The 126693-nt window shown below is 42.5% G+C and overlaps 2 protein-coding genes and 1 long non-coding RNA gene across 10 annotated transcripts; 1 reads left to right on the top strand and 2 right to left on the bottom strand.

The window, feature by feature from the left end:
• Nucleotides 1-7532: 7532 nt before the first annotated feature.
• On the bottom strand, nt 7533-36244 carry KCNMB4 (potassium calcium-activated channel subfamily M regulatory beta subunit 4). The gene is made up of 3 exons (XM_035128030.3): nt 35276-36244; nt 19120-19247; nt 7533-8181 (listed from the first exon to the last, which is right to left on the bottom strand). Exons 1-3 carry the CDS (start codon nt 35609-35611, stop codon nt 8013-8015), a joined length of 633 nt encoding a protein of 210 aa, XP_034983921.1. The 5' UTR covers nt 35612-36244; the 3' UTR covers nt 7533-8012.
• LOC148684578 (uncharacterized) lies at nt 35906-45971 on the top strand. Its single transcript, XR_015945847.1, has 2 exons — nt 35906-36043; nt 45135-45971. It is a non-coding gene; the product is annotated as an uncharacterized LOC148684578 (long non-coding RNA).
• Nucleotides 45972-48114: 2143 nt separating this feature from the next.
• CNOT2 (CCR4-NOT transcription complex subunit 2) lies at nt 48115-110947 on the bottom strand. 8 transcript variants are annotated; one of them, XM_088651939.1, is made up of 16 exons: nt 110310-110947; nt 75942-76011; nt 70788-70910; nt 68302-68368; nt 64160-64307; nt 63524-63706; nt 60424-60503; nt 59296-59421; nt 58134-58258; nt 56746-56866; nt 56463-56619; nt 53994-54055; nt 53839-53888; nt 53197-53297; nt 52412-52556; nt 48115-49260 (listed from the first exon to the last, which is right to left on the bottom strand). In XM_088651939.1, exons 3-16 carry the CDS (start codon nt 70896-70898, stop codon nt 49174-49176), a joined length of 1563 nt encoding a protein of 520 aa, XP_088508065.1. In that variant the 5' UTR covers nt 70899-70910; nt 75942-76011; nt 110310-110947; the 3' UTR covers nt 48115-49173. The 8 variants fall into 8 exon arrangements, with proteins under 8 accessions (XP_088508065.1, XP_034982727.3, XP_034982729.3 ...); XM_035126836.3 differs by having other exon boundaries at nt 110902-110947; XM_035126839.3 differs by lacking the exon at nt 48115-49260 and adding an exon at nt 51162-51451 and having other exon boundaries at nt 110902-110947.
• Between the last annotated feature and the right edge of the window lie 15746 nt (nt 110948-126693).

The following is a 126693-nucleotide window of genomic DNA, read 5'->3' as shown; positions in this document are numbered from 1 at the left end:
TTTTAAAGATAAAATGATAGGGGACTTCCGGTCTGCAGTGTTGGCGAGAGGACGCAGGGACCTCGAGCTCTGAGGTCCCTGGCATTGCGGAAGGGGGGGGGGGAAATCCGCAGGGCGAGCGGATTCCCCGAAAGAACCCAGGGAAGAGTGTCCCGGGGGCGCAGGTCCAGCAGAGCTCCGGACCGCGATTCCTCCGCTGCCCAGGGAATCAATAGAGCCCCTGCGAGCCAGCGGAGTGAAGAGTCGCGGGAGCAATTTTGGACGTCAGCTTACCTCCGAGAAGCGAAGCCTCGAGTCTTCTGCCTGTTAGCTGTGGATTCTTCCAAAGAAAATTAAAGGAAAAAAGTAAGTGGAACCCTCAACTGGACTTTGAGATAAATTTGGCAATAATTTGGAAAAACTGGAGGAGATTTAAAAAACGGAAGTCGATCTCTTCCTAATGGTCAATCAAGAGGCGCAGTAATTATCCCTAAGCCGAAAGGGAATTTGATTGATTGGGAAACCCGAGAGAAAGGAAGACTATGGCAGCCCTTCTCAGTCTCCCGGAGTCGGCACCCCTTGAGGACCAGCAAGATTACTAAGGGGGAAAGTGCTTTGACAAAAGCTGTCAAAGCTGTCAAAAGACCAGACAATTATATTATATTGAACTGCTGTTTAATGGTATAATTTGCTACAAGAAGAATCTAAAGTTAAGCTGAATTAGGATTTGATACATGGATAAGTTAAAGACAATGGGAAAGGACAGCCAAGATGGAGGCGATCGTGTAGCAGGAAGGAAATTTCCAGTGCCTTTTGTCTCCTAATCTCCTTCTTGCTTGCGGTTAAGAGCAAGAATGAAAACAACTTATTCCCTAGCCTTCCAGGCGGCGGTGTTAGACTATCTGCAAATACTGAAAGACATCCAGAAGACATTGCAACATTCCAGTCCATCATGTACAGAAATTATGGTACAAGAGCAGGACTCAAAGGACAATTCTGAATGTGAGATTAAGATTAAAGAGCCAGAAACAGAGGACAATGTCGAAACTGAGTTGGATTATAAAAAACAGGAGCTGGATGAGGCACAAGGACTTGAAAAAAAAGAAGATGAGGTCAACGAACAACAAAATGAAATGAAGAAGCAAGAAAAGGACAACCCTGGAGGGACTGAAATCTGGAGTTGGAGGATGGAGGATTGGGAAATGCAAAAGGAGGGTGGGCGGGAGGCCTGGATTGGGAAATGGGAAAGACAGGGGGTGGGATGAAAATTTTAGTTAAAAGGTACTCAGGCTGGCTGAACAACGGTCTCTGAAATTTTGGCATGTTAAAGGAAATGTTGGTTCAATTGGGGGAATGACATCAGGGGAGGGGAAGGAGGGTGTTTAAAAGTAAATGTTAAGATTTTGAGTAGAGAAATGATTGTATATAATTATTGAATTTTCTGGAGAGAGAAAGAAGGATGGTTGGGGGAGGAAAATTTAGATTTGTAATAATTATTTTAATGTTTAGACAGGTGTCTGGGCAGAGAGCTACCTTTCTTCCTCTCTTTACTCAGAAGCACCTGGTGGCAGGGGGTGCTCTGAGGGGGGAGGAGGGGGTGGAGGGAAACCCAGACACGAAAATGGATCTCCTTTGGAAGGCCGCACCTCACGGGTTCCTCTCGTGGCAGGAGGGGACTCGTGGAGAGGGGGCATGAAGAAGGAGGAGGATAAAGTGAATATTTGAAGGAAAAGATTTTGAGTTAAGATTAGAAAATCTGCCATAATTATATTAAGATACTAAGAAAACCAGGAAGAAGAGATTTGAGGAAGTCACAGATACAATGTTAAAAAAAAAGAATTGAAAAATTTATTTGTTTGTTTTATATGTGTGTCTGGAAGGAGCAGCTGGGGGAAATCCAAACCTTACTACTCCTCCGCCCCTGACCTCCTGGTGGCAGGGGGGGGGCTAGGGGTGGAGGAGGTGGGGAGGACAAACTCAGCCCTAAAATGGACCACCTTTGACTCCCAACGCCTACGGGTCCTACTGGTGGCAGAAATGGACTGGTGGGGGGGGAGGGAGGATGGAGGGATGGAATATATATATCATGTTGTGTTTTGTCTTTGTTTATACTAAAATCAATAAAATATTATTTTAAAAAAATAAAGATAAAATGATAGCTTGGAAAACGTGGCTCATGATCTGGTGGATTTTTATTCACTCTGCCCAGGTACCCAGCCCTACCCACCTTTCTTGGTTCAACTGACCAAACTGTGAAAAGATCTAGCTTCCATCTGTGGCACTTGTGTAAACCTCTCGTTTCTCAGTTTTGATCGCTCTGGTGGTTGTTGAGATACCTCTTATTCCCCATGCATCATACCTGGAACAAAGCAGTGGTATAACCAAGATATCACAGAAGTGGTCAGTATTACACCTTAACAGGAAACCTCCTCAAGTGATGGAGGCGTTGGGCTGGTCACAGAGGTCCTGCCCCCAACATTCATTAGCCTTACCCAACAGGTCCCCACATTTCTTGTGTTGAATGGGAAGGTCTGAAGGGAGCTTTTCCTTGAGTTTACTTCAATATGTATGGAAACTTCTTCATGATCAAGGACCATACTTTATCAGGGTCCCCAATTATGTGGAGAGTTCTACTTGTATTCAAGCAAACATGAGTAAGCACCCTCTTTAGACCTTCTCCACACATCATGAGGAAGGTCAGGGCAGTATGCACCAGGGAACCTATGCCTGTGCCCATGCTCTCATTCACAGTTTAAAAATTCACCTGTTCAGGCAAATGCTAGACAAAAACTTTATTATCTCGTTTAAACAACAACAGTAACAGGAAACTTCTGTATCTACCCAAGTACACCTAGGTCTTGGGCCACTTACTAACTCTGCTATATAATGACACTAAACTCTGTGTGGATATGCTTTCTGCAGACCCAACTCATCTCAAAATGGTCAAGCAAGTCATGGCCAGATCTCATTGACTTTAATATTACTTGAACAGAACTATTCTGGAATAAGTGAACTACATCATCATATTCTGGATACAACCTTATTTCACGCATGAGAATTGAGTCTCTCCTGTATGGCTCTTTTCTTAAGATGAAATAATTATGGAAAGACAGTTGTAGCTCCTCAAACAACGGTGTCTCAACCGAACATGATACGTTTATTATATTCAGACTGAATATACACACCAAAATGTGCATTTGTATTTTTAAGGCATAGTAAAACTACGGTCTGAACCAGTGGCTCACACTTGTCTTGTAGCTAAAAGCAACACATACAAAGCTGAATTTCAGAAAAGATGTATGGTCATGTTGAAATTATTTCCTATGTCAAATTTAGAGATCTGAGCAATAAAAAGCTAACCGGATTGAGATATCATAATAAAAAGAAACCTAATTGAAATACATGAAAGAGAATTAGCATCCTTTAATAAAGCTGAGCATCGGAGAGTTTGCTGAAGCAGAATTCTTCAAAGTAATGGCAGTATAAATATTGAATAAAACAGAAAAATCAGGACAGTTGGCTGTGTCTTAAAAGATACATACACTCAGCAGGATGTGTTTGAAAAATGTGCAACCAAGAGGATCCTTCAAGAAAGACGAAACCAAATGTAAATAAATGAAACCTCCACAGAACTGAGGAATAAAAAATGCAGGTTTAACAAGAAATGCTAACGTTGTGACCCTCCAGATGTGATGGGACTCCAACTCCCATCAGCACCAGGCAGAATGACCAATTGCCAGAGATGATGGGAGTCAACATCCCACAACATCTGGAAGGCTTCAGGTTATCCACATGTTGCTTAATGGATCAAGTAGTTGTGCTGAAAGAAGTAACTAGGTGGGCAACGAACAAACCCTTAGTAGCACTTAAGAGACGTTGACATTTCTCACATGCTGTGGAAATCTCATGCTTTTTCACTTCAAAGGTTCCGTAAAGTTTAGCCAAAAACAAAGCAAAAAGGGGAGGCATGTTCTCCTTGTCATATTGTCCCATTCTCCTGATCTGGGTGCAGCTATATAAGGGGGGCAAAGCAGAGAAAACCTTATTCCAAAGGATGCAACACATGCTTACCCCAAAAATTACGCTAAACAAGTAAGTCGCAGAGAAGCACCAATAATGTACACTTCTCCCAACAACCTCTAGAGTCTTACCTTCGGATCTACACAGAATATGCCAGGAAAAGCCCTGTTAAGTTATATGGAGGAGGAGGAGGAAGATGATGCAGAAAAATGCACAACCCAGTCAGCCCAGTGCCAAATTTCTAATTTGTGAAAACATCTTGGGCACTAGAGAAGGGGTACGATTTGTGGCATCTGCACTAAAGATAAATTCCTGGTGTCTGGCATGTTAATGACTTGCTGCTGCTCGGCAAGGCCTCTTAGTTCGCCAACGTTTCCTCCTGCCAATCATTCACTCCAAGCTGAAAGGCAAGGAGGTGATTTACCTTCTCAGAACTGATTTACTTCCACTGAGCTCATGCAAGCTGCATGGGCCTATCAGATTCTGAGGTCAAAAGGATCTATAAAAGAGAAAACTGTCCAAACTCGCTTTGCCCCTTACCTTTGCGGAGAGTCAACTGGGCGATCGTGTCACAGTGGGCCTAACAGAGGGGGGGGGATTTCGGTCAAATAGCCTTTGAAGAAAATCAAACTGCTGAAGGAAAACTTTCAATGAATTTATAACCGAATTCCACACAAAAAGGAAAAGAGAACAAAACAAAGGGCTTTTATTCAAAAGTGTTCATCCGCACTGAGTTGAGTTATGCTCAAAGGACACAACAAAGAGGTTTGTCATAATTTCAGTCAAATGGCAAAATGGTCAGAAGGTGGCAATTTTCTGCATTCTGCCAAACCTAACAATGCAAAACCCTGGAATGTTTTCCTTGGTTACCAAGGTAACAGAACCGCAGCATATGGAACAGAGGGCTCAAGAGCGACTTAGTGTAGCAGGCTAAAAAAAGATGTACTTGGCTGATCAATACAGCTTCGCACAGTGATTTCCAAGGGATGCTGGTTTTGGGTAGGTATGTTAAATAAAAATCACACCCTTTAATCAATGACATGTTGCACTTCCACACACTCCAGTGAAAGACACTCCCCGTGTGTAGTATATTTTCTTGGTTCCAGGTGGGAGAAAGGAGTGTTTTGTTTTAATTGCATACTGCACTGCACTGAGACATGCAGACACACATACACCCTGCCTCCTGAGATCAGGCAGACTCCTTCACTGTACTCTTTTGGTTGAAAGCATTTAGACAATCCTACCCAGACATGTATAATGTTGATGTATGTTTCAATCTGCTTGTAGTTTATTGCTGATCTTATTGAGGGTTTGAAATGTTTTAAATAGCTGTTTTAAATTTTATTGTTTTGTTCTCTTTGTAAACCAATTTGAGGCATTTTTGTTTTTTGTTTTACTAACAAGTAGCGCATAGATTTTATGAAATAAATATACTACCCGCTCCAAGAATAATATGGAGGATTTCGCTTAATTTCAGAGATTTCTCAACCTCCAGTATCGGGTCTCCATTTCAGCCCATTACACACCTATGTGCAAGCACAAGACTCTTCATCGGGCCTTAGAGCTGGAAATTAACAGAACCAATGTGAAATGGCAAGTGTCTAGCCATCACAGTTGAGAAGATGAAAACAGGTAAGTTCACAGCTTGAGTCATAACATAGTGCAGTACGTTGTCAGTTGACACACACCTTCATGTTTGGTGTTACCATAAATTGGGAAGAAGGTAGCTTGGGATCTACTGATTGGTGACTCAAAAATAGATTGGTGAGGATTTTGAGTCCCAGTTCTGGCTTTTCACTCCAGCTGCCAGCGGTGGTCCTTCTGTCCTCCAGTTGTCACCACAGGGGCTTCTGTAGAGTCATCTTGCCGAGAGAGAAGAAGCAAGCTGTGTACAGATTACTGCTTGAAATGCAGCTAGTTCTTTCTTTTTCTCAGATCGAAGAAGTATTTCCTAAAGAACAACAAGGATTGTGGCTAACGTTGTGCGTATCCCGTTTCCATACCGGGAGCATACTGGACACAGAGTAAATGGGATTATGTACACATTTACAATTGTATTTTCTATGCTGTTATAACTCTCTTCCCCCCATCCCATCCCACAATGCCTATTGTTGCAGTAAACTTATGCAAACTGCTTCATGAGGCTTGCCTGAAAAGCAATATATAGAAACCATATATAAAAGAAAGTAAATCATACAACTGAAATGGCAAAAACAAATCTTCTTTGGGGGCGGAGGACAGAATAGCCAAATGATATTTGTGCAGGAAGACAGTGCGCTCAGTTCAGCTCTGAAACTGAAAACAAATGGCTGGGTTCAGAAGTCTTTCAATCTAAGGGCATGATTTTTATACCTAGCTCCTGTTGGTGAATCTCAAGGTTCTACTGGAGAAACAAAGTAGATTCCACCATAGCTGCCAAGTTCTCCCTTTTTTTAAGGGAAATTCCCTTATGCTGAATAGGCTTCCTCGCGAGAAAAGGGAAAACTTGGCAGCTATGGATTCCACATGACTGAAATTTGTTCACCCCTTATATAAGCCCTATTCTACTTTTCAAGAGCTCCTAACTTTAAATGCACGCAAGGGTGCCAACATGAATATGGGAGCAGGGCGGGTAAGCAACTGATCGAGCAATAGGATTTAGGTGCTTAATAATATGCTTAGCTTCCACCGATCTCAATGGGATCTGGACTTGGAGAACACTTCCTGGATTTATTGTTTCTAGAGCTTAAAAATGCCACAATAATCAGACAGGAAGTATATTAGTTTCAGCAAAGTGTACTCATAATGAATTTATTGTTTTTGACTTCAGTCAACAGAAAACTGCTATTCCTGTTGCAACAAAAAAAGGGAATGCCACTGGGTTGGTAGGTTTTTATCTACAGTGCTATGAACTCAGTCCAGTGTCCCCGCTCCTTGGGAGAGGGGAGCTGCCCACAGAGGAGTCGGCAATAAGCAGAGTCTCCAATGTACAGAGCAGCATATGAGAGGGTGGGTATGATGAGATTATCCCTGAAATTCTGTTGTCAGTCAGTAGATAATTTTGGCTCGTAAGGTAAAGGTAAAGGGGCCCCTGACCATCAGGTCCAGTCGTGTCCGACTCTGGGGTTGCGGCGCTCATCTCGCTCTATAGGCCGAGGGAGCCGGCGTTTGTCCGCAGACAGCTTCCGGGTCATGTGGCCAGCATGACAAAGCTGCTTCTGGCGAACCAGAGCAGCGCACGGAAACGCCGTTTACCTTCCCGCCGGAGAGGTCCCTATTTATCTACTTGCACTTTGATGTGCTTTCAAACTGCTAGGTGGGCAGGAGCTGGGACCGAGCAACGGGAGCTCACCCCGTTGCAGGGATTCGAACCGCCGACCTTCTGATCAGCAAGCCCTAGACTCTGTGGATTAACCCACAGTGCCACCTGGGTCCCAGGTGTTTAAAATTCTAATTCCAAAATGGCACTATTGAGGACAACTAGGTCATCATGACACCTTTTTTGTCTTTAATTTGGAAGGTAAACCCACTCACAAAATAAAAACACAGACTAATAAAAACCAACCACTTTTTAATATTTCAGAAATACAGTCTATGAGAAAGGAAATAATAAATATTCAATACTAAATAATAATGGTAAGAAAGATCATTTTGCTAAGATGAAGTCAACCACACTTTGGGGGTCCTCCCCCCCAAGAAACTGTCCTTCAGTCCATCAAAAGACCTGGAGTGAAGAGCCATCGTTCAGATTTCATAAAATGCAGTACAGCCAGTTTGGTGCAGCTTAGGGTCATTATTATTTTTTTGGAATAGACACATTTTGCTTTCTTTAGTGGCAGAAGCAGCTAGCTAACAATTCACAGCATCGCCAACCTAAGAGTAATCTTCAGGCATCAGCAAGACCAACAGCTGGTAATAGACTGGGAACGGGCATCGCTGGGAAGCGCCACGGGAGTGCCTGTCAATTGCATTTGGCACTGCTGACTCTCCTCCTACACAATCCCCTCCGCTTTCGTCCAAGGAAAGTGAACTGCTTAGGAGTGCTTCCTTTTCTTTATCGCTTCTGCTTTGACAGCCAAGCTCTTTGCACATATGGTGAGAACCACAATGAGGACCCCAACCAGGAACGTCACCACCGGCCAAAGGAAACAGTGCAAAAGCACCGACTCGTCGTGTGTGCGTCGTAACAGTACGTCGTCCGGTCTGCAATAGGAAAGGCAGAATTACAGGGGGAAGGAAGCGAGAAATGCAGGACAGAAATACCAAGACACCCAGAGTAGATTTTTAAAGGGGTGAGGCCTGCAGTGGAAATTGGTAAAAATTATCTCCAGTGCTTCAACCTGCAGGACCATCCGATTAGTGGGATTCCCACCCTGTAAATAAAAGTCAATAAAAGGAAGAGGAACTACAATAAGTTCTATAAATTACCACCATGGTGCATGGCAAATATTAACTGGAAATAGAAATTCTAGAGTTTTCCACATTTGAAAATCACTCAGAGAAACATTACACAACAACTTCAGACTGCATAACATTTTCAATAAGTGCATATGTGTTGGGATATACAAAAATATTTTAATTTTCAAAAATATATTCAAACATCTTTTCTTTAAATTAAGCCAATAATGCAAGTGGAAAAAACTGTGACATACAGGATACATGGACGGCAATTATTATCTCAAATCTTGAATTATGCCATCTGAGTTGATTTATGTGTCTAACACTATTCTGGCAAATTTCATCTAACAGCTGGAGTAGACGTCTAACCTCAGAAATATATATTACACAAGAACACAACAACGGAATCTGACGTGTTCCTGTGAACATTTAGGGCGCTTCCAGACAGAATGTTTTGCAAGCCTCCAGCAGACTGAGCCCACTAGCCTTCCAGGGGCACTGCCAACCCCCCCAAAACACTCTGTGTATTTTGTCTCTTTCCCATAAATGCAATAAAGCCTTTGACAAGGTGCCCCATGATATTCTTGTAAAGAAGCTAGTAAAATGTGGGCTAGACAATGCTACCATTCAGTGGATTTGTAACTGGCTGACTGACCGAACCCAAAGGGTGCTTCATCAATGGCTCCTCTTCATCCTGGAGAGAAGTGACTAGTGGGGTGCCACAGGGTTCTGTCTTGGGCCCAGTCTTATTCAACATCTTTATCAATGACTTGGATTATGGGCTTGAGGGCATCCTGATCAAGTTTGCAGATGACACCAAATTGGGAGGGGTGGCTAATACCCCAGAGGACAGGATCACACTTCAAAATGACCTTAGCAGATTAGAGAACTGGGCCAAAGCAAACAAGATGAATTTTAACAGGGAGAAATGTAAAGTACTACACTTGGGCAAAAAATAATAATGAAAGGCACAAATACAGGATGGGTGACACCTGGCTTGAGAGCAGTACATGTGAAAAGGATTGAGGAGTCTTGGCAGACCACAAACTTAGTCAACAGTGTGATGTAGCAGCTAAGAAAGCCAATGCAGTTCTGGGCTGCATCAATAGGAGTATAGCATCTAGATCAAGGGAAGTAATAGTATGACTGTATTCTGCTCTGGTCAGACCTCATCTGGAGTACTGTGTCCAATTCTGGGCACCACAGTTCAAGAAGGATACTGACAAGCTGGAACGTGTCCAGAGGAGGACAACCAAAATGGTCAAAGGCCTGGAAACAATGCCTTATGAGGAACGGCTTAGGGAGCTGGGTATGTTTAGCCTGGAGAAGAGAAGGTTAAGGAGTGATATGATAGCCATGTTTAAATATATAAAAGGATGTCATAAAGAAGAGGGTGAAAGATTGTTTTCTGCTGCTCCAGAGAAGCGGACACAGAGCAATGGATTCAAACTACAAGAAAGAAGATTCCACCTAAACATTAGGAAGAACTTCCTGACATTAAGAGCTGTTCGACAGTGGAATTTGCTGCCAAGGAGTGTGGTGGAGTCTCCTTCTTTGGAGGTCTTTAAGCAGAGGCTTGACAGCCATCTGTCAGGAATGCTTTGATGGTGTTTCCTCCTTGGCAGGGGGTTGGACTGGATGGCCCTTGTGGTCTCTTCCAACTCTATGATTCTATGAAAGCAGGTGAGTTGGAGCTCCCATGGGATAACATTTAGACCACATCACCAATCAGTTTATACGACATATACTACATTTGCAGATATCTGCATTAGCAATAATTTCTTGGGAGTGCGGGTGTTCTGATGTGCATGTGAAGCACCCACACCTGTAAAGGTTTATCCATTCACGTCCCTGAAAGCAACAGTTCCATGAACACCTGGAACATTCAGCCAATGGGGCTGTTTCCTGTGAAGGGGCAAACTTCTCCGAGAGGAACCTCATGGGCAGTCTTGCACTCCTAGATCTCTGGGCCAGAGTGCCTTTCTGAGTCAGCAACATCTGCATGCAGCTTTGCAGGTCTCTGTTGATTGCAGCTCACTGGCCCTCTTCTTTCAGCCTGCCCCACCCCTGTAAGACTCTACTCGCTTCCTTAATTCTGTTACATAAATGAAATGCATTCAAAGACAGATTGTCTTGCACAGCATGATCTTTGCAGCATGGGGTCCCAGTTTCAATCTGGATTTGGTTGCCACTCCAAAGAGGAGAGATCAAACTAGGAGGACAAAGCAAAGCCTAACAGATGCTCTAAAGCAGAACAGTCTCGTAACAGTAAGTCGTTCCCCCTCCCCCTCCGCCAGCAAGTAATTATTCCAAGATGGATGACCCCCAGGGTGCAAACTAGTGATCCTCAGATAGTCATCGGTCTATTACATGCTTTCATTTACTGAACCCTAATCAAATATTTGTGTATAGCACTTTCTCCTGGCACAGGATAAAAGGTGCAGCTGCCAAGTCACAATGGAAAATAAACAATGAGCTTATTTCAGCACAATGGGTGAGGATATATGCACAGCCCCCAAACTGCCATGCTAATTGCTTGCAGTATTAAAAAGTGGGGCAGGGGGAGAGGCAAACTCAACACATGGCAAACACCTTTCCTTGAACAAACAGAATCTCACTCTTCAACCAAGATGCTTAGTAGGGAGTACAGTGAGACCCACACTGGTTCCCAGCCAATTACAGTAACACAGCAAAAGTTAAAGCAATTTGGGCTGTTTGGGTTTAGGGGAAAAGGTGATTGTGGGATCAGAGAGGTATACAGAGCCATGTGTGGCGTGGAGAGACTCCTCCATCTCTCGTAATATTACCGTGTTTCCCCCTTTTTAATACGTAGTCAAAAAGTAAGCCATGGCAGGGTTTTTAATCATTTGAGAAATGTAAGACATACCCCGAAAATAAGCCATACTTCCGCGATGTGCGGAGCAAGACCACTGAGCGCCCCAACCAGCTAGCGGGACCCAGCATGCTGGCTGCAACAGGAGGAGGAAGCCTGCTGGGTCGGGTCAGTGCCCGGAAGCGGTGGCTGCTGCTGCAGCGCCGATAAAGCGTGCAGCAGTGCCGCACGGAGCACCGAGGGCACAAGCCAGCAGGACCCAGCTCCTGCAATGCCGGCGATGGCAGGAGGAGGAAGCCTGCCAGGTCGGGTTGGCGCTCGGAAGTGGCGGCGGCTGCAGCGCTGACAAAGTGCGAAGCAGCGCTGCACACTCTGTGTGTGTGTGTGTGCGTCCGTCTCTTTCTCTGTGTGTGCGTGCGCGTCTCTCTCTCTCCCCGTGCGACTTTCTCTCTCTCTCCCCCTGTGTGCGCGTCTGTCTCTCTCTGTATGTTTGTGATCGCGTCTCTCTCCCCCCCCCTCCCCGACAGAGAAAAGGTGCCGCGCAGGTTCCTCTTTGGCTCATCATTCAGCTGCCCTGGCCTCCTTGCCGAGAGCTGACGCCGCTCCTCTCCCCCTCCTTCCCGCACGGAGCACCAAGGGCACGAGCGTCAGGAGGAAAGAGAGAGGGGCTCGTTGCTTGCGGAGGGAAAAGTGTGGGCTCGTTGCAGGTTTACCTCACAGCTGAGGGGGCAGCAGGGGCCAAGCACCTTCCCACCCCTCCCCAGAGCCCAGCCCGCAGGCTGTTCCCCTCAGGAAATGCGGCTCTTCCCGTCCCCGAGGAGAGCCGCCGGCCCTGGAGCGCCTCTCTGCCGCCCGAGGCTCTCGAAAGGCCGCCTCAGAAGCAGGCAGCTCCCTTACGCCATCTCCGTATCCCGCCGGCGGGGTTACTCAACCCGTTTGGCAGGACTGCCCCCGCCCCCGCCTCTTTGCAGAGTTTGTGCAGCTTGTGCGGCTCTGCCTAACTTCTTGCGCGGCAGGCAGGCGGGCGTCCTCCCATCGGCGCGGCGAGCTTTGCAGAATCGGGTGCTGCAACTCGGAAGCCGGCCAGGCGAAGCTTAGCTGCCAATCAAAAGGACAGGGGTGTACGCAAGACGTTCTCCTTAGTTGCTTGGACCAGTTTGGTGATGGTGATAATGATGCCCTTTGTTGAATCGGTAGAATTGTAGAGTTAGAAGGGACCCTCGGGGGTCATCTAGTCCAACCCCCTACAATGCAAAAATCTCAGCTAGGTCATACATGGCAGGTGGCCATCCAGCCTCTGCTTAAAAGCCTCCAAGGAAGGAGAGCCCTTGACTCAGGATGGGTAGGAGGGGAAAGGGAGAGAATAGAAGAGGCAGAAAACGGAAAGGACCATAACAAAGTGGCAGAGCACCCTGTGCTCTGTATGCATAAGGATCCCAGGTTTAACCCCCAGGTACCCCCAAGTTTGAAATCCTGGAGAGCTGCTGCCAGCCTGGTTGACAGCAATAATGGTAGAGGACACACGTAGCATTAAAAAATCCCAGTTTCAATTGCTGCAATTGCTTGCTATGTATTATGTATTGTATTTAAATAATCTCCTTATTTTCTTGTTTCATTTAATGGATGTTATGTACATCATGTTGTGCATTATGTTACAGTATTATGTTGTAAAACCTGGATAGCTCAGTTGGCTAGAGTGTGGTGCTGATAATGCGCGTGGAAGAGAGCGCTGAGCATCCTGAGCCAGTGGGACCCAGTTGTACCGGCACTTTAAAAAAAAAGAAAGAAAAAAAGACACCCCCTGAAAATAAGCCACCGTGTGTTTTTTTGAGGGAAAAAAGTTATAAGACGGTGTCTTAAAAAAGGGGAAACACGGTAGAAGCTGGGCTCATCCAAGAAAGCTGACTGTTGGAAGATTCAGGACAAAGTGAAGTACTTATTCACACAGCACATGGTTAAAACGATGAATTTGCTCCAAGATATGGTCAACAATTCAGGTGGCATTTAAAGAGGATTAGATGAATTCATGAAGGTTAAGGCTATTAATGGCTACAAGGCATGATGTCTATTGAACTACCTTCAGCCTCAGAAGCTATTTGTCTCCCATTGCTGAGGAGTTGCCGAGAAGAGCACTCTGCCCTCATGTCTTGCTTAAGGGCTTCCCATAAGTATCTGGTCCACAATGGTTAGGAACAGGTGGCTGCACTCCGGTCGCATTCACACCATACTTTTAAAGTGCTATGATACCAGCTTTGAATATTCACAACTTCTCCCAAAGAATTATGGGAGCTGTAGTTTATTAAGGGGCCTGAGAGGTCCCTGTTCTCCTCACAGAGCTACAAGACTTCAGAGTTCATGACTATTAAGCCACTCGGAGAACTGTAGTTTTGTGAGAGGAATAGGCAGTGCTATTTTTCTAGAGAAAGAGGTGCCGGAACTCAGCATGAACACCTCCCTCATTCTCTTAGAATGGCAATGGCGCCCACCTGAGAGGTGCTGCCGGAACTCAGACCCAGTGAGTTCCGGCTGAAAAAAAGCCCCAGGAATAGGGATCTCCTAGCAACTCTCAGCACCCTTAATAAACTACAGCTCCCATAATTATTTAGGAGAAGCCATGACGACATAAAGTAGTATCACAGTGCTTTAAATGTATGGTGCAGATGTGGCCTGGGCAGGTCTTGGGTTTGATCCAGCGCATTAATTCTTGGGGTCTTAAGCTAGCCCACACATTACATGTAAAATTTAAAACAGTGATGTAACATTACAGGTTGAAATATCTACCTTGCAGCACTTTGTAAACAGATTTCCTTATTAGTGAAATTTTGGAATCCCCCATCCCCAAAAAAGGTAAAAAATGCTGGTAGCAGGGTCACCAGGGACAAGTTAAATGGCTTTGTAAACTCCACATCAAGGCGGGGGGGGGGGGTGTGAGCCTGTGACACCCTCACAGGCATTTCTGGAGTCCATCAGCCCTACCCAATGGCCACAGATGGTGGGTGCTGGTGTTCAGCAAAATTTGGAGGACTACAAATTCTCTATCTGTACTCTACATTATAAAGTCGAACTCAGGGGTGGGGAGCCTTAGGACCGGGGGTGAATGTAACCCTCCAGGCCTCCAGCCATCAGGATTTTTCACCCCTATCCTGTCACACCTCACCTCTGGTCCTCCTTCATGCCCTCCTTGGGTGTTTTTGCCTAGAAGAAGAAGAAGAGTTTGGACTTGATATACCGCCTTTCACTCCCCTTAAGGAGTCTCAAAGCAGCTAACATCCTCCTTTCCCTTCCTCCCCCACAACAAACACTCTGTGAGGTGAGTGGGGCTGAGAGACTTCAGAGACGTGTGACTAGCCCAAGGTCACCCAGCAGCTGCATGTGGAGGAGTGGGGAAACGAACCCGGTTCACTAGATTATGAGTCTACCACTCTTAACCACTACACCATGCTGTCTCTCCTAGCATGGAATGCATTCTTTAACTCTGCCCATGACTCTGGCTTGGCTGGAAGAATGATGGAGAGGACTGGATGTCTGTGGAAGGTACAGAGGTGAAATTAACATTCATTGCTCTGCCCACTTTTGCCTCTGGCCCCACCCACCAGTGGCAGTAGCCTTCAGGAGGAAATGCAGCAGCTAGACTGGTGACTGGGAGTGGCCGCTGAGACCACATAACACCAGTCTTGAAATACCTACATTGGCTCCCAGTACGTTTCCGAGCACAGTTCAAAGTGTTGGTGCTGACTTTTAAAGCCCTAAACGGCCTCGGCCCGGTATACCTGAAGGAGCGTCTCCACCCCCATCGTTAAGCCCGGACACTGAGGTCCAGCGCCGAGGGCCTTCTGGCGGTTCCCTGGCTGCGAGAAGCAAAGCTACAGGGAACCAGGCAGAGGGCCTTCTCAGTAGTGGCGCCCGCCCTGTGGAACGCCTTCCCATCAGATGTCAAAGAAAAAAAACAGCTACCGGTACCAGATTTTTAGAAGACATCTGAAGGGAGCAGGAAGTTTTTAATGACTGATGTTTTGATGTATTTTTAATCTTTTGTTGGAAGCCAGCCAGATAGATGGGGTATAAATTATTATTATTATTATTATTATTATTATTATTATTATTATTATTATTTGGCCCTCAGGCTGAGAGTCCTCAGCTGTCAATGAAATAGAAAACACAAGAAATAAATGAGGCCTTCTGTTTGTTTTCCATCTGTTAAACTGCATGCCTAGCCTAGCCCTGCCTACAAGTCGAACCTTCTAAACCCCATTTCTGTCTCTAGCAAGAAAGGACATCAGTTACACTGAAGGGCTTTGTAGGGCTGTCCACTGGACAGCTGCTAATGCATTTTTAGTGATGAACTTCTTTCTCCCTTCTTTTTACAAGCTCCAGCATGATCACTAAAGGGAAACATGGCTGGAGGCAAAATGCGAAAAACACCCAAGCTTTGCCAATGCGTTTGCCAATGAAATTTAAGTTCATTAATATAAAATACAAACATTTCGAGAGAAAACAAACCCAAAGTGCCATGCAATCAATTACAGCTTTGCTGATGGTGAAAGTAATTAAGGCTGGTGCAGTGAGTCAGCACAACCTAACAGGTGCTGCTTATTGTTGGCATTCTCTTTTAGCATTGTTCCCCTCTCTGCTCCTGGTCTTTAGAGATGAGCATCTCTAAGGGCTCTTGGTGTTCACTTTTTGCCGCCCTCTTGGGGAAGTGGACTGATAAACACTGCCAAAGAAGCAGTGCACTGGGTATCGAAACAGAAACAGAATGAAACTGAAGCTAAATTACAAAGGCAGAAATCATGATGTCCAGCAGTTCTTCTGACCTAGGAATGATGGGGGTTTTTTTTGGGGGGGGGGTAAGCCTTCCTAAGTAAGTTCTGGTTTACAGGCTTCTGTTGTTGTTGAACCTAATGGATATGATTGTAGTTACTAAGCAGAATAACTTTCCACCAACTGCTGACTCCCAACTTTTCAAGTCATGCTCAAAATTCATCTCCTATTTATTGATGTAATTGTGGCAATAGACCACTGTAATGAAGTGGGCAGGGGGCTGCCATTGATGAAGGTTTGGAGGCTTCAGCTGCCAAAGAAAGGGGCAATTCAAGATACAGTGGTGCCTCGCAAGACGAATTTAATTCGTTCTGTGAGTCGATTTATTTTGCGGAAAATTCGTCTTGTGAATCCCATAGGAATGCATTGAAATATTTTTTATTTTATTTTTTTGCCCATAGGAACGCATTAGTTGAATTTCAATGCATTCCTATGGGAAACCGCGATTCGCTAGATGAATTTTTCACAAAACGAATTCGTCTTGCGAGGCAACCTCCGATCGCAAAACCCATTCGTCTAGCGAAAAATTCGTCTAGCAGGGCATTCGTCTAGCGAGGTACCACTGTAGTTGCTGCTGTTCTTCAGTGTCTGCACTGGTTTCCAGGCCAATTCAAGGTGCTGTTAATGAGATATAAAAGAGGCCAGTTTTAACCCTCTGTCTCACTGCAGCCTCATTGGATTGGTTTCCTACCTTGTTTCCTAAGCAGGGAATGTCCCGTTTGAAATAGGAGAGGATGACAGCTCCAATATTAACAAAGAGCAGCCCTCAAGGTCACCATGTCATGTTGCAAAGGAACATAGGACAGGAAAACTGCATGTAGGCTAGCTTTTAGTGAGGGGACTAATGGCTGCAAAGCCAGCCCATCAAATCCAACTTCAGCCTACAGAAAAGGGGCTGCAGTTCAAATGGACAGAGACATTCTCTCACACAGAATGGAATTTGTAATATTTATCTGTTTATATCCCATAGGAGGGATCTAACTGGGAGGGGATCCAACGGACAAAAAACCCCAAGCAAATTAAAGCACCAATTGCAGAACATCACATTCTGTTTGTTTTGGGTCAAGATGAAATATGACTCCCTTCCAAACTAACTACAGTGGTACCTCGGTTTATGAACACAATTGGTTCCGGACGTCTGTTCATAAACTGAAGCGTTCATAAACTGAAGCGAACTTTCCCATTGAAAGTAATGGAAAGTGGATTAATCCGTTCCAGACGGGTCCGTGGAGTACTCAACCTGAAGCGTACTTAACCCGAAGCATGGGTGTAATTGGTTCCAGAAGTCTGTTCATAAACTGAAGCGTTCATAAACTGAAGTGAACTTTCCCATTAAAAGTAATGGAAAGTGAATTAATCCGTTCCAGATGGGTCTGCGGCGTTCATAAACCTAAAATTCATAAACCGAGGTGTTCATAAACCGAGGTTCCACTGTAGTGAACCCTAGGCTTCAAGCAACTCCTGGATGTCCCACGTTAGCACCCCAACCCCAAGCTTCCATTTTCCACACAGAGGGATTTTTTAACCCCAGCGTGCATAAGATTCCCTTTTCTTACTGTGGTGTTTTACTCAGGATAGTGTTTGGACCGTATCCAACACTGCATCTCCTTTAGTGCGACAGACTTCTGTGCACACAAGAGAGCTGCTTCTTCCTCTCCTGGGCCTCCAGTCCCCTCACATGCTCCCAAAATCACCTCCAGAGGGTTGGGGGACCCTCAAGAACAGAGTCTAGGGGGCACATGAGAGGAGAAGAAACAGAGTCCCAATGCAACAGCAGAACGCAACCAGTGCCACACGTTAGATAACAATCCCTAAAAAAACAATTTCCTGGGAATGCTTTGTAGGCGATAAGCAGCAGCTGCATGCATCCTTAGGTCCTGGACTGACATTGCCCACCCACGCCAGTTGTTGGATCGTGCTGGACAGGAAAGATTAGAGGAGGAGGAGGAGGAGGAGGAGGAGGAGGAGGAGGAGGAGGAGGAGTTTGAACTTGATATCCTGCCTTTCACTACCCTAAGGAGTCTCAAAGCGGCTAACATTCTCCTTTCCCTTCCTCCCCCACAACAAACACTCTGTGGGATGAGTGAGGCTGAGAGACTTCAGAGAAGTGTGACTAGCCCAAGGTCACCCAGCAGCTGCATGTGGAGGAGTGGGGAAGTGAACCCGGTTCGCCAGATTACAAGTCCACCTTCTTGGAGTGACATTTATTGTTATTGTTATTATCATTATCATATCCACTAGAAGCCATGGGCTCCATGAGCTTCCTCCAGGATATGATTAGATGGGTCCCACTTCCTGTTGAACCTTGGGTGCCTTTCAAAAATCTTTCTTCTTCAGCAGGCATTTTAAGGAATATTTTTGCTTTTAAAATTGATTTCCACTGATTTCCTTCACGCACGCTTTCTATAACTTTTATGTACACTGCTTAGAAATGATTGGAATTAAGCGATCTATAACTACCTTAAATAAAGTAAGAATTAAAAATAAAATAAAATACTGGAAGCCAGCTTGTAAATTTTTAACTGAACAGTAGGGCCTATACTACAAAATATAATGATAATAATAATAATAATAATAATAATAATAATAATAATAATAATTCTAACTTCAAACGTTTATTAATTAGTGATCAGCAAGACTGTGGCCCTATTTGGGCATTCAGTTTACCCTTGTGTAAGCCAGCACACAAGTGGGAGCAGAGACATGCTGCGAAGCCCCACCCCCTTCAGCACATCACATTTCACACCATTTACATACTCCTTGAGTATGAGAGGTTGGAAGTGGAGAGCCGGCTCTTGCCTCGTGAAGAACCTAATTTTTCCAGGGTTTTCTAAACCGCCGGAGGAACTCCATGAGCAGAAGATGCTGCCGCATCAGATCTCTGGCCTCAGACGTACAGAAGTCTGCAAACGGGGAACTCAGCTATTTTAGTTTAAAAAAACAAAACATGCAGGTGGTGCTGTGGAGTTCCATTTTCACTCACCCGATTTCTCATACAAAGTTTGCAATGCGTTTAACTGAAACACTTCTTTGATGCGTTGTCTAGAACCAGCCCTGGACCCTGACAGCAGATGAGCCAAGATACTCACCTGAGGTGTTGATTAAAATAGCACGTAAAAGGCTGAGAGCCAACTTCATCTTCCCAGTAAACCTGCCAGAGCTTTACATTTTCAGTGTTCTTCTGGTTTTCTCTTTTGCAGGGAGGGATATACGAACACTGTTGAAATAAATGGCACGAAGATGGCATCATTTTCGCATGCAACAAGCAAAGACTTCCAATTCTCTTTGGACATCCCTCAACAGTTTTTATAATTAAAACGAAAGCATATGTTTCAAGACTGGGCAAAAGGACAAGCAGGAGGTTTAACTGAATACTGTTGCTGTTTAACCATTGTTACTTAATGCTCAATGGCCTGACTCAAAGTGGGCGGGTCCACCATGCATGTCCCTCACCTCTAATTTTAGACAAGTTACATAAAAGGAATGCATGCATAACAGAATAAATCTGTCGTTCTGCACGTTTAAAACACAGAGGATTAGTTGATGTTTTATCTCTCATCAAAATCTATGACTTTGAAACTGGAAATAAAAAAATACAGATATATGTGTGTACAAAATCCTTATGCAGTGTTATAATTTAGTGATGAAGTTAGCCACTGGCACACAACAGGCATGGAGGTATTACTCGATTCAGAGACAAGCGAAGAAGATTAAGGTGCAATGAAGTGCAAGGAGATTAAAGCTCCCACCCACCTCGGTTTATCATGAGGATGGTGTTTAGTTCATTGCTAACCATAAATATTAAGAATATCTTGGCTGCTGCTGTTGCTGCCTCTTCCAGAGCACCAGAAATAATAGCTAAGTGAATTATGGGTAGCACAGGCTACACGTCAAAAACAGAATTTAGAGATCTGTCCACATAGAGGTGGATCCTTACCAGACCAGGGAGAGTGAGACTGAAGTTTCTGAGCACAAACATTATAAACCATACTCTTTTCCAAGCAGGCAGCTGGTTAGAACTCCACCTGTTCTCCAGGCCTAGTGCTTGGTGCTCTCCATCTTTATACATATAGTACCAACAATGTGTTTCAAAGGAATGAATATTCATCAACATGGGCGCAGATTCCCACCGCAGGCACTCAAGTTCACCTGAAGACCCCTAGACCAAATCCATCTAGCCTACCATGTCTAGTTTGACATTCCATGGCCTCAGGCAGATGCCTTTCCCAGCTAGAAACCACATATACTTACCGTGTTTCTCATATTATAAGACATGTCTTATATTTATTTTTTCCTCAAAAAAACACACTATGGCTTATTTTCAAGGGATGTCTTATTTTTTTCCTCCTCCTCCTGCCGCGGCCGGCATTGCTGCTGCACCTATCACTATGTCTTATTTTCGGGGTATGGCTTATATTCCTTGAATGCTTAAAAATCCTGCTATGGCTTATTTTATGGGTATGTCTTAAAATATGAGAAACAGGGTATTAGCTGCAGGTGGTGGCAATTGAACTTGCAACCTCCTTCACGCAGAGCACAAGCTCTGATGATGATGATTTATGGCCCTCGTCCCTCACCCACATCCTTTCCTCGCCCCCAGGCTCTAACAAGCAACCTGCAGCTTGCCAGAGACAGACAGACAGGTCCTGAACTGGGTCTTTGTTAATGTAATCAGTGGCAAGAAAGGCATAAGGGTTAAAAACACAGTTACTCTTGTCCCAGGTCTCTTAAGTTGTCAGTCTCCAGCATGGATTAAAACTATAGACTGCTATTTAAGGAAACAGAGGAAGGCCTCAATGATGTAATTTAATTAATTCATCTTCAAAACAAGATCCACAAAGCAGATGGGCTGAGGCTGTTTTAAGCCAACAGAATATATAGAGTTATAAATATAGATGGATAGATACGGTTATATTTTAGGCTTTACTCCACCTCACCTGGCCTAATCCTTTAAGAACCAAAACAAGTTGAGGGCTGCATCAAGGTATTCTGATTTCCTCCAAGATGAAAACTGTTATGGATCCAGCAGTCACACTCTTGGGAGAGAGAGTTTTGTTCCTTCACATTTGCGGCACTTGCTAGTGCAGGAATAGACTTACTGGGTATTATGAATCTAAATCAGACTGTGATACTATAGAAACTGGAAAAAAATATTTTTACAGCTCCATGAAGTGTTTGGGTAAGATTTCAAATGGCAGCTAATTTGGTTTTGTTGTGTAGGAAGTACTCATGAGACTAAAGTACACATTCTGCCCCTCCCCTAAGCTATTGGTTTAGCAGATGGCAGATAACCCTACTGAGAAGTAAAACAGGAGAGGGGCAGAATACTCATCTTTTAACATGGGGGGGGGGGGAGGAATGCACCAACAATCAACTTATTCATTGTAGTTTTTTTCTTTGAATAATTACAACGCATCTAGTTGCACAACATACAATACATCCTCAATGGCATGTCTAGGGAAACATGATGCTGATTCACAGGTTCATAACTTGACTTCCGTGCGCAAATGTGTCGCCACAGATCTAAGAGCACGGATTGAGCTTTTGTGTCACCCAATCCCAGTGTCAACCTCAAAGAAAATACTTTTCAATGGAGCCTGCTCCATCAGAGGCAGGTCCTCAAGTGTCAAACGATGGCAAATGAAGTGGTGAATGATCAAATAATGTGCATGTATGCCTAACAAGCTAGCTAGGTGATAGGAATGATCACCTTCCTTATATATCTAACTTCAAGAAAGAAGATTCCACCTAAACATTAGGAAGAACTTCCTGACAGTAAGAGCTGTTCGGCAGTGGAATTTGCTACCAAGGAGTGTGGTGGAGTCTCCTTCTTTGGAGGTCTTTAAGCAGAGGCTTGACAGGCATATGTCAAGAATGCTTTGATGGTGTTTCCTGCTTGGTAGGGGGTTGGACTGGATGGCCCTTGTGGTCTCTTCCAACTCTATGATTCTATGATTCTATTCTATATCGGGAAAGTGATATCCATTTTCCATCCAGAGGGCATTTGCCCCATGTTGTTTATAGTGGTAAATAAGCCAGCCAGGATAAGCAAATCTTGTATTCTAATCTATATTTCATCCATTTTTCCATGGGTTCCTCTGATGAATTCTTACAAGAATCCTTAACTGCCTTAGCCAGAACTTTCTTAGCCACTTTGCCCTGACCCTCAAACCAGCCAAGGTGTGTTGATTATGTGTAATTAGTCATTGTAGACGTGAGAGGACACAAGTTCTACAACAATTCCCTGGAAGACATCAACAGGATTTGGATTTTAGTTTTAATGGAGAGATCTACTCAAGCTGGCCCGAAATGGGTGTATCAGATATACAGCAGAAGGACTGATCGAGTAGAATCACGTCATTACAAAACAAAGTGTGCACCTTATCCTGATTGTTCACTTTTGTAAGCCATCCTGGATTTTATTTTACTAGAAGAAGGATATAAATGATTTAAATAGATCTCTTGCAGACAAGTGGTTAAACAACAGGAAGTGCAGAGACATTGAACTGTCAGTTTTCACAACAGAGAGAAGTAAGCACTGAGATCAGATCCCCAAGGATCTGTATTAGAACTGGCACTATTTAACTTGACATACATTATCTGGGGTGAGCATGACCTCAGAAGTCATTGGTGAGGGACTTGGCAAGGCACTATGTCAAAAGCTTTTTTGGAAATCCAAAGAAATAGTGTTTACCAAATCACCTCAATCCTCATACAAAAGGTGTGGAGTGGGGGGCTGAACTGACCAAAGATTGGTCTTATTTAGTTGCAAATCAATATGGTTTGATTCTTGCAGCCACTAGCTGGTATACATTCTTGTTCAGGAAATGCATGATTTACATGGATTCATCCCAATACCTTTTATGCTTTTAAAGTTTTGAAAAATACCCGTAGGAACTCACTATTGTTATGCCACTAAACAGCTCTTTTAAAGTCTCTGCTGACTTATCACCCCACAAATGTTACTATCCCGTTCAAAAGAGTCTTGATTGTGTGACGTATGAGGACTTTTGGATATGGTTGGGAGGGTTTTTTTAGGGATCTGTAAAATAATCAAAATGTATCTCCTCTATGCAATTATTCTAGCGTTTGTTTAGTTAAAATTATGCCCAAAGAATTTACTTACCTAAACAAATATACCCTCTATTATGTACTTAAAGGTAAAGGTAAAGGGACCCCTGACCATTAGGTCTAGTCGTGACCGACTCTGGGGTTACGCGCTCATCTCGCATTATTGGCCGAGGGAGCCGGCGTATAGCTTCCAGGTCATGTGGCCAGCATGACAAAGCCGATTCTGGCGAACCAGAGCAGCACATGGAAACGCCGTTTACCTGCCCGCTGTAGTGATTCCTATTTATCTACTTGCATTTTGACGTGCTTTCGAACTGCTAGGTTGGCAGGAGCTGGGACCAAGCAACGGGAGCTCACCCCGTCACAGGGATTCGAACCGCCAACCTTCTGATCAGCAAGCCCTAGGCTCAGTGGTTTAACCACAGCACCACCTGGGTCCCTGTACTTAGTCTCATCCAATTAATTAAAAACACCGCAAACCAAAAGGGTGAACATTTCTACAAGCGTATTAGAAACATCCAGTAGTCCATGCTAAAAAGATGTTTTCAAGTTCATACATACGACATACTCACTCTTGGCTATTCAAAGTATTGCAGTCCATTTCCGAGCCTCTTTGATACTATTCTGTACATTTGAGGATCAACTCACACAACATCTGGAGGGCCAAATTTCTCCAAACCTGCAGTATATCTGGGCCTTAGCCCAAAGGGGCTCATGTTAAATGGTAATCATGGGCCCCAATTGTGACTGCCTTTTATATATTTTTTACTTAATTATGAACAAGTTCTTAACGGGACAGTGGATTCCTTTGCCCTTAAGCTGTCTCTTACAACTTTTAACACTGACATATGTCTTTACTAGTATAATTCGGAACCTTTGCATTCCTTTGTTTTGATGTCAACATCAAAGCAGGACTGCTAAGCAGATAAAAATTAGGTTATCTCAAGGTGCTTAAACACCTGCAGCATATAAGAATGAAACTCTACAGATCATCAAAAGGACAATGATTCACAAGGTTTTCAGGATTGCTTAAAAAATAATAATACTTGAACTGTTCTATGCAGCTAGGACTTAAACCCCTAATACCCTGCAATGTTTTCATAAGCTGGAAACGCCAGGGCAGCCCTAAGTATAGAAGTGAGTGTGTAATCATAGGACAGCTGCACTAAAAGTAACAGCAACAAAAGATGTCAGAATCACAGAATTGCAGAGTTGGGAGGGACCACGAGGGTCATCTAGTCCAACCACCTGCAATGCAGGAATCTTTTGCTCAACATGGGGCTTGAACCCATGACACTGAGATCAAGAGTCGTCTTGATTTACTGAGAAAGGCAACCCTGCTCTGTACTCCATTAAATTTGAAACTAGCTAAAGCACAGCACACAAAACACAACAGAGACAGGTCCTCTCTGTATTACAACTAATACTCAAGGTCTTGGAGCTTCCCAGTGCCTTACTCAGCTAACAAAACAGACAAAGCTAGACTGTGTATGTTATATTTCTGCTGATTATTGTCATGGCCGCTTTTAATTTAATTTACCAATTTATTGTAATCTTTGGGGTGACTTTATTTATCATTCACTGATATTTTGTTGACAATCATTTTGTTACATTATAAGCAAATCAAATCCTTGAATTTCCTTAATTGTTCCTTTTTGGTCGCATTCTGAATTGTTATAGAATGGCAATGTATTTTGGGGTTGTATATTTTGACATTTCTATGGGTTATAAACTGCCTTGGGTACAATAATATAGAAAGGCATGAGAAAGTTAAAAAATGAAATGGAATGAAAAAGAAATTGGGAAAATTGGAATATCTCTGGCAGAAAAGCATGCAGCTGTGTCTAGGGACAAACAAAGTTGAAATGGGTTCATAAACCAGGATGACAAGAAGGTCCCTAGCTTTCACTTTCCAGGTGATCAGCCACCTTTTATATTCCTCAATTATACAATATTTTACTGTGTTCCTTCTTTGAACTCCTGCTTCTCTCTCTCTCCCTGCCTGCGACTCCACCCCAAATTCCTCTTGCCTCTCATAGCTAATGCACACACACATGAATAACTTCAGTAAAGTTTTAATCTTGGTTGCATATAGTTAGTCTCAATTTCTTCCTTTAGCCTAACATTTTGTTGCTTGATGATTAAGCCCCAAAAAGTAGCTCTTCAGGAGTTTCGGGACAAACAGTAAGCAACCCTCACAACACACCTGTGAGTTAATTAAAAGCTACTGCGGCCACAGAACAGGCCAGAAGAGCCTGAAAGACAGCACACTAATAAAATTGCCATCCAGGTCTGGGGAAGATGTTCAAAGTCGTGGACTCCCAAATTTGGCTGTATACTCCCAACGCATCCCCCTAGAGCACAGCATGAATAAGCAGTCAATGAGAAGGGTCTCTTGTGTTCTCACAAGTTAGTCCTATTCTGTACTGAATCCTTTTCGGAGCTGTTTTAGGTAGCACTTATTTCTTTAAAAAAAAACCTGCAGATATACCCAGACCTCACATTACCCACAGCCTCATGTGCATTGGGACTGGGCGTGAAGGCAACACTCTTTCTATAAGGACCGATATAGGTACATTATCGTGGGATGCAGGTAGGCCCGGGGGCCGGATGCGGCCCAATTGCCTTCTAAATCCGGCCCGTGGATGGTCCGGACATCAGCATGTTTTTACATGAGTAAAATGTGTTCTTTTATTTAAAATGCATCTCTGGGTTATTTGTGGGGCATAGGAATTCATTCATATTTTTTTTCAAAATATAGTCCGGGTCCCCACAAGGTCTGAGGGACAGTGGACCGGCTCCCTGCTGAAAAAGTTTGCTGACCCCTGGTCTAAACCACTAAGCCTCTTGGGCTTGCCGATGGGAAGGTCGTCGGTTCAAATCCCCGTGACGAAAGCATGTCAAAGTGCAAGTAGATAAATAGGTACCACTGCAGCGAGAAGGCAAACAGCCTTCCCATGCACTCTGTTTCTGTCACGGTGTTCTGTTGCACCAGAAGCGGTTTAGTCATGCTGGCCACATGACCCGGAAAGCTCTCGGTGGACAAACACCGGCTCCCTCGGCCTGAAAGTGAGATGAGCGCCGCAACCCCATAGTTGCCTTTGACTGGACTTAACCATCCAAGGGTCCTTTACCTTTTATCTGTATGTACATTAGCCCTAACAACGAAAGCAGATTCTGAGACAAAGCCTAGCGAGTTGTGGCTCAAGTTCTATCCACAAAAAGGAAGACCGGAAAATACTATGTGACATGTCTTCACTAGCCCAGAAAGAGGAATATGAGAAATCCATGTCAAATAATTCATCTACTGGCCACCAGGAACCTGTAAGGCTTCCCATTTGCGCTGCTGATACTGGAGGCCAAACAGAGAAGGGATGAGGCAAGTGGCAATGGAGGGAAAAAACTTTTCTCTTCTGATATCCCACAGCTTCTCTAAAGGAATAATCACTGCCAGGCCTTTCAGTACTTTTCATGATTAACCTGGTCCATCTCTGCTGCCTTCTTAGTCCTCTGAGTTTCAGTTTCAAGTTTCTTCACTTTTCCAATGTCAACTTCTGCTTTTACAGCACTACTCTGATCTTGGAGGCTGTTTCAACATGGGTCATATTTTATTATCATATAAGCTGCCTTAAGAATTCTAGGTGTGGGGTGCAACAGTTATCCATGCTCTGGGCAACCTCCTGGTTAGGCTACTGCAATGACCAAGGTGGAAAATGCACACAAGTGAGAACACTGCACTGCATCTTTAAAAGCTTAACATGAGTCGACAGCGTGATGCAGCAGCAAAAGACACGAAGGCTGCATCAACAGAAGTAGAGTGTCCCAATCAAGGGAAGACATAGTACCACTCTATTCTGCCTTGGTCAGAGCACACCTGGAGTCCTGTGTCCAGTTCTGGGCACCACTATCTAAGAAGGATGTTGACATGTGCAAAGGAGGGCAATGGCACACGCAGCCTTCTGGATCCCATCAATGGTAACAAGTTACTCAGCCTTGTAAATAAGCCCACAAAAGTTACTAGCTTGGGAGGGGGAGAAAAGAAAAGCCTCCCTCTGCTGCAGCCAGCCAGCATGGAAATGCAAACCAAGTAGTCTTCTAGCAAGTAGACTTGCAGAGGAGGAACAGAACAATCCATTCCTCTTCTACTAACCTGTCCAGTTTCCATGCTTGTCATGAAGAAAAGGACTTTCCCTCCTTCACGGCTAGCATGGAAACCAAGTGGACTGGGTGGAAAGATCCATCTTGCTCTCTCCGCCTTGCTCACTCGCCTGCATGGGATTCCTGATCACCAATGGCTACCAGGCAAGTTGTTAATTATAAGATTACATTTTTCTTGATCCTGGAAAGGAGATTTATATACAGATGTAGGCATGGCTAATATGGATGGTGATGTGCACACTGTGGTGCAGATTTGAGCCTCCTTAAAAAAGGGTGGGTGTGTCTTCTGCCTGCAACTAGAGTGGGATTAGGCAGCATTGACTCTCATTGATTTTGATGCAAGTTGTCCAAATACGTATGTTTAGGATTATAGCCTTTATTCAACAACACACAAAATCTCGTCCATACTCCTTTCACCTGTAGTAAAGCAAGTAAATTGGAAAATTCCACTTTAATTGCTTTCTTTTTCTGATCCTGGATCATCATGACCTATCATAGCAGCCATCCTGAAAACCTAATACTTCACAAAGCAATCGGAGTTAGTGCTTTATCCCTTTTAAACAGCAGCCAGGCATGCAGGCACGCAGGCACACTTGAATTAATAGCAATGCTCAGAAGACACCTTCCACCAAGAAATGCTGTCTATTTCCAAAGTAAATACTATGGTGTCTCTAATTTTGTTTAAAGGCATTAATTCTCACTGTAGCACAAATACACATTTTATTAACGTTCAGTTAATTAAAACAATAGTTTGTCCATTTTTGGTTTTGTATTCCAAGCAGGAGGAGGGGGGGGGGACTGGACGGGATATCTATGGGTCACTTGCTTCCCAAATCTTGTATTGTTGTTAGAAACTCAAGGCTTTTGCAAGTGAGTGCCCATGAACTGAGAACTTAAGGGGGGGGAGCTTGCTCATGGGTGATAATGACCACCAACCCTGATGGCTATTTTATACCTCCATTGTTGGAGGTGGTTTGATCTAAAAACCCTCCCCTACACTACACCCTTGCCAATTCTGCCCCTCCAGCCTTGCTGCTCCATTTCCCCCTCTCCTTTGGTTTCCCACTTGCCTTCTTCATCTTGCATATCCAATTGGGAAAGAAGCAAAATTTGGTTGCCGTGCAACCAAAGAACGCAACCTCTGTTGCATCCACGTTGTGCCTTCTTTGTTTCCCCCCCCTCAACCAAGAAGATGCTTCTTTTTCTCTACCTCCACCCTTATTAGCAACAAACAAAACAAAAACACAGTGGCAACGGCTTTGAAGGGTACAATGCACCTGAACAGAGTGAGAAACACGCAGAGGAGTAAAACAGCTCTGCTAGAATCCAGACAATAACAACACGTAAAATGAAGATCAGCTATCCTTGAGCAAGCAATGGAATGAGAATTCTACAGAAGCATGGCAGGCTGATGAAAATACATACCGTACATGGTGGGGAACTTCAGGCCTGGGGGCTGAACATGTCCTGCCAGGCCTCTCTATCTGGTCATCAGAATCCACCCCTCGCCCCTCCCCCTTCACTGTTCCAGCTTTGCACTCTGAGTGCTTTTACCCATCTGACATTGTTAGAAACTCAGATATATAAGCAAGGTGCCAAATGGCACCTTTAACCTAGTTTATGGTCGCCACAACATAATGTCTATTAGCCAGAGGGTTGGACTAGATGGCCCTTGGGATCAGTTCCAACGCTGCAGCTGTATGATTCTGTGATCTCAACCACATTGCTTGACTGTAGCTTGGCTCCTACAGCAACTCATTTGTCCCAGTATGCAAGAAGGAGAAACCCACACTGGGGAAATGGAAGGGGTATTAACTATGGACTAAAGCAGAGGTTTTTTAAACTGCAGTCACCAACCTGTCACCCAGAAATCTCTACGCGGTCACAATTGGACCTGTGCCAGTAGCAAAATGTGTCTGGCGCCTGCCTAGTTTCAAACGCTGGTCTGGACTGTGTCCGTGAACTCTGATAAGGCCTTTTTCTTGCCCAGGTAGAGGATAGAGGGGGCAGGTGAGTGTGTGGGTAGAAGCTACCCTACTGCAGAAAGGTAACATTTACGTGCATTGCTCCACCAACTTCTGCCCCCGGCCCTACTTAACTACTGGCATGCGGTCCTTGGCATGTTTGTGGCCCATGGGCTGAAAACTTACATATGCTCCTCTAAGGTGTGATGATCTGAAATGTTCCAGGCTGTAAAAACAAGAGAGGCCGAGCTCTGCCAATAGAAAAAGGTTCAAAGCGGTCTTCGACTTTTGACGACAAATACATCTTCAAGGCCTACTGGTAAATGGGAGGCCTCTGTGAGGCAAGGGAAGTTAGACACAGAGTAGCTTGACTAGAGTTTACCGGTAAACAAAAGTTTTACAAGCCATTTATTCTCTCAGAATCCACTAGCTCTGAAGTCATCCTTTCCCGATACAAGAAACACTAACTCATGGGCAATGAGAAGCTCAGCTAGTTGCAGGTCCCCTTTACCCAGTTTCATGAGTCTTGAACATAAATTCTGAAGCATCAAAGTAGGGAGCTATAGAAACAACAGATATTGGGGAAAACTAAGCCTCGATTGTGCTTCCTATTCTACTTGGAGATGCCTCCAAGTTCCAGTTAATGACCATTGTTTTTCACTCTCTTATTTCCACAGTTTATTTATTGAAATCATTTTGTCCCCTTTCTTCTCATCTCTTTGTCCATTTCAGTTCACCAGGCTTCCCCTCAGGTGTGTGTTGGAAGAGCACATGCTGAGCAGTGTTCAGCAACTCCCCAACCCTCGGCCTCGAGACGGCCAGCACCCCTCAGCTTGGCCCATTCTATCAACTTGCTGCTGATCTTAAACCCATTTGCACCTGAAGTTAAAAAGGCAGAGTGGTAACCCTGTTTAAAAAGTAGAGCTCACTTTTTAAAAGTGACATACAAGCAACATAAGAATAGCCGTGCTGGGTCAAACTAAAGATCCATCTACTCCAGCAAGCTGGTTCTCAAAGTATCCAATCAGATACCTCGATTGGGGGAAGGAAGTGAGTTGGCAGTCTCTCTAGAAACTTCTGCCCAGCTTCATGTTGCTTCATGGTAAGTCCAGCCCTGTAACCACAGCTAAGCTTTGCTGCACCACTGAACAACTGGTTTTCTCTTTCCTCCTCTGCCCTGCACTGTAAAGTTTTCAACTTTTTATGCTCAAAACTCCTAACAGCCATTTATATCCTAACTTGATTCTGCTCAGCAGTTTCTTTTCATTCAGAACATCACGCTTATGAACAGCTTGGTGCTGTAAGACACCACAATCAATCACAATACACTCTTCCCAGCATTTAAATAAGGAACTTTCAGATTTGAGCCAAATAGAAGGGACAAAAGAACCCACCCAAAACTTCACAGCATCTTTTTAAATGATAACAGGGCATCTTCTTTGTATCACTTTGAGGATGCATGTGAAACATGGTTGTCTCAGGACAACAGCCATTCTAAGCGGCTCTTCCAGAGCTACCCAAACAATTAGACGAAGCCATGAGCTACGTCACGAGATGACTAGCACCTTTCTACTAGATTCTCACCCCACACCTTTCCCTGTTCATTCTCCAATGCTGGCAGGTCGCTCCCATCAGTATAGACAATAAGTCAGATGGAACAATGGTTTGACTTGCAATGAGGCAGCTTCAGATGTTCCTAAGCACAATAGGTGTTTTTCCATTTCCTGAACCTGCTTAAAATATGTCTGTGCCACAAGGGAACGCAGCAATGATGTAAGTAAATGAGGGCAAGAAGGAGGAGAGGAAAGGGAGGGGATGATGGCAGATGCAGGCAGGCAGGCACCAAGGTCAAAGCTAAAGAACAAGAGAAAACAAAGGGGATGATGACAAACCCAGTCAAGACTTCAGATTTCTTGTGTTTTTTCGACTTATAGCTCAACTACCACAAGGAACAATATGTTTCCTATTCTACATCATATCTGGTCCTACCTTTAAGCAGAGTGAGGTAGTTACCTTAGGCAGTAGATACTGGGGACAATTAACATGCCCCTATCCCTGGAGCCGTTTCTCTTGAGCTTCCTTGGCCCTTTCTATCCTCCTAAGCTGGTGACTTGGCAGTGCCAATGTTTGCTTGTTGCTAGGATGAATTGGTGTCATGACCCTAGAGAGCAGCAGTGACCAAGCCACTGAGTCAGAAGCTATAGCGCCACCAGTTGAAGAGCTGGACCAAGTTCCTAGCTCTGAACACGAGGCTGGCAGACAGGCACCTGCCGAACCAGATCCCACAGCACCAGAGTCTGTAGAAGCAGAGTCAGGACTCTCGTAGGCACTTCTCTGGGCACAAGGAACTGACTGCCTCCCAGAAAGTGCACTAGGTGAGAGCCCATGCAGCAAAGGAGAAGGAAGCATCAGTCTTCGGGTCAGAGGGTTGGCCTTTCAAGAACTGCAGTTCTTCAACAAAAAGGGCAGAGCACAGAAGAGGTGGAATTGGCAGCAGACACTCAGACGGTCTCAATTCACCTCCAGCCTTCAATGGAGAAAGTTGCTCACTAAGAGCTCTCCTTGGTGCTGAAAGAACTCAACCTGCCCTGTTCAGTGATCTCTTCCTGGGGATCAGAACAAAACAGTTGGCCGGCCATCTTGCCTAGTCGCCTTCTCACAACACATCACAGATAACACTGTTAGGAAAGGCCCCTGACCAAGGAAGGAGGTCACACACTTCCAGCAGACATTGCACATGTGCACAGATTGCCCACTCAGCTGATGCATACTGGTGCTACCATTGCTACATTATAGCCATTGTTTGAGCAGGCAGTGAGCAGGAACCAGTGAGCATGGTGTTGTAGGACAGGTGTTGTACATGCCACATGCCCTGCCTACCCTAAATTTGCCAGCTGTCCCCAAGTGCAGTGGAGGACACTGTCCCAATGCCAGGGTTGACAGGAAGTTTCAGCTGTCAGTCTGGTCAGACTATATGCATGGAATGAAAGGATAGCCCTATCTTGCCCTTATTTTTCTAGTAGTGACTGCCTCTGCTTCACTGCTGTTAAAAATCACAGCAACTACCTTGGACGTTTCCAAGACCTACCGGTGGACCTGATCCTGCATTTTGAGAATTATTCGAGGCAAATCAGATCAGAGGTGAAGATGAATAGCCAGAGTTAGTTTATAAGAGCAGAAGTACTAGGAAAGCGGAAACACCTTCATTGCACATCTAACGGGCTTATTGTAGCATGAACCTTCAAAACCAACAGCCTGTTTAATCTGATGCTTGAGGTGGATACAGGAGGAGATAGCTATCCATTTATTTCAGAGGTTGCCTCAGGAATAGCCATGATTCTGCCACCCACTTTTTTATTGCTTTAGCCACCATACTTTTTTTAAAATGCAAGAACAATTCACCATACTTTTTTTAAAAAAAAGCAAGCGCTATTCATTTGCCATCTACAACTTTTACAATGAATAATAGACAGAGAGCTTTCACCACCCGAGAAAAAGAAAGAAACCAGTCACACTTTTAAATTGCCACTATTAAAAAAAAGATGGTGCAAGTAAAAATCTCAAGGCATTATCTGGATTTCATTAGCACACATAAATTGCAGGATGCTCTCCGTCTCTCCTACAAAACAGAGCCCCATTGCTCCTGCTGTTGTTTTAATAAAACTCTTGTTAACCCCACACACACACCTCAACCTGCACACTGGGTTTACAGGCCTGATAAGAACAACTGTAAGTGTACCCCCAGAAAATGTGAGGTGGAAATTTGGAAACATATGCCTCATATAGGAAACTTTGTCAGGCCACTGTTACAGGATGCAGCTGCCTTTTGGGTATACATTCAAGCAGCTGGAAGTTTGCAGCTGGATGCAGTGACTCAAAGAGTCCAAGTGAACCTATCTACTTGAACTGTAAGTGGATAAAAGTGCAACAAAAAATTAGTTGTACCACCCAATATTTGGATATTCAAGTGCTCAAGGTGCTTCACGTATGCTGCCCATGTTTGCATAGAGCAAAGCCAAACTGTAGGTCTGTGCAAATGCTTGGGCTCCCTGTGAGGAGATCACACCCATTTTGCTCCTCCTTGGTCCTTTTAACTCAGCGCAGCACACCAGGCAAGCCAAGGTTTGGCTTAGCGTATCATCCAGGTATGGGACTGTAGTTAGGATTTGTTATTGGCTAGAGCTTGTGGTTAGTAAGGAGAGAGTTTAACTGCAAGCCCAGGTTCAAACGACACACTAAGAGCCAAACCTTGGCTTACCTTTGTGTAGTGTGTGATTAAAAAATGGGGGGGGGGTAAAGCAGGTGATCTATACATGAAACCCTGCAAGGCAAATCTGTATAAACATCTCTCATATTTCAGACAGGAAGAACAAGGTGGAGTGGTTCCCCAATGGCTGCCTAGGGAGCTCAGGGCAGAGATGAAATTTGAACTGGGGACTTTCTGTTTGCAGCCTAAGCTCTTTATTGCAACTGGGGGCGGGGGGGGGGTGTACAAATACATTTAAGTGAGATATCTGTATCTCAATGGGCATGGCCCAAGCATGTCACGGTTGCCTCCACTACTTCTAATAGATTCCGCTGCCTCAGGCAAGGATCAATCAATTTTGGCTCCTTCCCTGAAATTAATTAGAAATCTCCTTTCCTTTTAAATCAGGTTCTGTCCAGATTCCCCTCCAAAACCACGACTACTTTAATGCCAAACCCTTAGCAGGCACATCCACTGCCAGGAAGAGGTGAAAGAACAAGAACAGAAATGATTTATGGGGAAAATTTTGAACATTCACACTATACAAAGAGAACAGTGGGCAATTTACTTCACCCGGCTAAGTTTTCCGGTCTGTGAAATAGGAACACCAACACCTTACTTCACAAGGTTTTAAGTAGCAGTAGTAATATTCCTCCTGTGGCAAATAGAAGCTTCAGGTGAGGGGACAATTTGCATCAGGACCATGGTGCAGCAAAGAGGATTCAAACCTGCATGTTCATGTGTCCCAGGTCCGATCACACACACACACTCCACCCCTGGCAGCTATTTACAGTTTTCAAAAGATACAAGCAATTCCAATCCAGGTGCTTAACATCACTTGTGGTTTAAACCCTAAGGAGCTGAGGGTGGCTATGCCGTAAGAAATAATGGATGTCTCAAGGTGGAGCTTTGCCACACAATAGGGATTTGAGGCAGAGCCTTTCTTGCACTCTAACCACTACAACATGCTGCCTGTATTGGGCGACCTTCCTTACCGTGAGGTGTAATGAGAGGGCAGAACAGCTCTGTTAGTGAACGCGCTCTGCACACTCTCAGAAACCCCGTTATATCAAATGCTCCAGCAGCGATCCCAATCAGGAAAGGGGGGGGGGGGGACAAGCCGCAATGGGGAAAGACATCCCCACCAGCGCAAAATGTCATCCGCGCAGAGTTTCCCAAGCTGCGCCTCTGGCTACTCTGAAAAGAACCGGAGCCACGGCTTCTTACTGGAGCGAGGGACTTCTAGAGCGTGGGCGGCCCAACGGGAAGGAGGTCTTGCATTCTATGGAACGGACAGGATGTTCTGGGCTGCGGAACTGCGCTCTGGACTCGGGTCCCCGTCCAGTTAGAGGGACAGATCCCTGGCAAGCTTCTATGGCACTGACGAAGCCGCAAGAGTTGCCAGCTGTCTCGAGTCTTGGAACATCCCGGAGCCTCCTGACCCTCTTTCTTGGTCCGAGAGTCGACCGCTGCCCACAGAGTCCGATGGAGACACCTGGGGACGCACGGAGGCGCAACAGGCTGCCCCTGCTTACACTCGCCCAACTCCAGGACGAGGGCACGAATCCTACCTGTGGATCTTTCTGCGAATCCCCTGGCAGATCGGGTCGGCGAATAACGGGGCTTCCTTTCTCAAACCCCCAAAGCGCCCCAGTTCAAATCGCTCCCCTTCGTCCCCCTCCCCAACCTTCCTCCTAGGTCCCAAGATTTCAGCGGGTTTCCCTCTGCACGTGCCCAGAGGCCGCTCCCGCTGGTGAGAAGCGCTTGCCGAGGAGGGTTACGGGGCTGCGCCTCCTCCGGGCTTACCTTGGGGTTGGCGAGCAGCTCGTGCTCGTCCTGGTGCAGCAGCGCCCGGGCGTCGGACTCGGAGTTGTTAACGTAGATCTGGAGGCAGGGGTAGAGCGCGGTGCCCTTGCAGTCAGCGCCGCACGTGAAAGTGCACTCGAAGAGCTCGGCGACCTGCTGCACCGACACCACCGTGCAGTTGGCCGCTTTGCCCTGCAAGTCCTGCAGGGCCGGGTTGAGCCAGCAGAAGCCCAAGATGAAGAGAGACAGGATGCCCGTAGCAATGAGGAACAAGCCCAGCCGGATGCTCTTGTCCTCGGCTTCGGTGTACTCGTAAGACACCCGGATCTTCGCCATCGGGATCGCGGGAGGCGGCGAGCGAACCAAACGGAAAGGCGGGCGGAGGAGGAGGAGAGGGGCGGGAAGAGGAGGAGGAAAAGCAGAATCGGCGAGGGGTTTTGGTTTTGCTTCTTGCTCCTTCCAGTCCAAGACGGGGAAGCCCCGCAAGACCCACTCCGTCCCGCCGCTGCCCGTTCGATCCCAGCTGCGGGACTAGCCCTGGCCGGGCTCCAGCCCAGGGGGAGGCGCCTGGGGCCGGCGAGCAGGCAGGGAGGCTCCCCTCGCGGCGCGCCAAACAGGGCTTGCCAGGCGGGAAAAAGACTGGGGCGGGTTTGCGCTGCGCTGCGCTTTGCTACTCCAGAGGACAGGGGGCTTTCCCTGGAGTCTGGCGGCTCGCCTCCCACAGACTGGATCCGAGCTGGCTGGGAGCCTGGCGACATCTGCCACGAGGTAAGCGCCTTACGGCGGAGGAGGGAGCCCGAGCCGGCGCGCTGCCCTTGCTCAATCTCTTCCCTCCCTCTCCCCCTACCCCACGCCGCTCCAGGGAGGGTGTGGGGCGGGGTGGGGTGGGGTGGGAGGGCTCGCCATTGACAATCGGAGAGAGGGACCCAGGCAGGCAGGCGGCACCACCTTCTCCTCCTCCTCTTCTTCTTCCCTCCTCCCCCCCACCCCGCGTGCCGCTCCCTCATCTCCAGTGAAAGCGGACAGGGACAGCTCGGCCCAGGATTATCTCTTGTTTTAAATCCCGGAAGTGGAGCTTGATTACTCGCCCCGATTAAGGGCGTCCGCAGGGAGGCAAGTCTTGAATGGGGGCAGCGACACGTGCAGCTCATTCAAGCGCCTCCAAGCGTGGGGGGCGGGGGGGGAGACACGCACGGGAGTCGCGCTGGAACGGGAGCGAGCACGTGGCTCGCAGCAGGCACTCGCTGCCCTCTCCAGGCCGGCTTGCTCCTCTCATTTTTTTTTTTTATGAAGGGGTTAGCGCTTTAATCTCCTGGAAGAGACCGAGAAATCTCATTCAGTAATTTCTCGTTCTCCTCCCACCCGCCCACCCTTCTTGCCCTCCACGCCCGGCCGGCCCAGCTGGAGCTGGCCAACCATTAAGCTCGCAGCAGCAGCGACCGAAACCACATTCGTATCCCGCTTATTCTCTTGCGCCCGCGCAAAAGTTTCCAAACCGAAGCGGATGCTTTGCACGTGCACTGGAATGATGTGAAATAAAGGAGTGCCCGTTATAAAATATGGTGGTGGTGATTTCCTGGCAATAAAACTTTAATTCAGTATTACTATTATTTCAAATCGTGAAATAAGGTATCTGAAGAAGTGTGCATGCACACGAAAGCTCATACCAAAATAAAAACTTCTTCCGATCGCAAATCAGGTTCCATCCTGGGGCAAGATCAGCTCAAACTGCACAGTCCACCTGGGCAGCGGCGGGGGAACCTCGTTTTTTCTCTCCTGCGCAATGGATAGTACAGTACTTTTCCTTTCTCGAGAACGTCCCCCTATCCACGCCCTGGGCTTTAGGGCTACAGAGCAACAACAACCATGGGATAAAACAACCAAAATGTCCTTACAATGAAGGGAATCTAAAGCAGGCATCCCCAAACTGCGGCCCTCCAGATGTTTTGGCCTACAACTCCCATGATCCCTAGCTAACAGGGCCAGTGGTCAGGGATGATGGGAATTGTAGTCCAAAACATCTGGAGGGCCAAAGTTTGGGGGTGCCTGATCTAAAGCAACTCCAACAAACAAACAGAGCAGTACCATCCCAAGTCTGCTCAAAAACAAAAAAAGCCGAATATACAAAAACCCAGTGGCAGGAATTGCCACTAGCAGTAATTAAAGGGGGGGATTCTGGGAACTGGTGGCCTGGGTTTAATAGAAGAGAGTTCATCACAGGAAGCCTCAATTCCTGCCTCTGATTGGGTTAAATATTTCTCCAGTCGGAGCCAGGGCCAGCCCAAGATGTTTTGCTGTCTGAGGCAAACCAGAAATGATACACATTGGTTGGTTCATAGGCAGGGCCCTGATACCCTAGTGTCTGCTTCTTCCTTCTTCTGGGATAGGGTTGCCATATTTCAAAAAGTGAAAATCTGGACAGAAAAGTTGGGCTTCTATTTTGCAAAATATATAAAAAAATGAAGTTTTGGAGCTATTCTAAAGGAAACTTGCCAAAAACTACACTGCTAACATGGTTTTTCCTGGACTTTTCAGCACTTTCTGCCAGGACACTGTTTCTGAAGGCCAATTGCCAGCTATGTCCAGGAAAATCCAGGCATATGGCAACCCTACTGTGGACCCAGCAAAGGGGCTTGGTTCACAGCAGCTGCATCTGTCTCCCTCAGGTGTGGATCTACCACCCTTCCCAACTGTCCAGAGTCTGCCGCCCAAGGCAGTCACCTCCTTTCGCCTCATCAGGCCTACAACAGGAGAGGGGTCAGGCCAGTGCCCTGTGGAGACTCCAACAACAACAGCCACAACACATTCCCCACCAAGTGCTCAGTTGGGAAAGGGTCTTCCCTGCAGTGGCACCCCCAGATTTGGGATCCAGATTTCCTGGCAGCAGTGGGAGGGCACCGAGTTAAGCAGTGCTTTGAACTGCAGGCAGCTGCATACAAACCATACAGTTAAACAAGCCACTCGCCCAAGAATCCTGAGAACTTAAGGGCGCTGGGAATTGCAGCTCTATGGAGAGGGAAACTACAGTTCCTAGTCTGGCACTCTAACCACTCCACCACACTGGTACACTGGCATCCTACAAGTTGCTTTTCCGTAGATCATCGGCTCTGAAAAAGCCTACATGCTTTTATTGGGCAGTGGGAGTGGGGAGACAAAGGCATAATCTGGATGGGCACTGCTAATCCGATAGATGTTCCTGTTTGCATGCAAGCCTGAGCTAAATCCAACTTGCATCTCTAAGATCTGATGGATGGAGAAGCAGAGGCAGAGCTGGACCGGCCTTGGTACGTACGGTAACTTACTTACACACACACTGCTGCATGATACAGAATGCTGCTTCCCGTTCAGCAGCCCATCAGCATTCTTCATTCTTAACAACAGAAGCCATGACACTTAATTTCTTACCACGAGAGCCCAGAAGTACACTACAGGCAGTCAATAACCACTATATCACTTGAGCTGGCCGCTATATTATAGATTCCCCCTTTCTGTGAACTCAGCTGACTATTGCAGTTCCTTCAGAATGCAACTTCGCTTCCTGGACTGTAGTTCAGGAACACCTGTGTGTGTGTGTTTTAAATCTAAAAGTCAGCAATGTCGGGAATCAACGTGGACCGACTAGGTCATAAGGAAGCATGAGTTCTGAGTGGATTTTTACAGGCCAGAGTTCAGCACTGGATGTGGAGCATGGAAGTATTAAAAAAAAAAAGCATATAACTAGGCATGCAACCCAGGACTAAGGGCCAAAGATGCAACACTGATTGTAGCCACAGGAGGCTCAGCCATGTAGAGGGAATTTAACCCTTCCCACACCTAAGGAAAATCCCCCCTCGGAAACTGCTCTTTGCCAGGGTGGGGAAAGAGATGCGGTGAGGCAATCCCCCAGACATTTAATACGTTTCATTCATACAAAAATATATGGCAGAAATTGTCAAGGTACTGTAACCTACAGCATGGGAGTTTCATTCTCTTCCCCAGTGTTCCATTTTTAGGTTTTGTTTAATGATTTGGTTTTCATGCCACCCCAAAAGTCAATAAATGAACTCACAATTCTCCCTTTCACCTGCTATTCACACAAGCAACTGTGTAACAAATTTATTATAGCCTGAGATTTCATTTTACGGCCATATTAAATAACATTTCTCACCTTTAAGATGCCACAAGGCTATAATGTTTCCAGAGAAAAGTAATCTTTCTATCTGTACATACATGTGCACCCCTACAACCTGTGCAATGCAGTAGAGTAAGCACATACAGTAGGCTACATGAGGAAGGTTCATACTTCAAGAAAATTGTCTCCAGAACATGACAATATGCAGTTACTGGAAGCTTGCAAACATAAGCTCATTGAGACAGTCTCTCTCTGAAAACTTTCTGAATGATCTGTAGAGATTTGCACTACCATCTGGTTAATGCAAGATTTAGCCATTTCTGCAGTTCTTGTTCAGCGTTTTTGTACAGTACAAAACAAACTGGCATAGCTAAACTTTTTGCAAAAGGAGAGGCTTTCCTATATACCATTGCTAAAAAGCTGGGCAAGGCAACCCCAGTCATATATCACCTCTTCATAAATCACCCCACAACCTCCCTCATATCAATGCAAGGCTAATCACATCAACAGTAAATGGGGCAAAGAGAGGAGATAATGGTAGACATTAAACTGCAAGGACTTTCAGCTTTCTCCTTGCTAGTGCTCCAATGGCAAAGCCACAGCTTGAGTGAAAATCCAGATGGCTGTCCCATCCTGAAGACATTCAAAGAGAATGAGAGTTGGGGATAGTGAAGTTCCCTATCTGCTAAACATTGGAAAAGAGAGGCAATTGAAAAAACTATCACAAGTTTTAATAGAGTGAGTTTGGAGGCAGAGTAATGCTGCCATGTCCCTTGGGATGGGCATAGGAACCTTGCTACTTGTCTATCTTAACTCAGTATGGCCAACTCTGACTGGGTTGGCTCTCAGCTGCCTCTTTTAAATGGAAGATGCCAAGAATTGAAACTGGGATCACTAAGCTATGGCTGGAGCTTCTGTATTCTGGTGATGAATCATGATTGGCAAAATAGTGGGGGCCCTACATTTTAAGGGCAGCGACACTGGGATTTAGCAGAAATCCTCATCACCTAGCTAGTGGGTAACTTCAGAAGTTTTCAAATATGTAAAGCAGGGGTAGACATAGTGCTCTCCAGATGTTGAACTACTATTCACATCTACTCTTTGATTGTTGGCCATGCTGACTGTGACTGATGAAAGTCTGGAGGGCACCATATTGGCTACCCCAAATGTAGAGCAACTCTTAAGCATGTGTACTCAGAAGTCACACTGCATTCAGTGGTGGTTTACTCCTCTGTATGTTTAGGATTCCAACCTGAGTCTGTACAAATGAACTGCTATTGAAAGGACGAACCGTAAGCTGGTTCACATTGAACATCTCAAGCTTTTAAAAGATGTGACATAATTATATCAGTTTTCTCAGTGGTTTGCTGAGGTTAGCACCGTGTTAAATCCTGTGTGATAAGAGGTAATACTTTTAAAAATGAAAACACAAAACAAAACCCATAAGCTAACATTTACTTTATGAACATGTCTAGTTTAGGAAACTTTTAAGATGATGCCTAAAAGTCTCCCAAACTAAAAATTCAGGGCTGTCAAGCTCATGGAAAACACACCTGTGTTTGAAGAGGTAAATCATGAGTGGAAGCAAGAGAAGGAAAGCAATGCAGTTATGCCCACAGATAATTTAAAGCAGTCTAAACAAATATGAGAGCTGGGAATGCTACAGGATTACGGGTGGCACTGTGGTCTAAACCACTGAGCCTCTTGGGCTTGCTGATCAGAAGATTGGCGGTCCAAATCCCCATGGTGGGGTGAGCCCCTGTTGCTATGCCCCAGCTCCTGCCACCTAGCAGTTCAAAAGCACACCAGTGCAAATAGATAAATAGGTACCGCTGTGGCGGGAAGGTAAACAGTGTTTCTGTGCACTCGTCATGGTCCTCCGTGCACCAGTAGCGGTTTAGTCATGCTGGCCAGAAAGCTGTCTGTGGACAAACGCTGGCTCTCTTGGCCTGAAAGCGAGATGAGCGCCGCAACCCCATAGTCACCTTTGACTGGACTTAACCCTCCAGGGGTCCTTTACCTTTTACCTTACAGGTAAAGATCATGCATGGCATATGCACATTTCTTTATTTCAATAGAAATTTCCATAAGCTGCAAGATGGGAAGTAATGAGTTGGCAATGGCAACAATACATAAATGGTGCCTGTCAAAGCTGACCTGATTACAGACAATGATAGCGATTATAAAGGAACTTGAAGAAAAACCAAAACCTGTGAGATAGATGGTGGTGTATGTTCAACAGGGAGGGAAAGATAAATTTACTCGTGTATATGAAAAACAAAAAAATCTTTGTATGTTGAGAACTAGAGAAAGATAAATGAGTTTAAAGGAATGTAGAAGCCTGCAGCTAAAGAGCTAGTTCTGACTTAGCATTTGCCTCAGTTCCATATATCTTCGCATTATTTCGATTACTAACCAACGCCAGAGGTTAATTTTTTTTATTAAAAAAACCCCCTTATTTCCTTATCTGGAATGCAGCCTCACCCCAAATGATTTTAGCAGCTCTCTCCCAAATAGGTGGCTCAATGGAGTTCTTTCTAATGCTGCATTTTAATCACTTCTACATTTTAATCACTTGCTTCATTTAAAAGTTTTACAAATGTGTTTATTTATAAGTTTTTAGCCCGAGTGCTGGTTACAATATAATATATAGTGGAACCTCAGTTTATGAACACCTCGGTTTATGAATTTTCGGTTTATGAACGCCGCAGACCCATCTGGAACGGATTAATTCACTTTCCATTACTTTCAATGGGAAAGTTCGCTTCACTTTATGAACGCTTCAGTTTATGAACAGACTTCCGGAACCAATTGTGTTCATAAACCGAGGTACCACTGTACACCTATTAACACAGAATAGCTACAATGATAAAGAAAAGTAAAACCCACCAACTACTTTATAGGAGTGGGTAAAAATGCAGTAATGGGTGAAGGGACCCCTGACCGTTAGGTTCAGTCGTGACCGACTCTGGGGTTGCGGCACTCATCTCGTGTTATTGGCCAAGGAAGCCGGCGTACATCTTCCAGGTCATGTGGCCAGCATGACAAAGCCGCTTCTGGCGAACCAGAGCAGCACACGGAAAAGTTGTTTACCTTCCCACTATAGCGGTACCCATTTATCCACTTGCACTTTGACGTGCTTTCGAACTGCTAGATTGTCAGGAGCTGGGACTGAACAACGGGAGCTCACCCCGTCGCGGGGATTTGAACCGCCGACCTTCTGATCGGCAAGCCCTAGGGTCTGTGGTTTAACCCACAGTGCCACCCACAGTAATGGGACTGGAAGCTAATTGGAGAAAACATTACCCTGTTTTATCTTTTCTCCTATCAGCTTACATTAATATCCAAATGTACCTTGCAGATAGGTATGAAAGTTCCTTGTTTTACTATACCTGGACATGGCAAGTAATCAAAAGTGAAGATTCTCAGTATTCTGTTGACACACAGCGTCTTGCTTCCTTCCAAACCAATTTCAAGTGTTGCTTTTGGTTACAATCCAGAGAAATCGCAGGGACTTGCATCAAATTAATTCCAGAGGGACTTGGTGTATTGCAGTTTCCATAAAAGCAATCCAGGCACAATTTACATTATTAAGGCCTTTTAATAATTTGAAAACAAAATCCCTTGAAATGAAAAAGTTTGAAGCCAGGATACCGTGCCCCATGTTTCATTTTAGCCACAGTCGTAATATTTAGTTTGAAGAATTAATGAATAAAGGAAGACTGCTAGTCAAATTTACATTTAAATTTTAGTCCATGTAAATATACATTAAAGGGTATGTAGTTAAGCTCATGGGGACAGTACCAAAGCTAATTTAAACACTGGTTCTCAGTTTACATCTTTTTAGTATTTTTTTATTTAGAAATCGGCTCCAACCTCAGCAGTATCAAATTAAAGACTTTTAGGAAGAAGAAAATACTAAAAATGCTGAAAGCTATCTGCTGAGATCAGGAGGATGTAGTCGCCAAACCAGAACATTTAAGAGTATAGTTACTAAAATAAATGGAATTGCTTGCTTCAGAACCAGCCGTTTTCATTTAAAGTTAGTGCCTTCTATAAGTGAGAAATACTGCAAATAAATCACTCTACACAAAGGATACACAAGTAGAGTAGCATATAAACATTTGAAATGACTGCTGGTCCCACATGCATATGACCCACTCTTAAAAGCATTATCATGTTTAAAATAAACAGAAATGAAGGATTTTTTTCTCATTCAGATTTTTCCTATGGGGGTGGATGGGAGATAATTTGAATCAAGAAGCCATAAGGATAATCCATTAGAACAGGCACAAACTTTCCAATTCATCTAATCCATGGATCCCTAATTCATCTGAGCTAGTGGGTACATTTGAAGTTTTCAAAAGGTTTTAGTAGCCCCACTGGGAAATGGCTGCCTTAAGGGGCTTTGCCAGGCACAAAATGGCTGCCAGGGCCTTGAGGAGGCACACCTAGCCACGGATTGTTGGGGGTGTCCCCTTGCTAGCTTGTACTCTGTGTGCATTTCTTAGGTGTTGGGACACAGGTTGGCCAGCCGGAAGAAGGGGAAGCCAAATGGAAGACTTCCCCCAAAGATTCTAAAGGGTTGGCGAACTAAGAGTTACAGAACACCAAACAGGAGGGAAAAACAAGTGGAACTGCCCCCAAGAGGGAAACAAGCCTACAGGTGCTCAGACCACAGGGGCAGCTTTGAACACTGACCCCCAGAGGGAGGACGATAATATGCAAGACCTCTCCCCAGAGAGTGGAAACCCAAAATTCAAACACAGACCCCCCCCGGGGGGGAGACACACATCCTCACCTTCAGGAAGAGGAAAAAACAAAACACACAAATTCTGTTCCGTTCCTTTTCCCTGGTACCCAGTTAGGCCTCTATTTCCCACTTTACTTTCTCACACATCTACTTCCAAAATGCTATCTCACCTTCCATTCCAGTGGCTGCGCTCAGGAATAGAGGAAGCTTCCTTCCTCTCAGGTGGAATTCTCAGCCCGGAACCACAGAGATCCGGGAGAGGAACTAGGGAGGAGCAACGCTTTTTGCACTTCCTCCCCCAACCCTCTACAGTGCTCCAGGGGAAAATGGTAACTCTTGGCAAAGAAAGCCCTCAGGGAAGTGGAGGAATGTAGAGGCTCTGTGGGCTTCATGTTGGGAACATCCGATCTAGTCCAACGCCTGCTCCATAACACAAGAACATCCACTCAGCAGGTTCATTTAGGAAGCAGCAAGTTACCAAAGCAGAGCAAGTGTGTTGTGGGAAGACAGATGAGAGAGCAGTGTCCCACAATGCAAGGCAGCCAACCCCTTCCCTAAACTATTCTTTCGACCTAAGGAGAAATGCCTTCCTGACTGCACAGACCTTGTCCAGAGAGAGGCAGTCAGACATTATTATGAAGCCCCATCAAAATCAAGGACATCAGTAAAAGCTAACAAGTGCCCTCGTTTTTGATGCGACTTAAGCAGAACAGTTTGTCCTCTTGTTGTGGTGTCAAACACCAGGGCAAGCAATCACAGGTGCCCCTCCAAGCTATCCAATGTTCTATGCAGTACTTTGGCCCAAGAGCTGCCACGACCCATTGTCAACCCTTGAGGCCACATAGAAAACTAGGCATGGCTGAGGCAGAACTCCCCCGCCCCATAAAGGGGAAAATGTTATTAATTTATTCCATTTTGGCCTCAATTTCATTCCCTTGTTTTCATTCATTATTACTTCCTGCAAATCAATTTTGTTATTAACTTATTCCTTCCAGATTTGGTTTTCTACCTTCATGAATTCCATTTATGCTCCTTCTTCCCTCCTCCATTTTCATTTGCTCGCCAATATATTGAAGAGGTGCTACTGCCTATGCTGTTTTTCCCAGCTGTGATGTTTTGGGCAGCATGCAGGGCAGATTCGTCAAGTCTTCAGCTGCCGATGGTGGTATAGCAAAACAATGGGCCAGTGCATTAACCAGAAGGTTGATGGCTCAAGCCTACCCAGGGATGGCTGTGGACAGGATTCCTGCTTTCCAGGGGGTTGGACTAGATGACATCTGTGGCCCCTTCCAACTCTACGATTCTACGAGTGGGGCTATTGATAGTGCAACCAAAAACTGAAGCATCCTCAGAAAGAGATGATACAACAGACTTCAAAATAAGCCCCCGAGAAATGGAAGTCACCGCCAATGTAACAGAGGGCACATGAGCAAACCCAATAGAACTAAACAGCTGCATAAAACAGAAAAAGAGGATAAATCGGAAAAGTATTTTTTAAAGTTACTGAATTGTTGGAAGGTTCCCCACAGGCCACTTAAAACCTTCTGGTGGACCATATAGCCCACAGGACAGGTTAATCACCCCTGACTTAAATACCATGCAAAACTACAGTATATTCTACAATTTTTACTGTTAATAGAATATTTGTGAATTCAACCTAAATTAGCTCATGCCCACTTCAGACCATTCTTTGGGTGATGAGCACACATCATAAAAGTTGTACTGCTGAAACTAAGCAGGTCTAACACTTGGTTAGAAACTGCCTGGGAACTATTTGCAAGTTGTTCCAAGTTCCTTATTTACTATAAATAAATGTGTCCAGCACTTTCTTTAACCTAATTAGCTCTGCTCCCTCTATTGTGGTGTCAGCATCTTTTTTTGTTTAAATAATAAAACATGATTTGGTAGTGCCCATTTATGTATTCTGCAGAATAGGGATATGACGGACATTAGCAAAAAGCAGCATTATGAAATCTAAAAAAATCTGTACCCTGCCAATAAATGAGGTTTACATATAGAAAGAAAGTAAGTGCATATAGGACTAATTTTGGAAACAATTAAAACTTTCCCACCGTTGAGAAAGATAGGTTGTTTTCCAACTTACCTTGTGAATTGCCATGCGAAATTTCACCATCAAAATTGGCCAATGGTAGTATTTATGAAATTGCTGTCGTTTATCTGTCAATATGAACTTGATGTAGGAAGGAGTTCAGCAACTTGCTGACTTCAGTTCAAGTCCTGCTATTATTACTGGGACTGTTCTGGAACAAGTGGATAATGCCCAGTTTCACCCTTCTGTAACCAGAACGATGACATGAGAGCTATATTTAAAAACACAGCAATATGTCCATTTAGTTTTATCTAAAAGGGAATACTTCACTTTTACCTAGTTGTTTCTCAATTTGGCATAAAGGATCATTAAAATAGCATTGAATTGCAACTCTCTTTCAAAAGAAATTAAGAGGTAGATATTTAATCCTATGGCAGTCTTCTATTTTTCTCGTGCACAAGCATTTTGTTCATATTAAATTCAATGTTAAATAGATCAAATGTGTGAATGTGAAGGGCACAATGGTTTTATAAACCACTACCTATTCTCAGCTTTATAACAATGATAGTCTAAAGTAGAATTCTGTTCTTGGCAGCATGTAATGCTTTATTATATTAACACCCAGCATCAACATCCTGTTCTTACTTTATTCATTTCCAAGTTTCGATCATGTACAATACTGTGAATTAGGCCACAATAAAGTGCATCTTAGAAGTATTTTAAAACAGGCCTTTGAAACAGCAACATTATTTATTAGGGCACATTGTGGGAGACTAGCTCATGCCTAGCAACCATCCCAATCTATAATGCAACAGGAACATTTGAATGCATGGGGTCCAGCATAAAATGAGATCATTTTGACCCCACAAAACGTGCCAGTGCTGATGTTGTGTGTGTGTGTGTGTGTGTGTGTTGTGGATACTTCCTATGGTGATGTTCTATGTTTCACAAATTAATAGATTGTGGAGAATATTTCCAATCCCATCCCTTTTAAAGGTCTTTGTAAATAACACAAATGTATTGAATAACTGAGAAACAAAACCAAGCAACTAAGCAGTATTTGTCACTGTGTAAGTTTCCAGCATTAACTGGCTGAGGAAGCACTTTGTTTTAAATAAGAAGAAGATAAGTTGTCATTTTATATTTTTATGTCTGTCATTAACCCAAAATACATATAAAAATGTAGAATTTATATTTGCTGTACACCTGATACAGAAAACATAGCAATGTTACTAGCAGCTGATTTCCCAAAGTCACTTGAGAAAAGAGCTAACAAATTTATTTTGCGCTATATAGAAAAAAGTTTTAAACTAAACATTTCTCTCGACATTATTTTGCTGTCTTTTCCCACTTTGGTAACTTCAGATAAGTTGTAACAACTTATAATATCCGATTGCAATATAATTCAGTTGACTGAATTATGTGTTAAGAGAAAAAGGATACAAACTATCCCCTTTTCCCCTTTGCCTAGAGAATAGTTACAGTGCCTTTCACAAATTAAATGCTTTTCATGTTGGTTTATTTAGATTTGAACCTCCAGGGGAAAAAATAGCCATTAAACGAAATGTACCTTCTGTGCTCAAAAAGTTTAAACAACATACTCATGACAAAAAGAAAGTTATTTCAATGTGAATTTTTGGACCATCTTCCATGATTGCCCATCTTACCCCATTGCTAGAAATACATTGCTCTATTATTACGTCAGCCTGTTCTGACATTAACAAGGTTTGATCACGAATTCAGACCTACAATGGAAACGTACGCGACTCTTATTCAATGAAGCTCCAGCAGCGAAAACTCTTCATTTTAAGTGCCACAAACACTTTATAGCTTAGTATGTTTTAATACTTCAACTTTTTTTTCTCATATTTTTCTCATCGTTGAAGAAGTGATATCACAATCTCAAATCAAAGTCAACACTGCAGTGAGGAGAGCTTTTCTACTTTATTACAAAGAGAAGAAGCCTTTATGTGGTCAGAAAATACAAGATTGATCTTTTTTTTCTCTTCCTATGAAACGCTGCTGTTCAAACAGCCAGAGTGAATTGTCTCAGTTCACTTCGTTAAGTCCCATCACATTCACTTGGGTATGGATGTCCTTGGCTGCTGAAATCTGGCCCTTTAGTGCACAGGGCGACAAAGACGTCCCCTGACCAGCAGTTCCAGAATGTCCCGTTTTCATATATTGCATCCATGCACACCTCCTAAAAATGAGGTACAGCAGGGCAAACATTTTCCAAAATAGATGTCATATATATAATATATACACATTCGTACATACATACCTTTATTCATGTGATGTCCAAAAATTTAAAAAAAATGTACACATTTATTACAAAATCGTAACAAAGACTGGACAGTGTTTTGCTCATTCTGGAAAGATGAAGCTCAGTAACACACAACCCTGGAAATGAACCAAAGGTTGTGGCAATATCTTTCTTCTAAACAGTCAGATATTCTTGCATTAAGTTGGCGAAAACTGCCTTTTCAAAAACTGAAGGGGAGTAAAATGAAGGAAGCAGACCTTGCTCATCTTTCCAAATGAAATACGAGAAGGATCTTCACATAAAAATGCACAAACATTTTTTTTTATTACCAAGAGTGCTACAATGAACAATGCAAATTTTATTGTCTATTTCTTGTTTCTTTTTTTCCTTTTTTTACATTTTGGAAACTAAGTGGTAAACTTTTGTCAGTGTACTGGCTTGTCTTTACAGACCCAAGCTTGTCTGCTGGCAAAAAAAAAAGAGTAAAAAAAATAAAAAATAAATCCGACCCTGCTCAAACTAAAGAAAAACAAATTATAAATTTAGTTGTTGGGCAGCACATAATTAGTAAGGCAGGACTTCAAATGGTGACCCTTTTGCATGAGCCAATTGCCAGATCCTCATAAGGAATTAAAACCAGGATGCCTGAGCCACATCAGTTTTGCAGTTATGTTGAGTATTGTGCTGAGACAGCCATACCCCAAGACAAGGGAAGTCTTTAGAAGGCTTGCTGAGCAGGGTTGTAGTTGAAGGTGGATGGCAGATGAGGCCTTTCTTCTAGCTTGTCATATTCCAGATGAAACTCCTAGAAACCAAATAAAAAAGACGATCACTTCATTATCAGCAGATGGCCCACTAAATTCTATACGGTCATGTGTAACCCAAAGAAAAATGCTGCATCGGGGGAGGGGGGGAATCTGCTAGATTTTCTCTTGACCATCTTCTCTTGGCCTTGTCTCCTTTTATATCATGATGGTGAGGGGAAAATAAATATTCTGCAACAGCAGCAGCAGCCTTCACTTTTGAAATTGGCTTTACAAAAGCTCTCCAGGAGCTACTTAAAAACTTATGGCAGAATCCAACATAATGCCCATGAACTTCCATTCTTGCAGAAAGACTTTGGGCTTCCTGTCTCCCTGCAACCCCAAAATCTGCTCTGGAAGATCATGGTAAAACACTACATACAAACTTTAGACTACCTATTTTCCCAAATTGTCCATCTACTATTTTCCCCATTTTACTTTTTTCTTCTGTGCCACATTCTGCAGATGAGCAGAATGCATAGCATATTCTACATTTTGGTAGATGCTGGACTATAAATTACATTTCCCCTGCAAGCTCTTTTATAAGGAGGCAGGGAAAGGCATTCTTGACAATGAAGAAGCAGCAACTTGTGAAGTGAGAATGATTTAAATTCTACTAAAGGATATATCTGGAATGTAAAGCTAGTCAGTCACCTGGTCACCTGTAAAAGGTAAAGGGACCCCTGCCATTAGGTCTAGTTGTGACTGACTCAAGGGTTGCAGCACTCATGTCACGTTATTCGCCGAGGGAGCCAGCGTACAGCTTCCAGGTCATGTGGCCAGCATGACAAAGCCGCTTCTGGCGAACCAGAGCAGCACATGGAAACACCGTTTACCTTTCCGCTGGAGCGGTACCTATTTATCTACTTGCACTTTGACGTGCTTTCGAACTGCTAGGTGGGCAGGAGCTGGGACCGAGCAACGGGAGCTCACCCCATTGCGGGGATTCGAACCGCCGACCTTCTGATCAGCAAGCCCTAGGCTCTGTGGTTTAACCCACAGCACCACCCTGGTCACCTGTAGCTGGTAAGAACTACCTCCAGATGATAGGCAGACATCTATTTGTTTTCATTTCTCTATATATTCTGCCCCTTTCTACTTCTGTGATCTCAGGGCAGATTATAAACAACGAAAGAAAAATGTTTGGCAGCAATATTGCCTCTCAGCTCAACCGCAGTGGCATGTGTTGGGAGCTCCAAACTGGCTCCAAATGGATTGGCTCCAAATTGTCCCATGTGTGAGCACAAGGCGCTTTTTGCTCACATCCAGGAATTTCCCATTTCTCCCATGGTGCAATGCACTGACCCTCAGGAGCATCTTTCTGGGGGCTGTGATGGGGATCCGTGTACAGAAAGATCTGGATGCTTAAAACATAAATAACATAGGCCCATGAGGAATAAAGCAAGGGAGTACTATTCATAGTCAGAGGGTTGCCTAATAAAATGTTCTGTTCTTCATGGCCACTTAACTTACCTATGAAAGGATGGGTACAAAGAGCAAGACTTCTGCGGAAGATCTTACAAGGGAGGAATATGAGAGCAGGTAGGCCTTTACTTATGTCTCAAGATGTTCAGGGTTTTATAGGTAAAACACACATATTGAAGTGTGTACTCAGTGTAGATTTTTAAGCTCTGGCAGTTCTTTGGATCAAAGTTCTCTGAATGAAAGAGCTTTCCTGTCCATCTCAGTATCAGGGACAGATCTGCATGTTATGTGTACTAATAGTAGCAATCAAATGCAGGTTTGCGCTTGCCAGCATGTTTAGAAATACCCATTAAGCTTAATATTTTAAGGGCAAGACGGCATCCAAACACACCATTCGTCTTTCTGTGATGAAGGCTAACAAGAAAAAGTCTAGTGTTTCCTGGTGATCTGAAATAGCTATACAGTATTTTCTCATCCATTTCTTTTAAACAATGGTTTATTTACCTACAATTTGTATCGCAGCACACATTTAGGATAGATAACATTCAGTTCAGTTCAGTTCAGTTCAAAATTACAAAAACAACGTTTTTCAAAGATACAAAGTCACACTCAAACTCCTTCTCGTGTCCACAGGGAGCAAGACCAACTCCTAGCCATTCAAGCCTCCTGCTATGTTGGCTAGGACATGCCTCTGTCTCCCATCTTGTGTGTAAGCAATTATTCCAAGGTTTAAGTTGTTTCTTCTCCTGTCTTTAGATTGTGAGCTGTCTGGAGAGAAATGTCCTCATTTATACAAAATATCTATTACCGACCCTGTACTCAGTCAACAAATACATGTAATGTAATCCACATGTGATTTCCTTCCTCCTTTTGCAGGTATGGCATGATTTTAAGATGCACCTCCTAAGAATTCCCCCCCCCTTTGCAGCCCAATTTAAATAGCTGCAGTTGAGAAAGAAAAATGCTCCTTTGCATCCCAAGCTTGACTTCAAGTCGGGTATACAGAAAAAGGGAAGTAGGATGAGTCACAGTGCCCAGAGTGTCCCTGGTTACCTCTTAGCAACAGATTCTGGATGCTGCAGATGACACCCTGCTTGAGCCTAAGCAGTGGTTCCCCACTGCTGATATATAGATTTGTGGCAAAATAAACTGCATTTTACCACTCCATTCACATTTCAACTAAAATTCACAGAAAAGGTGCAAATCATACCTCCTCCTAAGGTGAGCGAACTATTGTTTTAAGAGCCATTTCTAGAATGTGAAATCAAAACCCCAGAGGCTTTCTACGAAGCTGGTTGAAGGATGTTATCCTTACATAATTATCCCCATGACAATAGTTTTAATACCTTTCAATCACTTACACAACGAGGGGACAGTCAAAGGCAAAAGCAAGTTGAAAAGAAGGAACACAGTTCCGACTTAACTAGGGGATCTTGATATACTTCTGGGTTCATCTTCCGATAAGCATTTGTGTAAAAATAAATATGGCCGAAGATGGGCAACAGTCAGCGAACTGAGAGGGAACCAAGGTAATGAACGCTGGTATGCAACTGCCTCTGCCCCAACAGAGTCTCCTTCCACATAATCAGAACTTTTGGTGTAGGACAACCCACCCTAAATGTGCATAGCCTTTAATGCCCCCCCTTTTTTACAAATACCAGTGAGAATGTGCACATAGTAAACATTTTACGTGCAACTTTTAAATGTTTCTCTGAAGAAGAAAAATACCTTGGCTACTTTTCTCCAGTTAAGACAGTCAAAGAAGTAGTATGTTCCCCTCTCATATGTATTGGTTTTCATTGTTGGCTCCATGCCTGGTGCCCTGGTAATCCATACTCTTTCTTCTTTGTGGTATCTCCAATCTCGGTTGAATCTATTATTATCCAATCAGGAAGGAAGAGATTCTGTTAGCTTGGCTAATTTCCATTGATTTAATCTTCTTTAAAACTCAAAATATATCTACGCCAATATGGCTGCTCAACATCTTTAACATGCTACAATAATCTAGCTGCTATCAAAGTTAGCACCTCAAGCAAAAAATTGAACATATTGTCCTATATGCAATGGTAATATTAGGAAGTGTTAATGAAATATTTATGCTCAGCATGAAGTAGGCAATACAAGATAACTGAACTGCAAGACTATTTATGAGAGCTTAGATTACGGGTCTTAGTTAATGGTTTCAATCTAGAGGATAAAGCGGTGTGTGCACACACACACACACACCCTCCACACTACCGGTAAGTACTCCCAGTATTCTCCTTCTAATGAGTGATGGGTGTCCATTATCTGGCAGAGGTTAGAGAATAGGTTCTCCACCATGCAAGCACAAGTGCGGGAAATATATAAGCAGAAACCTGTTTCCTTTCACGTTTCATTCTTGCTAGCATGGAATTCCCTAACATGTGGCATATAAAATAACTTGCATTTGAAACAGCAATTTAAAAATTTTTAAATAACGAGAATAGTCTCCTTTGTAGCCTAATACAAAATTCACTGAAATCTGAACATACAGCTCTACTGCTGCTAATAGCTGTAATACATCTCCTCCATTCATGTAATAGAGATAAAACAGTAGATCTTCCCCATAGCGGCCAAGCTTTATTGCAGCCAACTGTAAAGGAAAAAAAAAAGATGAACACTTTTTAAAGAAAGGAGTTTGCATAAAGGAACTAAATCCAATCAAACTTTTATTGACCTATAGTTAAGGGTGCTATTATGAGACAAATTACTCTGGTAGAATTCCAGCTGGCTTCAACGAAGCAGAAAGAGTGTAACTGGATTGTGAACCTATCTCCAAGCATGTTGCCAACACTTTTTCTAGCATGTATAATAAAACAATCCATTTCCCCCTCTAGCGTCTATTTCAATTTACCTATTTAGCAGTTGTAGAGCTAATGTAGAAAATATTCGGTCTTATAATTTTTATGTCCTTCACATAGTCACATTCATAGTCCTACTACTAATCTGTTTACGTAACAAGTATCTGTTAAAATAGTTTTCCTGAACTGTATTATCCTGGGAGAAGTAAATAATTTAATCTGTCTAGAAATCAAGATTTTTGCTGAAATTATAGACAACTCAAAGAAACTTGCATTATACATTTCAACAGGCACACTTTTTGTTTATATAAAGGGACAAGACAGTATGCTCACCTTATCCCTAATGTGAATGTTCGTTAAATATTCAGATGGAACATGGAAGTCTAGATAAAGGAATGAAAAGCGATTTAATTCTGATCTCATGACATTGACTCTCACTTAGGAATTTTAACCACACACGTGCACGCACACGCACACATCCACCCTACCTATATCTTGAGGTCGACAAGGTGAAGAAGCCCAAGGTGATGCAAATTTGGGATAAAGATTTCTGCATGGGAAAAAAAGTGACTGAATTGGTATCAAGATCCATCTTTCTCCCAACATTTGTGTTATTTTTTCACAATACTACTTTATGCACACACACACACACACACAGAGAGGCTAAAATTCATACATTATCTAGACCAGGCATCCCCAAACTGCGGCCCTCTAGATGTTTTGGCCTACAACTCCCATGATCCCTAGCTAACAGGACCAGCGGTCAGGGATGATGGGAATTGTAGTCCAAAACATCTGGAGGGCCGAAGTTTGAGGATGCCTGGTCTAGACAACACTGTAGCCACTGAAACCCTGATTTGGTATGGCTTGCCTCCATTGAGCAATGGTAATGTATGAAATTGCAAAACATGTGGGCTGCTTGATCTTCTTGGTTACTTCCCATACCAATACTTCATCTCAGGCCTGAGAAGGAGCATACCACTGCTTTTCTTCTCTTGCTGAAGGAACTGCACCATTCCTCAGGTTTCTCATACTCCAAAGAGTGGGAAACAACTGTTCAGATACCAGCGGAGCCATGATCTTTCTTTTGAGGTCACAGCTTACCCTGTTTTCTGGTGGAATGGAGGGAATGTAGATGAATGAAATTTTCCAGCTGAAACTGTAAACAGGTTCTAAAATTCACCATGTATGGCCTGAAAACCATTACGATTTAACTACCTTCAAGCTTACTCAATTACCTTTCTGCTCTGAACATGGGATGTGTGGAGAAATAGTGCACTAAGGAACTTGTTCTTTGCATACACTCACACGCAACAAAGGAACTGGAAGCAGCAGAGCCCTGACATGCTATTACCAAACATTCTTATTTTTGCAAAAGCCCAATGCACAACACAAAAACAGAGTCCTGACCAAAGTAGCGACACAGGCCCAATAAAGAGGGGCATGGAACGAGATTCTTTTGGGGGACCAGATTTTTCTCTTCTCCCACCCCTACTCCAGTCAATCACATGACAATGTGATGCATTCCCCATCCATCTGTGACATTTTCAAAAGAGGGTGCTGTAGCCACTGATTAGCTGGCTAATAGCAACCTCCTTTGAAAACGTGCTTTCAGCGCCTTCAGCTGATTGGTGCAGGGACTTCGCAGAGACTCCATGTAACTGACCACCAGCTGATTGTCAGTCAGAGAGCTCCTCAAGTCTCTGCAAAGGGAAAAAATGCTCCTTAAAATGTAGTGCGGGGGGGGGGGGGTTCCATCATGCTCCCTGGGACAGCCCCCCCCCCCAAAAAACACATACGTTTAATAAACACTTTCAGCCATTCTCATGAGCCTACTCTACTAATATCACGTGTACATCCTCAGTTGCACACTTTTCTATGGAAAACTCAATAAATAAAATCAATGGCTATTCCTCACCTAGCAATAAGCGCAGCAAACTATGGTAATGCAAGTAGTCTGGCCGCTCAGACAACAAATAACTCAAGAAAAGCAGGAATTACATAGTGAAAACAAAGTATTTCTAGGGTGTGTGTGTATTATAAATGGTAATGATTGTGGCTGTATACCTAATATGACCTATTATATTTTCTTATTAATATTGGTTGGTGTAGTTCGTTGGTTACTGCAGATATAAGAAATTATATTATTGTGTTTTATTGTTTTTTTATTATCAAGGTTTTTTTTACAATCAAGCAGTAGATACATTTTATGGCATAAATTTATTATTATTATTATTATTATTATTATTATTATTATTATTATTATTAATATTTCTATGCTTTTTCCTTTCGGACACTGCTTCAATATTCTCAAGTAAGTCTAAACCACTGAGCCTAGGACTTGCTGATCGGAAGGTCGGCGGTTCAAATCCCCACGACGGGGTGAGCTCCCGTTGCTGGGTCCCAGCTCCTGCCAACCTAGCAGTTTGAAAGCACCTCAAAGTGCAAGTAGATAAGGTAAACAGCATTTCTGTGCGCTGCTCTGGTTCTCCAGAAGCGGCTTAGTCGTGCTGGCCATATGACCCGGAAGCTGTCTGCAGACAAACACTGGCTCCCTCGGCCTATAGAGCGAGATGAGTGTGCAACCCCAGAGTCGTCCGCGACTGGACCTAACAGTCAGGGGTACCTTTACCTTTAAGTGTTATATAAGTGTTTTAAACAAAAAAAAATGTGCACGAGAACATACACTATTCACAAATGCAAATCAATATCTTGTTTTAATTGATTTGATATGAAGCATTTTTCCAATTCACACTCTTGAAAACAGAAGGAAATGAAAATAGGATCTTGGAAGCTTGCGGAGCTGAACTCAGCATCTTGAAACAAACTGTATTTTTTTGCTTTCCAATATTACATTTTCAGCTAGCAAAATATATTTAAAGCTTTGATTTTTCAAGATGGCTAGCTGAAGTCATTAGTTTGAACAACAAATGGTACAGAAACAGAAAACAACTTACTCAGGAGAGTTGAGATTGAGACCTAGAGTTGTCAAGTCATTTCCTAATGCGAGATGTACCATGCCGGGGTCTGTCTCTGCTGCCCTGATGAATGTTAACAAACCAATCATTCCAAACTGGTCTGTTACCATCCCTTGAGGAATGTTGGTAACCCGACCTAGGCAAACAAACCATGAGATTAATCCCAAAATGTCCAGAACAAAAAAACGTTTAAAAGCTTTTGTGAGACAATTTAATGGAAAACAGGGGCAGGAGGAGAGAAAGAAAAAGAGATTGAGCATACCATCAGGTAACACCTGGATCCCTTTTTTCTGCTGATTATTGTTTTGCGTTGTTGAACTTTTATCTCCAGGAAATTTAGGTCCATCTGCACTAGAAGATGTCTTGCCTGATGTATTCAAATTCTATTCAGAGAAAATGTAGCAAGAAATTTAGCATGAGAAAATACATAGAACGACAAGTATACAATCCACAGAATCCCTTTAGAGGTGTACAGAGATACGTGCCTGTGTACCATTTTTTCCCTCCCAATGACAACTGTTTCCTTGTGTTAGAGGTTGGTCCTGAACCCCCCATGAGCTTTGAGTGCAGCACTGTAAGGGAGGACAACAGCCTTAAAACCATGGGCTCAGAAGACTGGCTGTGAGCATATTCAAGGAGTCCACAGCCCAACCCTTTGGAACAAGGCCTTAAATTAAAGCTGCAATTCTTTTCTTTTTTTAAGTATTTGCCCAGCTGATTTCAACATATGTCATTTTTGCTATGAGAAATCGTGTGTATGCACACGAAAGCTCATACCAATAACAAACATAGTTGGTCTCTAAGGTGCTACTGGAAGGAATTTTTATTTTATTTTGTTTCGACTACGGCAGACCAACACGGTTACCTACCTGTAACTTTTGCTATGAGGTCTTTGCAGGTCTCCTTTTTGTTCCCCATGTTTTATAGCATCTATATCAGGGGTCGAGAACAGGAGGAGGAGCTCCTCAATCCCTGCTGGCCATTTTGCTGGGTGGGTGAGTATGCCAACATGTCAATCATCTGGCGTTCTAAGTGTGTTCCCGATTCTTTGAACTCAAGGCAGGCTGCAAAGTCGCATGGCTGGGAATGCCACAGTGCAACCTATCATGGAAAAGGTTTTCTGATACCGCTGATTAGCACCGACTGCAAGCTTTGCTTGCCATGGAACAGTCAGGAGTGTACTTGGAGGCTCTCTCTTGCTCCTTTGCAGCTGAATCTTTGCCTGCCCAGGGTAATAAATGATTTAAGATGTAGGGCAGGTGGTCGTAGTTGGGGGAAATGGTTGGCTTTGCAGGCCAAATTAAGAGCTGTGCTAGTCCTAATCTGGCTTGCAGGCTCCCCACTGCTGATCTGTATGAAGCCGTTCAATGCCATGAACTGGGAAATTTGAATGGGGCATCATCAATGTGTTGACAGCACCCAACTCTATTTCTCCTTTACAAAAAATTTAGGGAAGTAGTGGAATGCAAAGTTAGTACCATGGTACAGTAGTAGACTCTGAGGGTCCATAAAATGATGCTCAACACTAACAATACAGAAGTTCTGCCAAAGAAGGTTGAAGTTCAACCTGTTCTGGGTGAGGTGAATTCTTCCTGGATCCATGGGTTCAAAGTAATTGTTTCTTTTTTAAAAAAACCAGGAGACACTTACGGATTTACTGTCATCATTACTCGATGTTGGATCTTTGTAGTTAGAGCCTGGTAAAGCTGGGAAATCTTCATTGTGTATTGAGAAGTCCTGGGTTTGCTCACTTGCTGGTTTTGTTACCATTCCAACTGTGTTGAAGATAAGTGTACCAAATTAGATATTATATTTCTGTGCTGCTATTGATTTTTCTCACTTCCATCAGCAAAATTTTCTACCTCAACAGATAATGAAAAAAGAAATTAAAAAACAGGGAAAATATGTTCTTTCAATGTAGCAGTTTGCAGAAACCATTATCAATGTACGGTAGGTCTATTGAACCAATTCTTCATAAAATACTTGATTGTTATTTTTAAGTTAACATTCTTACAATTAACAATGTCAAGGTATGGGAGGGGGGCAACAGGATGCTTTAAAAAATAAAATAAACAGCATTTAATAGCAAACTACTTAATAAGAAACACTGACCACAGTATTATTAAAGAAAGCAGTTCTAAATTGCTTGGGCACATTTCCTCACCTTATATCTTCTAACATACTAAGATAATTGGTAACCCAACATGGTCATTGCAATGGTTTATGGTGACTAAGTGCAGGAGAAATACTGAAAGCACTTAAGACTGGTAGATCTGCAGATACCCTCTAGACACAATCCTTCAACCCTTATTTCACACACAAAAATAGGCCAAGCTATTCAATGTGGAAATGTGAAACTGGGCTAAAGAGCTGAATTCTTTGCTACAACAATGGAAAATCCATCAGAAATAACTGTCTGACTCACATATAGATAAAAAAAATACGAAGAAGCATTTGAAAGTAGAATGGGGAGGTGGTAAGTGAAACCAAGAAAACGTATAGCACAAATGATCTGGCAATTCTCTCGCTTCTCTTAATTATTCTCAGATTAGGACATCAAAGTTCTCTCTTGATTTTAGGAACTCTGCCTCTTTCGGGCTTCTGGGTGAGTTGGTATAGGATTGCAGCCTAAATATGTTTTAATTATGTTTCTATTGGAACCTTGCGTTTTCCTTTAGCCCGAGAAATGACATTAACCATAGAACAGTGTCAAGTACCAAGTTCAACACACCTGTTTTCAAATATCCATTGTGCCTTCTGATAAAAGCAAACTAGACTGCCAAAGTACCAGTTTCAAGTGACACACACTCACCATAGGGTGCCCTTCCAGCTAGAGGGTTTATTAGTGGAGTTGGATTCCCACTTCCTTCCCTTCTGTTTCTGTCTGCTAGTGCCGGAAAATCTGAAAGGTCCAGTCCCGTCACATTTTCACTGCCATCTAAAAGTAAATGTAGGCAACTTAAAATTCTTCTCAAATATCCTCTCCCATAAAAACGACACTGCAGAGTGAATAATTACTAACTCTCAAGCACCAGGGTGATATTTATATCACTTTCTTGCCCCTACAAAAGGAAAGAAATATCCCAAAATGGAGAGATCAAGTTAGAGAGGGTCTCGCACTGTAAACATGATCAGGAGCTTAACGCAAGCTAGTAAAAATAAAATGCTAATTCTTGAATGGACACAGAAAACAATTAAAAGCAAAATAACAGTCCTAAAACCATGTGGCTATAGCTAGATGGCAAAAAAAGATAAAACAACAACAACAACATTACCAACAACATACTGGAACAGGTTCTATATCACAGTGGTTTATCACTGGGACTACAGATGATGCAGCTCTGGCATCACTATATAATTTTAATTTAACTAGTAGTTGTCTAGTGTTAAATTACCCAGTTAATGATCCAACAGTAGTTCAAAACATCTTACGTGATAGAGGGTTTAAAGAGGGGAATTATGCCTCATGTCTAGCCAGCATATGCAGCTGAGTCCCAGGAAAACCAATAGATAGGTGTGTGTCAAATACTACCATCACAATTTATGGCATTCCCATTGCAGTGAGAAAGTCCTGTGGCTGGGAATGGGGAGAAGGCCGTCATTCTAGCATTGTGCTATTTGTTTCCCTTGAGATCCCCAGGGCTCAGCTAGAAGAGGGTTGCAAACCCAGAATAGAAATTTGGAGGAGCTGGGCTATGATTACATGCAAGACATTTAACACACATTATTTAAATGTCTTTGTAAAAATAATAATTTCGTTTGCCTTCTAATTTATATGACTCAGAACTTAAGTCATTTATAATTTAAGAACTCTGAACATTTGTTGAAAAACATCATGAATGTCTACATAAATGTTGTAATTTTGGGGGGAACCCTAAAATTGCATACAAAATGTGCTTCCAGCAAAGTCTCTCAAGTGTGCAGTTTTAAGTGTGCTTACCTGTTCCATTAAAAATGTTACTTGATAAAGAATTATTCATTCCAAACGCCTGATTCCTGTTCATTCCAAATCCAGACATACTATAAAAAAAACAAACACATAAAAGTAGAGTAATGGAACAGATTTAAAATCACCTGTGGGGGATGAGAGAAAATGATACATGACTAACACCTAACTAACTGTTCTTATATGACTCCCCAACACACACAGCTCTGCAAAACAAACATTAATTTGAACACAACATAATGTTAAGTTTAAAAAGAAAGCTCAAATTTTAAAACAAAAATCTTTATTATACTATACTGCTTAAATTTCAAAAATGTTTTGGTCGTCTTTCAGATCTGGATGACTACATTGGCTAAAATAGGTAAAGAGCTAACTGGCTCCTGCTGGAAACCTAAATAGATCCTTACAGGGGTTTTAAAAAAGGATCGGGGATTTTAAGTTGACAGCCCTTTGAGCTCTTAAAAGAAGCAATCCTTAGTACAGCTAGGATCCCATGGAATGTTGAAAAAGGCAATCCATGTGAAGAGGAACAAAAAACCTAAACCCTCTGATAGAATATAATGGCACACCATTGTATTCAATGCTGGTCAAAATGTTAGAATGAGATTGTTTCAACTTGTCCATGAATATTTAACTTAATAAAAACTTAAGTGGAACCTTGCACCAAAAGAAGTAATAAAATGAGCATTTTAGTGGGTTCAATGAAGCATCTTTATGCATACCCTACATTTGTTTAAGCAGGGTGTGCATTCCAAGGTTGCTTTGCCTTGAACAAATCCTTTCATGGAAAAATGTTAGAACAAAGTGTAAAGTGCAGCTCTGAGGAATTGCAGAAGTAAGCATCCAAGCAAGCTCTCAAAACAACAGAGGAAATTCAAAACCTCCCCAGGAAGTAGAGATCACTTACAATACTGAAAACAATCAGTATATGGTAAAAAGGGAAAGAAAAAGGGGCTCTTAGTTGTTTCAGATTTGAAACATACTCATAAAAGTATAAAACTATTTTAATACTCAGTCTCTCTTCCTGTTTCTCCCTTTCACCAGCTGTTTGGTGTTTTTTTTCTATTTAGCTACTTCTTCATTTATACTTCAAGCGGCCAGTCCACCTGACTTTGGGGGTGAGTGCAGAGAAAGAACAGCCATGAGTATAATATGTAGGCTATTAACGTGTTCTCCATAATTTATTAATGCAACAATAAGCTTGTTTTAGTATGTTATTCAGAAATGGGTATCTGACGGTCAGATTCAAGATTCTTCAAGTGAAAAGAATGGAACTGCTAATGAATTATCAGTCGCATTCTAACTGACACACCTGCCTTCAGCCAGAAACCTGGCTGAACAGGTTTCTTTTTTAACAGTTCTTATTTAAAATAAACACGTTGCAGGAGCATATACAGTTCTTTGTTAGCTATTGCCCTAGTAGTTAGTAAAATTTGTAAAATTTATGTCTAACACTTGTATTCTTAAAACACAATAATAGCAATATTGCACCTCTTCCAGACTAAAAATGTTCAGAAAATGGATATTACACTGAACAAAAGACCCAGCAAGTGAAAAGATTTCTCTATGAAACAACTGCACATACACAGAAGTCTTCACTGTACCAAAAATTGTTGAGAACTGAAGCCAGTTAATAATTTAAGAAGTTTTAAAAGAAACCTTGGCTAAATTTGATAAAGTACTGATATGACCTCCCTTAGATATGGGAACTTGCTTATTAGCAATTGTATTTATTTCCTTATACGAAAATCTACATTACCTATACTGCAACTTAAATACTAAATATATAACATTCTTTTACTTCCTATCACCACTTTCAAGTTATTCTGTCTGGAATTATTAATACATGATACCAGTGTACTAAATATTATTTTTGGTCTACAAGCATCCAAGACTGAATCTCAAGCAGGTTAACATGGGTGACTAGAAGGTGTTCGTTTCAAGTTTGCTTTCTTTTCCTAGTCCTTTTAAAAAAGCTTGGATCAGGAAGAGTAGATAATAAGCACTCTCTCAGGCATAGGCAAACTCGGCCTTCCAGATGTTTTGGGACTACAGCTCCCATCATCCTTGACCACCAGTCCTGTTAGCTAGGGGTGATGGGAGCTGTAGTCCCAAAACATCTGGAGGGCCGAAGTTTGCCTATGCCTGCACTATCTTATCCAGAGAAGCCAGTTATACTTGTGGAGGGGCTTGATCTGTTTCAGTGGTGCTGTTCTGGAAGGAAGGGCAATTTGTTGGACATGGATTTATGTCAGAAGAAGAGAAGTTTCATTACATACATGAAGTTCATGTATTCATATTGCTCCTTGAGCTGGGAGAGTTGATACATTTAACACAAAAGCTTGGCAATACAAGCTAACTACTCCTAATGCACCATGCTCACAATGGCTCTTCCTTATCCTCTCTTGTCCCTCATGCACCCTCAAGCTCAGCTGGGGGGTGGGGAGTTGGCAACACACTGGAGCAAATTTTGGGTGGCTGGGGTGGGGAAAATGGAAGTCCTGCTGTGCCAGTGGAACGCCATTGGTGTAGCATTCAATACAATCCTAAATAATTATGTTTTGATTTTAGTTTGTAGGGCTGCAAAAACTGGTGAAAGCATTTCACAATAAACCCATTCACTTTCCCACAAAAAAATTGACCTAATTTAACTCATAACCAGGACGCGGGTGGCACTGTGGTCTAAGCCACAGAGCCTAGGGCTTGCTGATCAGAAGGTCAGCAGTTCGAATCCCCGCGACGGGGTGAGCTCCTGCTGCTCGGTCCCTGCTCCTGCCAATCTAGCAGTTCAAAAGCACGTCTGTGCAAGTAGATAGGTACCGCTCCAGCGAGAAGGTAAACGGCATTTCTGTACGCTGCTCTGGTTCGCCAGAAGTGGCTTAGTCATGCTGGCCACATGACCTGGAAGCTGTACGCCGGCTCCCTCGGCTAGTAAAGCGAGATGAGTGCCGCAACCCCAGAGTCGTCCACGACTGGACCTAATGGTCTGAGGTCCCTTTACCTTTACCTAACTCGTAACCCAGCCTTAAAAATTCAGATTGTTTGCTTAGCTCATATAGCAGCAAATTGGTTCCTAATACCAAATCCGCCTTACCTGTTCACAGTAAAAGGTTGTCGAGAGGGTTGTTGCTTTGGCATACAGATTATGCTGGGTGAGCTTCGATTAGGGCTGCCTAATCCCGAACTACTCATGCTGTTTGTCCTGCTGGGAATTCCAATGCCCTGACCGACCTGGGAGTGGTTCATCATATTCCTAGGATTCATAGGCAATATACCCCTGTAAAAGAAGATCCAACAGATACAATGATGTTTAGCAGACTATCATTATTTTGAAGCAGTCAAAGCAAACCATTCTTTTCAGAATTGCATCTAAACATACGCATATGAAGAGCTGCCTGTATTGTCTACCTTGACTGGCAGTGGCTCCCAAAGTTTTTCCCCTAGCTCGGTTAGTTTCAGATTTTTAAAAAGGGGTGAGCAAGTTTAGGACATTTCATATATAGTGTCATATTTTAACAAGCTGTACAGCAGAATGTGAATATTATTTTCCAAAGGCTGGGATCAATATTGCATTACAAGCTTTCCTCCAGTACCCTCAAACACAAGCTGTAATCTAGAAAATTAAAACATTGTTCTTTTAATGTATGTGCACTGCAAAATAATTTAAAGTAAAAACATATGCTACATATTTTAGGAGCCCCTGCAGAAATTAAGTGCTGTCAATAAATACCTGCTCGGAGATGGAGGCGTGTGAAGTGACATTGTTGGTACCCCTGTTGTTGGCGTTACGTGGCTCGGTAACTGAGTGCCTTGCGATAAGCTGCGATTTAACTGAGGGGTATTGTTGCTCATTCCCCTCATTGGAAGGCCTAGTGCACCTATTGGAAAAAAGTCAGAGGAGTGGCAATGTACAGAATTAAGGAAGACAAGTATGGTTTTCGCAAAAAAAAAAGGGTATTCATTCTGATTTGACAGCCAAATGTGCTGGGTAGTTTTTTAAAAAACAAAAATGCACACAATAGGCTATCTTTTTATGAAATCAGTTCAAAATTCAGTGGGGGCCGTTTCCAAACTTTTTTTTAAATTGGGTAAAGGGAACTTCATTTCGGAGATAAATTGCTTACGTATATATTAATAGAAAGTTTTCCCTGAAATCTTAATGTGTTTGATTGACAAAACATTTTTTAAAGTGAGATTTTCAAGCAGCATCTATGTTTTCAGAACTTATTTTAAAGTTGAAGGGCACCATAAGCCTCCTAAGCAAATATTGGCGCCAAACAAATTTCACCAACAGAAACTGTTCCATTTGCTTTAAAACATCCAGATTTTTAAAAAAGTGTATACCTGAAGTCTTCATTTCCAGTATTTATTGGTGGACTGCAATGTCACTTACATTGATTGTAAGTTCCATTGGCTTTGTTCAGGCTGTGTTAATTATGACAGGAACAAACCTAGTCTATCCCCAGACTTGTATGTTTCCTCTCCCACTGCAACGCCATGAAATCAGAAGCTGTTGCTTCCCATTTAGATTAACGAAATTAGCATTTCATCTGACTCCTAAAAAGCAGTTAATTTTAACTATGGTTTATTGGGGGGGGGCTCAGCTTCATAAACTATGGTTTGAAGTTAACCACAGTCTGTTTGAAACAAAGCAAGATTAACCAGTATTTGCTGGGCAGTTAATCAAAAAGAGACCTGACCACTTCACAGCTATGCAAGAATGAATGCCAAAGGAAACTAGGCATCAAAACATAGTCACTAAGTGCCTTTGATTGAAATCCTTCACCGGCTCACTAGACAATGGCCTGGTTTTCACATTATAGTTATAGAACCACAGAACTGTGCAGGCTTCTGGAGAGGATCTTAAAGCTCCTCCCTGTTGTTTTCATACTCCCTTCCTTTTAAAAAACTCTTATGCCAAGTTAAATCAAGGTTTGGCTTATTGTGTCATTCGAACCCAAGGTCATGTATAAGCTCTCTCCTTGCTAACTACAAACTACAGTCAAGGTTCATTCTCCTCTTTTGCAACACATCTGTGAATATGGACGCAATGAGTATGATATGAAGTTTTGCTTGGCGTCTAGACCACCTGTAGTACCACAAACTTCTGCAGAGAAGTTTCCAAATTCTAAAAATCAAGCTGCCTAAAGGTATAACAAACAAAAAACTATATACCTATATGTTAAACAGGGATATAGATGGGCTTTTGTTTTACCCAACTTTGTTGATATACAAGCCCCCAACTTTCGACTCATTTGCCCTTGTTAAAGGTAATGTATTAAATATTCAAGTAGCAAACCTACTGATTTGCCATTGATCCATTGCATGTGACAAATTTGTTTGAAAATATAGAAACATTTTTTCATGTGCAATATGCAAACTGGGACTACTCAAATTAAAAAAGAACAAGAAGGAAGATCAGAATGGACAAAATATGTACGGTCATCAATTTTACAATATGTGTTGTGAAAGAAGCTGTTAGTATTGGTTTGCCTAAGAGCAATCAATAGTTCTTTTACATGCATCAATTGGTATGTATTTATTTTGGAGTGGCTTATAGGTTGTTTTAATCTTCATTGTCATAAAATATATTTAACTGATTCCTATGTGTCTGCATAACTTGGAATTTTGAATATGGTATACTATTTATCTCAACATGCTGTGACTCTTTTTAGGGTCTGCTACTGGGTTTGATTTCATTTTGGGCTTTTGCTGTAAATCACGGTTTCAGAGACAGATCTACATAATATTAAAAAGCAATTGGAAAAGGAGAAGGCATGCCCTTGGTACAACTTTTCACTTTCCATTTTCAGTCAACAAAGAAATATGCTTCTTAAAGAGTAGACTATATTTACATTGCACCCAGGTGGCGCTGTGGTTAAACCACTGAGCCTAGGGCTTGCTGATCAGAAGGTCTGCGGTTCGAATCCCTGTGACGGGGTGAGCTCCCGTTGCTTGGTCCCAGCTCCTGCCAACCTAGCAGTTCGAAAGCACCTCAAAATGCAAGTAGATAAATAGGAACCGCTACAGCGGGAAGGTAAACGGCGTTTCCATGTGCTGCTCTGGTTTGCCAGAAGCGGCTTTGTCATGCTGGCCACATGACCTGGAAGCTATACGCCGGCTCCCTCGGCCAATAATGCGAGATGAGCGCGCAACCCCAGAGTCGGTCACGACTGGACCTAATGGTCAGGGGTCCCTTTACCTTTACCTTCTATATTATTAGTGAAAAAATAATTGGAAAATTAAACAGTCATTATGCCCAAGAAATAAAAATTTAGGTCATTACTTTCAAAATTCTGCACTATTTATATTAATGTTGAAAATGCTAATTGGTACAATATTAAAGTCAATCAAAAGGCAGGGCATATGTGTCTATTGTTTTGCCACAGGGAGCTCTAGCAAAGATCTTTTAAAAGGTTTGCACCTAGCCATTTCCCTGAATGAGCATTGCCAATATCCCTGACAGCAGAGACCCATTCATCCATGTGAGTCTGGCTCTTCAGGCCTCCAACAGTTTGGGCTAGGGCTATGATTAGCCTTTGTTCTGCACTGGGAGCTGTCGCTTCATGTGCCAAAACCAACATTACCACCTGAACTGTCTAGCCAGGCTTCCTACTGTTTGCTACTCCTGCTTGCTCTTTGGGGAAATTTGTACCACAAATACCACCATGCCTTCCTGCTCATGAATATGGGTATGGAGAGAAACAAAACATCAGGCTATCAACATGATTGGTATATTTTTTTAAAAAAATGTGGAATTCTAAAACACCTTAGTTGTGAGGAATTCAATCTTAGTAATCATGAGAGCAATTCTGTCTATATTATATCATAACTGGCTAATATGAAGCAGGGGAAGTATTAGCACATTGTTGCACCACAGGGAACATTTCTTGTGGGCAATTAAGAGATTTCTACATTTGCCTGCTGAAATGAAGATAAATTCCTAGACAGTCTTGTAAGGCAAAGGAGTTGCTTTTGTCTATTTTCACTTTTAATTCCTGTTGGCAGTTTATCCAGACTTGGAAATAATCCTGACCTACTGAATTATTTCCAGATATCCCCTTAACTAATAAATTCAGCCCAGCTGTTTTTCATTTTAGAGTCAAGGAGAGGTTGCCCACCCCAAAATTCATGAAAAAATCAGCTGCATTTAATAGCTATATAACCTGATTTGAGCTTCACATCAAACCATAGTTAAAACAGACTATTGTTTAATGTGATCAAGCAATGTGCTTGTTGTAAGATGCTGAAATTGCAAGCACTTCCTTCTTCTCTCACTCTTGCCACACTGTCAGGAAGCAAGTTGTAGTATTGTCCGGTGTATTTCTGAAACAAACCACATGATTCTGTTTCCTCCCAACAAACCACAAGTGGTAAGCCAAGCCGGTTTCTGATCATGGTTTGTTCACAGAGAAATAAACCACGAGGCCAGATTCGGACAATACAAGCTACATGCCTTATTTTCACGCAGGACAGCAGCAACAAGAGCAGAAAAGATGCAATTCAGCAGCATGCACCAGGACCATGCTTGTTCACATTAAACCATAGTTTATTTTAACTATGGTTTAATGTGGTGTGTGAACTAGGCCTATGAGAGAGAAAATCCACTGCCCCATAGAGGATATTCAGCCTCTTGCAAAAGGTTAACTCTTGTAACCTAGGAAAACCTCCCTATTAGACAGAAGGTATTGGTCAGAAATGTATGTTGCACTCTGTTGACCTTACAGGGGTTGGTTTTTAAAAAAACAAAATTCTAAAGATACACTGAGATCACAGTGGTAGGCAAAGAAAAAGCAACATTAAGCCAGCATGTTTGCAAAACAACTTCTACAAACTTGTACATTCACATATAACTTAGAATAGAATACTTACTTTGATGCCCGTATAAACTTGCCCCAAACTGAGACAGCTGACCTGATGTTGAAGGTGATGCCAGCATCTAAAATGGTAAATAAAGAGTCAGTCAAGGATAGGATAACAAAGTATTTCTACAATATTAAACTCTTTAAGAAAATTAATGAAAGCAGTTGTGAAATCAGTTTCAATCATCTGCTGCAGGCAAGTTTTAACTGCAATTCATGTGTTTGGGGCAAGCATGTGCAGGTTTAAAGTGGGGAGCTAAAGGCAGTGTGCAGAGAAGGCGCTGCTCCCAACCTCCTAGTGAACTCTTGCACCCTTCGAACTTTCTTTGTGTGTTGGGTGCATACGTCTGAAGTGGGGTTCTAAGCATGCTCATATGAATACTGTATGTGTAAAAGTAGTAACACAGGGTTCTTGGCTAAGAAGAGGCTTCTAAGTATGTTCAGCGGAACATGGTTAGAATCGCCCTTCTATGGATCTTGCATTTAACACCAGAAGTTTGGAAGCAGAACCAGCAGTCACTAGGAGTGGAGCCCTGCATGCATACATGTGCCCTCCCCACTTTATACCTACAAACTTTTGCCTGAATAGGACTATGGTTAGTTACATTTTGCTATACGGAGCTGCGTACAAGGACTCCGTTTTAGTAAACTGAGATTAGGCAGGCTCTCTAAACTAGTGACCACCACTAACAGAACAGATAATGGAACATACAGGAAGTATCTGAAGTTACAAAGGCAGCACTTGTGCTTCTGCACAGAAGCTCCCAAGTGCCCCTCTCCTACAAAATATGCTCTAAAAGATTGAGGTTGAGAAAGACTGAGAAGCTCCCAAGGCACCATGGGGAGTTGCAGGAGGAAGGGGGAGGTTGGAAAGCTGCAAAAACACAATGCAAATAGGAATGCACATGGGGAAAATTCTGGAAATAGTTGGATGAGCAGTAGTACCAAAAGAAAAAAATACTAATTCAGGCTCTAATTCAAACTAATCACATTTAATAAAACAATTTGACATGAAAGGAAGGAAGTTTCTCAATGTGACACTCAGAATGCAAGGCTATCCATGATTTATTAATACTCTTGATTCACCATAAATTTATAACATCCAAAATTATTATTCAAAACTCACGGAGAAAAATGCACATTTTCTGCATGCACACATTCCGACTTGTTATCAGCACAATAAACCTAACAGAGATTATCTGACTCATTATCACTGACCTAGTTCTCAGTCTGAGCTGTTTCGCTTAGACTGCAGGTGGAAATTTACATCATCGATTGCTCCTGTACATAAAGCATCTCTCTACATAGGTAACTGTATGACAGGGTGTTCTTGCTTAGCTTTCCAGATTTATTTATTTTTTCAAAACAGAAGAGTATTCAGTCATATGAACTTTCTTCCACCTGTAGTCTGAAGTGGTACTGTCCAACAATAGGCTTGCCACCTCACTGAAAACTAGCCCACTGAGAACTTTATCACCAGTAGGCAGGTCACCACGAAGTAATAAAGCAGAAAAGCTTATTGGAAATTAGAAAAGTGATTTTATTTTTCCTTTCTCAGGCCACTGATGTATAAGAAATGCCTCAATAATGTAAGTATTTGTGGCATGGGGACTAGGACAAAGAACCCGGGGGGGGGGGGGAATTGGATGGAATTATTATCAAGGATGATAAACCACATATGCCAATGAAAAGCCCCATGAGCATAAATAGCATTTCTATCTCTCTGAAACACTGAATACTGGAATGTTTGGAGTGATCCCTAGTTTGCATTTAGTGCAAAAGAGCCACTGGACTATGAATAGGTGCATTATAAAAGCTTTCAGGAATGACTGGCGGCAAAATGGGGCCTCCATATTTACAGGCAGCACAGCAATAAACTTCATATTCTGAGTAACTGGAGAAGATTATTTCCTTCATGTCCTGTGTGACAGCTTCACAAGGCACAAAAACAACCTACCCATTTTATAGTTCCTAGTTAGCTGAAGGGCATGCATTGCCACAGATCTGTGTGACACAAACATGAAGCTTGCAAACACTCAAACACTTATGTGTGCACCTAAACATGATATCAAATATTTTCCAGTTGTTTATTCAAGAGATTTTGCCTACTGTGCCTGCTTTTGTTGTGTTTTCTTTCATATTACTATTTTATTGTGAATTTCAATCAGCAAAAGCGTCCTTGAGTAAGATGTACATATTGGAAAGTTGGAGCAAAAATGCTTACATAAATAAATAAGGTGGTGCCTAGAAATCTGATTATGGCACTAAATATGTTAAATGCTAGCCAAGAATGCCATTTTTTCCAGTTAATGGTTAGATCTACACTTGAGGACTTGAGCTTTCCAATCTATCGCAAGTGTGAACACTTATGCACATTCTGTGCAGCATGTATGGTAATTCAAGCCAATTAACTCTGGTATCCCTGATTACAAAATCATGTATTTTTTAACCAGTTTTTAAAATGGAAAAAACAAGTTAGTGTAAATAAAAACTTACATCTTTTTCTGATCGATGTGGGAACATCGAAGGCTGGCCGTAGTACATGTTTTCATCGTGGTAGTCACTGTCGACTCCCTCTACAAACTTCTTTCTTGAAGCACCAAACATGCTGTTTGTCACCTACATTATAAGAATATGGCATTAATCTCTGGAATAAAAGTAAATTTAATGATGCTTAATTTAATGATGCTTAAAAATACACATACATACTCCAGTTCTAACAGTTTGCTAAACTATGGTTTACTGTAATACTCCTCTACAACTTTGAAAACCAAAGTTACTCATTATATTTGAATCTCTCATTTGGGGAATCAACTGAACTTAAACCAGGATTTGTTTCCCTAAACCACAGTTGAAGTTAACCACAGTTCTGGTTTTGGCTAAAATGATCACCGGTTGGCTGAAAACAGAAACGAAAGTTTCCAATCTTCTTGTGGCTGTGACAAAGAAGGGAGCAGGAAACACAGAAGCCATAGTTTAGTGTTACATCTGAACCAAATCATACACATTTTTATGCAGCACCTCCAGCTCCACAAAACGTGTTAAACCCAGCACTATGTATAGCTTCTCTCAAACCAAAATTCTACGTGCAGAAGAGCAAACCAGTTCCCTACCGTAGCTATTGATGGTTAACAATTTGATCTATACATGCCTACTCAGAAGTTCAATGGGAGATACTCCCAAGTGGGTATAGGACTGCAGTCTACACCACTCATGTGTACACACTACTATTAAATAAACAATTGTATGCCCTCACAATAATACCATGAAGTAGGCAACTGTTATACCTACTTTGTTAATGGGCAGTGGAAGCTGAGAAATGCGTACAGTACAAATCTCTGCTTAGTCGTAACATTCTTAATTCTTTACCAACAGGGCCGTGTGTTTGGGGTACTGTAGCAATGAAGGGCCCAGACAGTGATAAAACAATGCCATATATGATGATGTCCTTCTTAGGCCAGCTTCTTTTATATTCAGCCACTAATGTTCAGTGAAAGTTATTGCTCTCTCTCTCTCCCCATTTACAGAATGAAAGCCATTTTCATACTTTAGGAACACAGACTACAGAATATTATTTATATCTTGGTATATATGTTTGGTATATTAAAAGTACAGTTTAGTCAGACAATAATTCAAAATTGAAGTTACAAATTGAGCTACAAACTGCTGAATTGTAAGGAACCTGAGCTATAAGGAACCTCTTTGGTTTTGCTAGTTTATGAGGAGCAGGCAAGAACCGATAAAAACAGAAGAAACAAAACAACATTTGTAAAACAAAGCAAATTATTATGTGTACTTCAGAGTGTCAAGCAGACATAAAACACTCATTCCATAAAAACAGCTGAGAAAAAGGGGGGACTAGGCAACAAAGATTCAATAAATATACCGTACAGGTAATTTAAGTACACTTTCAGCTCTTTTTTGCTACCCTGTACTATGCTCCTGTCCTCTGAGGCCTAGTCAAGGACAGAAGCAGATTCACCAACTATGCCAACAAGAGGAAGCCCACAAGCAAAGAAGGCATTGAAACCTTCCTCCATCTCCTGTGACAATGGCAGTGCCCCTAGAGCAGGGGTCCCCAGACTTACCGGCGTTTGGGCCGGTTCCCACCGCGCCGATCGCGCGGCGGGCCGGAGGGCGGGGGAGCGCGCGCCTGTGCGGGTTGGCGGGCGGGGGAGTGCGCGCCCGTGCGCATGTACACGGGCGCTTACTTGCGTGGCGGCGCGCTTCCAGGGGGGGAAGCATCGAAAATCCGTTGTGCGCATGCGTATGGGCCTCCCCCGACCCGGAAGTGCACCAGAAATGACCTCTTTCGGGTCGGGAGAGGCCCATACGCATGCGCACAAAGGATTTTCGGCGCTTTTTTCCCGACCCGGAAGAGCGCTGTGCGCCGTAAGAGCGGCCGGCGGCCGGCGGGGGTCGCCGCGGGCCGGATTGGCAGGCCAATTGGGCCGCATCCGGCCCCCGGGCCGTAGTCTGGGGACCCCTGCCCTAGAGGCACAAATGCATCTTGCTCTTACGGGCTAATAGTACCATAGTAGTCTCTGTTTACAACTCAGGGCCTGTTTGTCCTCAATGCACAGGAGCTGCAATGATCTGACACTGTACATAGTCTTACAGAAAGCCTTTGTGTTACATAGCTTTTAGAAATCATTTCAGGGGAGTAAATATATGAACACCTTGGCTTAAACATTTTTTCCATCATTCTAAAAGAAAATATTCCATAATCCATTTCCCCCCCCCCCTGAAAAAAAACAAGAAAGCCTTTTTTGGAGTGGGTGGGATGGACTCCACAGTTCCCCCTTCACTCCTCTAATTCTTATGTCACACCAAAGTAAATTCTGGGTTTCCCCAATACACTTAACTAGCGCTCTCACTTCACTATTGGCGCACAAATCACCTACAAAATGGAATGCAGTATTTAACAGGCTAAGGGGATTATCTCCTCTTTTACTCTAGCTGAGCAAAGTGATGATGAGCTGAGAAATTGTTGGTGGCAGCTGCTGCTCCTAGCAAGGGTGAAGAAGAATAGAGTCAACCAAGGTAATCTTGCATGCAGCGAAGCCAGAAAGAATGTTCTTTGCCAACTTACTCCCTTCTCATTATAACACTACCCTACCCTACTATTACTACCATCACATTGCCCTCACTACAAAAAAAGAAGAAGGCGGAATTGCTTTGTGGTTATCAATACTTGCAGTTACAAACTGCCAGCAGAAAGACATACTGTAAATCAGTAACCATAGCAGATTTAAGTTTGATCTTGTTCCTTAGAAGTTTGTGCTGTACCTTTTACGCAGGGAGGAAGGAGGCACAAGCAAGCCTCACCTGTGATATACTGTCAGGTGAAGGCACCATCATGCTCTGGCCCTCAAACCAGTTCTGACGTATTGATACCCAGGCCTGGATAGTTCAGTTGCTTAGAGTGTGGTGCTAATAATGCCAAGACTGCAGGTTTGGTTCCCATATGGGGCAGCTGCATAGTCCCGCATTGCAAGGGGTTGGACTAAGATGATCCTCAGGGTCCCTTCCAACTCTATGATCCGATAATGCCAAGGTTGCCTTGTAAACATAAGGAACTTTCATGGAATGTTTCCCCATTTGCACATCAACTATAGAGACAATGATAGTCCACTCATCTCCTGAGCAGAGTTGCCATATTTAGCCAAAGGAAAATATAATTTCCTCCTTTTTTGGAGCAAGGAGTGGAGCAATAATAGTATTGTCATTTCACACATTTTACGCTAATGCTTGCTCTCTTTGAAGAATCTTCATTAGGCACGATTTTAACCTTCCTAGCCTCAGTCTCAAAGATCAAAGTACTTTCTTACTCCAGTGATAATTAGTTCCAGCCTCCCAGTTTTCCCATATTCTTCTATGACTGTTTTTAAAGGATTTAAATTGTAAGATTTTCTGAAATTCAAAGAACTATAAATCTTTATTCATTCCACCAAAACTAAGAAATTGTACTAATTCCTCACCTGTACTCCATCTACTGATGGCTACTTCTTAACAAGCACAGCTTTTGAAATAGGTACTATTAGCAATAACGTATACTAGAGTCTACTCATAAGTATAAACGAGATATATGAACCTGCTTTTGGAATTCTTGGAAAAACTAGGTCTGTCCCACAAGCCAGTGTGGTATAGGCACTCTCATCATTTTTATTTTCATCAGGAGAATTGCCTCCATGTGCACTCCCACAAGGGAAGAAAGAGTGAAATCTGAAGCATCTCTAAGTGGCAAGGGAAAACATTGACTTGAGTACCCTTCCCCAGCCAAGACAAGGGATTTGCATTGCCAAGTATAGGCATACAAATAGCCACATGGCTGTGGTAACAGCAGCTAGGAGAAAGATGTTGTCATAATGGGGTAGATAGTATATGATCAGTTCAACAGTAGTATACACCTCATCTGAGAAGTCATAAAAGGGCAGAACAGATTTTGTAAGAATAACAAGCTCTTTAAGGGAAGGCAAAATCATATCCAGATTTTAGATATCTAGTGTTTAAGGTTACAAACTGTAAGACTCCTCTTTGAAGATATTTAATTCAAATCATGTCTGATTAATTATAGATTGGAGCTGGGGGGGGGCAGGGAATTCTGTACATTTCCTCCAAACAGCTTAACATTTGCTTCTGACACCAAACAATTTGGCATTCTTGCTCTGCCCTCAAGTTTGCTCAGGGTCTGTCCTTAGTACATAATGCAGACTCTGTTTCCATATTGTCCTTCTAGGGGTTCTCCCAGCCCCACCAGAGCCCAATTTGGGTGATACATAGGGGACGGGGAAGGAAGAAATCCTTTCAATCCTAAGCATGCTTATCAGGAAGGAAGCAAGCACAGTGAGATTTACTCCTGTGCAGACAATACATAGGACTGTTAAGGTCAAGAGGGGTCTTAAGGCTGAGCAGGTTTTCCATCACAATATGTTAGCACAAATACCAGACAATTATCCCAATCTCAAAAAAGGAACACATGTGCATCAATCAGGGCTTCGTGTGGAAGGCCCCTTCCAAAAATCTTAAAATCCAGCTGTTCAACTGCTTGGCTGGAACATGATGGAAAAGCAAGGAACTGAAAACAATTGCCTACTCCTACTTCCAAACAGCTGAGCAGTACTTTTCCCTGAAGAGTTATGTGCATGCAGTCTCAAATGTTGGATCAGTGAGAGGAACTGAATAAACATTTTAATATTAAGGTTCAAAGAAATACATTAAATAAACATATCTTTTAACAAATGGCCCAATGGGCTCTCAAGGTGGCTTTAAAAACGCCAATGACAAAACCACTAAAATAATGTAGAAACACGTACACAGTGTACACTTCAGTTATGACTAACTAAAACAGTAATTCAACCACAACAAAGTGTTACCAACTCAGTTTAAAAGCAGCAATTTGCCTTATTAGAACTATAATATTGGAAGCAAACTTCCCACTTGGGCATTTCCCCCCTCCCAAGAATTCCAAAATATTTTCACAAGAAAAACACTCATCTTACAAACCCTCCACAATACTGAATTGCCATTATATGCAAAGTTTTTTAAAAAAATTGCAAAATTTCCTACTTCATTTATTATCTGTTGACAAACATTACTAGAAAATCTTTCCTAGAATACCTAACACACACTAAGAAAATATCTACCTACCTAAAAACTGTACTTTTGCCCATTAACTTTTTTGTGTCTGTTGAAGCAAGCAAGCTTTGATGGACACTTCCTGTAAATGAAGTAGATTAAGTTATTAGAAAAGTTGAGGGAATCAACAACTTTAGCAAACACAATAGGTTTTATTTCACTATAAAATGAAAAATCATATTGTAAAGTCAAAGGTTTATTTATATGTTACTTACAGAACTGAAAGGATCATCAAAAGCATTGACCTTGCCATTATGAAATGTGGTACAACATAACAATATATGAATTCTTTAATGGCAAGGTATTATTGCCAATGTTAATTAATGTTTTACAGGATTAAAAAAAGGCTATCAAAAATTAGCTACAAGTCTTCTACTTATATGCTCCTTATTTACTTACTGGGAACATACCAAATGCATTGACCAGGTCAAGGGTCCACTGAGTTCAGAACACTGTCTCCAACAGTATCCAACCAGGTGCCAATACAAATCTCAAGCATGGGCATGGATGGAGGCGGTATTCTGGGTTTGTTTTTGTTTTTTAGTGTGCCAGATGGTAACCAAAACAACGATAACTACCCAGCCATTGAAATATTGCCACTTAATATGGGCATCAGTGTTAGAAACTGAGATATGAAAGCTAGGAACTAAATGGCACCTTAAACCTAGGTTATAGGTGCCACAAAGGATTGTCTAGGCGCACTTTTTTATAACAAGAATACAAAGTCGAAAATGAATAAACTGCAGCCTGCTCCTCATAAACTGGCAAAATCACATAGTCTAGTCCTCATCTGAAGGCTGCAAAAAACAAAAACAAAAAAACAAAGCCATACTTCCCCTGCCTGCCCCCCTAATATTCTTATTATCTCCAGTCTTCAGAATGACTGGCAGTGGAGAGGCAGAAAAAGGTCTTCCTTTCCTTCCAGCAGTGGCAATTTTAATCTGAAATCTTAGGCGCAGTACTGCACCCAGAGCTCAAAAGCTGCTCGCATTAATAAAATTCCCTATTGCGAAATGCACCAATGAATTTGTCTCATCTTAGTATGTTCAGCAGTGTAAGTTAGAACTAGAATTAATGGGAGGAGTAGAGAAAGACTGGGGAAACGAAGAAAACATGAGAAGGAAGTGGAATATAAAAGCAACCAAGGAAAGAGAGGAAGGGAAGTCCATCAATGATTGTATTATTTAATGTAATATTTTATGCATTATGTTATTCTTTTTTCCTTTTTTATTACTTTCGTGTTTTTTCTTCTGTTGAAATGAATCAGAAATGCAATAATAATAAAAAAGAATTTGTCTCATCTCCTTTTAAAGCCATCCAGGTTGGTCACCATCACTGCCTCCCATGGAAGCAAATTCCATGGCATAGTTTAACTATGCCCTGTGTGAAGTACATAGTACTTTCTTTTGTCTCCTTCACACAGCACATAAATAAACAAACAGTGGAACTCATTCCCACAGTAGTCACTTCTGTTTATAAATCAACGCAAAGGCACACCGATACTGTCAAGTTGCTTTTTGTGAACTGGAAAGTATTATGTTGATATAGATGTAAATGTTACTGAAACACATTATGCAATATTTTACAGTTATAGATTAGTTTCCCACTGGTTGTTTTTTCCTTTGCCGCCCTAAATTTGAAGACTGTGGATACAGAAGAGTGCTCGACAGGGCCAGTCCATAAGAATAAAATGTTAAGGTGAAATGTACTTTTAATGCAACAATTCAAGGGAATTACTACTTTCTCCAGCACATGAAAATAACTCTGACTCAGTACAGTTGCTAAAGGGCTGAGCCTTCCTTTATGATAAGCAAGTGACCCAGATTCACTTCCTTTAATCTGTCCTTTTCTAACAGCATAGAGGGCATAACCCATCATAGTCAGCCCAGGAATATGGATCTTAACAGCATACAGAGAGAAGCCACAAACAATGTGTAAAATCTAACTGAAAAAGGACATGCTTCAATGCTATGCATGCATCTTCACTTATACGTATGCCCCATGAAATTCAAAGGGCCTTATTCTCTGTTAAGTGCGCATAGGGATTGAGGCCTCAATAGCAGTTACTTTATACACTAAAGTGTATGAGCTTTAAACTAAAAAAGTTGTTAAAACTGCAGTATTTCATTTCAAGCCGCTTGTGCAGAACTGGTCAAGGGTGCTAAAGGAGTTTCATCAATGTAGCTATCCTTAAATGCCAAGAGCAGCTCCATCCTCAATCCTCTTCTTCTTGCAATATACATACATATGATGCATGGTGGGGCTCCCTCAGCTGTAACAGCAGGAATATGCTTAAACAGCAGCTCCATATATGGCCCCAGTCCAATACTACAAAAATAAGAAATGCAAAGGGGGGGATTCAAACCATCTCTTACATTTAATAATTCTTTGTTCTTTCTATGGCTACTGCAGAGGCAAAAACTGCCATTCATTATATGGCTTCCTTAACCCCACTGTGTAAGGACAGGAAACGAGAAGTGGGATTGTTCACTAATTTAGCAGCACCTGCATTTCCAAGGGGAAGGAGAAAGAGTGAGACATTGGCACCGCATGGATTTGCCCCCACACCATTTTTCCCCACCATACCCATGCGAGAGGTAACTGCTGGGAATGATGGGCTATGACAGTCATCATCCAGCTACCGAAAGAATGACAAGCAAAACATGAACTGCAAACTACAGATTATGCCCAAGCCAGATAAAAACTAATGAAATAAGGAAACAAAAGACTTGACTCCATTATAGTTTAATGACTGCATTTTCAATTAATTAGAAACTTTTATTATTGAAGACTGTTTTTATGTTGTACCATTTGTAAACAGCCTTTTAAGACCGCATACTGAGATAAAGAATAAATTACAGAGAAATATTACAGTAACTCAAGTTTATTTAAGAAACCTCTCCTTAGCTTGATAGTACATCTCTCAAAAAAGTCAAAAGGTACACAAACCACACTACAAAATATAGCAAAGCTATAACGTTACATAAGTTCTGTTCTATCATTGCTTATTTTCTCTAATGAGTTCTGGTTACTATTAAAACTGAGCCACCTACACAACAGACACAGCGGTTCCGTCACTTATTTCTGATCATTTTCCCATACCCAGGAATTATAGATGGTGTATATTTGCATTTATAAACACAGAATATTCTAAAATGGGGATATTAAAATATAGCAAAACAAGTATTAGAAATTGAGATATGAAAACTAGGAACTAAATCACACCTTAAACAAAGGTTATGAGTGCAACAACGGAATGTCTAGTCTCGCTTTTTTATAACAAGAATACATAGCTGAAAATGAATGAACTGCAGCTAAAATATTATGTTCATTTTCCACATAGTCTAGTCCTGCCCCTGCCCACTCCACAATATTCCTAACAGGGTCTCTTCTCCAGGCTTCAAAGAGTAGCTGGAAGTGGGAAGGCAGGAAAAGATCCTCTTTTCCTTCCACTCTGCAGTTTTAATCTGAAATTTTAGGTGCAGTACTGTACCCAGAGCTCAGAAGTTGCTCGCACTAATGAAATTCCCTGTCGCAAAGTGCGCCTAGAACAATGGGAGTTTCAAACACTGAGCAGAACACTGCCGAGCATGGCTACCTAGGAAAAATTTTATTCTGAAACCCAGAAATTTGAAAGATTTTAAATATTTAAGTGAAATATTTTTCCAACCCTGGAAATACAAAACTGAGCAATATGAAGATACAATTCAGACTTCAATGACATCTTTTTCTATCTTTAAACTATGGGTATCTCGTGTCCCCCATCCATCAGGAACTAAAGAATCTCTATATTCAAGACCATAGCCTTCTCTCAGCAAAATTACCTATGTGATCTAATAGCTTTTGTTTTTTGAACCAACTGTCTTTAAATTGCTCCCTACTGGATCCAGCATCCTGCATCCCATTTCCCACAGTTGCCAGGCAGATGCTTTTGGCAAACTCCCAAGCAGGACATAAAGAACACAGAAGAATGCACTAATGGATGGGGATAGGATGATAAGGCACCATTTTTAGCCAGCTAGGAAAAGCCTGGGCCATGAGCTTACACAGCTCCAACTCTCTTCTCTCTCTACTTCCATGCAGGCAGGGGTCAAAGAGTTGAAACTAGTATGGGCATACCACATACAGAAATTAAGCACTGCTTAACACAAGATGCCTGAAGTCTCTAACATATAACTAAACACTTGCATGCTCACATACAATTTTTGTACACCTCATCGGGCTTTTTTTTAAAAAAAGTTGTTGAGCTTTGTTGAGCCCCCCACTCCACCCCACTCAATGAAGCTTTTGAGATATTTTTTTAAAAGGAAAATCACCAAAAAAATCAACACTTCTACTATAGACTGCCATACACCCAAGGTTTTTAATTGGCCATATGAAATTCTGCCTGGACGAATATAGACGGACTGGCTGTTTTCGACGAAAGATCCCAGGTATGTCCAGGAAATTCCAGACGTATGGCAGCACTATGTGGCTTATACTGCACAAAGGAAATCAGGAGCACACTGCCATGCTCCACTCCCTCCAGAGCATCACTTTCCCCCTTCCAAGAGTAGAGGACACTCCTTGTTTCAGAACGTGACCACCCAACTCATGGAGGGCTGAAAAGAATAAAAAACTCATGCACTGGAGTGGGATGGAGTTTGGCAGCATGCCCCTCCTCTTCCTTGCACAATGACAAAAGCCTGAAATATACGGTGTTTGCAGAAATCTATGCAACTTGTTCACGTACAAACCCCCCCCTTTTTTTTTTAAAAAAAAGTATTTAGACCCAGAAATCAATATGGCAAAATATTCTATGCTAGAGATGGTATTTGAATGTGTTATTCTGACAACTTTTTATTATGTTAGGCTGCGTCAAGTGGAAGTGGAAGGATCAGACACTTATTTCATTTATTTAAAAATGAACTTTTCACACCCAGGTAATTTTTCTGAATTGGCGTTTCACATCCAGGATGGCAACAAGAGGAAATCAATTACATTCCAGAGGAAGGCATTTACTCCTACCCGAGCAGGTTAGAATATGAGAACCAAATCAAATAAATGAAATATGAAAAACAATATTCAATATTTTTAATTTTTAATTTTCCATCCTGAGATGATCCAAGATGGCTTAAGTATGTTGCAAAGTCATTGGTTAGAATTCTTGAGGAAGATTTTTAACACGGATTTCTGATCAGCTTTTAGAATAGCTAAACTCATTTGAAAAGCTGCCTATCTGGCTAGAATCAGCAAGCAAGCTTAAAATAATCAGCCTAGAAGGAGTATTTGTGGCTTGCCATTGCCTTTGCTGTCAACTTGCCACTCAGGGGGCCAAACCAGAGAAAATTGTATTGTTGCAAGTTATTCTGACACAATTAATAATGTACTGTAATATAGCAATGCCAACAGAACATTAGGACATCAAAGTGTGTTAAATTGTAAGATTTATTATTATAAAAAGGGGTGGATGGGAAACTGCTTTCTGGATTTCTCTCCCGTTACTACAAAATCTGGATGAACCAATTTGTGCTGATACTAAATTAAATACAAATATTATAGCAGATTTCAGAATAGACATTTTAACTGATGCTGCAGCAAAGTTATGAAACAATTTCTACCATGGCTCCCTACAGCAATAAAAGAAATGAAGTACAACTAACAGTCTTAATTCAAATTCTGATGAAAACAGAATTTTAGGACTGCTACTTAAGAATGGAGGTCTCGTACACCCCAGATAGTGTGGTTGCTGACCTTGAGCCAGACATCTTGGAGAGTGAAGTCAAATGGGCCTTAGAAAGCACTGCTAATAACAAGGCCAGTGGAAGTGATGATATTCCAGCTGAACTATTTAAAATTTTAAAAGATGATGCTGTTAAGGTGCTACACCCAATATGCCAGCAAGTTTGGAAAACTCAGCAATGGCCAGAGGATTGGAGAAGATCAGTCTACATCCCAATTCCAAAGAAGGGCAGTGCCAAAGAATGCTCCAACTACCGCACAATTGCGCTCATTTCACACGCTAGCAAGGTTATGCTTAAAATTCTACAAGGCAGGCTTAGGCAGTATGTGGACCGAGAACTCCCAGAAGTGCAAGCTGGATTTCAAAAGGGCAGAGGAACCAGAGACCAAATAGCAAACATGCGCTGGATTATGGAGAAAGCTAGAGAGTTCCAGAAAAACGTCTACTTCTGCTTCATTGACTATGCAAAAGCCTTTGACTGTGTCGACCACAGCAAACTATGGCAAGTTCTTAAAGAAATGGGAGTGCCTGATCACCTCATCTGTCTCCTGAGAAATCTCTATGTGGGACAAGAAGCTACAGTTAGAACTGGATATGGAACAACTGAGTGGTTCAAAATTGGGAAAGGAGTACGACAAGGTTGTCTATTGTCTCCCTGCTTATTTAATTTATATGCAGAATTCATCATGCGAAAGGCTGGACTAGATGAATCCCAAGCCGGAATTAAGATTGCTGGAAGAAATATCAACAACCTCAGATATGCAGATGACACAACCTTGATGGCAGAAAGTGAGGAGGAATTAAAGAACCTTTTAATGAGGGTGAAAGAGGAGAGCGCAAAATATGGTCTGAAGCTCAACATCAAAAAAACCAAGATCATGGCCACTGGTCCCATCACCTCCTGGCAAATAGAAGGAGAAGAAATGGAGGCAGTGAGAGATTTCACCTTCTTGGGCTCCTTGATCACTGCAGATGGTGACAGCAGTCACGAAATTAAAAGACGCCTGCTTCTTGGGAGAAAAGCAATGACAAACCTAGACAGCATCTTAAAAAGCAGAGACATCACCTTGCCGACAAAGGTCCGTATAGTTAAAGCTATGGTTTTCCCAGTAGTGATGTATGGAAGTGAGAGCTGGACCATAAAGAAGGCTGATCGCCGAAGAATTGATGCTTTTGAATTATGGTGCTGGAGGAGACTCTTGAGAGTCCCATGGACTGCAAGAAGATCAAACCTATCCATTCTTAAGGAAATCAGCCCTGAGTGCTCCCTGGAAGGACAGATCGTGAAGCTGAGGCTCCAATACTTTGGCCACCTCATGAGAAGAGAAGAATCCTTGGAAAAGACCCTGATGTTGGGAAAGATTGAGGGCACTAGGAGAAGGGGACGACAGAGGACGAGATGGTTGGACAGTGTTCTCGAAGCTACGAACATGAGTTTGACCAAACTGCGGGAGGCAGTGCAAGACAGGAGTGCCTGGCGTGCTATGGTCCATGGGGTCACGAAGAGTCGGACACGACTAAACGACTAAACAACAACAACTTAAGAATAGAATATTCTTCAGAGAATATCTGCATCAACAACAATTTTATCTTGTTTATTAACAAGAGATATTAACATATTCTTTCCTTTTTAAACATGCCAAAGATTCATCCTAACACTGCTTTTTAAATTCATTTCTTGCATGACTGTCTTATCATATGTACATTCCCCAAAGAGAATACTCTTAAGGTGGTAGCCTCCTACACTTGAAACAAGCCTCTCAACTGCCTTTGAGGGCCTTCAAAACACAGCACAAAGTGAGTTCTTCACTCACCGTACCTTTGAAGGCAGAAACACCTGCAAATCGCAGTGCAAGTTCAGAAGTGGACCTGACCTCTCCTCAAAGTCATCTGTGAATGCCAGAGGATGTGGGCTTGGGCAGGGTACATAATGTTAGTTATGGCCCCCTTCACTTTTTCCCCTAAACAAAAAAAAAGCCAAATGCTGTAGATCTTTCCTTAGAGGATAGTTGCTCCACACACACCCTAATAATTCTGGTGGCCCTTTTCAGCACCATTTCTAGCTCTATAATATTCTTTTCAAGATGCAGCAACTAGACCTGTTTACAGCATTCCAACTGTGGTTGCGCCATATACAGTATTTTTATAAAGGAATTGTAATATTGCCAGTTTTATTTTCCACCCCTTTCCTAATGACCCTCAGCCATAGACTGAAAAAGAGGGCCAACTGTTTGTTTCCTTGAGCTATCTATGACAACACCAGGATCCCTTTCCTTGTAAGTGAAGACCCCATCACTTACACTTTACACTTATTTGACTGAACCACAATTACCATTTAAATACCAATTCACCCAGTTTAGAGTGATCCTTTTGGAATGCCTTGAAATCCCTTTTATTTTCTCACCCCAAATGACTTGGTGTCACCAGCAAACCTGTCTACCTCCCTGCTCACCTCCAGGTAATTTATGAACAAGTTAAAGAACAGGGGTCCCAATACAAATCCTTGAGGACATCTCCATTTTGAGAACTGTCCATTTATTATTTCTCTCTGCTTGCTGTTCTTTAGCCATTTGTCCATTCATAAAGAAGCCTGCTAAAATAATTTTCACCCCACTTTATATATTGTATTAATCTCAGGTAGATCATTTATATAGAAGATCAAAGCAAGGATGCATATACAGAAAGGATCTAGGCATTTCCACGAAAAGGCACATTCACTATAGAGTACTAATATTCAAAAGAAATACTTTTAACTCAGTAATGTGTTCACTGAACACCTGGCGTTTCTACTAGTGGCTTCTCAAATTACAATTAAACAAGCTATATTGTGTCAGTTCCTTTTGACTACAACATAATGGGTCACAGAAGGTACAGTAGACATCTGAGGAAATAGATGTGGCAATAGATTCAATGAAACAGTGTCACCTTTCCTTCCCCCTCTCTCTCTCCACTGAGATATATTAATAAAAATGTGAGATTTCTATTAATAAGGCCACCAAAGTTGCTGGCCTTCAAAAAAGGTCTGCCAGCTCTCAGAGAACTCTGTCCTGCAGCCTAATCCATTTTAATGCCGGGCACAGAGGAGGGGGCTTCTCTCTTCCAGCTCACTACTTTCTGAGCTGAGCATAAAGGAGGGACCAGGCACTTCTTCCCTCCTCCTCCACCAGTCTGCTCACTCAGCTGAATGGATTCCTGGTTACCTATGGCTTCCAGGCTAGCGATTAAAGACAAGTCTGAGCTAGTGGACTGCAAAGTTATAAAGCACAACAAGCTCTAGGAGGGATTCTCTCTAAAATAAAAAGAAAAGGGAGCATTGAATGCTGGAAAGCAATGCATTCTGAGCTATGATGGAACCCTATGTTATGGGGGACAGAAATCACATTATTAACTAGTCAGGAAAATAGTTCATCTGGTTAGTACAGATGTTGGTTGATGACAGACATCATCTTCAGCTTTCTTAAGCAGGACAGCAGAAGAGCTTATTTATTGCTTTTATCTCCTACCTTTTGCTCTAAGGACATTGTTCACACACACCCTCATCAGTTAATGCCTACGACGACTCTGCAAGGTAGGTGAAGAGGTGGCAACTGACTCCAAGGTCACCTAGTGAGCTTCATGACTGGGGATTTGAACCTTGATCTCCCAGGTCCTAGTCCAACACTCTAACCACTAAACCACCCTGGCTTCCTATGGTCCTTCTGCTATGGTGCAGTTCTATAAATTGAATCGGTAAATCAATATGGGGAAAGCAAAATGTACCTTAGAGAAGGATCTGAAATATTTTCCTTGAAGCTTGGATATATTTTATTCTGGATATTGTCAACTGCTGTGAGATTTAAAATATGAAGCGGCATAGAAATGAAAATGAAAATAAATTCTATTGGGGGGGAGGGGATGGTGCCTAGACAGTCCATGATGGCGACAGGAACAGAGGTTTAAGCTGGCATTTGGCGATTAGCTTACACATCTGAGTTACTAAGACTGATAGAAACATGGGAAGCTGTCTTACACCATATAAGACCACTGGCCCATCCAGCCCAGTATTGTCTATGCCTGGTTTTAGGCAGGAGTCTATACTGGCCCTACTTGGAGAGGCTGGGGATTGAATCTGTGTCATTCTGCACACAAAGCTGATGCTCTACCACTGAACCCTGCCCAAAGTTCAAAAAAATCAGCATCCAAAGCCACATTTCCCTGAACAAACCAGTTATAATTAATTGTTGCTTGCAAAGTTCAGACATAATGGGAAGCTGCAGGTTATTTGAAACAGAAAGTGGAAGCTCTTTATCTCTACGCTCACATGCAAAGGAAGAGAAAAGGGAAGGAAGAGAACCTGAGGCTTACTATAGTTTATTCTCATAATCCAAAATCATTAAGTATGAACTATTTGGTAAACCTTACTGATAAGCAATTGCCCTCAACAAGTTTGCTTTTCCAAAGATACTACAGTGGAACCTCGGTTTATGAACACCTCAGTTTATGAATTTTCGGTTTGCGAACGCCGCGGACCCATCTGGAACGGATTAATTCACTTTCCATTACGTTCAGTTGGAAAAGTTCGCTTCAGTTTATGAACAGACTTCCGGAACCAATTACACCCATGCTTCGGGTTAAGTACGCTTCAGGTTGAGTACTCCGCGGACCCGTCTGGAACGGATTAATCCACTTTCCATTACTTTCAATGGAAAAGTTCGCTTCAGTTTATGAATGCTTCAGTTTAAGTACTCCGCGGACCGTTTGGAACAGATTAATCCACTTTCCATTACTTTCAATGGGAAAGTTCGCTTCAGTTTATGAACAGACTTCCAGAACCAATTGTGTTCATAAACCGAGGTACCACTGTAAATAAAACTACTTACTTGGCATAGTTTTTATATAACTTAAGATACTTTTTCCTTGCTTTAAAGCATGCTTACCTTACTCTTCTGCTGAAAAGGCTCCTTGAGGGGCCCACAAGATCAAACCAAAAAGCTAGGTAGCCCTTATTACAGACTCACAATCATTTTAAAATATGTGACACAAAAGGAAAAAGTGATGAGGAGGAAAGAGGAAAAACAAGCTAACTCCGGTACAAATAGTTTTTCATAGTTCTTCTAATGACCAGCTTCTCTCCTGTTCAGGGAGAGAAGCTAATGGAGTGCCCCTCCTTTCCATCACTTCCTCTGCTGCAAGCAGATTTGTCCTCATCAATGATAAAATACTTTGCACTGTTCTGCTAAGGAAGTTGAGTTGTATCACAAAGCCTGCAGCCCTATACCTAATTATTTAATAGCAAGCTCAAATGAACTCCACAAGTTTTACTTCTGAGTAGGCATTTACCAGACTGCAAAATCGATTGGATGGGAAACACATTTTAGCTTTCATCATGTATCTATTTTCTGATAACACTGTCTATGTTCATGTAAACAGTTACTTCAACCTAAAGAATGAACTGTAGAGTTTATTATTAACTTCAATATTATTTACTTAGAAAAGATGGGCACTAGTAAGTCCTTAACTTCTGTCCCAAGGATGAGTGATTACTCAATAGTAAGCCTAGCTGTGTTAAATTGGGCCTGCTTCCAGGTAGTGGGCACCAGATTCCAGCATCGGTTATGCTACTGTGAACAATTACCTTCGTGCAGTAAGTTAGTTTCTATATACACTCACATACACCTCTCTATCCTCCATCCAGGCAAGCAACAGGCAGTAACAAGAGTTCAAGGAAGCATTCCAACTAGGCAAAAACATTCAAGGGGTGTGTGAAGCATGGCTGTTGAGGGATATGCATGGGAAGTGAGGGTGTGTGACCTAGGGACCATCCAAGCACAGGGAAGCCTGAGATTCAACATCACTGCCCTAGGCAAAATTTACTCCTGGGGTTCAACAGACTCCTGCAATGCTTTGTATTGGGGTTTCTGTTTTCTGATAGAGGACTGTACAGATCTAATTCCCTCCTCCACCACCACCACCCCCCAAAAAACCTCCAGTACCCGTTAAGTGATATTCCCAAATAACAATGTAATTTATTATACAGATGGAATGCTGTTGTTTTCTCTATCCTATTTTGAGAAGTTGATGGGAATAGAACAGACCCCAGAGCTTCCCTTTCCTATTCGTTTCAAAAACAGTAAAGCAGCTTAGTACGTTAATTGTAAATGGTGGTGGGAGCTGAAACACCACAGGACAATTGATCCCACAATTGTGAAGAGGACACACAGTGGTTCATGTTTGCTCAAAAGTATTTCCAACAGCCACTGGAGTTCACAACTCCAGTAAGGTAAGAGGTTTAAGAGTTATTTATCATTGTAATTTACAATAATTTTGTTCTTTGCTTTTCTTATTGTTAAAATTTAGTTTAAAATGTTAATAAAAAAGTAGAACTTATATGTTGTAATCCAGCACACACTTAAACTTAATGAGTGTAACAGTGCTATTTGAAAGCCATTTTGAAATATATTTTTTGAAAGATTAATTATAATTAAATTATTTTGTATTTTTCAAGTTTAAGTCACTGCTTACAATTATAGCACTAGTTTACCTTCAGATATTTCAAAGTGTTTTCAAGAGTTTGGGGTATCTTCCTTAGAAATCTTAACAATCATTAAACATTGCAGCTAAACAATATGTGCACTTATGACAATGAAAGTAAAATGGGGTTTCAAAAACAGTCAATTCATGCAACTGTTTTAAACTGATGGGGCTAACTGATTCAATTTTGAATAGATGTCTGAAACAAGACAATGGAAAAAATGGAAATGTCCCTACTGTCCACACAACAAAGAATTAAAATGTAATTTACCTTCCTAATAAAGTAAATAGAAGACAGCACTACAGAAAATTCAACATAGGAGAAATTCTACTCCAAGCCATTCTGTCAACAGGAGTTTTGCAGAAGCTAATCTTTGTCTCTTAACATTTAGAAATAAAGGAAACCCTTGCCAATAGTAAACAGAAGACAACTTTTTTAAAACAACTTTTTATTTGATATGTATCTCAAGTTATGCAAACTTTTACAAATTTCTATGTATTTTTAATAAACAAAACTGTGTATAAGCACACATTTTAGAAAGATAACTTTCCAATAAAGCTAGACCTTTCAAAAAAGGAAGCCAACTTCAATATACGTACCTAAATTTGTCAGCAATTCCAGTATAGAATCTACTTCTGTGTTTTTAAGTGGTTACCTCCCAGTTTCAATTTCTATAATCTCATTCTTCTCCAAACCAATTTTCTGGAGAGCCAACTTTTAACCTCCAAACTAACCAAACTTTTTAAAAAACAAAACAAAAACATTGGTACTGATTCACAAGTGAAGCAGGATTAATATCGTATTAATTTCTCTTGCTGTCAGAAGGGGTTAGATATATTCTGTTAGTATCTGAGCTCCTTACTTCCTCCTAGATGAATGAGAACGGAACAGTATCACTGTAATGGGGAACAATATGAAGGACTTCAGAAGACGAGATAGAAAACATGCAGACATTATCTTAGATTCCAAAGAATATAGAAACTATATTTGTGATATTCCATGAATCAGTTCTACATTACCGTTTTCTATTATATGTATATGTATATGTATATGTATATGTATATGTATATGTATATGTATATGTATATGTATATGTATATGTATAGTTTGTGCCATTTCAGTGATCTACTATAGCCCAGGGACCAAGTACTCACTGTTGTACTTTCTAGCTAGCTTTTGAGACAATTGTAATATAGAGAGAATATCTGAAGAGCCAAAGGTTTCTTATTCTGAAGATGGAAACTCCTTATCTATTTCAGCTTTTAAAATTTAACCTTAAAGCAGTTTGCCTCTTTTTAGCAGTGCAAACAGCTGAAATAGAAATATCAAAGAGTGGAAATATATTGAACAGAAGGAAAGGATGAAAATCAGCTTCCATGCCAGAAAGCAATGATCTGGCACAACAAACCAGGAAGTCGGTTGCATGAACTCTGTAAGATCATTCTCTCTCTTCCTGCAGTATGGTTGGGAGCAGACTTCTTACGTGTGTTTTTTGAAAAACAATTAACAGGATGGTTTTAACATACAGTTGTGACACAAGACCATCTATTCCACTCCACCCGGCATCCTCAACTTTGGAGACTAGAATGTGGCTGAAGAATAAATTTTTAATGGATGAAGAAAGGGCAAGCAGGAAAATTAAATTTACTTTATTGACAAATTCTAAAAAGAAGCAGCATTCTTGTGAGTTTGGCACTGTCAGCTTTGATGGTAGCTTTGATGCTCTACTATTGCTAAACTATAAAATAGAAATGCTTTACAAGGGTTCAACAACCAGGTGAGAGCTCCTACATTAGAAGAATTACCTGAGTAAGTTTCATGCTGGTACTCTCTAAGCTTAGAGGGTCTCAGACTGGTGTTGGGCAGACTGGGGGTGCTGGTTGTCTATCAAGCCCCCTGTTGCCCAAATGCACCCCTGACTAAGCTGGCCAAAATTGTATCTCGCATTGTGTTGGAGGACTTCAGTATGCATGCAGAAACTGATGTTAGGCCTGCTCATGTCAACCATGGGGCTGTCTCAGTTATCAGTCCAACAAAACGAGTAGTGAACACCCTCAATGTAGTCTTTAATCCAAGTGATGAGCAGTGAAACCAAGTTGGGACAGGGTGCAATGCAGTTCCTTGTCTAACTGACGATCTTGTCAGAGCCCCAGTTTCACTATGAAATAGTAAACTGAAATGAGTGGTTGACATGATCACTACTAAGTGTCCTCTCTGCCGTTGTGGAGCCCCAGTGATTCTTTTGTATTCTGAAGAGCTTCATACCATGAAGCAAACTAGATGAAGACTAAAGCACAAATGGCGCAAGTCCGACTCTAAAGCAGACTGAACGCTTGTCAGTGGGCATAATCTTGTCTACCATGGTACAGTACAGGCTGCAAAGAAAGCTCATATCACAGCCTGGATTGCTTCTTCTAATAGCAAGCTGGCAAAATTATTTCACAGTCTGGAGGTTACTGACTCCCACTATAGGGGTGGGAAGTTTGGTGCTTACAAAGACTTGCTGTGACCAACTGGCTACACAATTTGAGGATAGGGTTGCTTGACTTCAGAGTGACCTTGACTCTTCAATAGTTCCAGATGAAGTATCCAATACCAGAGTTGGTGGTGTGTTGTGGGATTGGTTTCAGCTTGTACAGGCCACTGATGTGGACAAGGTGCTGGCGGTAGTACATCAAACCATATGCCCTTCTAACCCTGTCCCCAACTGGCTTATTAAATCTAAGGCTTGACTGCTTGGCTCCAAAGCACGGTTAACACTTTCCATGGTGCAGCCTCTCCTTTAAAAAACCCAGCTCTGGTCCCCTTGGATTGGAATAATTACTAAATATCCCTTCTTGGGGGCGATGGCAGACAGGATTGTAGTGGGACAGCTGCATTCTTGGATGACACAAATTATTTAGATCAGTTCCAATCTGGGTTCAGGCCCGGCCATGGGACTGAGTCTGTCTTGGTCGCCCTGATACATTACCTTTCCAGAGAGTGGAACAAGGGGGATGTGACCTTACTCCTGCTTCTTGATCTTTCTGGGGTTTTTGGTACCATAGACCAACCATAGTATCTTCCCAGACTGGTGCTATGAAATGTGAACTGGAAGCACTGAATTGTAATTGTTCTGGTCCAACCTTCAGGACAGAGTCCAAAGAACAGAACTAAAAGAGTGCTTTTTGGGGCCTCAAGCAGTTATATTATGACACTACTCTATTCCCAGTGCTACTTAATATTTACCTGATGCCACTGGGAGCAGTCTTTAAAAGAATTTTGAGGCAGAGTGACATCATACACTGATGACACTCAGCTCCATTTCTCCATAACACCTGAATCAACAAAGCTAGGCAGGCCCTGGACCAATGCCTGGTGAAGTGGTGAGATGGATAAAGCAAAGTAAGCTGAAATTGAATATTGGCAAGACTGGGCACTGTGGGTGAGTGGCTCCTATGTCCAGAAAATTAGTCCTAGATGGGTTTACTCTTCCCCTGCAGGAGAAAGTATATAGTTTGAGTCACAAGAAATCCAGCTAGCCTCAACGACTGTAAGCACCTTTTTACCAGCTACAAATGGTGCAACAGCTACAGCAATTCCTGGAATGGGAGACCTCGACCACAATAGTTCAGGCATTGGTACTTCATCATTAGATTACTGCAATGCACTCTATGTAGGGCTTTCCTGTGGCAAAACTCATAGTTTGGAACCAGTGTTAGAAAGTGAGATATAAAAGCTAGGAGCCAAAATGCTAGAAAGATAAGTCATATTCAAGTTACTGATGTGGGTGATTTCCACATTATTATGATGTGGTTAAATGCTTCTTCATGAGCAATGTGGATTCATAGAACTAGAATGTGGTGTGTTCAACCTGGAGTAGAATCAGAAGGTTTAGCAAACCTTGCAGCAGAAGGCTGATACTATGACTGTTCTATGCAACTCCATCAGCTGTCCCTTAAGGGCACTGGACTCAAAAGGAAGCAGCTGTAAATATTATCAAGACTAGGAATAGAAGAGGAATGGATTCCAAGGCAGACTCACATGATCAATCTGGGCTGATCATAACAGTACATGTAAAGGTACATGTAAAGGGGCCCCTGACCGTTAGGTCCAGTCGTGACTGACTCTGGGGTTGCGGCACTCATCTCACATTATTGGCCGAGGGAGCCGGCGTACAGCTTCCAAGTCATGTGGCCAGCATGACAAAGCCGCTTCTGGCGAACCAGAACACCACACGGAAACACCGTTTACCTTCCCTATTTATCTACTTGCACTTTGACGTGCTTTCGAACTGCTAGGTTGGCAGGAGCTGGGACCGAGCAACGAGAGCTCACCCCGTCATGGGGATTCGAACCGCCGACCTTCTGATCAGCAAGCCCTAGGCTCTGTGGTTTAACCCACAGCACCACCCGCATCCCCTAACAGTACATGTAGTTTAGCCTAATTTATCTTAAATATAATCAACTACCAAAAGCTTTCAACGTAACTGTAGAGGAAGATATAAAAATGATCTTGAGCTGTAAACACGAGAGGGGAGATGCTCAGGTGGTGTTGCATACATTTCTTGCTGGTGGTGCAGTCAATATCAAATCAAATGATACAAACACACTCATAATGATGATCTATGCTCTCACTCACATCAAAAGGCAGATTGGTTCAAGCAGATATTCAACAGATTCATCAGCATAAGGAAGATCATGCACAAAATTTGAATTCCAGCCTCTCTCAAACATGTTCTAACAAGTTCTGCCAACACATGCTACTTTACAGAGCCTCCTAACAAGTTCTCTTCAGGAAAGTTCTTAGGACTGATATGCTCGACCTATTTTCAACTCTTGGAGATAACAAAACCTTGAATTCTGATACAAAAAGGGATGCTACAACTTTCATCCAACCGATGGTCCACTCTGGAAAGAAGATAAATGTAAACAGTCATGTAAGGCTCTACAGTCAGTTTGCCACCAAAACAATTCAGATCCTTACAGCTGAAGTCTTCAACTTTTTTCAAACCCAGGCTCCACCTTTACGCAGACATGCATCTGAGGATCCATTTCTTAATTTTCTTTATCATTTGTGGTAGTGCTGCTGTTGTAACCTACTTTTGATCAGACTATGTCCAGCAATGAGTCCCAACCCATCAGCTGAATACTACATGTCTAAACTGTATGATCAAAGGAGCAATTTTTGCTGCATATGATTTGTGCCGTCTGAAACAAAACAACGGGTACAGTCCACCATCTGTACAGTCCACACTGGCCCACTGATAAAACTATTCCAGACTAGTTTTCATGGTTAAAAAAAAACCCTGTAAGCTACTATTTTATACATGTAGAACAAATAACCTATCAGTACAGCCCTTAGTCCATTGTAAAGATCAGGGACACAAAGAATGAAACAACCCAGCATATCTATACACTACTTCCCAATGCTTGTTTCCTTTTCTCTTCATTCTGCACATGTATTTTCTTGGCTGAAAAATGGTAAAACTGTATGAAAGCAGGTAATTTTTGGTTTTTATTCTATAAAAGCATCCTCACAGACCACATGGGAAGAGAAGCTAAGAAATGTGGTAGATTGCAAAGAACAACCAAAACACATTATTAGCGTAATGAGTAATGAATAAACATTGATTATTATATTTTGCACTGTTTACAATACAGCATACAAACAACTGTTGTACAAACTACTCCTGTAACTTATTTCCAAGTAAACACTCTGCACATAAAAACTAAAAAGTTTAGCATCTCCCAAAGGTATATGTACTAGATGGTATTTCCTTCTTTGACACAACCCTCCCAAAAAATTCAGTGGGAATGTGGCCAGCTTCACCTTTAAAATGTGCCTGTTCCAACTAGAGTTGTAGCTAAGCTTGTTCTGCTACTTTAAGAACATGAAATATATTGGGTGATATCCATTGTTAGTCATGTACTCAGAATTGACTCACAAAAATCAATCCTACTTATTTAATAATAATAATAATAATTTATTATTTATACCCCGCCCATCTGGCCGGGTTCCCCCAGCCACTCTGGGCGGCTTCCAAAAAAACAGAAATTCTAAAATACAGAAATCCATCAAACATTAAAAGCTTCCCTAAACAGGGCTGCCTTGAGATGCCTTCTAAAGGTCTGGCAATTGTTCTCTTTGACCTCTAGTGGGAGGGCATTTCCACAGGGTGGGTGCCACTACCGAGAAGGCCTTCTGCCTGGTTCCCTGTAACTTGGCTTCTCGTAATGAGGGAACCGCCAGAAGGCCCTCGGAGCTGGACCTCAGTGTCCGGGCAGAACGATGGGGGTGGAGATGCTCCTTCAGGTATACCGGACCGAGGCCGTTTAGGGCTTTAAAGGTCAACACCAACACTTTGAATTGTGCTCGGAAACGTACTGGGAGCCAATGTAGGTCTTTTAGGACCGGTGTTATGTGATCTCGGCGGCCGCTCCCCGTCACCAGTCTAGCTGCCGCATTCTGGATTAGTTGTAGTTTCCGGGTCACCTTCAAAGGTAGCCCCACGTAGAGCGCATTGCAGTAGTCCAAGCGAGAGATAACTAGAGCATGCACCACTCTGGAGAGACAGTCAGTGGGCAGGTAGGGACTCAGCCTGCGTACCAGATGGAGCTGATAAACAGCTGCCCTGGACACGGAGTTGACCTGTGCCTCCATGGACAGCTGTGAGTCTAAAATGACTCCCAGGCTGCGCACCTGGTCTTTCAGGGGCACAGTTACCCCATTCAGGACCAGAGAGTCCTCCACAACCGCCCGCCTCCTGTCCCCCACAAACAGTACTTCTGTCTTGTCAGGATTCAATCTCAATCTGTTAGCCGCCATCCATCCTCCAACCGCCTCCAAGCACTCACACAGGACCTTCACCGCCTTCACTGGTTCCGATTTAAAAGAGAGGTAGAGCTGGGTATCATCAGCATACTGATGGACACCCAGCCCAAACCCCCTGATGATCTCTCCCAGCGGCTGCATATAGATGTTAAAAAGCATGGGGGAGAGGACAGAACCCTGAGGCACCCCACAAGTGAGAGCCCAAGGGTCTGAACACTCATCCCCCACCACCACTTTCTGAACACGGCCCAGGAGGAAGGAGCGGAACCACTGCATGACAGTGCCCCCAGCTCCCAAGCCCTCTAGACGGTCCAGAAGGATGTTATGGTCGATGGTGTCAAAAGCCGCTGAGAGATCCAGCAGAACAAGGAAACAGCTCTTACCTTTGTCCCTAGCCCGCCGGAGATCATCGACCAGTGCGACCAAGGCAGTTTCAGTCCCATGATGAGGCCTGAATCCTGACTGGAAGGGATCCAAATGGTCCGCTATTTCAGTGGAACTCCTGAACATGCTAGTTTGGTATCACCTATTACGGTATGTATAACAACTGATAAAATTGGTTAAGTATGGTATATTTGTGAAAATATAACTTGCCTTTGTTTTATTCAAACAACAACTACCCAAAGATGGAGATGTAAGTTGTTACAACCCCTGGTACATACATATATAACATATACAGACGCTTCAGGTTACAGACTCCGCTAACACAGAAATAGTACCTCGGGTTAAGAACTTCAGGATGAGAAGAGAAATCACACGGCGGTGTGGCGGCGGCGGGAGGCCCCATCAGCTAAAGTGGTACCTCAGGCTAAGAACAGTTTCAGGTTAAGAACAGACCTCCAGAACAAATTAAGTTCTTAACCCGAGGTAAGAAGCAGAAGACATCAAGAAGAGATGGCAAGAATACACGGAGGAATTATACCAGAAAGATATGGAGGTCTTGTACACCCCAGGTAGTGTGGTTGCTGACCTTGAGCCAGACATCTTGGAGAGTGAAGTCAAATGGGCCTTAGAAAGCATTGCTAATAACAAGGCCAGTGGAAGTGATGATATTCCAGCTGAACTATTTAAAATTTTAAAAGATGATGCTGTTAAGTTGCTACACCCAATATGCCAGCAAGTTTGGAAAACTCAGCAATGGCCAGAGGATTGGAGAAGATCAGTCTACATCCCAATTCCAAAGAAGGGCAGTGCCAAAGAATGCTCCAACTACCGCACAATTGCGCTCATTTCACACGCTAGCAAGGTTATGCTTAAAATTCTACAAGGCAGGCTTAGGCAGTATGTGGACCGAGAACTCCCAGAAGTGCAAGCTGGATTTCGAAGGGGCAGAGGAACCAGAGACCAAATAGCAAACATGCGCTAGATTATGGAGAAAGCTAGAGAGTTCCAGAAAAACGTCTACTTCTGCTTCATTGACTATGCAAAAGCCTTTGACTGTGTCGACCACAGCAAACTATGGCAAGTTCTTAAAGAAATGGGAGTGCCTGATCACCTCATCTGTCTCCTGAGAAATCTCTATGTGGGACAAGAAGCTACAGTTAGAACTGGATATGGAACAACTGATTGGTTCAAAATTTGGAAAGGAGTACGACAAGGTTGTATATTGTCTCCCTGCTTATTTAACTTATATGCAGAATTCATCATGCGAATGGCTGGACTAGATGAATCCCAAACCGGAATTAAGATTGCCGGAAGAAATATCAACAACCTCAGATATGCAGATGACACAACCTTGATGGCAGAAAGTGAGGAGGAATTAAAGAACCTTTTAATGAGGGTGAAAGAGGAGAGCGCAAAATATGGTCTGAAGCTCAACATCAAAAAAACTAAGATCATGGCCACTGGTCCCATCACCTCCTGGCAAATAGAAGGGGAAGAAATGGAGGCAGTGAGAGATTTTACTTTCTTGGGCTCCTTGATCACTGCAGATGGTGACAGCAGTCACGAAATTAAAAGACGCCTGCTTCTTGGGAGAAAAGCAATGACAAACCTAGACAGCATCTTAAAAAGCAGAGACATCACCTTGCCTACAAAGGTCCGCATAGTTAAAGCTATGGTTTTCCCAGTAGTGATGTATGGAAGTGAGAGCTGGACCATAAAGAAGGCTGATCGCCGAAGAATTGATGCTTTTGAATTATGGTGCTGGAGGAGACTCTTGAGAGTCCCATGGACTGCAAGAAGATCAAACCTATCCATTCTTAAGGAAATCAGCCCTGAGTGCTCACTGGAAGGACAGATCGTGAAGCTGAGGCTCCAATACTTTGGCCACCTCATGAGAAGAGAAGAATCCTTGGAAAAGACCCTGATGTTGGGAAAGATTGAGGGCACTAGGAGAAGGGGACGACAGAGGACGAGATGGTTGGACAGTGTTCTCGAAGCTACGAACATGAGTTTGACCAAACTGCGGGAGGCAGTGCAAGACAGGAGTGCCTGGCGTGCTATGGTCCATGGGGTCACGAAGAGTCGGACACGACTAAACGACTAAACAACAACAACAACAACAACAACCCGAGGTACCACTGTATAGTCGAGTATAAGCTGATCTGAATATAAAACTGGGAAACTTATTGACTCGAGTATAAGCCTGGGGTGGGAAATGCAGCAGCTACTGGTAAATTTCAAAAATAGGTTAAATGGTAGGTTAAATGTTTTTGAATATTTATTTCAAAGAAAAACAGTAAACTAGCTTAAATATTGCCAACCTGTTGGCGTCCAATATCTAGGCCTCCATTTATTAATGTCTGCCTCCTGGATATTTTAAACGAAGAGTGCAGATTCGTTAGGAAGGAATGCATAAATAAATGTTGAGGCAAATTAAATCAAGTGTCCATGCAATCTCCAGAGTACACAATAAAGCTAGAAAAGGCTGTTCTCATTAACATTTTTTAATGGCAGCATGGCATGAAGCCACACAAGCTTCTAATTAGAGGAATGATGTAGGCAACACTCTAGGTTGGTAGAGGTATGGTTTGATCTAATGCTAAAAAAACTTCCCAGGTTGTCTGACTTGGTATAACCACCAACCAATTCTTATATGCTCTTACCTGGGATTAAATTATCTTAATCTTAGTGCAACTGACTCCTGAGTAGGCAGACACAGATTGCTAACATGCTGCTGGGGGGGGGGGCATTTTATAAATGCAACTGCAGAGAATAGGAAGACATCCCATGGGCAAAATGTAAACTCAGCAGATTGGCTAGCAGATTGGCTAGCGTGTTAACGGAGCATCCAGCCTCTATTAACAAAGCTTCAGTATACGCACTCCTAGGATTGTTCTGCCCTTTTTCTGGTGGCAGATTTACCTTGGGGAGCCATTTCACCTTGCTTTTCAACATAGCAGCAACTTCAGATTGGCAGATTCATTTTCTGCTGTTTTGCAGATGCCCCTTTCCATACCTGCAGAATCTTAATAGCTGATCTCAGGCGGTGCTGCGCTGAATACTTTCCATGTGTGTGAAAGGTGAATCCTTAACCTCAATAGATATACAAGGAAACTTTTTTAAAATGCTATGTCCAGCCTTGGTTTTTTGCCCCTTGATGCAGGAAAGAGCCTTCTGCTATTCAAAAAGCTAATTACTGTCCTTGGGAAGGGAGAAGGTATGCCAGTATCTCTGTGGATACTTGCAGAAAATCCTATCACCCTGGGGAGGAAACGGCACAGCTGGAGCATGAAATGTACATTTTCTCATTGTTCTAGGAAGATCGCAAAGGTGGCGGAGGAGGAAGAAGTAGCCCGAAAGCAGCCCTTTCAGGCTGCTCGTTCCTCTGCCACCGCCTTTGCCGCTGTTGGCAGTAGCGGAGGAGGAAGGAGCAGCCCGAAAGCACTGCTTGTCCCTCTGCCGCCGCCTCTGCCACTCTCAAGAGCAGGCATAGGTGCCGCGGTTTGGAGAGGCACAGCGCAGCATCTCTCCCAACCGCGGCTCCTGTGCCTGCCCTTGCCAGAGGCGGGTGGAGGCAGCGGGACCAGCGGTCCCTCCACCACTGCCAGCCTCACTCAAGTATAAGCCGAGGGGAGCTTTTTCAGTACAAAAAATATGCTGAAAAAGTCGGTTTATACTCATGTATATACGGTATTTGACAATTAGGAAACTAAAAAAGGAAAGATAATAGAAAAGATCAACATTGTAACAAACAAAAAGTAAGTTATGTTATCTGAGCTTAAAAGCATTTTCACACATAAACATAAAAAAATCATTTCTGGAAAAAGCTCACAGATATAAACACCACCACAATGTAATTAAGGAGCTGCAATAAATTTGAATATCAAATACACTTTATAATACTATCCACTGTTACTTCACACAGCAAGCATCAACGTAACTGAGTAAATAATGATTAATTTTATTCCAATCCCAGTAAATATTTTTTCCTTAGAACAATAATATAATTTTTTTATTTATCTAAACAGTATTTGTGTCTGTGTTTTGTATAGTTTATATAATTTATTTTATATATGTATTTCTTTTAGCTTTATGATTGCTTATACGGTTTCTTTTTAGATTATTTTCAAATTTTGAATTTTTGAATTTCGTATGATTTGTATTAAATTTATTGATTAATATTTAAATCTTATTCTTTCTTTCTTTCTTTCTTTTTGTGTTTATATGATTTGTAATGCTGAAATATAAAATAAAGCATTAAAAAAAACAGTATTAACAGTATTTGTGTCTGAAAGACCGATTGCTTCCTATTCTGAATTTTTACTGCAAGCTTCAAGGTCTTCAGAAAATGGAAGGTTTGAATGAAATGAAAACGGCTTCTCAACTCTTTTCACATACAGAGGTACATCAGTTTAACAGTCCGGTTTAAGAACGATTTGGTTTACAAACTCTGCAAAAACGGAAATAGTGTCTTGGTTTGAGAACTTTACCTCGGTCTAAGAACGGAATCTGAATGGTGGAAGGATGGATTAAGTTTGTAAACTGAGGTACCACTGTATCTCATCTAAAGGAATCTCATCTAAACCATCCATCACAGATGGCCATTCAAACTCCACTTTAAAACCTCCACCTTCCAAGGAGCTCCATTCCACTGTCAAACAGCTCTTACTGTCAGAAGGTTCTTTTTGATGCTTAGTCTGAATCTCCTTTCTTGTAACTTGTAACTTCTTGTCAACATCATTCTTAAATTCTGGTGGCCAGAACTGGACACAGTACTCCAGGGTGTGGGCTGGCCAAGGCAGAATACAGTGAGACCATTACTTCCCTTGAATGGGCAGGACACTAGACTTCTGTTGGTACAGCCTAGACTAGCATTAGCTTTCTTTGCTGCTGCATCACACTCATGCTTAGCTCATGTTTAGCTTGTGTCTAAAATTCCTCAATCCTTTTCACATGTACTACTGGCAAGCCAAGTCTCCCCCCATCTTATATTTGTGCATCTGGTTCTTCCTGCCTAAGTATAGAACCATGCATTTGTCCCTACTGAAATTCATTTTGTTACTTTTGGCCCAGTTCACCAATCTATTAAGGTCATCTTGAATCCTTGATTATGCATTCTACACCCTCCCAGTTTGGTGTCTTCTGCAAATTTGCTGAGCATCCCCTCAATTCCTTCATCCAAGAGGTTTGTAAAGATGTTGAACAATGGGCCCAGGACAGAAGCCTGCAGTACCAGCTTGTCACTTTTATCCAGAACGACAAGAAACCATTAGTGAGCAGTGCACTCTTTGGGTTTGGTCAGTCAACCAGCTACCAATCCACCTAACAGTAACTTCGTCTAGCCCCCATTTTACCAGCTTCTCTGCAAGAATATCATGGAGGACTTTGTCAAAAGTCTTATTGAAAGATACACTACATCTACAGCATCCCTGGTCCTCCAAGCTTGTAACTCTAATCCAAAAAGAGAAATGAGATTTGTCTGTCATGACTTGTTTTTGAGAAACCCATGCCTGCATCTTAGTAATCACAACTTTTATAAGTGCTCATAGACCATTTAATTACCTGTTCTAAGACCTTTCATAGTGCAGACATTTCTGCGGGGACCTCACCTGTCTCCAATAATTCTCAAAGATTATAGACAGGCTCTGAAATTACATCCACAAGCTCCTTTAGTACCCCTGGATGCAGCTCATCAGGGCCTGGAGATCTGAAGTCATTTAAAGTAGTTAGGCGTTCCCTTACCACCTATTTTCCTATATTGGGTTGAAGCTCTCTCCTTGCATCATTTATTGTGTTATCACCAGGTTGGGCACTGCTTTCCTTTTAAGTGAAGACAAAGGTAAAGTACATGTTGAGTAGTTCTACCTTCTCTCTGCCACCCAAGAGCATTTCCCCATGCAGAGGACCTAATACATAGTCTTTCTTTCTTTTGCTTTTTCAAACATGGTTGAAAAAACCTGTTAAAATTATTTTTACCCTCTCTTGAAGGCCTGAACTCATTCTGAGCTTTGGTCTGCTTGACCTTCTCCCTACATTTGCTGGCTGCTCATGTATATTCTTACTTTGTGATTTCCCCTTTCTTCCATTTCTTGTTAAATCTCAGCTCATCTGTAGCCACACTAGTTTCTTTAGATGCCTCCCTTGTTGGAATTGTCTGCATTTAGGCCTTCAATATTTCTCCTTTAAGTAACTCCCATTCCTCTTGGACTCCCTTCTCTTTGAATATTTCTGACCATGGGATCTCACCCAGAAGTTCCTTAAGCATTTTGAAATCGGCCTTCTTAAAGTCCAGGGTGCATGTCCAACTACACTCAACTTTCCCTTGCCTCTGTCATGAAACCCAAGAGGACATGATCACTTCCTCTCAAGGTTCCCAGTACTTCCACTTTGCCAACCAGTTCCTCCATTAGGCTCAAGACACATGATCTCCTTGTTGCTTCTTCAAGCTTCTGAGAAATGAAATTCTCAGTGAAGAAACTGAGGAATTTGTTGGACTTTACATTCTTGGCTGGGATTGAGTTCCAACAGATATCAGGGTAGCTGAAGTATCCCATGATTACTTTATCTCTCCTTTTTGAATGTTCGATAATGTGCTCTAGGAAGGCAACGTTCATATTTTAAGTTCCAGTATCTTCTTTATACTATTATTCTATGAAGATGAAAGTGTTTTCATATCAGATTGATTTCATTAATGAAATCCAAATACACATTCTTAATTAATGTATTTCAAATAAGAACAAATATATTTCAAATCCTAATGGGCTTGAACAGTGTTAGAAAGTGGGACAGAAAAGCTAGGAGCCAAATGGCTTTTGGGACCTAGGTTGTGGGAGTCAAAACAGATTGTCTAGTCACCATGGGGGGGGGACTCTATTTATTTTGAAAAGCATGAACTAATACACAATTCACGTAAGTGACACATTGTTAGTATCAATTTTTTAGCAGAATTTGTTAATACATGTTTAATTTGGTGTTCACAATAAAAATATTGGTACCATACTTCATTTTTTCTAACACTCTACTCCTTATTGTTAAACTCTTTGACATATTGTCTATCCTTAACATATACTTTGAGGTTTCAAAGCACATGCATTTCAGTAATCTTTGAATGTCAGACAGGTGCAGAAAATAGTACCGTAAGTATCCAGACTTTTAAAGGTTCTCGCAAATGGAGAATCTTTAGGTGCAAAATGCACCTGGCACCCTGCTAATTTTGAACCCTAGACTTAAAGCTTAAAGCTTTCCAAGATACTAAAAACTAACATCTCTTGTTAAATTTTACTACACACACTCTGCACTACTCTCTCCCTGGTACCTAGAGAGTCCATTCCTTTTATTCTTGTGCAACTTAACAATGCCAAACAATTTCAAGGTCACATGAAATATAAAAACCTGCCATCTTCATCAAAATTATCTTTTAATGTACAGTGGGTTGTCCATTTTCTGTACCTCTAACAGAAACTGGATGAGCAGACATTATAGCTAACAACATTTATCTCTATACTATGAAAAGGTGTATCTGCATATTGCATAGCAAAAGCACACTAATACGTCAGGCAGAGGTTCATTTGGCTACTTGGCAGCATTATAAACAGGTTCTGTTTTTACATACTTTAGTTCAAAAGAGCCTCCTAGCATTTGTATACTTTATAACCCAAATAACTGTTTTAAAAACCATCAATTACAGTCCCTCTGCCAAGACAAAGAAATTGTATGAGCTATGGACAGAGGCTCTCCAACTGCGTTGCATTCAAGGCCTATATTTAGTTTGAGGAGGAATATTTTTAAAAATGAAAACAGAATTCTAGTATACAATTTTTTCCGGAGAAGAGGTCCAACCCTAAATAAAGTCCTCACAACCCATAACTGTTTAAAGGAAGCATGTAGCTTACTTATAATTACCTGGCAGAACAGTCAGATATTTTCTGATCTGAAAGTCTGTACTGTTATTTGTAACAACCAAACAGCACACAATTTCCATAGAAAGATGGGATATAAGTTATTGTAATAAATAAAGTCACAGGGAGCCCCAAAGTTGATTTTAGAACCAAGAGTGGTATCCAAACAAGTGTGGCTTAACTACACCCATGAAAACTATGGCTATTTTAAGCTCATTTATTTCAGTGGATCTAGTCAGAGTACAGTGGTACCTCAGGTTACGAACACGATCCGTTCCGGGACGCAGTTCGTAACCTGAAATGGTCGTAACCCGAAGCGCCATTTTGCACATGCACAAAGCGCAACTTTATTGCTTTGTGCACGTGCCTAACCGTGCACGCCGCTTCTGCGCAAGTGCAGAACGCACGCGCGGTGAAAATACTTCTGGGTTTGCGTAGTTCACAACCCGAGGTGTTCGTAACCCGAGGCTTAGTTAGATACAACCCTGAACATCCAGAACTGGATGTTCTGAAATGTTTTTAAATCTAAATGAATAAATTTACTAGTTTAGCTTTTGAATAACATAATTTGAGAGTACTTAATATACAAAAGTATTATCAGTAAAAATGTAAACAACTTTTTAATGGTATGTGTATGCTAAAAAGGCAAGTTTAAATGGCAGGCATATCTGAGTCCCAACACACAAGACTACTACTTGTGTACGTCAGAGCTTTGCATTGTCCACTTCTCGGAAATAAATAGGAAAAGCTTCTTATCACAAGGAACCTGCCAGGAGGCCAAATCCTATGCAAAATTTTGAATTAGGTTGCAAATCTTTCTGTAACTTGTAAAAGTACATTTTTGACTTTTAAAGCTAGTTCAAATGTGCCAAGAGGTTTAATGATGTCACAGGCTACTTGTTAAGCATTTCAATTTCATCACTAAAACAAATTCCTTCAGTAGCACCTTAAAGACCAACTAAGTTTTTATTTTGGTATGAGCTTTCGTGTGCATGCACACTTCTTCAGATACAGTGAAATGGAAGTTTCCAGGCACTTATGTAGAGAAGGGGTGGGGAGGGGTGGGGATGGTGAGGGGGGATCACTCAGAAGGCTGGTGGAAATGGGTGATTGACTGACTGATAGCTGTTGATGACCGCAAACGACTGCAAATGGCTTTGCATGAAAAAGCAAGGGTTGAGATGGCTGAAGATCGCTTATCATGTATAATGAGATAAGAATCCGATATCTCTGTTCAAACCAGGTCCCTCCATGGTTTTGAGCTTGGTGATAAGTTGCAATTCAGCAACTTCTCTTTCCAGTCTATTTCTGAAATTCTTTTGTAGTAAGACAGCTACTTTGAGATCTTGTATAGAATGTCCTGGGAGATTGAAGTGTTCTCCTACTGGTTTTTCTGTCTTCTGGTTCCTGATGTCAGATTTATGTCCATTTATCCTTTGGCGTAGGGTTTGGCCTGTTTGTCCAATATAGAGAGCTGAAGGGCACTGTTGGCATTTGATGGCATACACAATGTTAGAGGATGAGCAATTAAATAGTCCTGAGATGGTATGTTGGATGTTGTTGGGGCCAGTAATGGTGTTGTCTGGGTGTATGTGGCAGCAAAGTTGGCATCTGGGTTTATTGCAGGCTCTGGTACCAGTGTCCATGTTAAGTCTGGTGGTTGTATTATTGTGGGTGAGGAGTTGTTTAAGATTGGGTGGCTGTCTGTAGGCAATGAAAGGTCTTCCTCCCAGAGCTTGAGAAAGGGAGCTGTCATTGTCCAGGAGAGGCTGTAGATCTCTGATGATGCGTTGTACTGTTTTAGCTTGGGAGCTGTATGTGATGACTAGTGGTGTTCTGTTATTTTCTTTTTTGGGTCTGTCTTGCAGCAGGTTCTCTCTAGGTATCTGTCTGGCTCTGTTGATCTGTTGTTTAACTTCATCAGGTGGATATTTTAGTTCTAAAAAGGTTTGCTGTAGATCTCTTAGGTGAGATTCTCTGTCTGTAGAGTTGGAACAGATGCGGTTGTAACGTAAGGCCTGGCTGTATACGATGGATTGTTTGGTATGTTTGGGATGGTAGCTAGAAGCATGTAGGTATGTTTGTCGGTCAGTTGGTTTTCTGTATAAGGTGGTGTCTATATGTCCATCCTGTATTTTTATAGTAGTGTCCAAAAAATGTATTTAATGTCACTAAAAATGTCACTAAAACAGTTCAATAACAGTATCGACTCTGATTAATACCCGAGGCTGCAAGTCTATATCCACTCATCTGGGAGTAACACCACTGAACTCAATGGGGCTCATTTCTGAGTAGGCATATATTGTGTATTTCACACATAACTGCTAAAAACAGAAGCAAGCAACAAGCTAAAGTGATAAATTAAAAGTGCTCAGGTGAACATACATATAGAAACGGGTAGAATCTCCATAATATATTGACTTGACTATTCACTACCCTCTTTGACATTCTAATAGTATTTCTTCATTCTATGAAGACATCTTATTATACAAACAACTGTTATCACCTTCACCCTCATGAAATTTCATGTCTAGTGTGTCACAACGTGTGCTGAGATACCTTAACAAACCAGGAAGTGCAGGAGAATTTCAGAGGACAAAGACTGCCTCAAGTATTATATACTGTCTACACAGAAAGCAATTCCATGTGAAAGTGACATGTAAACAACACGTTACTTAAGTAGTACATAAATAATTATTGTGCAAGCATCTACTGTATATACATGTTCTGGGAAACTGCTGTCAATCAGCACGTGGAATTTTATTGCCTGTAAATATTACATAATTAGACCAAATTATTATCTAATATGAAGAGAGGAGTGCATGGCATGCTCTGGTCCATGGGGTCGGGTCACGAAGAGTCGGACACGACTAAATGACTAAACAACATTACCTAATATATTAATTCCATCATAAATAACCATTACATGTTCATCTTAAATTGCCTTAAATAGCCTTTTAAAAAAAGAGAAAGAAACTCACACTTGCATTACTCTGAAACTACTGCAAACAATTTTATGAAGGACTTAAGAAATAAAGAAACAGTAATGGTCACAGTGTGGTAACTTTGGGAATATCTATTTTGAATCCTTGAAAGAAACTTGATTTTATATCATTAATTTTTGTATTTCAGACACTCTAGTGAACATGGAATGCATTTCTCTGCATGTTTACTCAGAAATAAGTGTAACTGAATTAAAGTGGGTTTACTTCCAGGTACACTGCAGTTTTAATAAGCAAAGAGGAATGTATCTCCATGGCAAATTGTAGAACATGGTAATGTGCTTTAAGTGGCACACTTACATGGAAGTAAGCACCACTGAAACAGTGGAACTAGTTTTGCGCAAACATGAACAGGACTGCTCTGCAAATGAAGTACTGCCACAATTCATGACTTCCAAGTAATGTATAGTTGGATCCAGAGTTCCCTTGCTTTCTGTGAATTCTATCATTCCCCTGGAAAGTCTGTTCCAGAGGGCTGAGAGACCCTTCTTAACAGTGTGTGAAGTGGTGTGGGAGTCTGCACTGAGAATCAGCCTCCTCGCACCCGCCTGCTCCCCAGTTCCATCAGGAGGAGCCTCCAATGGATTGCAGTCCCTTCCATTTATAGGAAGGCCAACTCTGAATCCAACTCTATGCATTAACGATGGGCAATATCAATCATTATGTTACATATTAGTAATTCCAGAAAATGTCACCTACTCCATGCAACTTTTAATTACAATACTCAAGTTTAACAGGTAAGTTGTACCATATGTACTCAAAGTTACAGTCTTTAAACAGTTCAAAATTTTGTGCAGTGAATCCATACACAAGTCTCACCATGGAAAACCAAACTCTACGGTATAAAAATATCCACCAGAGACATCAGAAGAGCTCTGCTTCAGTTACATGAGTATCTGACAACTTTTCAGGGAGCATCATTGAAGTACAACTTTTTGAGTTTAAAAACAAACTACTCCTGATAATTACTAATCATTTTCTGCAGTTACTTTAGTACATAAATCTATACGTCATGTCTTGCTTAAAATGAGAAGAAACCTCAAAGGCAGTGGTTTTCAATCAGTGTGCCATGGCTCCCTGGGGTGCCTTGAATGATAGTCAGGGGTGCTGCAGGCAACACTGGCTTTTATCCCTCTTTCCTTTCTCCCCTCCTCTGATGCCCTCTTGCATCTGCGTCCAAAAGACTTGCACAACTGTTTGTTACAGCACCCCTGGTTACAAGCTTCTCAGGTGAATGATGGCTCTGGGGCTGGCCAGGGGGTGCTTTCCAAGTCCTGTAGGGCAGTGTGAGAAGGCACCTCTCTTTGGGGCAGGGAGGGCAGCTCAGACCGGAGGCGGCAGCTGCAGCTGCCCAGAGGACTCCCAAGGAGAGGGGAAAGGAGGCTGAGGGAACACTCCACAAGGGAGCATGCTTGAAAAGGGGCGAGGGGCTGCTGACTCTGAAGGCAAAGGGTGACATAACTGGGCTTCTAAGACCCACAGAAAGAATGTAGCTGGGTCAAAGGAGCTGTAGACTCAAAAAGGTTGAAAACCTTTACTCTAAGGCAATGGTTCCCAACAGGTGGTCCGCGGACCCCCAGGGGTCCGCGAGCTATGCCAGAGGGGTCCGCAAGATGCTATTAGAATAAAAAATATATTAAATATATTTCGTATGATAACAGATTTTTTGTTTTGGCCGCTTCCTGCATGAGCAGAGTCTAGCGCAAAACTAGAATTAGATAGAGGCAGTAGTTCTGCTGTATGCCGTTAGGTGGCGCTTTACAAACACTACTGTTTTGCAAAGAGGCAGCGCGTGCATTCTACTAACGCTCACCTCCCCAAGATGCTTTGCGCGCATCGGCTTCATTTGTGCGCTACTGCGCAGGTACCCTGTCTTCTCCATTCCCCTCCCTCCTCCCTGGCGTGCGCTGCCTCTTTGTAAAACAGTAGTGTTTGTAAACAAAGCGTTGTTTTTCGCGGAAGCTACAGTTCACGTAGTTAAAAATGGACCGTTGGTTAAAAAGTGGTTCATCTCATTAAGAACTGAAAATTAAAACTAACTGTATACTGATGGAGTACTCGGTTGTAACTGTAAAAAACGTATAAATATAAAATATAAAAAGACTCTTAATTTGGCTCTCACTTTTTAATTTTAGGATTAGGAATTAATGGGGGTCCTTGTCACAATAGCGGCTCGATGAGGGGTCCTCGAGAAAATTTTGTTAGAACCCCTGCTCTAAGGCATAACTAATGGTGATGGATGGAAAAATTTCCAGCGCTTAGAAATAGTGTGTAATTAGATCAAACTTTATGACATCAGAAAAATTACGGATGAAATTATCCCCATTTGCACACATAAAAATTCCAGGAAAATATTCTATTCAATTTCTTTCTGAAAAAGCCACATCACTGATAATATTTTATCAACAACAAGAAGAAAGTCATGATCTGTAACAATTTTCTGAAGTCATTGAAGTAGTAGTTCACCCTCACAAACAACAACCAGAGTAGCTTTTAGAACTTACTCTACATGGACTTTGGTAGAATCTATGCATATCTCATTAAGAGCTGAATACCCATTTCTGGTTTTCTTTTAAAGAATGGTATTACCTGCTTGACATTTTACATCATACTGTATTAGAAATCTATTGGTGTGCATTACTTACACAATTTTCAGTATCCAGCCTTGTCAGTAACCTTTGTTCTTTATTAACTTTCCCTTAAAAATAATTTTTCTTAAACAATGGTATTTAAAAGATTTCCCTGCACACATTCATGGCATCTTTAAGATCAAAGCTGACAATTTCTATTTCAGGAACACCAATGTTTGTTGTTGTCATCTTTCACCAAATAGTAAATGAAGTGAACAGTGTTTCTAGAAATGATTTGTGCTTTATGATCAGATGTATTATTTTGTGTATCGTATTGAAACAGCTTCCATGTAGTCTTTTTAATGTTGATTACTCTGTGTGTGTCTACAGATTAAATTAATTACCAGCAGCAAAAGACGACTGACTTTCCACTCCACTCCCCAAATATTTCACAAGTAATTAATGCTCAGTATTACTCCCACCATAAGTTTTTTGGAAAAGCAAACTGTAAATTAGGGACTGAAACAATACAGTACACAAATTCCAAGTAGAAAGCTCAGCAGACTCACAAAACTGTTTCTGAATCTTACAGCCTATACCTAAAATCTAGATGCCAGCAGGCCAACACAGGACCAAAACAACCAGCTGCCTGGGATGCTTACAACTCCCCTATAAACTTAACAAGAGCATGTTAAGGTCCACAATATGGACTCTGGAATGCCACATCACAACCACCATGCAATTGTAAGAATCACCATGATATTTGCTTAAAAAGCAGGGGCTATGCAGGGGAAGCTTCAATGCAATCAGTGTTCTAACATGATCTGTTTTGCAGGTTGCAGTTTGCCACGACTGAAAGATGTGCTGCATACAAGGCCTCAACTTCGAACTTTTTTTTTTAAGCAGCCAGATATCAAAACTTCTTAATGGCCCAAACCATCTCTGTCTCATCAAAAACCTCACTCCTGCTCACTAAATGCTGACAGGATCGGCCACATTATTACACACAGCTTCAACGCGAACAAAGGGCAGCCTTGCCACTTCCTCCAGGGAGCTGCTTCTCCACCCCACCCCCACCCCCAAATGCAATGTTACTATTTACACACAAACACACACACACACACGTTATCAGTTTACCGCGGGGGAACTGCAGTGCATGCTCCCGAGCGAGCAAAACAAAAACAAGCCCATCCACGCAAGAAAGACCTCGTCCTGGAAGACAGCGCAACCGCTCGCTCGCAAGTTTGTTCTGCAAACCTCGTCGGGGGCCGGAAGGAGGCTCTTCGCAGCCTCTGGGTCGTACGGCTGCGGCGAAACCCCCACCCCCACCAGCAAATGCAAATGCAAAGAGAACCCCCCTTCTCCATCCCGGGCCTTGCATTCTAATAAACAGGCCGCCGAGGCCGCCTCCCGCTTAGGAGGAGAGAAAGACGCGAGGCGGCGGGAAGGGGCAGAGAGCTCTGCTTTGTCGCTTCCTTACCCGGAGCCTCAGGCATCGGGGGGGACGCGGCGCTCGCACCCGGGTGGCATAAAGGGCAGCAGCGCGGGAGGCGGGAAAGAGGGAGAAGAGCGGAGGCGGCCGCGACTAGGCCGAGCGGCGGCTGGGCGGGAGGCGCAGGCAGGACCCAACCCGAGTCGGCCGGCGGCGGGAACGGAAGCAGTGGGCCCAGGGGAGGAGCGGCCGGGCAAAAGCAGGACGCGGCCCTGACGGGCCTCCGCGGTGCCGCCTCCCGCGGCGGGGCTTCCCACCCACTCCCTCCTTGCTCCGGGCCGGGCCTCGGGGCTGCCTTCTCAGAGCTTGCGCGTCGCCTCGCTCGCCCTCCTCCTCCTCTTCCCCTCACGCATCTCTTCCCCCCCCCCCCCGCTCCTCTCCCTCAGAGAGAGAGAGAGAGAGAGAGACAAAAGCAAACGGAAACCGAGCGGGATGAAGCGGGCCGCGGCCAGCCCGAAGCGGGCCGGAGCCGTCGGGAAGGCCTCCCCCGGCGCCCGCGAGCTCCCCCGGGAGCTGCCGAGCTGGGCCGCGGCGGGGGGGAGAGGCGGCGGAGGGGGGAGGAGAAGCGGGCCGAACTCACCGCATGAATTTTCTTGTCCCGAGGATCCAAGATGGCTGAGCACCCTGCACGGAGGATGCTGGGGGAGCGACCTTTACCCTCTGACCCCGCCGCTGCCGTCGTGACCTCGCCGTCGCCGCTGCCGCCGCCCGGCAGCAACCACGGGACCAGCGCTCGATGCCGGCCTGCAGGCGCCTGTCGTCCGCCAGAGCCTCCGAGGGGAGAAACGCGGCCTCGCTTCTTCAGGCGGGCGCGGAGGAGTCTCGCTCTCGCGGCGCGGAGCCCGGTCGGCGGATGGCGCTTGCGGGCCCGAGGAGGAGGAGGAGGATGTCGGCGACGCCAGGCCCTGCTGAAGAGAGAGCGGCCTTGTGGGAGAAGAAGAGATCCCGAGACATCCGGGGGAAGCGGGCGGGCGGGGGGAGCCGTTATTTACGCGCTGGGAGGGAGGGAACCTTTTACACACGTCTTTGGGAGAGCGAGTTGTGGCGCGGGGGGTCGCAAGAGCCCCTTCATCTGAGCCTGGGGGGTGAGGAGGCTCCTTTCTCTTCCCGACCACTGAGGCCAGGATAGTCCCTGGTTTATTCCTACTCCAAAAGCTACGCTCACCGTCCCACCCCAGGTGATAAAATTCCTATACGAATCTAGGGATTTGAATGCACCTTGTCACGTGTGATGGCCTTCCACGCGTGTTCTGTCTGGCACATAGACAGGGCTTCCCAGTGTGTGGTGTCTTTTGGGTAAGGATTCGGCCACTTGCAAAGCAGGCCTAAGAGTAGTACCCGTTTCTTCATTGAGGAATGCCTCAAAAGTTTTCAGACACTTCTCTTAACGATGGGGAAATGGTTTAAAGACAGGGTTTCTCAAACTACCATCTCCCGCTGTTTTTGGACTACAGCTCCCGTTGTTGTTATTATTGTTGTTGTTATTATTAAAATTTGTAGACCGCCCTTCATCCATAGATCTCAGGGCAGTTCACAATTTAAAGTATTAGCACAAACAAATGGTACAAAAGCAGAACCAGTGGTCAGGGATGATGGGAATTGCGGTCCGAAAACAGCTGAAGACCCAAGTTTGGGAAACCTTGGTCTAAGAGATAAGTCCATAGGATAACTTGTGACACAGTAAAAGCGAGTGGTGAGCAGTGGCTACATGGGAGAAGGGGCAAGGACAAAGTGGAGTTAGAATCAATTTTTTAAAACTACCATAGCCATCCCGCCCCCCAAAATAGTTTATGGCCCGTTTCCACATGATGCTATAAAAACCAAAGCAATGTGCCTATAAGGCATTGTACTTCCCTGCCATTGTTATGTCCTTGGCCCCTGTGCATATAGTAACAGCGTTTGAGTGCAGCACCCACCTGGACTGTGGAACTGGTGTGCTAGCACCAGGTGCCCCAGGTTATATGAGGCACCAGATACGTGTAACACCATATGGGTCAGTTCTTGGTCATCTACAAACGTGTTTAAATTGACATGCACACACTTGTTCCCCCTTACAGAGAAAAGGTGGAGCAAAGAACGGTAGCCAGTAAGAGACCACGACACCTCTTAGAGGATAAAGTTCTCTCATTTTCCCTTGGGGGAAATATATACAGTATAGGAAAGTTCCAATAACATAATTTTGAAATTCTTTGGTGCCAGTATGAGAGTAAATCTTATCCATTGAAAAAGAGTGGGGCAGAGGTAAATATTTTGTAATCCCTATACTCCCCACAGCAGATGCTTAGTTTGTTGCCCTGAACACTACCATTTATAGTATTTTCCATCTCTTGTTCTGTATAAACTTTTAAAGAGTAATATATCAAAAATGGTCTCAATGGTTTGTTTTTTAAAAAAATTACATGAAATCCATATTTATAAAGAAAGAGCAGGAGCATATTTAATGTTCACATTTCAGGGCATAAATTAACTACTGAAGGATCTAATACAGGTGACAAGGTGCAAAATACAAAACTTATCTTTCATGCAGAAGATCTAAACATACTTTGAAAGAATTCCTATTGAGTTCAGTGAGATCACGTACCCTCTAAAAAGCGTGTTTAGGTTTGTGTCTAGATTTGTGATTTATTTGAGTTTGAGTGGTATAATTGTGTTTTCATCAGAACCTTTGTATCTGATTAAAGGCCATGTCATACATTATTATACAGATAGCACCTGCATGTAGGAAATTCCCTGCAAGCCTCAGCCAGGTGCTGAATTGCAATTTCATCTGCTCTTGCTGTGGAACAAACACATGATCTGCCAATAAATGCTATCAATGTAGGAAATATGTGATTTTTGAAGTAGCTCTGGTGCGTAAGTGATACAGGGAAACTCCACTACAGGCCTAGACATTTGAGGAAGTTCTCCAGCTGTTGCCTTCCCATCCAGAAATGAGAATGATATTCCTTTCTTACAATGACAATTGTGAAACAAATCTTACATGACTTTTGTAGAATATTATTGCACTAAAGGACTGTAATTTAGGTAGAATTTTGCAGGCCATCTGGATTTGTCCATCCATCCAAAACTATTTAACCATGTATGTGTATGTCGTGTCCCTATTTCAGCATCATATAACTTTTGTAAAACTTGCCATGACAATAGCAGTGTGTGGTTATTCCAGCTAATGACCTGCAAGAGTTCCCTGGTACATAGGCAGAGTTAATTTTATAATACAGCAAAGCCACATTTTGTGCTGATCTAGACATCATTTTTCAAGCAGGTGGATTGGATGTAGCTTCTATAGGCACTACCAACCATACCCACAATTGCTGCCATTGGAGAGTAACTTTCTCTCTGTGCATGACTTGACACCTTCGTATAATCAGATGGTCTTTAATATTTCCACTATACATATAATTCATAGTAGCCCAGTATGAGCTATCAGGTTGAAGGGTGCCATGGCAACACTTAATTGATTTTATTTTTTCAGTAGGGTGTAATGGGGTGGTTTGTGTAGGATTTGGAAATTTGGCAATAACAGTTTCACTATTTAAAGAACCCAGAAATAGCAGAGTGTCTTAATATAACTAGCTCAGCACATTTTCTGCATTTAAGTAGGATTTACCTACACCATTGGAGATATTTTTGTGTTCACTTCCTTCCAAACATGTAGAATTGAGAGGTTGTAGATCAGTGGTGTGTTTTGCATGGAGAAGGTCCTAGGTTCAATCTCTGACATCTCCAACTTTTGTAGAAAAGGTAAGGTGATTTATTAATGTTTTAAAATACAGTACTAGTTTATTCCCACTGAGCAGAGCATGATTTATTTAAAGCGTTTTTCATTGCTCTTCAGCTGAATGGGCTCCCAAAAGAGACTTCACAGGATAACAAAATGGTGGCAGTGATGACCACAAACCTGGATGCCTTTAAAAGAGGGATAGACAAATTTATGAAGGATAAGGCTATTGATGACTACTAGACATGGCGGTCATGTTCTATCACCACTGTTGGAGGCAGCATACTTCTGAACATTAGGTGCTAGAAACCACAAGAGAGGGAACGGCTGTTGCACTAAGATCCTGCTTGCGTGGGCATCTGGTTGGCTGCTGTGAGAACAGGATGCTGGACTAGGCAAACTACTGGCCAGATCCAGCAGTGCTATTCTTACAATCTTATAAATAACAAAGAAGACAGTTGGTAGGCTTGCACTCCATAAGACACAATACAAAAGGGGGATGGGGAGAGAAGAGGGTAAAAGCAAACTGAGACATCCAAGTCTTAGAGGCTTACAGTGATTAGCTTGAATAGAAGCTGGTCAGAGATGGGAAGACTAGCTTAACCTTGTGCAAGGATTTGACCTGAATTATACAACTTTCATTCTCTTTTTCTGGGCCAGTCCATACAGTAGAACCTGGGGAGAAGTCTCCTTTCTTCTCCCAAGGACCGAGGCCTTAATAGTTCCCAGTAGGTTCCTGCCTCAAAAGTTACAGGGTTCCTCAGACGTGATGAAATCCCAACACGAATTTCTACCGTCCGTGCAGGAATTTGAATGCACGTCGTCATGTTTGACGCCCTTTCACACTTGTCATATGGCACAGAGACATGGCTTCCCAGTGTGCAGCACACGTCGTGTCTTTTGTGTAAGAATTTGGCTACTTGTGAAGCAGGCCTAAGAGTAGTACCTCTGTGCTTTGAGGAGCAGATGTTTGCAGCTCAAAGGTTTCAAGGAAAGGGACATCAAGAGGTCTGTTCCATACTGTGTTGGAATTGGGCTTTTAATGTACTCTTGTTACATATCAGGTGCAGTCTGTATTATCTTTTTGGTGCCTGATGAAGGCCTTCCCACAAGCCTTTTAATAAGTACAGGTTTTTATCCTAGTCTTTAACTGCAATCGACTAGTGATTGAATTTATATATGTTTTTTATTGTTAATCACTTCAAGATATTTCCTAGGAAGCAATTCATAAGTGAAATCAGTAATACTGTAATCGGTGGGATTGTGAAACCTGCATTTATTATTTATTTAGGAATGATCAAGAGTAGCATTTTAAGGTGCCACAAGAGTCTCTGATTGTTCTTGGTGCAAGAAACTTACACAGCTAGCCCTCTGGAAATAGTTATTAGAGTTTTCCTGTTGTTTTTAAACCAGCTATGCACTTGTAGAAAGCATATGGAACTCTGCTTATTTTATTTCACATTATTGCATTAAATAATCATAGTAATATTTATTATTGTTATATACTTATCTCTATATCCCATCTTTTTCCCTGTTGGGACTCAAGGCACCTTACAGATAAAACCTAGAATTGCTAAAAACACAGAAAAAACAATCATTAAAATCAATTACCGGTAAATATTGTTGAAATTAAAACTATATACATATATAAAATCAGTTCAAAATATACAAATAAATACAATAAAAATAGCACGGGACCAGCCATAAAAATAAGTAATTTGACCAGAATATAATGTGAGATTAACTGAATAATGAGAAAATCATTAACATCTCTAGTATGTTTGACAAGTACGAAAAATACAGTTTTACAGAAATAACTACTATTCAATGCAGTAACTATGTAGCAGAATGTATAAAATAGTTCCTGTTTAAAATCAAGCCATCAGTACTCCGCTTATTGACATGAGTAAAAATTTGATATAAAATATTGGGAGAAACTGACTAAATTTGAAACACTGTTGCCTCAATTCAGTGAAGCACATATTCCTGTAACTATGCAGACAGTATGAACAACCTTGACAAACATGGAATAGTTCACCAGCTATTCAGCCCAGAAACGACTACCGTATATGTGATTGACAGTTATGCTTCCCAAGTCCTGACCCACTACAATTCAGAGGAAGAAGCTACAAAACATATTATAACTTCACAGCAACTGGCAGATGGTACCAGCTGCAGTGGGCTGTTGCTCACCGCTATATATCGCCCTCTGGGGTGGTCTTGGTCTACTTCAGAAGTAGCTAACCATTGGCCCTCTGGATAGTGTTGGACTCCTCAATTCCCATCAGCCCCAGCCAGAATGTCCAGTGGTCACAGATAATGGAAGTCTTAGACTAGCAACATCTAGGCAGTGTTTTCCAAACTTGGGTCTCCAGCTGTTTTTGGACTACAACTCCCATCATCTCTAGCTAGCAATACCAGTGGTCAGGGATGATGAGAATTTAGTCTGAAAACAGCTGGAGATCCAAGATTGGAAACACTGATCTAGAGATTACTGGTTAGTCACCCTGGTCTACTTCTTTCTTGTCTCTTCATGACATTGGATCAAATGTCCTACATCCCTTGTGTTCCTGGATAGCAGAGATCTATTATTAAGTCCCAAACACACAAGTAAACTCAGTTCAGCTTAGTGGGACCTTATTTTGAGTCAACATGTATAGGATTAGTGCTGCCAGTCTCCTGCTGAAAGCAAAAGTGCTTCCTGCTCTGAAGTGTAACCTGAGGTAGGTGTCAAGTGAAGAAGATACAGAAAGATTCACATAATTAATTTCGTGTGCAAGATCAAAGTACTGAGATGCATAGAAACTCGAAGAAGAATGGGGAAATGACATATTGTGCGATGATGTCTCCTGGGAAAAGGGTAGGTGAACCAGAAGTAATTTACAAACGTTGAAAAGAGCACAAGGATCCAGTGCAAGGTCAAATTGAGATTAATTCACAAGAGACTATATCATTTTAACTGAGCTCCACTTGTCCCTTGCCATGTTCTAAATTCCTCCAGATTTCCCCACACACAAGGAATGGTGAAACTTAGGCCTAGAGTCAAATGCAGTCCTCTGGTCTTCCTTCAAGAGATGGCTGACTGCACTTCAGAGGGCAATGTGTTCCACAATCTAGGTACAACCACTCGGAAGTCCCTTTCACCCCAAACAGATATCTGGAAGTACGTGTACCAGAAATTGTTGTTTATATAGGTCACAAGACTAATGTAATATACCTTCAATATTTTCCTGAAAACCTATCAGGAACTAGATCCCACCACACTCCTAAACTGTGTCCCATTGCTGCACTGCTTTTTTAAAAAATTTAAATGATAATTTAAACTGCTCTTAAAGTCCCCAAAGGTCTTACGGATAATTTAAACTAGCCTGCCTGCCTTAAACCATACTTTGTCTCATTCCCTGTGATCATGTTAAATTAACCAGTGTTTCCTCCCTCTTCTTCCTGGGATCCGTTAAAAAAAATCATTATTTCAAATCCTGAAATACTGGCGTGCATATTCTGCCCATGCCCCTCATTCCACCATCAGCACTAAAGCACACATTCTCTTTTCTCTAGGCAAAACAAATTCAGTTCCTTTAGCCTGAAAATCCTATTGGGTTTTTCCATTACCCATGTGATTATTTGGGTAGAAGAAACTATTTTCAGCTTGTCAATATCTTTTAACAAGGTTTTCCAATTTTACTAGTGACAAGAAAAATAGTGTGAGCACTGCTTTTGATAGTTTGAAAATGCTACTTCTCAGGCAGTTATCTTCACCTAAAACATACATGCTTTTATTTCTGTATATAGTAAGTTGGAGTTCATGGGAAAAGTTCAATTCACTGCTAGCTGCCCAGCTCGCCCATTCACTGTAATCATTTAACAGTGTTCAGCTCTGATCTCAGTCTGTTTTAAGCATCTCTTTATTTTGCAATACCAAAGTTTTATGGCAAGTGCAATCTAAATCACTGATTAAAAAAACAAACCACTGAACAAAAGCAGTCCTAGCACTGACTCAGACGAGCCTAGTGGAATGTAATTGGATAACACTTTCTAATTTGATTTCAAGCCATTTACCTTTCCCACCAATGGGCCACAAATCTTATAGCAGTTTCTTGAAATCAACGATTCGAAAGCATTATAATAATATGGATGGTGGAAAACCCAAGATATAATGCAAGAAGACAACATCTTTACTAAGCCAATTAGTTTGTCAGAGATTAAGCATGCTTGGTATGATATGCTTTTGTTCTGTCAAGGACCACCATGGTGTAAGCAGAGGCTTTGCTTATACACTGGCTGCAATTTTAAGTGGGGTTGAGCAGATATTAACAACAGTACAAGCCTTACAAACTGACACAAGCAACATCAAAGCTACAGTGTATAGACAAGACCTCGGCCATTGCCTTCTATGGTGAATTATCGCTTATACTTTTTGCCCAGAATAACAGCATACAATATTAGAGGAGGGCAATGACATTGCTTTGGAATCTTTTCTTTCTTTCCGTTGACCAGGAGTGAATGTTTTCATCAGTCTATTTTTCAGTAAAGATTTAAAATTCTTCCCCCGAGTATTCACATGCACACACACACCATGAAAAATCTCCTTAAACCCAGCGATGTCATTATAACGTAACAAAGTCAGCAAGTGTCTATGGGTTTTGTGTATTCAAAATTGGGCACCATCAACAGGTTCATAAGGATTGCCATCAATAAAAATTGAAAGTTGTTGTGTTTAGAGGCACCCTAGGAAGATGTTTAAAATGTTAAGGCATCTGCTAATTCATTTATTTACTTGCATTTTTTCTTCCAGATGAGTGATAAGCTGATGAGCGATTAGAAAAGATGTGGAGAATTATCTGAGAGAAAATACACTGTACACTGAGGATTTTGGAAACCAGGGAGCCTAGATATAAGGCTTAGCGGGGGAAAAACAGTGCAATCTGATGCATGCTTACTCGGAAGTAAAGTCTCACTTCATTCAGCAGATCTTAGCAGAAAAAGATGCAATCACAGCCTAGCAGTGCAATGCTTTGCGTGTTCAGTCCCCCGTTGTGTTCAGTTACTTCTGAGTAATGTGCTTAGGGATTGCAGCTTGAGACTATTTAAGGAAGGGCTGAGGCTAAGAATCTATAAATGCATTGAAAAACACACGCTTTTGTGGCACCAACTCGATCCATAGCATTTAATGGTTAACTTTGACTTTAAGTTTCACTTTATTGAGGTCAATGGGATTTGCATCTGTGGGGCAGCTATTAAACCTCACCACAGCTGTTCCAAGTCCACAGAGTGCTAAAGCTCACATGCCTTAAACATTCAGAGAAGCAAAGCCTGAGTAAGCTGTCCAGTTAATATAGAGTGAAGGTTGAGAAAGGAGAATGGTTGTTCTATATGACCACTATAAAATGTTCACCACTGCTATTAATGGTGATGTCTAATGCTGTACTCTTTTTTTAAAAAAAAAATATTTACCGTAGTCACAAATTCTGAACTGCTTGCTGATTTAATCTCTCCTCCACTGATCTGCACTCGGCTTGCTTCAAATAAAAATAACTTTATACCACTTGCTAAATCCAAGGTGAAATACTGTATAGCACTAACTTCTTTTGCAAATAAAGATCAATTGTGCAAGGATATTTTTCCCTGCTGGCATTCAAAATGCCAATGTGACTTCAAGAATCCTACATCACAAAGGCTGAGTGGGACATCAGGAGATGGAGACCTCCATCTTGGTGCCATGTCACGTGTTCGCCTTTTCCTTCACCCCAGCAAATGTAAAGGCCAGACTGGAGGGCATGTGTACAAAAGATGTCCTCAAGATGAGCTGTAAACACGTTGACACAATGTAAGGAGGAATATCAATAATAATAATAATAATAATAATAATAATAATAATAATAATAATAATAATAATTCCCCAGCCACTCTGGGCGGCTTCCAACCGAATATTAAAAACAATACAGCATCAAACATTAAAAACTTCCCTAAACAGGGCTGCCTTCAGATGTCTTCTAAAAGTAAAGTACCGGTAGTTGCTTATTGCCTTGACATTTGCTGGGAGGGCGTTCCACAGGGCAGGCGCCACTACCGAGAAGGCCCTCTGACTGGTTCCCTGTAACCTCACTTCCTGCAGTGAGAAAACTGCCAGAAGGCCCTCTGCGCTGGACCTCAGTGTCCGGGCTGGACAATGGGGGCGGAGACGCTCCTTCAGGTATTCAGGACCGAGGCCGTTTGGGGTTTAAAGGTCAGCACCAACACTTGTGCTCGGAAACGTACTGGGAGTCAATGAAGATCTTCCAGGACCGGTTTTCCTAGGCTTGAGGTGTGTTTCCTACAGCTGTAGGAGCACAAATTGTTATGCTTCTCTCTCTCTCTCTGGCACGCGACAGTCATAAAGGAATTGTCATCACGTGCTTTCCAAAATGGTGTCTGTGGGTTTTTTTTTAAAAAAAAAAAACCCCACTGTGTATTTATTTGAGAGCAGCCCTGTCAATCCAATGGGGATCCTGAGAATTCTAACCTCAGAAGCCATGGTGAAAATGGCAGTAGAGTGGTCTTTATGCCTCTTTGGTTAATTCAGAACACTTTCGTCTCTGGCTCTTCTTACCTGGTACCAAATGACAACATTTCAAAGGGAAGGGCATTTCAAAAGTGAAGGGCCACAGCCCCAAACTCTCTCTTGGATTACTAGCAGACTTAATTTAGAAGGTGGAGGCACCTGGAAGAAAGGCTCACATGATGATCTTTGGACAAACAGACTGATGCAGGTGAAAATCATCCCAGAGGCATTCAGGGATCCAAGACATTGTAAGATCAGCACAGTAGTTTGAATTGAAAACAGATTGGGAGCTAATAAAGCTGATTCAGCACAGGTGAAGTATGATCCTGACGACAGCCTGACAGTCATATTTTGAACTAAGTGCAGGCTAGTTAACTTTCTCTAAAAGCAGGCCCACATATGACATCGCAGTAATCCAACCCAGCGTGGAGGAAGAAGGGATCTCCTTTCAGATTTCTTTACCATCTCTTCCCTTTTATACTAGAGGCACTTCATGGGCACTCAGTTTAGATGGCAAATACGTTTGCAGTGTGCTTGCCAAACCACAGATATGGTGGCAACATTCAAAGGGGAGAGATGTTAATATGCATCAGAAACTGGACTGCGTTTTACAGGTGCATATTTCCCATTCAAAGGTATGTCGTTCGTATCTTAATACAAGTATATTTATAGATGCACATGGGCCTTTCAAAAGTTACAGTGTTCACTGTGCTCATATGCAGAAAGCACATTTGCAGCAGAAAAGCTACTTTGAAATACTTCCTACTGAGTTCAATAAGGCTTGCTCCCAGGTAAACATGCATAGAATTGCAGCTTTATTGATGTAGCCACCCAGGTGGGTGGGGGGGCATGTGGATTTTAGTATCTGATACCAGAAAGTATTGTTGCACACCACCCCAGTTTTCAAGTGATGCGAGATTCCAGGGTTCGTGCTCCCTTTTGGAATGAGGCACAGCAGAGACTGTGGTGTCTTTATGATATATGGCTTATTTACACGCGTATAAAACCTGAGCTTACGATGGAGGGGTTCACAAACATCAACACCCCAAATGTATGTTATTTCTCCCATAGCAGCAGCCTTGGATTCAAACAGACATCAAACATTGCTCTGTGTCTCTGCCTTCTCCCAGCTTGCTGTTTTACATCTGTCCTACATCACTGCAACTCTTTTCTCCAAACTCTGACTTTGTTAAGAGAGGGGCCCCCACCCATTCTTCATCTCACACGGAGCCCTTTAATTCGCCATCACCTCACTGGGAAGCTAGCTTGGCTATTCCAGGAAATGGAAGTCTTGATTAGCTTTTAACACCTGCTGGATCCAGGGATTAGAGGGGTCTGGCATACTCTTAACACTCCCTCCTCAAAACTCTAACTGTGTAACCAAAAAGCCACTGAATTAGAGATAACTTAGCCACACTTTTCTACACAGATCACATTTCAGTTTATTTCATGCCTGATCTTTACTTTCACCAGCATGTCAAATAACATGTACAGTCGTACTTTAGTTGTCAAATGCCTTGGTACTCGTCCGTTTTGGCTCCCAAACGCCACAAACTCGGAACTGAGTGTTCCAGTTTGCAAATGTTCTTTGGAAGCCGAACATCTGACATGGCTTCCGCTTGAGTGCAGGAAGCTCCTGGAGCCAATCAGAAGCTGTGCCTTGGGTTTTTGAACGTTTTCAGAAGTTGAACAGATTCCAGAATGGATTCCGTTCAACAACCAAGGTACGACTGTACAACCAATATGGGCCATTTCATGCATTTTCCCCCTTTCTTTCTGAGATAATCTCTATTGTAAGAAGAAATGTGAGTTTCATTTCTTCCGAAGCATAGTTTGGGCAGGCTGCTTGATGGTGCTCTTTGAAACCAGGGGCGTTTTTACATAATTTTAGACTCTATACCTCATGTTCTTACAGCCCCCACTTACTTCAAAATGTGGTAAGTCACCCCAATGCTTTGGGGGGGGGGTGCCTTCCTGCTCATTCTAGTCAGCTGCTTGTGCACCAGAATCCTACCCCTGATGGCACCACTGCAGGAAACTTTCATATTTCACAGCACCTTCTTAGTTGGACAAAGTCATATTTTGAATAACAGACTGTCTGCACCAAGACTGTGCATTCTACAGATAACAGCATTAATCACTAAAGAATAAATTCCCCACCCCAATTTGATATATGTACAATCACGCAGTAGCATGTATCCTAGTTACACACATAAGAGCCTTTCATGGCACCAGACGAGGCTTGGATCCCCAGCCCTTAATTAGCATAGGATAAAACGAAAAGGTGCAATTTATACTTTTCATATACCTTCAATCCTCTTCCTCGCCTTTGATCCTTCAAGAGTTGCAGATGTCTCTGTTTTTCTTCTGCTCTAAATGGGGATGCTAAAGGGAGGAGGGGAGGGAAACAGCAGTAGCCTCAGCTGAGCGAGGAGGTTTTGTTTCTTACGAGTGATCTTGTAGCATAGCAATGTCAAAAGAACAAAAAAAGCAATTACTACATGATTTTACACAGTCATTATCAAACCAAACAGCTGCTCAGTGTCTTAAAACACAGCATGTGCACAGAACATGGTGTGTACAATGGATGTTGGGGGGGCGGCGGCTTGAAATGGTACTTCTTGTCTCTGGTGTCCACACAGAGGCTGGGCATCCCCGGGATACAGATTATGGTCCAGTTTCAAGTAACCCACCATGCTAGTGGAAGCCAGTGCAAAGGCTCCTGCTAGTGCCATTGGGCTTTCTACCCTCCCCTCATGTGTCCTCTTTCCCTTAAATCCACTCTGGAGTGTCTGAAGAACCCCCAGAACAGTGAGCAAAAGGAGGAGAAGGGGAAGCATTCCATCTGGCTAGCAGAAAAGCTTGCTGTCAGGGAATGATCCCTCCCACACTGCACAGTTTGGACACAACATATGCCTTTCTCAGACAGGTCAATTATTGTGTGGAGGTCCCGGAGGGCAGCAGCAGGCACAATCCTTTCTCAACCACAGCCATGTCAACGGGGCTGGATTTTGGACAAGGAACCATGGATTGCTTACAACAGGGGCCACATTCCCTTAGGGGCCACACGCCAGTAGTGGATGGGGCCTGAGGCAAAACTGAGCGCAGCAATGATTGTAGTTCCTCCCCCTTTTTACACCCTCTCTGTCCCCCGTTCAGGCAAGCAAGAGGCATTATCAGAATTCAAGGATACATTCCAGCCAGGCAAAAGAAATCAAGAAGGCTATGTCTCCTTTTTCTTTGGCGATCATTCAAAGCCGAGTAAGATTGTCTTCCATGAACACAGTTTTAACAGTGAGTCCATAATTACGGTAACTGTGGAGGCCAATTCTGGATCCACACGTCCTTCCACAGTGGGGACATGGGTTTCCGGGAGGGAGTGGATCATGGTGAGGGTTTGTCAAGCGTGCCTTCCTCTTAGCACGGTTCTCCCTTTTGTCCTCAGTTTGAGCGTCTTCAAAACCCATGACACCTTTGGTAAAGGCTGTTCTCCAATTGGAGTGCTTGCAGGCCAGTGTTTCCCAGTTGTCAGTGTATATACTACATTTTTAAAGATTTCCCTTGAGACAGTCTTTAAACCTCTTTTGTTGACCACCAGCATTATGCTTTCCATTTTAAAGTTCAGAAGGCGATAATCAGGCATCCGTACAACATGACCAGTCCAACAAAGTTGATGTTGAAGAATCATTGCTTCGACACTGGTGATCTTTGCTTCTTCCAGTACACTAACATTCGTTCGCCTGTCCCAAGTGATGTGTCAAATTTTTCAGAGACATCATTGATAGAATCATAGGAGGCTATGAAGAAGGCCTGGTGTGGTGGCCTGGACAAAGGGGTGTGGCTACAGAGGGTCCCATGGACCAGAAAGAGAGGGCTGGAGGGTTGTGGTCAGTCCTTGGGCCCGAGGCTCTCCAACTCTAGTGTAAAACTCATCTCCATCCAGACTCTTCTCCATTCCTCTTCCAACCCTTCTGTGATGATCCTTCTGAACTCAGACATAGGACAGTCATGGCTACAAACGTTTAAACTATATACATAAGGAGTGGGGAATCTTTTTCAGTTCAAGGGCTGCATTTCCTTCTGCACATCCTTCTGAGATGACAGCGGTAGACAGAGCTACAAATGTGTATTTTCCCTTTGTGTGATAGACTAGTTTCTATACACTCTCGCCTCCCCATCTCTGTCCTCCATCCAGGCAAGCAAGGGGCAAAATCAAAATCCATTATCAGGCATATTCCAGACAGGCAAAAGTACTCAAGGAAAATGCGAGAATGCAGCCAGGAGAGAAAAGATTGCATTTGCCCCGGGACATGAGTTCCCCACCCCTGACCTACACCATGCATGACCCACCATACATCACAAGCATTGCAATTCAGGCTTGTAAGGAATTGTGCTGCTCCTGATCGCTCCTTCAGCTTCATGCTTTGGGATGGTGAAAGTCCACCTTCAGTTCTCATCAGTAAGGCCAAGGGATTGAATTTAATTCAGCTCATAATATGTGAGGGATATTTAGAATCATGGAATCATGGAACTGTAGAGTAGGAAGAGACCCTGGGGATCATCTAGTCCAACCCCCTGCAATGGAGGACTATGCAGCTGTCCCGTATGGGAATTGAACTTGCAATCTTGGCATTATCAGCACCATGCTCTAACCAGCTGACCTATCCAGGCTGAAGATGCTGAGGATGCAAACTTGGGCTGTTTCTGGCTTATTGAAATAATCGTGGGATGTCTGTGTAGAACAGGTGAGCAGGTGTGTTCATTTCATTCTTACTTTGGAATGATCATGCTACATTTTATAGAACAAAACTTTTTGTAAAAATCTGGAGTTCTGCCTCAACCCAGTCCTTTAATTTCTATTTAAAATATATATATGATGTTATAACCCGTAATCAGTGAAGCAAGCAACAACTTCCTGTCTCTCTCTGGCTTATTGCAGAAATTGTTTGACATTGGAAGCGGCTCTAATTAGCACTTTGGGAAGCCAGCTTCTGCAGATACCCAATAGCTTGTATGAATAGTTCCAACATGTCCTGTTGAAAACAACTATATTTATCCATCGTATTATGTGACAAGATGGGTCATGATGCCATCTCTTCTTGAGAGACAAATACCTTTGCAGATATCTTGGTTTATACATAGTAGTCAACACCCCAAACCACAATTGTCCTATCTTCCTACCTCCTCCTGAAACCCAAGGGCGTCACAGTGGCATCACTCGTCTACAAAATTGTTTTATTGACAAAGACCTTTCAATTTGCCTCATACCAGCAGATACCACACCATAGATACCAGTAAGGGCACGGTTGGTGCATTTGGAGTAGAGCCACAGAGCACCTTCCCAACACCAACATCACTACTGCTTCCCTGGACAAGGCAGCAGGAATGTTTGGGGAGCACAAGAACACCTGTAGGACTGCCTGATGAGCAGCTCAACACTCCCACTGGTCAAACTGCACAGCCCCAAACTGGTTGCAACATGGCACCCATGGGAAGACATGCGACCAGAAAAGCCTTTCCCAATGCCCCCAAGGAAGGAGGAGGAGGAGGAGGAGTTTGGACTTTATATGCCGCCTTTCACTTCCCTTAAGGAGTCTCAAAGCAGCTAACATTCTCCTTTCCCTTCCTCCCCCACAACAAACACTCTGTGAGGTGAGTGAGGCTGAGAGACTTCAGAGAAGTGTGACTAGCCCAAGGTCACCCAGCAGCTGCATGTGGAGGAGCGGATCACCAGATTATGAGTCTAACGCTCTTAACCACTACACCACACTGTCTCTCTGGATGGTTACCTTGCCTCTGTTTCCTTGCTTAAACTTAAACAAAGCCTTCCACTGCAGCCAAAAGAAAGTTTTATTCCAAACCTAAATGCTGGCAAGGGGCGAGTGAGTGTTGTGGTCGCAGTGTGTTCTTGGTCGCCACAACAATTTCTCCCGTTTGCAAATGTACCCAAGAGCCTAGAAAGGTTGGGGACCCCTGCAATAACCAGCTAACTATGGCACTCCCTCCCATTAACAACCAGGCAGTGAAAATCACTCTCTACTGAAAATTTCCAATAAAATATAATTAAAACAAAAACAAAACCAGACAGGCACTGCCCCTGCTGAGCTTCAGAC

The sequence above is a fragment of the Zootoca vivipara genome, chromosome 9 (assembly GCF_965207765.1).
Source record: "Zootoca vivipara chromosome 9, rZooViv2.hap1.1, whole genome shotgun sequence".
NCBI classification, from domain to species: Eukaryota; Metazoa; Chordata; class Lepidosauria; order Squamata; family Lacertidae; genus Zootoca; species Zootoca vivipara.
Note: the sequence above shows the minus strand (reverse complement) of the source record. Positions and strands in the feature narration are given on the sequence as shown.

Coding starts and splice junctions, on each gene's coding strand:
- KCNMB4 (XM_035128030.3), bottom strand. CDS start 35,611: ATGGCGAAGATCCGGGTGTCTTACGAGTACACCGAAGCCGAGGACAAG. Junction 19,248..35,275: donor AGCTGCTCGCCAACCCCAAG/GTAAGCCCGGAG, acceptor TTATTTCAACAG/TGTTCGTATATCCCTCCCTG. Junction 8,182..19,119: donor TATTTTAATCAACACCTCAG/GTGAGTATCTTG, acceptor TTCCTATTGCAG/ACCGGACGACGTACTGTTAC.
- CNOT2 (XM_088651939.1), bottom strand. CDS start 70,898: ATGTTTGGTGCTTCAAGAAAGAAGTTTGTAGAGGGAGTCGACAGTGAC. Junction 64,308..68,301: donor AAGTTTATACGGGCATCAAA/GTAAGTATTCTA, acceptor TTTTTCCAATAG/GTGCACTAGGCCTTCCAATG. Junction 49,261..52,411: donor ACTGGAGAAAAGTAGCCAAG/GTATTTTTCTTC, acceptor TTTGGTTTCTAG/GAGTTTCATCTGGAATATGA.